General features: G+C 40.4%; 3 protein-coding genes and 3 non-coding genes across 14 annotated transcripts; 4 read left to right on the plus strand and 2 right to left on the minus strand.

Moving 5' to 3' along the window:
• Positions 1-12,121: 12,121 nt before the first annotated feature.
• Positions 12,122-40,991, minus strand: NDUFS1 (NADH:ubiquinone oxidoreductase core subunit S1). 4 transcript variants are annotated; one of them, XM_070458521.1, is made up of 20 exons: positions 40,843-40,991; positions 39,161-39,208; positions 38,279-38,340; positions 37,514-37,605; positions 35,292-35,399; positions 34,551-34,627; positions 33,831-33,912; positions 33,609-33,739; positions 32,985-33,170; positions 30,317-30,451; positions 29,550-29,664; positions 27,754-27,899; positions 27,271-27,399; positions 23,624-23,753; positions 19,807-19,967; positions 16,297-16,451; positions 14,603-14,778; positions 13,785-13,919; positions 13,612-13,684; positions 12,122-12,442 (listed from the first exon to the last, which is right to left on the minus strand). In XM_070458521.1, the coding sequence occupies exons 3-20, from the start codon at positions 38,337-38,339 to the stop codon at positions 12,351-12,353; spliced, it is 2,184 nt and encodes a 727-aa protein (XP_070314622.1). In that variant the 5' UTR covers position 38,340; positions 39,161-39,208; positions 40,843-40,991; the 3' UTR covers positions 12,122-12,350. The 4 variants fall into 4 exon arrangements, with proteins under 4 accessions (XP_070314622.1, XP_070314620.1, XP_070314621.1 ...); XM_070458519.1 differs by having other exon boundaries at positions 38,279-38,343; XM_070458520.1 differs by lacking the exon at positions 39,161-39,208.
• On the plus strand, positions 29,330-29,402 carry TRNAG-CCC (transfer RNA glycine (anticodon CCC)). Its single transcript has one exon. It is a non-coding gene; the product is annotated as a tRNA-Gly (tRNA).
• A 257-nt stretch (positions 40,992-41,248) lies between the features above and the next one.
• On the plus strand, positions 41,249-44,429 carry EEF1B2 (eukaryotic translation elongation factor 1 beta 2). The gene is made up of 6 exons (XM_020884320.2): positions 41,249-41,587; positions 42,044-42,166; positions 43,148-43,274; positions 43,549-43,615; positions 44,017-44,142; positions 44,230-44,429. The coding sequence occupies exons 1-6, from the start codon at positions 41,508-41,510 to the stop codon at positions 44,382-44,384; spliced, it is 678 nt and encodes a 225-aa protein (XP_020739979.1). The 5' UTR covers positions 41,249-41,507; the 3' UTR covers positions 44,385-44,429.
• Positions 43,393-43,471, plus strand: LOC139032317 (small nucleolar RNA SNORD51). The gene has a single exon (XR_011484843.1). It is a non-coding gene; the product is annotated as a small nucleolar RNA SNORD51 (small nucleolar RNA).
• LOC139032318 (small nucleolar RNA SNORA41) lies at positions 43,742-43,876 on the plus strand. Its single transcript, XR_011484844.1, has one exon. It is a non-coding gene; the product is annotated as a small nucleolar RNA SNORA41 (small nucleolar RNA).
• An 8,972-nt stretch (positions 44,430-53,401) lies between the features above and the next one.
• CMKLR2 (chemerin chemokine-like receptor 2) lies at positions 53,402-106,357 on the minus strand. 6 transcript variants are annotated; one of them, XM_070458524.1, is made up of 5 exons: positions 106,271-106,357; positions 101,991-102,141; positions 85,685-85,751; positions 69,278-69,340; positions 53,402-57,188 (listed from the first exon to the last, which is right to left on the minus strand). In XM_070458524.1, exon 5 carries the CDS (start codon positions 57,165-57,167, stop codon positions 56,100-56,102), a length of 1,068 nt encoding a protein of 355 aa, XP_070314625.1. In that variant the 5' UTR covers positions 57,168-57,188; positions 69,278-69,340; positions 85,685-85,751; positions 101,991-102,141; positions 106,271-106,357; the 3' UTR covers positions 53,402-56,099. The 6 variants fall into 6 exon arrangements, with proteins under 6 accessions (XP_070314625.1, XP_070314624.1, XP_070314627.1 ...); XM_070458523.1 differs by lacking the exon at positions 106,271-106,357 and adding an exon at positions 104,184-104,268; XM_070458526.1 differs by lacking the exons at positions 69,278-69,340; positions 106,271-106,357 and adding an exon at positions 104,184-104,269.
• Positions 106,358-144,179: the final 37,822 nt, after the last annotated feature.

Here is a 144,179-nt window from a genome sequence, read left to right on the forward strand (position 1 = left end):
GGTACGTTATAGTAGGAGAAAGGGGAGAGGCTTCAGGGCAATGTGGATTGTATAGAGAGAGAAGACCTGCCAGCCTTTTTTTTCTTTCTAGGCAAAGAAAACTGATGTTTATTAAAATGCTCATTAGGTGACACACACTTTGCTGCCAGCTTTCTGTAAGTAAATAATTCCATTTAGTCTTTGAAGTAACCCTAAGAGGTGGGTGTTACTGTTGGTTGACCACAAAATTATAGAGGTGAAATGGTTTGACTGCCACCCCTGGAGCTCAACTATGCTATGCAAAGCTCAAAAGCTGTAGTGACTTCATGACTTCAAGATACTTTTCTCAACATTCTTCACTTCAGTGCCTCCAAGGAAAGCATAAGGTCTTTCAAGGAGCCGACCACATTATCTGGCATCCCTTTTGTCAGAGCTGCCTCCCATTTTCCTAAAAGGGAATCTGTCCTTGCTGGCTGTGCTCCTCTGTCCACCTGACTTATTCCTGCTCAGCCCACAGGCCTCCTCGCAGTAAGCACTTCCTCTTGGAAGCCTTCCCTGATAGCTCTTGATAGCCTCCCCGTCAGGGCAGTCACAAAGGTGTGTTCCCCGCTGTTCCCAGGGGACCTTGTTCTGTCCCAGCACTTGCACATACATGCAATCACCAGTGACTCTTCTGCCTTTGCCACTGAAGACAGGGTCAATCTCCAACACCTGTACAATCCCCACCCCCTGGTAGTTGCTCGATTAATGTACAGGAACTAGGGATAAATATGATCCCTAATCACTCTCCTTGGGCTCATTTTTTTAATTGAAATATAGTTAACTTACAAAATTATATTAGTTTCAGATGTTCAACAAAGTGATTCAGTTATATTATATATATGTATCAGTTCAGTTCAGTTCAGTCGCTCAGTCATGTCTGACTCTTTGTAACCCCATGAACCACACGCAGCGTGCCAGGCCTCCCTATCCACCACCAACTCCTGGAGTCTACCCAAACCCATGCCCATCGAGTCGGTGATGCCATCCAGCCATCTCATCCTCTGTCGCCCCCTTCTCCTCCTGCCCCCAATCCCTCCCAGCATCAGGGTCTTTTCCAATGAGTTAACTCTTTGCATGAGGTGGCCAAAGTATTGGAGTTTCAGCTTCAGCATCAGTCCTTCCAATGAACACCCAGGACTGATCTCCTTTAGGATGGACTGGTTGGATCTCCTTGCAGTCCAAGGGACTCTCAAGAGTCTTCTCCAACACCACAGTTCAAAAGCATCAATTCGTCGGTGCTCAGCTTTCTTCCGTCTAGTCAAGGCTATGGTTTTTCCCTGGAAAAACCATAGCCTTGACTAGATGGACCTTTGTTGACAATGTCTCTGCTTTTTAACATGCTGTCTAGGTTGGTCATAACTTTCCTTCCAAGGAGCAAGTATCTTTTAATTTCATGGCTGCAATCACCATCTGCAGTGATTTTGGAGCCCCAAAAAATAAAGTCAGCTACTGTTTCCACTGTTTTCCCATCTATTTGCCATGAAGTGATGGGACCAGATGCCATGATCTTAGTTTTTTGAATGTTGAGCTTTAAGCCAACTTTTTCACTCTCCTCTTTCGAGGCTTTTTAGTTCTTCTTCACTTTCTGCCATAAGCGTGGTGTCATCTGCATATCTGAGGTTATTGATATTTCTCCTGGCAATCTTGATTCCAGCTTGTGCTTCTTCCAGCCCAGTGTTTCTCATGATGTACTCTGCATATAAGTTAAATAAGCAGGGTGACAATATACAGCCTTGACGTACTCCTTTTCCCATTTGGAACCAGTCTGTTGTTCCATGTCCAGTTCTAACTGTTGTTTCCTGACCTGCATACAGATTTCTCAAGAGGCAGGTCAGGTGGTCTAGTATTCCCATCTCTTTCAGAATTTTCCACAGTTTATTGTGATCTACACAGTCAAAGGCTTTGGCATAGTCAATAAAACAGAAATAGATATTTTTCTGGAACTCTTTCATTTTTGATGATCCAGTGGATGCTGGCATTTTGATCTCTGGTTCTCTGCCTTTCTGAAACCAACTTGAACATCGTTCATGATTCACATATTGCTGAAGCCTGGCTTGGAGAATTTTGAGCATTACTTTACTAGCGTGTGAGATGAGTGCAATTATGCAGTAGTTTGAGCATTCTTTGGCGTTGCCTTTCTTTGGGATTGGAATGAAAACTGACCTTTTCCAGTCCTGTGGCCACTGCTGAGTTTTCCCAATGTGCTGACATATTGAGTGCAGCACTTTCACAGCATCATCTTTTAGGACTTGAAATAGCTCAACTGGACTTCCATCACCTCCACTAGCTTTGTTCATAGTGATGCTTCCTAAGGCCCACTTGACTCTACGTTCCAGGATGTCTGGCTCTAGGTGAGTGATCACACCATCGTGATTATCTGGGTGCGAAGATCTTTTTTGTACAGTTCTTCTAGGTATTCTTGCCACCTCTTCTGTATATATTATATTATTTTCTAAAAATTCTTTTCCATTATAGTTTACTACAAGATAGTGAATATAGTCCCCTGTGCTATGAATCTTTGTTGTCTATCTGTTTTACAAATAGTAGTGTGCGTCTGTTAATTCCCTACACCCAATTTATCCCTCCCTGCCCCCTCCCCTTTGGTAACCTTAAGTTTGTTTACTATGTCTGTGAGTCTGTTTCTGTTTTGTAAATTATTTTATTTGTACTATTTTTTATTTATTTACTTTTGGCTGCGCTGGGTCTTCATGGCTTTGCTCAGGTTTCTCTAATTGTGGCGAGCTGGGCTACTCTTTATTGTGGTGTGCAGGCTGCTCCTTTTGGTGGCTTCTCTTGTTACAGACCACAGGCTCTAGGCGTGCAGGCTTCAGTAGTTGCGGCACACACGCTCAGTAATTGTGGCTCGGGAGCTCTAGAATTTGGGCTCAGTAGTTGTGGCACATGGGCTTAGCTGCTCCAAGGCATGTGAAATCTTCCTGGACCAGGGATCAAACCCATGTCTCCTGCATCAGCAGGTGGATTCTTATCCACTGTGCCACCAGGTAAGTCCTGTACTATTTTTTAGATTCCACTTATCAGTGATATCATATGATATTTGTCTTTCTCTTTTCTCTCAAAGAAAAGCCAATACTAAGGAAGTACTTTACTTAGTATGATCATCTGTAGGTCCATGTTGGTGCAAATGAGCAGTCAATGCTTTTGATGTATTACTTTGGTGGGTGGGTTCAAGGGAGTTAAGAGACCAGGGAAGAATTACGGGCCCCACAGGAAACTGGGATCTGGTATCTTTTGGTTCACTGCTGCTGCTGCTGCTGCTGCTGCTAAGTCGCTTCAGTCGTGTCCGATTCTGTGCGACCCCATAGACAGCAGCCCACCAGGCTTCCCCGTCCCTGGGATTCTCCAGGCAAGAACACTGGAGTGGGTTCCCATTTCCTTCTCCCATGCATGAGAGTGAAAAGTGAAAGTGAAGTCGCTCAGTCGTGTCCAACTCCTAGCGACTCCATGGACTGCAGCCTACCAGGCTCCTTCGTCCTTGGGATTTTCCAGGCAACAGTACTGGAGTGGGGTGCCATTGCCTTCTCCTTTGGTTCACTATATATATATACTACTGCATGAAGAACTCTAGCAGACAATATTTTCTCAACTGTTTATTATGCATAAGCATGCTGAGTCAGAGGTGAGTTAACCCTGCTCTCTGGGAGGAGATGCTCACTCACCAGGGAGAAGGAATGACTTCCTGGGCTGCAGGGCTGATTTAGGAAAATTCCTTGCCCAGAGCCCTAATCAATGTCTTGGTGCCTAGGAAAAGTTAAGTGTTATTTCCAGGGGTGAGCAATTGATTTGGTCCATTCAGTCTTGAGGATGATACATAGTAATCCTAGTTAACATCACAATGCAAATTTGAGAGCATAATGGGTACTTCCCAGGTGAAAAATACTGAGCAGGCACAGTCCTTGCCTAGTAGCCTCAGTTTTAAGTTATTAATGATAATAGCAGGTTGGTGTATTAGGAAGATAGAAGTTCCTAAAAATTTCTTGGTAGTTTGTCTAGCAGAAAGATCTCTGCCCCCTTTTAGGGTGGTTTTCATTTCCCTACTGAAAATCGCTTTGCTTGCAAGGGACTTAATGAATTAATTAAACCACAAAACATGAAATGGAAGAACCAATTCCAATCAAAAAGATCTTAGTGGAATAAGATGTGGACACTCAAGATCAAACAGGTTACTTTAAAAGATCAGGTATCTCTTTTCTGGCAATCAATAGATTTGTACAGGATACCACCCTTTCCTAAAGCCATGCTCTTATAAAATAATTGTCCTAATATTCCAGTTTTGGATAAGAACTGTTCCAGTTTTACCAAAGGGCACCTTATTTTACATGTTGAGTCAAAATGGAGGAAAGGTACAGAATACATGAGGTGACAGTGACGAGTGTGAACCTGTAGAAAATGCACTTCATGTATGACTGGGAACAATACAAAAGTATTAGCTAAGAACATTCGTGAAAGGAGTCAGGGGCGCATCCTACCTCTTATGGAACAAAAAGGCTTGGAGAAATGGACACACACATTTAACCAGCAAGCGAAGGGTAAGCGAGGAGAGCACAGAGGTCACGGAGTAAAGACGCAGACGGTCACTGAGGAACAACCCCAGACTCCCGAGAAAACCCTGCTGTCCCTCCCCCCTCATCCCCTCCCAGCTTGCAGATGCAAAACAAGCCCCATCTCATGAGGGGGTGTAGCTGTTTAGTGCCAGCTGCTAAGCAAACCATACATTTCCACTTTATGTTTTATGGGAATTGTAGTTTGGGGGGTCTACCAGAAGGCTCTATTATGATTTAACTTTATCCATGTAACAGTATAGCTCAGATAAAGTCCAGGTTCCGGGGGGAGGGGGTGGATTGGGAAATTGGGATTGACATATATGCACTACTATGTATAAAATAGGTCACTGATGAGAACCAACTCTATAGCACAGGGAACTCTACTCAGTGTTCTGTGGTGACCTAAATGGAAAGGAAATCCAAAACAGAGGGAGTATATGTAAACATATAGCTGATTCTATATATGTACTTTGCTGCAGAAGCTAACACAACATTGTAAAGGAAGTTTTTGTGGAACAAAAAAAAAGACCAGGTTGCCTTCAGTCTTTAAAAAAAAAAAAAAAGCAGAAACAGGCAAAAAAATACTTGGGCTTTATTTTTCTTGGCAGGGCAAATTGAGATTAATGAAATTTAATTATGTTTACTGCTCCTTTTAGATTTCCAACATTATCCCAGGGCTTCCCAGCAGCAAAGTAGATTGCTTCTATTCTAGAACAATGGGACAAGGTCACCCTATCCCTTGGAACATGAGGAAAATCCCAAAGTCTTCAAAGAGTTTAAAGATCTCCATAGACTCAGTTCTTGTCCTAGTTTGTCCTCATGATTTGCCACTTTTTTTTAAAATTCAGAAAATAATTTATGTTAATTACAGTACATTTTCTGGCAGGGAGGTTACTTACCCTGCTGAAGAATATAGTAAATCCTGTAAAGTGGAAATGGAATAGAAGATACTGAAAAACTACACTTTGGGTTCTACTATTGTTCTCAGACTGTGATATTAAATCTGTTACTTGAGGAACATTATTCCATCTGGCCTAGTACTTACCCAATCTATAGCGACTCAGACTGGACAATCTGTGAGGAAAGTCACAAAGGCTCATTTCCTCCTATAAATAGCCTTTTTGCCCCCAAAAGCATCTCAGTTACAGGTGCTAATGTTCTTGGGTTCTATTTAAAAGCTTAAAAAATTTGAGCCAAAGGAAAGTGTCTTCATTCTATCCTATATATGACAGGAGACTTATCAACTCTATCCTGGATACAGAAGCAGTTGAGTTGTGGTAAGTAGTGAGAAAACAGGTATAGATTAATTGGTATGTTATAGAAGCTTCACTTTATAATTCACTAGTCTTTTTTCCCTCCAGATCTCCTTCTTCACTACTGCAGTAGGTATCTTAGGGCTCGTCTCCCAATGTCTGTCCTTGTGGCTGTTTTAATCATTTGACCCTCCTCCTGTCAAGAGGTAGGGTGTATGCTTTCTCCCTTTGAACCTGGGTGGGCTCTGAGACTGGCTTGACCAATAAAGCACAGTGAAGTGATGCTATAGTTTCTGAAGTTGTCATAAAAAGCCTTGCAGCTTCCTCCTTGGCCTCTAGGAACACTATGGTTCTTGGAACCCTGAACCACCCTGTTGTACATCTGTCCTGGGACTGTCATGCTGAATGCTCTGGGAGATAACCCCCTCTGAACCTGTCCTTCCATCATTCCAGCCCAGGAGCCAAGCATGTAAGTGAAGACGCCACCTGCGGATTGAAAATGCTTCGGCCGGAGCTTCTCTAGCCCCCAGCTCTCCGAGTCATCCCCCAGTACTCTAGTCACCCAGCTGAGGATCAGTCTCTCTGTGCCCTTTCTACATTTCGGACCCTTGGAATCTCATAATAATTGTTGTTTTACACCACTAAGTTTCGGGGTGGTTTGTTATATAGCAAAAGGTAACTGGAACATCTTTTGGAATCTATTTTAGTTGAAAAGATGGCTGTTGGGCTAAAGGCTGTATTTTCCAGTGTCCGCTCTTGCAGGTGAGTGTGGTAATGAGTCTTGCCTGCGGTGTGTGAGTGGAAGTGATGCAATTTCCAAGTCATGTCAATAAAATGTTAGTGCTGGGCCTCCACTTGCTCTCCCTTACTGCTTCTTGTTGACTGAGACATAGTGATAATTGAAGCAGCTATGTAGGATCCACAGATATTCCAGAAGGCTGTCACAGACTGAATTCCCCAGGTAGCACACACTGAGCTGAACTCAATGTGCAAAATACTCATAAATAGTTCATGGGGATCAGCACCTGTAAAGAGGGGAAAGAAGGCAGATGTGGGCAGAGGGCAAAGTGAAACTGCAATGCAGGGTCAATGACAGCCTCAGTCAGGCCCATAGAAGACCTGGACACTAAAACAGCCCTTCGCATTTGTCTTCCACCAGGTCTAGATGGCCAGGCCTTTATAATCCCACAAGTCAGTTATTAGACTTGGGTCACCCTGGCCTTTGCCTGGGTGTAATCATAGTGTACTATCCCCTTTTTTAAAAACATTTATTTAGCTGTGTTGACTCACACAGGCTCTTTAGTTGTGGCACGTGGGCTCAGCTGCCCCACAGCACGTGGGGTCTTAGTTTCCCACCAGGGATAGAACCCATGTGCCCTGTGTTGCAAAGTGGGTTCTTAACCACTAGTCAGTCCACCAGGGAAATCCCTGTACTATTTCTACATAACAAAATAATGTAAAATTTAATGGTTCAAAACAACAAGTATTTATCAGCTCACAATTTCTGGGTCAGGAATCCAATGTATGGGGTTGCAATTAAACTGTTGGCTAGGGCTGGGGTCATCTCAATTGGCAGCCAAGATTCAGCTCACTTACAAACAGTGGCTGGAAGTCCTCTTCCTTACCACACGAGATCTCTCTGTAGGATAAGCATCCTCCAACATGGCAGGTAGTGATCTGAGAGAGAGAGAATCAGAGGGAGCCCAAGACCGAAATCACAGATTAAGTTTAAAACCTTATCTCAGGACAAACATCCCTACTCATTAGAAGTGAATCAGGAAGCTTGGCCCACACTCAAGGAGAGATGATGACAAAGGGGAGTGAATCCCAGGAGGCAGGGGTCACTGGGGCCATCTTAGAGGCTGCCAAGTATGCCGAGGATGCATACAACTTCGTATCCTATTTTTAGTTTTCATCAACTTAAAAGTTTTGTTTTGCCATTCTTCATTTATATGTTTTAAAAAATTATAAAAGCAATATACTCTTATTGTAAAGATCTTCAAATGTTCAAGTGATAGAAGTGCAGTCTTTTTTTGCCATATGGCATGTGGAATCTTAGTTCCCTGACCAGGGATCAAACTTGCAATCCCTGAGTGGAAGCAGAGTCTTAACCACTGAACCGTCAGGGAGGTCCCGACAGTCCTTTTCTTTACGCTGTTTCCTCAGACTAGTTCAACTACCCTGAGGTAGTTGCATCTAAGGTGCTTTTCACACATAATAAACGTGTGTATGTTTACAATATATACAATAAAAATGTATATATGTCTCTTGTAGTCCTAGTATTTATTACACCTCACACACAGCAGATACTCTGCAAACGCTAAATAAATGTTGGAGCTGAATTGAAGGCTTTGCGATGTCACTGAACCAGCAGTCAGAGGGCTGGTTCAAATCACGAAACCTCTCCCTAATTTACCCCTTATTCTCTTTGGCCTCCAATTCCATAATTATCAAACGCATGTGTAATTCTAGATTTTTACCTCTAGTTCTTTTCAGATACGAAAATACATGTCTAAGAAGGAAATGGCTCAGAAGGTAAGCAAATCCATCTGTAATGTGGGAGACCCTGGTTCAATCCCTGGGTACGGATGATACCCTACAGAAGGAAATGACAACCCACTCCAATATTCTTGCCTGGAGAATCCCATGGACAGACGGTCCTGGAGGGCTGCAGTCCGTGGGCTTGCAAAGTCGGACATGACTAAGTGATGAACACTTCACTTTCACTTTCTTTCAAGAAGGAAACTGTTATTCATCTTATGATCTCTTTACAAACCAATTCAAGTTAAATATTATAATCACTACTCCAAGACCATGAATTTTACCCTATTTTTCAATGCCCACATATATTTTTCATTTTATTTTAAAATATAAAGATGTCAGAGATTCTGAACATCAATCAGTTTGAAGATCAGTTATAGGTAATTAAATCTAATCTTTTTGGCTTCAAAAAGTCTTTATCAAGGTTCATTTTTTTCATGAAGAATACTTGTTTGCAAAAGTTGGGTCAATCACAAACCTACGGTCTAGCTATAAGGTAGGATTAGCCTTACAAAATGTCCTAAAGAATTGTCATACCTATGCGTATCATTTATTTCTGCTTGAACACTTTCCCAGCCACACTGGGCCTTTGGTAACAGGCGTCTGTAATGGTTTTGCTAGTGACATTTTAACAGCGGTCATGAATGACATTGTTAACATAAAAAAAAACAAAACAAAGCAAACCTTACCTCTTATCACTGCTTTGGTTGCTAAGTTGCCTCAGTTCTTCTCTCCTTGGGAACTTGAATCATGGTGGAGTTAATTTGTTTGGGCAACAATAAAGCTGACAGTTTATATCAGCCAAAGGCTTATGCTAGCAAAAAAAATCCTCCTGTCCCCTTTTATGCCCATCAATAGCTCTCACACTCCTTCTGTACCCTTTCTATCAGCATAGTTTTCCCTCTTCTGATAGCACTGCTTTATGTTTTTGCTTTCAGAATAATCTCTTTTAAGGGTTAGCATTCAACAGATTCAGTCAGTTTTATTCTAATAAAAATTCCATCAAAATCTGCAGAATTCTGCATAATAAATTAATCTTCACAACCCTGGTGGATAGTTTGCAGTAGCAGTATTCTGCTGATTGGACTGACCTTGGGTAAGTCATTCAATTCTCTTGAATTAAATAAATAGTTTTCTTTAGGAAAACAGAAGCTAGAGGTTATATTAGGCTTGACTTTCCCTCACGATCAACAGAATTGAGTTTTTCACTTGGTTCACTTAGAATGGGGACTTCAAGGACTCCCATAGATGGTTAGCTGCAACTTCCTGAAACTCAGCAAAATTTTGAACACACCCTTTCCCTATAATGATGGTTCTGAGTTATTAACCACACTGAACATTTACTGTATGTCAAGAAATAGGCTAAGAAGACTTTCTAACTTAATCCTCATTACAACACTGTGAGGTTCAAAGTAGGTACAATCATTAGAATTTTTATCATTTTACAGATGATGAAACAATCTTCAATTTTTCTAAGTAACATTTCCAAAGTTGAACAAGATCTGTCTGACCTGTAACTCAGCAACAAACAATAGTAAATTATTGCATACTGAGTATTAATGCTTTTATTAATGTATTCATTATAATACAATTCACAATAAATTTGAGGGGCGTTCTGTATGGAGTTAAGGCTTTTAAGATTTTTCCTGTATATTGATTAATTGTCCACATTTTTTGAGGCAAAATGGAACAGTAAAAATATCTCTAGTTAAAAATTTTTGCCTTTAGTCTTTAACTAGGTAAAAATGGGCAAGTTATTTGATATTTCTTGGGTCTTATACTGATTGTTAGCATGGCTTTAACTAGACATAATGTACTTAAAGCTCTAATGGCACACATTAGTGGTCTTCTCTCCAGGGTCTTTCTAGATTGCCATCTTCACCTAAAGGGACTTGACCTTAATTCTTTGTAGTTTTTTCATTGTTGACTCCCTCACTGCTTAGAATCAAAATTCCATCAACAGTGTTATTCTTCTTATCTATTCATATTTTTCTTCTATCTGGATCCATTCTTCACGAAGTCTTGCAACCATCTTCGATGTTTATGCTCACAATAACCTTAATACGGGCTCTTCCCTGGTGGCTCAGATGGTAAAGAATTTGCTTGCAAGGTGAGAGAAGGGAGAAGGGAATGCTACTCACTCCAGTATTCTTGCCTGGAGAATTCCATGGACAAAGGAGCCTGGTGGGCTACAGTCCATGGGGTAGCAAAGAGACGGACACAGTTGAGTGACTAACACTTTCACTGTTCAACCTTAATATTTTCTATTAAGTGACTGATAGGTGCTCATGGGTCAGACTTTCATATTTACTTTACGCAAAACCAACAAATTTTAATGAATACTACTTAGCCCAGACAAGATATCCTTTATGAAATTACAAGTTCCATGCATGCTGCCTAGATGGCAGCCCTAGGATCCTGGACCATCTTAGTCATATCACCATTTCTCCATCTGACTGCAACATTCCCTCACCAAGAATCCTATGAAGTCTATACTCATTCACTGAAGAGTATTGTGTAAAATAAAAAACCGCAAGTGTTTGCCCCTGTGAGGTCAGCAACAGGCTAAGGGGTAAGAAGGTAGAGAGAGAGAAGGAGTTTGTATTAAATTCAAAGTCTTTCAGTAAGAAGTTATATTTTAGGCAACTGAGAATTCAAAACAAAGTACATAACTTTATGACTGAAATGAATAAAATAATTCTGAAAAAGCTGTTATGGGTGACAAATTCTGAAGAATTTTTGGAGATGACAAATTATATTCTAAAAATTTTACCTTTTCTCATTATCAGTAAAATTGCAACCTGTAGTTGGGCTAATAAATCTTTGGTGAAAACAAAAAGGAATAAGGATTATAAAACAAATGATTCCGAACGTAAGATTCTGAAAAGAATTAATATAGCATTAGATCATCTCCTAGATTACTTGTAAGTTTTTTACTTTTTTTTGGACAATTGAAAATTATGAAAGCTGTTATGTTAGTTTTGTCTTTTATTACTAGAGTAATTTAGCTGACTTAAATACTACAGATGGTGTTAATATAATAAATATGGAACATCAATGAGAACCTAAATTATATTTCTTGAGACCTCACTCATTCCAAGGGATGTGTGTGCAATCTATTATACAAAGGAAAAAAAACATAAATCACCATGACATTATATTGCATAAACAGATTTAAGAAGAAAACAGAAAAATGTGTTATCCATTAAGCTTCTCAATACCAATTCTTAGAGGTAACGACCTATGGAATCTGTATTAATGAGAGGAAATTATGTCCAACACTTAAGAATAATGGGCTTTGAATTTGAAGTCAGAGAACCAGGTTTGATTCTATGACTTTTTTTGCTGTGAACTCAGGCAAACTATCCAGTATCTCTGGGCTTCAGTTTCTTCACCTGTAATATGAGATAGTAGTCTTATACAGATATAACAAGGATAAAACAAGATGATGCATGTAAAACCAGAGTGCTTAGTACACAGAAAGTTCTGAATAATCACTAAGCTATTATTATGATTATTATTAGAGTTGTCCAAGATACGTACCTGATGTATGACTGTATTATATATATTTCTGCTATTTACCCAGTTTGACAGAATACTTAAATCTTTTCTTTAGCACTAGGATAAAACAGGAGCAATGGAAGCTATTCTTATTTTATCCATTTTACAAGCGTAAGTGATCAATGAAGATAAAAAAATTCATATTTTAAGGATTTTTTTTTATGTCACAAAGATTATCAGTGCTTTTTACATGAAAAGGCCTCTATATAATGTTTATTAAACTATTTAACATTTACACTCAACACATAATTGTTTTGAAACCTCAAAGTTCTCTGATAATTGCAATATCATTTTCAAATAAAGCATGGCAGAACCTTAAATATTACATCAAGATGATTTTTTAAAGAGATACACCTTCAATAGATCGTGCCAACATAACTGTCCATTAACTAGCTCGGCCTTAGTAGATGTTTCAGCATATGGATGGTTCTTCTACTGCATGGGCACCCTCTGTAACAGCTTTGACACATTTAGCCATTGTCTGTGAGGCTCTGCTAATTGAATCTGAAAGACATCAAGAAAATGTGCATTTTGATAATATAACTTCAATAGAGGCACACAGTAAAACTTTCTATTGCGCATATTTAGGAACCACAAACAACAAAAAGACTATCAGAGTCTATGCAACAATATGTAAATATTGTAAAAATCAACTGATAAATTCATAATATAAGTCCCATAACAGCTAAATGGTTTTAACAAGTACTCATAGGAATGATTAAATAATTATATATAGCCATACAAAAGGCCAGTATGCAACCATTAAGAATATTATAGAAAAGTGTTGAATTAACAACAGGAAAAGAATATGCATATATAGTTATTGAAAAAAAGGTTACAGAACAGTGTACTAAAATCCATAAATCATATACTTTATGGTTGAATTTTATGGTATGTGAATTATATTTTGATAAAGCCATACAAACCCTCCCTCCCAGGGTAAATGAATAATCTCATTTATATTTAAATAAATATATGTGTATGTCCCTGATTGACTGGCCAACATGTTAAACATAAATATAGTTATTTCTGGGATGGCAGTGTTTTTCCCTTGCTATGGTGGCCGTAGGTAAGTATTCTACAATGAACATAACTTTTACAACATAACTAAAAATCCTGTTAAAAACAATCTTAGATACAAACTGTACCAAAAACTTAAAAAAATATCTGTCTGCTTTTAGACAGAAAATTGTTTTAAAATGTCTATCAACTACCTCATAGCCTAGATGTTCCACCATGTGTTATAAAAGCTGTAGGTTAGTCTGCATTCCTTAAGAATATTCTTAACAATTTATATCAGAAGCACCATTTAGCACATTTCACACTTTAGTGTTTTCATTCTTTTACTGTAATTCTCAGAAAAACCTTCAGTTTTTTGTCACTCAGAAAATTATCCCCATATTGCTGTATAGTAATTCTACATATAATAGTAGAAGTTTATATTTAAAACTTGCTAATTCTTACTGGATTTTCAAACTCTACTTACATTTCAGAAAGAAAAGAAATTCGAGTAAAATCAGAATATATAGTTATATTAGTTCGATATTTGAAAAATCTTGTGAGATTAGACACACCAAATATTACCACTAGCAGGTGAGAATCATAACACTAAATTAGGTGATTATATTCCTTCCCACCCTCCCTTTATGGCAGTCATGCTAACAACTGCATACCTGTCATGTAGAAGTCTTTTATTGTTAGCTGAGGTGGAACAAGTGGATCAGCAAGAAGCTGTTGGTTCACTAGCTGCAAAAAAGGAATAAGAGATCAGTAATAGTATTGAAAAGTAGTACTGCTACACCAGAGGATATATTATTATGAAAACTGCAAACAGACAAGTTTTTACCTTGGAAAGCTCACTTGCTTGCTGGAAATAATTAGCTCCTTCAACATCATCATATCGAACAAGATTAGGAGAGACTTCTTCCAATCTGTTTCTCACTTGATCCAGGGTATCATATGGAAGAGTCATACCTGCAATCTATAACGTAACAGGTTCCAAAGCATTTATACTTATAAATTTCAAGTATTACATCACCGCAACTATGGTAAAATAAGGCAGTACTAGTATGAAAAATATACTGGTGTCCCTTTGCATGTATATTAAGCAAGTGGTTAAGTGGGGAATATTAGAATATTCGTCTAATTCATAAGTAGCTGTCAACACATTAGTAGTTTATTTTTCGAAATCAGAATGATCATGAAATAAATGCTTTGCTAAATCTGAATATTTCAGCTAACCTGTTATTGCTCATATACAAGGTTTATAGACAACTGTATATTATTACTTTAAATCTCATGATGCTTCTTTTTACAATAAGAGTTGAGAGTTGAGTCTTTTAAGGCAAAAGACAAGTCAAAAATAAAAAACACCAATTTCAAATTCCCATTTTCTTTTTCTTTTTTGGCCAAGTCACATAGCTTACAGGATCTCAGTTCTCTGACCAGGGATTAAACCAGTGCCTTCTGCAGTGAACGCACAGAGTCCTAACCACTGGACTACCAGGGAATTCCCAAACCCCTGTTTGGGGTTTCTCATGTCTCTCCTACAGATTGTTTAAATCACCTCTGCATTTCAGACTTGTATCCCCCTTGACTATGGAAATCATTCTGACAAGCTAACATGTCAAACATCCTACTAGCAGCACCACTAAGGACAAATACCTCAGAAAGGGCTCTTATAATTTTCCAGTCTTCTCTTGCCAAGCCGGGAGGCGTCACTGCTACTTTTGTCTGCTGAGCTCGGCCCTCGGTATTAACATAAGTAGCAGACTTCTCTGTGTAAGCAGCACCAGGGAGAATAACATCAGCTATAGGTGCTCCCACGTCGCCATGATGTCCTATGAAAAAGATGGAAAATGGCAAACCACATTTTAGCACAAAACAGATTATGTACTAAACATGAACACAGTATATATCCTTTTAAAATTCCATTTTTCTAAGTGTTAAAATTCCATTTTATGACGTGTTTACAAATTTACTGTTAAAAAATTAAAACAATACAATATTGAGTATATGCAATAAAAATTAAAGTCCACTGGGTCCACAGTTAAACTCACTTCTCCAACAAAAGGTCCTGTTAAAAGCTTTTGGTATGTATCTTACCAGATCAATTTTTGCAAATACACAAATACATAATACCACACATACAGAACTAATGGGCAACTAGGTATATTATCTCACTTGATGGTTACAAAGTGGAAATGCTCAGATGTCTGCTAGTGAGATTTGGTAAAGTAAACTGAAATGGCGCAGGAACAAGGAGTATGCGACAGGGGCATGACAGGAATAATACTAAAAAGAGCATGAAGAGATTACAGAAAACAGTATGCTAAAGACTATCACTCATTAACTAAACTGTTAGAAGAAAAAAGAAACTTTGGTTAAGTGAAAGAAAGCTATAGAACAATACATAAACTTTGATCTCATTTATGTACTTCTGTGTATGTATAGAAATATGTATGAAGCATGCATATCTAAAACATCATCAATGATTATCCCTGGATAGAACTAGGAGAGGATTTTAGTTTATGCATTTTGGTTTAATTTATCCAAAAAAAGTTACATAATACTTTTTATGCGGCATGGCAATAAAAAGCCTATTATAAATTAATGTTGTTTCTGTATAAAGCAAGGTTTCCCTGGTAGCTCAGCTGGTAAAGAATCCACCTGCAATGCAGGACACCCCAGTTTGCTTCCTGGGTCGGAAAGATCCCCCGCAGAAGGGACAGACTACCCACTCCAGTATTCTTGGGCTTCTTTGGTGGTTTAGGCAGTAAAGAATCCTCCTGCAATGCAGGAGACCTGGGTTCTATCCCTGGGTTGGGAAGATCCCCTGGAGGAGGGCATGACAGCCCACTACAGTACTGTCTGGAGAATCCCCATGGACAGAGGAGCCGGAGGGCTGCATACAGTCCATGGAGTTGCAAGAGAGTCAGACACGACCGAGCACGCATGCACGAAGTGCAAAAATGTAACAAAGGACTCATGACTTTTTAATTTTTACACTCTTTATTGAATATGTAATCACACTAAATATTCTTTTTAAAATGAATTTAATGCTATATAATATTTCATAATTTAAATTACTGTTACTGGGGGCATTAGGTTTCTTCCAATTCTTTGTTATTAAATAATGTAAGGGGATAATTCTTAATAGCAATAGAAACTATGTAACTAATAAAGCCTATTTTAAAAAACATAAAATCTATAAAAATACATACTGTTTTGAAACTGGTGAGCGTATAGGGAAATTCTCAAATGGAAAATACTCATTACACTAAACATACTGCCATGCAGTTTCTAATATACAAAATGTACTATTCTCTTCTGTTTCTAATGTCACAGATGCTACTAACCTTGATAAACAATGAAACAATCCTTTGGCAAATCCTGTCGAGTGACACAACCTCCATCTGCTCCCAGGAGAAACAGCATTTTGGGAGGATTCTTCCGAATTGCTTCCACCCCAGGCTTATAGCCAAGGTCCAAAGCAGCTACTTGGCTTGCAATCCTATAAAACAATTATGGGATTTTAGCATACTTGCTGTTTTCATTATAAAAAATTAAATGTGATTCTTGAATAATACCAAGTCTCTTTTTTCTGTTCGATGCTGTCAAAGATCTTCCCTCGTCTTTTTGACCCATGTGAAATAAATGTCAAAATCAGAAAAAGCAGTCTTTTACTGTTTTAAGAATGCCAAACAAAGAAATAACATGCTGAGGACACTGTTTCTTCATGACGTGATACTTAATGGAGTAATTTGGGAAACTATGCCAACCGCAATTGTCTTAAGTTGATTTTTATTCAATACAGTAAGACTTGATGAGTCAAAGACAGTTATTAGAGAAAAATTAGAAGACTTTGAAAACCTAAAAGGAAAAATTTAAATACCACTCATAAAACTGTAATTCAGAGAAAACTATAATTAGTACACTGGTGTATGTCCTTAGAGAATTTTTTCAATGAATATATATTATTGTTACACAAGCAGATAAAAATCTTTTAAAGAAGTTTCAAGTAACTATATTTCGAACATTTGGGAGTTTTTGTTCTAGTTAGGTATTATCAATTTTCTTTACAGAAATAGTAGCCATTCTGAGAACCTACTATGAATAAAGCTAGCTGATCTTCACCTATTTGTTAAGGGGGGAGGGCAGATCAAACAAACTCCCACTAGATGCTGCTTGCTCTGTAAAACTCTCTAATAGGACATCAAAAGAATACAAGTACTCTGAGAATATTTAACAAAAGAAGTGTAAGATTTGCATGACGAAAATTACAAAACAACTCCAAAGGAAATTAAAGACCGTAACAAATGGAAAGACATCCTATGTTCATGGATTGGAAGACTTAATGTTGTGAAGATGGCTTTACTACCCAAACTGATCTATAGATTTAATGCAATCCCTATCAAAACTCACAGCTACAGAAACTGACAAGCTGATCCTAAAAGTCACATGGAATGCAAAGGACCCTGAAAAACAAAGTCTATCTTAAAAATGAACAAAGTCAGAAAACTCAGACTGCCTAAATCCAATTTCAAAACTTAGCTCCTGCTGCCTCTCCACCTACACAGTATTTTTTTTTTAACATCTCTCATTCTAAGCCTTGATGTCTCGAAAAGATCTGAGCACAGTCTAACTCATGACAGAGCCTACCTCATCTTGGAAAACAAAGTGGGTAACATAAGTTTGCCTCTAAGAATGATAAACTACAGGCTGATTAAAAGATTCTTCAAGAATAAGAAAATATGCTTTACTATGAAATAAACTTACTGTAAGAAATTTTAAAAAGGTTTATAAATATTCTTCATGTTCTCAACAAGAATTAGAAGGTATGTCTTAATAAACTGCATTGAAACAAGCTGTTCTTATGAAAATGAAATCTTACGTAAGAATGAAATGAAATTAAAAAAACAAGTCTAATCAATTAAAAATTACAATGGCATTAGTGCTTTCCATAATCAAAGTTCACAAATGACAGAAGATAAATAAGAAATTCTCCCTAGACACAGGAAAAAAGCGAGAGAAACTATGAGAAATAAGAGACAAAAGTCTGAAGGGCCAACCAGTGCATAATAAATAGAAGCTTCTGCATGAGAGCCGGAGAAGGCAATGGCACCCCACTCCAGTACTCTTGCCTGGAAAATCCCATGGACGGAGGAGCCTGGTAGGCTGCAGTCTATGGGATCGCTAAGAGTCGGACACGACTGAGCGACTTCACTTTCACTTTTCATTTTCATGCATTGGAAAGGAAATGGCAACCCACTCCAGTGTTCTTGCCTGGAGAATCCCAGGGACGGGGGAGCCTGGTGGGCTTCCGTCCATGGGGTATCACAGAGTCAGACACGACTGAAGCGACTTAGCTTAGCATGAGAGCAAACAACAATGTAAAAGTAGACAAAGTGGCTTTTTCTGAACTTACATGAAAAAATAAAAATTTTCAATTTGAAAATGGAAAATTCTATGATATTCCCAGGCAAAGGAGATGTCAAACAAATGTCATTTAGTTATATCCCAGTGTAAATTTTTTTTTTTCTGGCCAGGCTGTACTACAGAGCATATGGGATCTTAGTTTCCTGACAAAGGATTGAACCTGTGTCCCCTACACTGGAAGCAAGGAGTCTTGACCACTGGACTGCCAGGGAAGTCCCTCTAGGAATCCAAAGGGTGGGCAGGCAGACAAGAACACATACATACACAAAATCAGGTTATCAGAGGCAAAAAACCACACAAAAAAACAGATTAGATGAGATCCTCTCTAAAATGTTAAAGGAAGGGTGAAAAAAATATTGAGTATTAAAGGAAAAAAAAATCTGTGATTTATATATTTAGCCAAGTGGTCCTCAGTGAAAAGGAACCATAAAGACATTGTTAGACATGCAGAAATTTTTCTTAAAAAGTTATTATGATATTGTTTTTTGGACAAAAACAAAAAATATTAATAAAGATATATGTTCAAAAGTGAATTAAAAATAAGAAAATAACTCGTCTCTTTTCTATTCTAAAAATTGTCACTAGAAAGGTTCCAAGTTGATCAATGCAAATAAACTATTTAAAAAATACCAAGTTTTAAAAAAATGTTTACATGATGACCTACGATGCACTGAAATGAATGTTTAAGAATGCATTTGAACACTTTTAAAATAAAAAAATTTGCTTATCATGGAGTGTTTATTTTATTGTTGTTTAGTTGCCCAGTCATGTGCAACTCTTTGTGACCCCATAGATTCTCCAGGCAAGAATACTGTAGTGGATTGTCATTTGCTTTTTCTGGCGGGGGTCTTCCCAACCCAGGGATCAAACCTGAACCTCCTGTTTGAGTCTCCTGCATTGCAGGCGGATTTTTTACCACTGAGCAACTGGGGAAGCCCACTGAGTGTCTACCCTCAATCTTTAAACAAATTTGAAGATTTGAAAAGTAACACTTGAGGTAGAAAGAACTGTGTGAAATGAGAAATTCATTCACTAATGGCAAAATTGGTAAATCTTTCTAAAATAAGTTGGCAATATGCATTAAAAGCCTCAAAAATGTTTATCCTATTCACTGCAGTAGTTCTACTTTCAGAACAATTCTATTTTATTTATAAAGAATTTATAATCACAGGAGGAAATTCTTATTTTTGAACCACAGTATATTAATATGATATAAATTTTCAAGATTTTTTCTAGCACTTACTACAATTTAGATATTTTAAATATTATTTATTATCTTGGGTTCTTCTCACACAAAATAAAAGTTGCTATTTCACATCTGCTACTGAGATAATGTCACTAAATATCAACTTGTTTTAAAAATAAATGTGACAGTGTACAGGAACACATATACACACAATTACAGGTCACAAAACAACTATCCAACTTACCTATGAAGGATATTCATAACTTTCCAATCCCCAGCAACACCACTACTTGTCCGAACCTTTTGAGCAATGTTGGAAACAGCTGCAAGAATTGCTGCGCCATCATTTCTCTGGAGTGCAGAACTGCCTAAAACCACCATTGGTTTTTTAGCTTCCTGTAGGACCTATTTTTAAAAAGAACTTTGAATTAAAAAAAAAAATTAGAAGTAACTAAATCTAACCAAATTTGTATCTACAATACGCTGTCCCAAGCTTTAGTTCTAAGATGAACATCCTGATTTGCTAGTCAACATATGGATATACATACAAACTGGATTTACTCAAAAACCTCTTGCCAATGCTAGTGTGAAAAAGCTAAATGAGTATTAGATAAAGCAGTTTCAATAAGGAAGCACTGAGAACAAAAGCCTGAGCCAAACATCCTTTAGCAGAATGACTATGGATAGGTCCCAGAAAAAACTGGAGAAAATGTGCACAGAGGTTGAGATGATACAATGTTTAACATGAGAAATCAAGCTGAAGTACCATGTCTACCTTCTTCCATCTAATTGCTATGTTCCAGACAGGGAGGAAAAGGTAGGGAAAGCAACAGACACAGATCACAATGCAGAATACTTTAAGGGCTTTGCTTTAAACCACAGTAACTACCTGAATATCAGAAACTGAGAAGGAATGCATCCCAAGTGCAAAAGAAACTATAGATACGGTGGAGGACAGAAAAATTAAAAGTAAAGCTGTAGACTATTACAGTTCACTCTCCTGCCCATCCATTCTTTGATAAACAGCTGGTCCCAATTAATCAATCAGCATGAAAATCACTTCTAGACACTACAAAGAAGAAGATATTCATCTTAAGAGGACTTTTCCAAGGAAATGTGAAGAGTTTTCAATAGCCTTAAAAAATGATGTAAAGTAATTAGCCTCCAACTAATAAAAATAAATGGGAAAAATAAATAAATAAATAAATAAATGAGAAACAGTTTTCAACAGCCTCAAAGAAAATGAAATATTTTAAAAAAGAGCTCAGAGAAGTTACATAGTAGACAATATCATAGAGGATTTTCATCAGAAAATTCAAGAACTAAAAGAGAAACAAAGCAGAGATGAACATCATTCCAGAAACAACAAAAAACAAAATTAAACATGACTGTAAATACAGGAGCAAGAAGTATATAGGAAATTATATAAAACAAACTGAAAAGAACAGAGGAATAAAGAAAAAAGTGACAGAAAAGATAGAAAAAGGGATTCAGTATCTGTAAGAGCTCTTAACAAACAGAACAGAAGTAATTAATGGAAAATACATCTAAATCTATTATAAAAGGAAATTTTCCTGAAGAACACTCATCACCTTCTCGGGAATGGGGAAGGGAACTATAGAGAAGAGGGGGCTTCTTCTCAATAAAATTTTTTAAAAAATATTTTTGATGATAGTAATAATAAAGATATTATTCAAAACCGACAACAAAGGAGCTGGGTTTGGCTGCTTGGTCTTCTCACACTGGACTTTCTTCTTGCCGACACCTGGAGGTGTAAGTGAAGCAACCATCCTGAAATCACGAGGAGAGGCTCACACGCAAACACATGTGAGTGAACTTGTACACTGAGGACAGCAACGCAGGAAGGCCGGCTCCTGCCCTGCTGAGATCCCCGGACAGCGGCACAAGACGGCAAACTGCCTACCTTCAGAATCGCTGCTATGTGAGAAACAGGACCACACACAAGCACACATACAACTCCTAAAATAGAGAGAATCTTGAATATTCAAACTGAAGGAGGCAGCATATCCCATTAAAAAAAAAAAAGGGTAGGGAAGCACCATCATTAAGATATATTCTAGTGAAGTCACTAAATTTCAAAGATAAAAAAGCAAGTATGAAATATCAACAAAAATGTATCTAGACAACAACAATAGGACAGTGTTGATAAAGAATAATACCTCAAATCAGGCTTCTCCACAATAATAAAAGGCAGTGTCTAGACTTCCCTGGGGGTCCAGGGGCTAAGACTCTCGCTCCAATGCAGGGGGCCAGGGCTCAGTCCCTGGTCGGGGAACTAGATCCCACATGCCACAACTAATAAGAGTTCGAATGCCACACTAAAAGATCATGCATGCTGCAACTAAGACCCAGCAGAGCCAAATAAATACACTAATTTAAGGGGGGGGGGGCATATCTATAAAGTTCAGAGGGAAAAACAGAAATATAGCCCAAGATCTTTACATTCTGCCAAGGCTCTCGTCAGGAATAAAATAAACATTTTCAAGCAAGAAAGAACTCAAAAAATGGTGCACGTACATCTCTTCAAAAAAAAAAAGAAAGAAGAAGCTTAAAAGCTCTATACTTCAGGTGGCAAATAAAAAAAATTTAATTAGGAATTTAGTAATGAAAAAGGTCATGTAAAAAGACCAGTGAAATTTCTTTAAGGAATAATAATTCTTGCTGTAAAGAAAGACTTCACTGAAGTTTAAAATTGAATTCTTTCAGTTTCACATCATTTTCTTTTCCAATAACTTCAAGTAAAATTAAACTCTGGTTAAAAAAAAAAAAAAAAAGAGTCCCAGAGAATAGCAATGAGAGATAAGAAAGTCTTCCTAAGTGATCAATGCAAAGAAATAGAGGAAAACAGAATGGGAAAGACTAGAGACCTCTTTAAGAAAATTAGAGATATCAAGGGAACATTTCATGCAAAGATGGGCACAATAAAGGACAGAAATGGTATGAACCTAACAGAAGCAGAAGATATTTATAAGAGGTGGCAAGAACACATAGCACTATACTAAAAAGATCTTAGTGGCCCAAATAACCACAATGGTGTGATCACTCACCTAGAGCCAGACACTCTGGGGTGTGAAGTCAAGTGGGCTTTAGGAAGCATCACTACAAAAAAACCTAGTGGAGGTGATGGAATTCCAGCTGAGCTATTTCAAATCCTAAAAGATGATGTCATTAAAGTGCTGCATAAAATACGCCAGCAAATATGGAAAACTCAGCAGTGTCCACAGGACTGGAAAAGGTCAGTTTTCATTCCAATCCCCAAAAAATGCAATGCCAAAGAATATTCAAACTACTGCACAACTGCACTCATCTCACACGCTAGAAAAGTAATGCTCAAAATTCTCCAAGCCAGGCTTCAACAGTATGTGAACCGTGAACTTCCAGATGTTCAAGCTGGATTTAGAAAAGGCAGAGAACCATGGATCAAATTGCTAACATCCACTGTATCTTCAAAAAAGCAAGAGAGTTCCAGGAAAACATCTACTTCTGCATTATTGATTATGCCAAAACCTTTGACTGTGTGGATCATGACAAACTGGAAAATTCTTAAAGAGACGGGAATATCACACCACCTGACCTACCTCCTGAGAAATCTGTACGCAGATCAGGATGCAACAGGAAGAACTAGACATGGAACAACAGACTGGTTCCAAATTGGGAAAGGAGTACGTTAAGGCTGTATTTCGTCACCCTGTTTATTTAACTTATAGTCTGCACGCTGCAGTCCATGGGGTCGCGGAGTCAAACACGACCGAGCAACTGAACTGAACTAAACACGTAGAGTATGATTTCATTTTTTTGCTTACCTATCCATCCATCTCTCTATATATAAACAGAGAGATGACCACAGGACGTTTCATCAACACTTGTTTGTAGTGGGATTTTTGATTATGTTTACTTTCTTATATATTATTTTCTATATTGCTATACATATATTTTAACAGCAATCTCATAGTTACCATGAAAATAATAAATTAAAAAAATAAAACTTAAAAATCATATACATAAAACTTAAAAATCTTATACATGTAACTTAAGAGCACCTGGCTGAATGGATGACTACCCGAAGCAATGTCTTGAAGAATTTTGGGAGAATCTCCCAGATGGTCATATCTGTAAGTGAGATCCACTGGGCTGCCTATAAGGGCCACTTTTAAGTCATTATGAAGCCAGCTGAAATAAAAACAACAAAGTTTTTAGAGCTAAATCACTAAGTCGGTACAGTTACTGGTCTCATCAATGCTAAGTGCTACATCTATTTAAATTAAAAAATATTAAAAAGTATTAAAGTTTCCCCAAACATTTAACAGATTACTGTGTACTTTTCAAAATTAAGTGTTGTAAAAATACAGGTATACCTGTGTTTGGTCATAGACCACAACAATAAAGCAAATATCTCAATAAAGCAAGTCACACAAGCTTTTGCTTTCCCAGGGTATATACAAGTTATGTCTATGCTGTCTATACTACACTGTAGCTTATTAAGTATATAAAAGTATTATGTCAAAAAAACAACATATACACCTTAATTAAAAAATACTTTATTGCTAATAAATGCTAACCATCATACGAATGTTTAGCGAGTGGAAATCTTTTTGCTGGTGGAGACACTTGCCTCAATGTTGAAGGCTGCTGAATAATCAGGGTGGTGGTTTACTTAAGACTAGGGTGGCTGTGGCAAGTTCTTAAATAAGACAACAGTGAAGTTTACTATATCAGTTAACTCTTCCTTTCATAAGCAATTTTTCTGTAGCAAGCAGTGCTGTTTGATGGCATTTTATCCACAGTAGAAATTCTTTAAAAATTGGGAGTCAATCCTCTCAAATCCAGCTATTGCTTTATCAACTTAAGTGTATGTCACATTCTAAATCCACTGTTGTTATTTCTACAATTTCTTTATAGAATCTTCACCAGGAGTAGATTCTATATCAAGAAATAACTTTCTTTTTGCTTATCCTTAAGAAGCAACTCCTCATCCATTAAAGTTTTATCATGAGATCACAGCAATTTAGTCACATCTTCAGACTTTACTTATAATAACTCTAGCTCTCTATTTCCACCACATTTGCGGTTACTTCAACTGAAGCCTCTCAAAAGTCATCCAGAAGGGTTGGAATCAACTTCTTCCAAACTCCTTTTTAACACTGCTATCTTGACCTCTTCCCAAGACTCAATGTTCTTAATGGCATCTAGCATAGTGAATCCTTTCCAGAAGGTTTTCAATTTACTTTGCTCAAATCCATCAGCAGAATCCTATATATGGCAGCTACAGCCTTCTGAATAAGTATTTCTTAAATAATAAAACTTGAAAATTGAATTTACTCCTTAATCCATGAGCTGCAGAATGGATGCTGTGTTAGCAGGCACAAAACAAGATTTATCTCATTGTATATCTTCATCAGAGTTTTTGGATCAGGTACAATTATCAATTAGTAGTATCTTGAATCTTTTTTCCTGAGCAGTAGGTCTCAACAATGGGCTTAAAATAGTCGGTAAATCATGATGCAAACAGATGCGCTGTCAACGAGGCTTTGTTGTTCCATTTATCAAGCACAAGCAAAACAGGTTTAGCAAAATTCTCAAGAGCCCTTGGATTTTCAGAATGGTAAGTTGAGCACTGGCTTCAACTTAAAGTAACCAGGAGCATTAACCCCTAACATAGCCTATCCTTTGAAGCTCTGAAGCCAGGCACTGATTTGTCCTCTCTAGCTATAAAACTTCTGGGTGGCGCATTTTTCCAATAAAAGGCTGTTTCGTCTACACTGAAAATCTTGTTCAGTGCAGCCACCTTCATTATTTTAGCTACACCTCTGGGTAACTCACTGCAGTTTCTACATTAGCACTTGCTGCTTCACCTTGTATCTTTATGTTATGGAGACAGCTTCCTGCCCTAAATCTCATGAACCAAACTCTACTAGTTCTAACTTCTGTAGCTTCGTCACCTTTAGAAACAAAGAGAGTTAGGGCCTTGCTCTGGATTAGGCTTTGAGGGAATGTCATGGCTGGTCTGATCGTCAATCCAGACCACTCAAACTTTATCCACATTAGCAATAAGGTTGTTTTGCTTTCTTATCATTCACTGCGCACTTTGGAGTAGCACTTTAATACATTTCCTCTGCAATCACGACAGGATTGTTTGGCACAAGAGGTCTGTTTTTTGACCTATCTCTGCTTTCAGTATACCTCCTTCAATAAGTTTAATCATTTCTAGCTTTTGAGTTAAAGTGACTTCCTTTCACTTGAACACTTACAAGCCACTGTAGGTTATTAATTGACCTACTTTCTACACTGTTGTGTCTCAGGGAATAAGGAGACCCAAGGAGAGGGAGAGGCATGGAAGACTGGCCAGTTGGCAGAGTGATCAAAACACACCAATATCTACTGATTAAGTTCAACATATTATATGGATATGATATATGGTGCCCCAAAACAAAGAGTAACAGCAAAGATCACTGATCAAAGATCACCATAATAAAATGTAGTAAAAATAAAAAAGTTTGAAATATTGTGAGAGTTATCAAAATATGACACAGAGACACAAAGAGAGAAAATGCTGTTGGAAAATAGCACTGAAAGACTTACTCGACCAACAGCTGCCATAAACTTTAAATTTGCAAAAAAACCAGACTATATCTGCAAAGTACAATAAAGCAAAGTATAACAAAATAAGCTAAATCTGCACACATCAAGGAAAGTCAACGAATTAACTTGCGTGTTAGAATGCTAACTCTAAGCTAGCTATAAACAAAGACTTTAATTTGAGAATAAGTGATATTTTTATTTTGTCATATCTACACAGCAGAGTCCTAATTATCTGTTAAAATCATTTAAATAAAATTTCATAAAAAACAAACTACATCATTCATATTTATTGTCTACTGATAAGGAAGTATGGATCCAGCTCCTCCAAAAATAGTAATAAATGTGGTGACCATATATTCTGGTTTGTCAGAGACAGTAGGGGTTTTTACCTGTCACCCTGGAATAATAACTCCCCTTTCTACTCTTAACATTGTCCCAGTTTAGACAATCAACTATATGGCTGAGCTATTACAAGTCTCTAAGATATAAAAAGAGAGGCATTCTACAAAATAGCCTGTAGTCTTAAAAAAAAAAAAAAAAAGTCAAAAAAGGAGACTGAAGAGTCATGATACTAACTGCAATGTGTAACTCCAGACTGGATCCTAGGCAGAAAAAAGTTATTATAAAAGAAACTATGGAAACAATTCAGTGAAATTTGAGCACAAAAAATAATAATACTGTATCAATACTAAATTCTTGATTAAATAAAGAATCAAATTCTTAAATGGAGACAAATTCTTAGGAAACACACACAGACGTGTTTAGTTTGGGATTAAAAGGGGATCATGTATACAACCTACTTTCAAATGATTATGTTCACACAAATATATAGATGGAGAGAAAAGAAAAAAATATAAACATTAGCATTGATTAATCTGGGTGAACACTACACAAACATAGGTATACAAAAAACTTTTCAAGTTCCTTATTTCAAACTAAAAAGATAAAAAAATGATCAGCAGGGAAGTGGGGAATGGAGCTGTTAGAAGCTGCCCTTCAATTATCTTTTGGAATCTCACTCCGAATATTAGGAATCAGCTAAGACAGTCATTTTCCATACATAAATTATCACGTAAATGTTTTCAAAACCCAGAATATTATTACTAACCTCTTTCGAATTCTAGCATTAAATAGCGGTGCCTCAAAACGTGGATTTGTACCAACTAGAAGGACAACATCTGCCTCCTCCACACCAGCGATTGTAGTATTAAGAAGATAATTGGAACGTAGATCTGTGCTAGAAACATAAAATATAAAATCCAAGTTTACTTTAAAATTAATAAACACTGACAATCCATGAAATACTCTATCATTAAATACATGGCTCACTGCCTGACAAAAATTTTTTTGAAGTATTCTTAAACTGCATCAAAGGTTCAAATACTTTATTAATAATTAGATTTTCTAATAGCTCCTGGTTTGACTTTGGTCTATATGTGAAAATAAACCAGTAGGTATGTTGGAGTATCCAAGTTGTCACTTAAAAGTCACTGATGCCACAGATGTGTTGGTTTAAACACAACCTACAAACAGAAGGAAAAAAAGAAAGAAAGAAAACAAAACACCTAGATCCTAGCCTCAAATTTCTCACCCAGCTCCTATGGTGGGGAAGACCTCTTCAGTGCACAGGGTGTCAGAATCCACTCTGTTAAGTAAATCTTTGAGAGCTATGAGGGCTTCAGCGTCCACCAAGCCACCTGCAATCGCTGCCACATCGTTGCCTTGAAAACTCTGCAACTAGAAATGGATGAAAAGGCTATCACCAAGAAACCTTTGTTCAGAAAAAGACCACAATGACTCATTCAGAAAACAAAACAAAAACGTCATTTTCAAGTAAAATAAAAGCAACAAACTTCTGACAAAAAAGCTTTTACACCAATTATTAGTCTGAAAGTGAGAAGCAGAAAGTGTATGTGGGGTCAAGGTTAACAACATTGGCTTGTTATAAAGTTGTTTGTTTTAAATTAGGATCAAAAGGCCTCGAAATGAGGTCAGGAAGATGGGAGACTTCGGAGTTATATAAATACAATCTTCTGAGGCATCTGTCGTTCCTTCAAGCCCTTTGTGCATCTTGCTCTGGCAAGCTTGTTCATGGCTCATCTACTAAAGAGACCATCAAAAGCATTCTTCATCTCTGGTAGTGTTTTCGATCCCTAGCATTTTTCTTTTGTTTTTTTCTTAGAATTTTCATCTCTCTGCTAACATTGTTCATCTATTTTCGTATGTGGTCTTCTCTTTCCAATATGGTCTTTAACATTTTAGTCATAGTTTAAAAAATACCTGGTCTGATACATCCAATATTCTTGTCACAGATGACTCTGGGTCTAATGCTTGTTCAGCCTCTGCAAGCTGTGCTTTTACCTGTTAGCATGCCTTGAAAGTCATTGCTGAAAGATGGATGTGATGTATTGGGTGAAAGGAACGGAGGTAACAGGTGGTTGGTTAGTGAGCGTGGTGGTGAGGTTGAGTGGGCAGGGGAAGTATTTTCCAGTCCTATGATTAGGTTTTAGTGAGCCTGTGCCGGGGAAAATGAACTTTCACAGTTTCTCTCACCCCCTCCCCCACATGGTACAGGTTTCCAAGAGGTGGCTGAGGTTAGGTACTTCACTTCTCTCAGGTAGGCAGCAGTAGCAGCTTCCTAGGTGGTTCAGTGGTAAAGAGTCTGCCTGCCAATGTGGGAGACTCAGGTTATGACCCTGGGTCAGGAAGACCCTCTGGAGAAGGAAACAGCAACCCACTCCAGCATTACTGCCTGGAAAATCCTGCAGACAGAGGAGCCTGGGTGGGGCTGGGGGGGTCGTGGTCTAGAGTCCATGGGGTTGCAAAGAGTCAGATATGACTTAGCAACTAAACAAAAAAGTCATCTGTCATCTTACCTAGGTAATATGGTAGCCCTGGTAGGCATCCCTCCAATGCGCGCTCTCATATATCATCTTCTGCATGATTACCCAAAGCAGCACACAATAATTGCCTGATTATGCATCTTTTCCTACTAAATGATTGTGGAAGTAGGAACCATGTGCTAATGATCTTTATATCCCTACATCTAGCATGACATCAGATGGCTCTCAATAAATGCTTGTTAAATGGAAGGTAATTCTGGTAAGAGGAAAGAAGTGAAGAGAAACATAACCCCTCTTCATTAGAAAGATGTTCCCCGTGGGACTTCCCTGGTGGTCCAGTGGCTAAGACTCTGTGCTCCCAATGCAGGGGGCCTGGGTTCAATTCCTGGTCAGGGAACTAGATCCCACACGCCACAACTAAAGAGCCCACATGCTGCAACGAAGACAGAAGATCCTGTTGCCAGAACTAAGACCTGGTACAGCCAAAAAAAAAGATGTGTCTTGGAAACCACAAATACAGTTATTCTATATTTCAATTTTTTACCATTCCAGCTACACGAGAGAGTGCATCCTCCCAGGTGGTATGTGTTAAAAGTCCCTTTTCATTTCTGACCATCGGTTCAGTAAGTCTTTGACGTTTTAGCCCATCATAGGCAAATCTAGATAACAGAAATTACACCATTTGTGAAATCTTTCTAAAATGACAACTATAATTTTAAAATTTTAAATCTAAAAGAAATGTTATTTAAATACAGTGTTGGTTAAAGGTCAACTAGAACAATAAATACATGGATACAAATAGTAATTCCAGATTTCTTTGGAGATGAATTAATATATTACAAACATTATCTGAAACTAAAATGCCACCTAAAATGTTTGAGTCCTTATCATTTATTTTCAACTACCCAAAGAAACTTAAAATTACAATAAGTTTGGTAGCTGAGAAAGCCAAATCATTTATAAAACCTGAGTATCTCTAGACATTTCATCAAAATTTTGTTATGCAAACTCAAACTTTTATTTAGCTTCTATTCTACAATGAAAAAGAGACAATAGATTAAGTATCTTAATTTACTTCAATTTCTCTGTCTTTGAGAAAAAAGATATTTCTCTATATGAAAACCAGTAAGTATGGAAGCCTAGGATTATTATTAATGTCAGTTTTGTCCAATTAGCTATATAGCCTAACAATCTAGATTTCAATAGTCTATAAACAGTAATTTGCAAATATAAAAGACCGTTCCTTAAAATGAAAATTATAAAATTTCCTTTAAATCAACTGCAAAAGTTAAAGGAAAAAACAGCACATACCTGGTTTTATCAGAGATCCATTCTTCATTGATGTCCTCATGCATCCGTGGCAAAATCCTCATTACCTCTCCAGTTCTTGTGCTGACCACAATATTACTTCCAACTGCATCCATTACATCAATGGACTCTGTCTTTCTAAGAAAACAAACACATATATTTACTAGTTGATTTTGAGAATAAATGGACAAGGTTTCTGTTACCTGGTTTACCAAAATCAAAAAACTTACATATACTTTCCTTTCCTTACACATACACACACAGTCATATTTGAGCAGACCATAACACAAAAATGAAGCTTTAGAACTGTTATCTAAAACAGAAGCCAGTTGGAAAGGCTGTAAAAGCCAAACTGTGAAAACCTGACTATCAAAATAAATAAAGTTTTGGGTATGGCTGATTAAGGAGCTTGACAAATCCTCCCTCCAAATAACAAAAATAAAGCTAGACAAAACTGACAAAAGTAACCAACTCAACTCTCTGGAGAGCTAACAAAAGCATAAAACATCATGTGAAGGTTTTATGTTTAGAGAAACTGCTGAACTTCCAGAAAGGATGGTGGAAACCAGTGGTGTTCTGGCTTGGAACTATTCTTATTGCCCTTCTCACCACCTTGAACTGGAGGTTCTGGTAGGATGGGGCACGCTATGAAGACTGGGGATTTTTTCTTGCAGACAAAGACTCACTTGATTGGGAGAAATGGGAAAAGTTGTCTGTAGAAGTGATATCTTAGAGGTCACTGAGCTGAGGAAAGTCAAGGACCTACGAGCATGAGGCTGCAGTCACAGTCAGGGTAAGCATTCCCAGCAAAGGCTGCACAAATGTGCAGCTGAGACCAGAGACAGCGCAGGCTATTCGCACTCTGCTGGACAACGCAGAGGCCCAAAAGACCTAGTGTGAACCACAAGCTGGGCAGACCTGAAAACAGCCAGAACTCTGAATATGCTTCTCTATCCACACACAAGGGCAATCCACGCAGCTCAGTGGTAAAAGAATCTGCCTGCAGTGCAGGAGATGCAGGGTCAATTCCTGGGTCAGAGAGTTCCCATGGAGAAGGAAACGGCAAACCACTCTTGCCCATATTCTTGCCTAGGAGATTCCATGGACAGAGGAGCCCGGCAGGCTACAGTCTATGGGGTCTCTAAAGAGTCAGACACAACTTAGTAACTAAACAGGAACAACAATCCACACACAGATCCACTGGCAGAGGATGGAAGCTTTACTGGCTCAAAGAATTTGAGCATGATCATTATCTGACTACTAAGCTATACAGACAGAGAAGCAACTCCTAAGAAGCCCTGCTTAAAAATAAAAACAAGAATATTAAAATGTTCAATAAAAGAAGGAAAATTATGTTTAAAGATGAAAGGGAAGAACTTCCCTGGTGGTGCAGTGGGTTAAGACTCTGAGCTCCCAATGCAGGGGACCTGGGTTCAATCACTGGTCAGGGAACTAGATGTCACATGCCGCAACTAAAGATCCTGGATGCCACAACTGAGACCTGGCACAGCCAAATAAATAAATAAAAATAACTATTAAAAAATAAGATTAAAGGGAAATATGAAACCATGAATCAATAAGTGAAGAGTCCCAGTGAGGATACACAAATTAAAAAAACAACAACAAAAAACCCCAGAAATTCTGGAGTTGGAAAGTGTAACTGTAATAAAAAGCTGACTACAGTGGTTGAATAGAAGATTTGGGATGGCAAAAGAATGAACTTGATACGATATATCAACAGAATCCATCCAATCTGAAGAACAGAGAGAAAAAAAGATTTAAGAAAAATGAATAGTGTCTCAGAGACCTGTAGCACATTAAGTGTACCATCGTATGTATCATGGAGAGGAGGAAAAATTTTCTATTTAAACTTTTCAGTTATGTACTGTTTCCTCCCTGCCCAAACCCCCTAAAGCTTTTTTTATACATAAACACACAGTTCAAAGCCTGGAATTTTAAGATGCTCCTATATACTATGGTAGGAGTTTAAAATTAGAGGGCAATTTAATGTTTCTAGAACCTGAAAAGTATTTAAATTTATTTCAATGATCTATTTAATTTCTTAGTTTAATCAGAAGAATCAGAGATAGAATCAGAGAAAATATAAATATATTTATCATAAATTTGTAATTATACAGAAATAGAAATAAACTAAAGGTCTAATAAGAATTGATTAAATAAAGTATGATAAGGGAGGGGGGACTGGGATGGGGAGTACATGTAAATCCATGGCTAATTCATATCAATGTATAACAAAAACTACTGTAATGATGTAAAGTAATTAGCCTCCAACTAATAAAAATTAAAAAAAAATAAATTAAAAAAAATAAAAATTAAAAAAAAAAGTATGATATGTATATATGGTTGAAAATTTAATATACAATGAGAGGAAACTATAAATTCTTCAAAATCAACACAATCTTACTCTTTGGAAGAAGTAAATAATTTTGTGATTAAGTACTCTGGAATTCATTTCCAAAGAAACAACAATTGACTTGCATAGGTTCATCCAGTAAAAGGTATGAATTTTACTTACACTCCAGTAAAAGGGTTTTACTTTAAGCAAACAAAAATTAGCACACCAAAAGAATTAGAACTCAGGAAGAAAATGAATCTTAAATGTTTTTTTAATAGTACTGAAGTAAAGGACAGAAAATACAATGATAAATACCTTGTTTCCCAAGGCCGGGCAGTAAAGGCATAGGGCTTAGAGGTCAGGGCACCTACAGGGCAGATATCAATGATATTGCCAGAAAGTTCAGACATGAACATCTTTTCAATGTATGTGCCAACTTGCATATCGTTTCCTCTGCCTGTAGTTCCCAAATCATCGACTCCTGCAATCTCACTTGCAAACCTACAGGATAAAAATGCACCAAACAACTGGTCAAACCCGCAAAATTATCTCCTTTCTTATCGCAAAGATAATGATTTTCAAAACACCAAGAAGGTTTGTTTTCAATGGTAAGTGCCGTCCCTAAATAAAAATTAATATAAATGCTGGCGTTTGAGGTGTAACTCTCATACAGGAAACTGTACAAATCATGTGTGCGGCTCAAGTTATCACAAAGTTAATGCTTGCAGATTCTGATCTTTCAATCCAACTGAAGTTGCTATCAACTAAAACTGAAAACGTATTCACTCTACTGGCTTATGTAAAAAACGACGAATACAGCACCCCTCTTTTCCACCAAATAAAAACTGCCATCCTTTCCAGTGTTATTATTCCACCACGTTTTGTGAATACTAGAGCTAAGCATACAAATGCTGTTCCAGGAGAGAGAAAAATAATCACCTGATGCAGCGAGTACACTGTATACATCTAGTCATAATGGTTTTCACCAGCGGCCCAATGTTCTTGTCCTCCACAGCACGCTTCCCCTCTAGAAACCGGCTCCTATCGCTTCCAAACATCATGGACTGGTCCTTAAGTAGATTGCAAAAGAGTTAACCTAATTTTGCTAACAAAATCAAAACCTGAGACAACCAAAAGAATTAAGAAATTAAGACTACACACCTGCAGATCACATTCACCTCCCTGGTCACAAATAGGACAGTCCAGTGGGTGATTTGCTAATAAGAACTCCATCACACCTTCTCTGTACAGAAGATTATAATATACAAACTTAAGTAAATTGCTGACATTCAAAATGCTTTACACATAGGCTATTTAAATAACCTTGACAGATGTATGTTCTCATATAGTTAGTATGGATTTTATATTTACTATCATAAATACTACTGTTAACTATCATTAAAGTAATATTAAATATGTAATTTAAAAAATGTTTATGAATCTGGATTAAAATATCATTAGAGAACCTAGAAAATTATGAGTTTTAACACAGAATTATCAGAAGTTGCTGAATGGGCCTCAGAAAACTCAGGCAATAATTCAGAAAAACATGAACGCAAAGCAAAAACAAACATAATCAGTGCCAGTACAGTACAGTATCACTGCCATAATCTCAGCTCAATAAGCCCCAGACTCACGGCCATCACAAGCTGAGCAAGGTTCTAAACAAGGGTTTTTAATGCCGATTCCACTACAGACTCAAAAACATAAAACACCTGACTTCACCTCCTCTATGTGTACTTACTTCCATCTGCTGCTAAAAGCCTAGCACAACTTCTTCAGAGTCTGATACTGAATTTCTCATCTAGGGGAAGGTCTACATATTGAAATGTGCAATCTTCTGCCAAGAAGAGTCACTATGCTGAGTTAACAGTAAAGTACCTGGCTTTCTTAGTTTTCTCAGAGTTTGTCAGGATATTCCAACCTTTCATTACTGGCATGGCACAAGCAGCTACAACCTGGAATTTCAATGAAGAAATCTCTAAGTATTTGTAATTATACAAATTTTATTTGTAATTATAAGTAACCCAATATATAAAAACATATATTTGAAAACAAGCAAAGAACAAAGTATTTTTGAAGACTGAGTTTTTTAGTTTTCATATTTATATGATAGTTGGGCACTTTACATTTCTCTTAAAAATAAGACATCATCTTAATTTTATTATAATAATATGATTTTTTAATAAGAGGCTCTGAAACAGAACATCAAATAACTATTTTGATGAGCAGGCACTACTGAACTAAAATTGCATAAGCCAAAACAGTTAAATTGAAAGTGAACCTTTTCACTTCAACCCTTTTCTCTAGTGAAAAATGGCACAGCATAAGCACTTCCAATGTTGTGTGTCATATAGCCATTTGGAAATACTGACTGCTCTAAGAAGGTCCCTTTAATTTCTAAACATTACAACTATATAGGACTTGCACTTATAAAGTACTTTCTTCAATGTGTTTCCAGTTGTGGAATGAAGAGAATCAGTCACACAGAAAAATTTACAGATAGAAGTAAACAGGACCAGACTCTTGGTTACCACAATACTGACTCTAAATAAAGCTTGCTGCATAATTTAAAGTTTTCTACCTTCTACAGCATGGTGTGTTATTTTAGGTATTAAGTACCTTAGGAGCTTTCTCAATTTCAACAAGGCACATCCTGCAGTTTCCAGCAACAGACAACCTTTCATGATAACAGAATCGAGGAATCTGCATGCCAACCTTCTCACAAGCCTAGAAGAGAAAGTAAAAAATATTTGTACTAGAATAACCTGACCTCATCCGTGCCTTGTCTGAAACACAGGAAAAAGAAAAACAAAAATCAAACAACAAAAAACTGAGGTCCTCCACTACTTATCTAATTACTCCTGCCTCCAAACATCTGCATCTTCATCCTACCTTCATCCTCAAAGAGATTTCCCTCCTTTTCTTTGTTCTTGACTCCAACCTCTGTCTGCTCTGAAGATACCTCTTTAAAGATCCTCACCAAGCCTAAAAACTGGATAAAGCGTCCTCAGACTGTGCTTGACTACTCACTTCTCCTCTGAACCATTCTCTACGAATATTCCTCCTTCAAACTCTGTCCCAGTGGTTTCATGTCCCTGGATTTCCTCATTGACGAGCTCTCCTCCTTTAGATTAGACTTCATTTCACACCGTCTAGGTGACTATAATCTGGTTCTATCTTTGGCCCCATATCCCGCCCAGGACTCCCCACTGTTGGCTAAGGGCTCTTCTCAGTTCCCATTTGCCTAGTGAGGGGGATTAGTTCAGCTCTGTCAATTATCCCTGCTCCTTCTCTGAGTCTATAAATGCACTTAAATTTTGAGAGCTAGTTATTCCATCCTTAGCCCTCACTCTAAAGCAATCTCATCAATTTTTAATATTTTTAACAACTTGGTAAAAATGCACCATGTCTTCCTGTGTGCTAGATGCAGTAGGTCAACTGTCCCCACCTTCACACTAGCTCATTTTACATACTGATTACATTCGAACCTTCATCTGCAATCCTGACAGTCCTCCACTTCTTTTGATGCAGGCAGGCATTTACATGTGAATGTTCTTTAGACAGTTAAAATTCAATCTATTTCTGTCTCCTACTTCTCCAGAGGATCTTCCCCACCCAGGGACCGTACCTGGGTTTCCTGCATTGCAGGCAGATTCTTTACCAACTGAGCCACAGGCAAGCCCTGTCCTCTCCTATATATCCCCAAATAAGATAACAAAGCCAGAAATCACAAAAACTCCTCTGCTCTTCATCATTCCAAAACGCCTGTCTATCTACATCTCACTCTCTCATGAATATACCCTTTTGTTTCCATTTCCATTGCCACTATTTTGGGCTTTCTTATTTTCTGCTCCACTAATGCAAGATATACTCTATCCTTGTCTCATTCTAATCTTAATCTCCAAACTACCATTCTCTACAGTCAATGTCATACTGCTTAGTAGCCATGAAAACTCTTGATGGGCCAATCTACAAGCTCGTTAACATTGCACTGACTATCTTTAATGACTAGACCTTCTCCAACACCACAGTTCTAGTTTCCTGTTATCTCCTCTTCTACACATACCTTGTTTCACCAGTACTAAATGACCTGAAGTTTCCTTGTCCACATATAAATACCTATTCGTCCTTTAAAAACTTCTCAGGGATCACCTGAGATATTTCTGACATATCTTCTACCACCTTCTATTCATGCCAAAATACTCTCCACTGTACGCTGAACATACTTTTGTTATATATTTATTGTTTATATTTCTATGCCTGACAGTGCAAAAGTTACTGCTCAAATGAATAAAGAGCATTTAGCTCTGCAACAATTTACAATGGAATAAAGCACTACTTCTCCATGACCAATTTTGCTAGTTCTGGAAGAAATTGGAGAAATTAAGTGTTTAGGGCATATATTCAAGAACCTATTACCCCACATTTATATGCTTTGTGGGACACATTCCTAGAAATATTGTTAAAAATAGGAAAGTTACGTAAATGTGCATCAAGCAGGCTCACAACAAAGATTATCTTTCTCCCAAACTTACTCATATTAACTGATAATTTATTTCACATAACTTAAAAATTTCTAAATGGGAATTTATTTGTAAGGCAGAAGTGAAACAAAAGAACTGCCAAAGTTCATTAATAAAGTCAGAAACAGAAAAGCTCATTCTGATATGCCAAAATTTCAAATCAAAGTTATCTTCATATAATTTTACTATCTACAGTACTTTAATGAGCATTTGTCAAGGAATCTTGAAAATTTTAGAAGTAAACAGTATCAAGAAATAAATGTTTTTTTAAAAATATCAGATTATGCACAAAAATAAAGAATTAAAATTAATGCCTACTTGAAGGACGGTAGTTCCTGGTTCCACCATGACAGACTGACCATCAACAAATACTTCAATCAAGTTGCTTGCTGCTGTGGCAGTTGTTCGAACTGATCATCCAAAAAATTGAGGTGAAGATGAAATTAGCAGAGTTTAAGGTATTAGAGCAGAGGGTAATGGATTAAATAATTAACCTACAGATCTAGATTTTTTCCTCATTTTATCCTATTCCCTTCTATTTCTCTAGATGCAAACTTTTAAAATACTGAATTAGAGGAAAGCTCTTCCAATCCTTAATACCAAATGGAATAGAGTTGTCTATTTTTAACAGCAGTTTAGGCTGTAACTTTTTTGGCCCTGCTCTGTGTACAATCTTAGCTCCCTACCAGGGACGGAACCATGCCTCCTGCCACTGTTAGTGTAGAGTCGTAACCATGGGACTGCCAGGAAGTCCCAGTTGTAACTTTTCATGCCACTGAATACATGTTCCTGGGAAGATCACTTCTCAAAAGCAGAACAACTGCTTTTTCCATTCTGGCACTGATGGGCAATTCCTACTACTTTCCATTTCTATGAACTGTTTAAAGCTCTATTATTCTATTCAACTATTCTATTTTTAATAAAAACTATTATAATAAAAATAAACCACTGACTCAACATTGTTTCTATTTTTATTTAAAATCTATTATGGATTTAGGGTCTTTCAAGAAACATTCCATAAACTTATGAATTTACAAAGATAGACAGTTTAGGGCCCACAAATGCAATTTTAGAAATACTCACCACATCCTTTAGATGACTTGGAAAGGCCTACTAAGGCCTTTCTTACAGATATCCTTAACATACTGCTAAAAATAAAACAAAGAAGAGCTATGTTATGATTAGAAAAAACAATCCCAATAACAAACTTTTCAGTAATATTTCATGGTTTTAAAGCACTTCATATATATATTTTATTCCATCGAACATTTCACAAGTCCTGATATTGTTTCTCAAATTATAGAGATGAGATTACTCCATCTCAGATAAAGTAACTGACTTTTACATCATCAAGAAGTTAAGGAAGAGCTGCTAGTATATAAATATGAGCCTTCTAATTATATACAAATGGCAGTTTTGTTGTTTTTAATTATAAACAAATGGTCAAACTTAAATACAACTATGTAGTAAAATAAATTCCAAGAATTAGCTTATCATTAGTTGCTATATAAAATAAAGCCTACCTTTCTGCCTTCATTTCCTGCTAATACACATTCCAAAATTCTATGTTCTGAGCAGTTATCTACTAAATGCTCCTGAGATATTCTGAGCCTAAGATATTCACAAGCCTAAGCTTGAAAAACTCTGGAGTGCCATTTTCTGTGTCAAGTAGTACACTATCTTTCAGATTTGCAATTATTTGTTTATGTGTTTGTTCTACCCCTCCACCGTATTATGAACTTCTTGAATCTTTCTATGCCTACCCCCAAGGCTCGCGCACAGTAAGCTCTAAAAGAGTGGTTCTCTACAAGACACAATTTTGTTTCCCAGGAACATTTAGCAAAGTCCGGAGAAGTTGTCTGTAGTCATGATGAGGGGAAATCTATTGGCATCTAATGGGTAGAGGTCAGGGTGCTATTAAAGATTCTACAATACTCAGGACAATCTCCCATAATATAGAATTACCTAAAGTGCTGCAGCTGAGAAGCCCTCTCTGCAGAATTTGCTGAATTACTGAAATAAATGAAAGTGGGTTACATAACTTAACACCAATTAAAGGTGTACACAAGCAAACACTGAAAAGTTATTTGATCTTTTAGAGTTTCCTGTCCATTCACTTGGTCATATGGACAAAACATTGCTGAATCAGAACAGGACAGATTCAAAATCAACAATCAATATTTCAAACAACAGTGTAAACATTTTTAATTACTATTTTGTTCATGTCCAATACAATATGAAACTGGTGCCTACTTTAGCTAGGAAATCCACAAAGACTATTTGCATTGACCACTCAGCATCAAATGGAAGACTGCATAACCCCAACATAAGCAATACAGATTTGCAATACTTTGATAAGTGCTTTACACTTATTTGGCTACCTTGCAGGAACAGAAAAAATCAAATATAAGATGGGAAAGTGCTAATGATGAATCATTTCTAAAACCAGACTGGACACGTTTTGGTACAGGGGTAATACCACTGCACATTCACCATGTATCCTGCACTCATCCACTTCTCTCCCTCACTATTCCAAGCCACCATCATCTCTCGCTTGGATGTTAGAACAGCCCCTAAAAGGTCTCCTGGCTTCCACTCCGCTGCCACTGCCTCCCCCATCTTCCCAGGGGCCGTGGCCTCAGACAGAAGTGCTCTTTCCTCAGATCTTTCTGGGCCCTCCTCATCCTTCAAACTTCTGCCTTAAAAGGCATGTCTCAGGGAGATTTTCTTAGACCAGTCTAACTAAAACTATCATAACTACTCCCCAGTCGTGTCATTTAATTCTTCCATGTGGACTCACTTCTAGTCTATAATAGACATCCAATAACTATTTGCTAAATGAGTTCTATCTCTACCATCTGGCCATCACTTCCACTTTCTTGGCATTAAAGAGTGTAGGTACTCTGGCAGCCTTGTAACCCCCTGCTTAAAGATGCACACACACACACACACAAAGATGCACATACAATTTAGTGGAGGAAAAAAAAAAGACTTTCAGTAAAAAACCAACTTGATGTTTATTCATCAGAAACAGTTCATGTTACATCTTCTATACGCTCAGAAACAGAAATAGTACATGTACATGCATTAGATCCCCCAAAATTAAACAAGGTAGCTTTGTCATTTGCAGTGCAACCTTCGGGCCAACTGTTTAAATGTCCCTTTCTTCCCCACCAGTGAAAAAGGAGAAGGGCTACCCAATGCAGCCCTTGAAAAAAACCAAAACACAAAACAAGAGGCATGCAGTTGCTAAGGCAACAGCGGCCAAAGATGCCCTGTATCAGGAATATGTTAATTTGGGGGAAAAGGCTCAGTCTTCAGGCCTAAGTCACTGACACAGGTCCTCTCCAGGAAGGGGACTGTCTTGTATTCCCCTGCAAAGGGAAGGTCACCCACAAGGTGCACTCGGGTCAGCGTTCCCCAGGGCCTCCAGCTTTCCTCCTACTCTCTGCTCCATCAGACCAGAGATCTTGCCTAACAGTCCTCACCTGCCGGCTCTCGGGGGTTCCCGAGGAGGCGGGGTGGAACGCGGCGCAAAGTCAAGGACAAGAGGAGAATGAGTGGGCTGAGACAAAGGAAACAGTCTCCTCAATAAACAAACGCAGGGGCTGGGGCACCTCAGCCTTCTCACCCAAACACGACCTCACCTTCTCCCTGGAGCCGACGAGGCTACCCTGCAGAACTGTCTGCAATACACCGACCCCTTCAGAGGCCCAGCTGCTTATTCAGTATGGCGGTCTCGGGTATCTCCGCCAGCCGGGCCTGGAAGAACGGAAAGCCGGGAGGGACTAGAAACCCAAGTTCGACAATTTCCGGCTGATAGAGTTCGGCAACTTCCGTCGCCTTAACAGAGGGCGGGGCAGAGGGCGTAGCACCCGGGAGGAGGCCGGGGTGGAGTTGGGGGTGACGGGGGCCGGCTCGGACCCGCAGTTCCGCCGGAAGAGGCCTGTCGGCTGAGGCCGAGCGTTTTCGGCCATCTCCGGCACCCCCAGAGGGCGGGTCCTAGAGTCTTCGAAAACCTTGGAGGTAGCAATTTAAGAAATACCCATTTTATTAATTGATTTCCAAGCGCAAAGAAAGGCCAACGGATAGATTGCGGGCCATTAATTCAGAGCCTTTGCTTTTTACTTTGAAGAATCTTAACGTACTTTGACCTTTAACCTGCGGTCGGGGGCCTCGGAGAGAAACGCCTCCGTTTCTATATAAGGGATTTCCGGCCTTTTGCGGCCCTTTTTTCCTTTTTGCGCTGGGCGCTGACCGGTTGCGCGCCTCTTTTTCTTGGCTGCCTCCCAGTTCTAGATTAGCCTTCGCCATGGGTTTTGGAGACTTGAAAAGCCCCGCTGGCCTCCAGGTGCTCAACGACTACTTGGCGGACAAGAGTTACATAGAGGGGTGAGCGCATTGGCCCGGGTCGGGCAGGGCCGGGTTGGTGGGGCCACGTGGCGCCGCCTCGGCTGCGGCTCGAGGAAGGGAAACCCGGTCCCAGGGCCCTCTCGGGGGAGGGGTTGCGAGGGAACAAGGGTTAAAATGTGCTTTTTCCGCATGCTTAACTCCACCAGGTTTTTCCACGTCTTTGCTTGGTTAACAGATGTAAGCCTGTAGCTCCGTGTTAGCAATTGCAATTTCTGAAGAGGTCTACTGAGTGGCAAACAGGTCTCAGTGTCTCAGGGTATCGCGGAGAACCAAATAAATGATCTCTGATCCTAAGAAGCTTGTTTCTTACAAACGACAAAGCAGCTTAGGTACCCCGGTGACGAAAGAGCGAGTTCGTAGCGTTTGTCATTCATTTGCTGGTGTTTGTATCTCTCCTTATAAAACTGTGTGTAATTACGTTTGTATCATCGCCAGGTATGTGCCATCACAAGCAGATGTGGCAGTATTTGAAGCCGTCTCCGGCCCACCACCTGCCGACTTGTGTCATGCCCTCCGTTGGTATAATCACATTAAATCTTATGAGAAGGAAAAGGCCAGGTAAAATTATTTTTGTGTTTGCTTGAAAAATAGAATGCTTTCAGAGCTTAAACTCGGGGTTTCCACTCGACAAGTTAGGGTTCAGGATATTTTAGTTTTGTTGGGATATTTCTCCATGACTTGAGAAGGGCCGAGACCAAAATCCTCCCGTTTTTTTCACGTAGCAGGTAGAACGTAACCATACTGAAGAAAAAAATTGGCCAATCTAGGAAATAGAAAATTTTATTCAAGCCACATCGAGGATTATAACCTCAGAAAAACTCCTCCAAAACCTGACAACTCTTCCCTCCACATAAGTAAGACAAGGCCGTACATTAATTAATGTATTATTTAATGACAGTTTATATAATCTAGATCTACAAGTGCAAAGCAAGTCATGGTTCATCATGATCCAAGATTAAGAAGAAATATTTCTTTAAGAGGGTTGGTTAATGCACATATACAATGCAGCCTAGAGGGGAGGGAGGTGGTTCAAGTAAACTAAGAAAAATTTTATTTTCAATTTTTATTTTGTCTTGCCATGAAATATGAATTTTACTTGATGAAAAACAGCAATTCAGCTTTTCCCCATACTGCCCTGCCAATGTGCCTGACTTTGACCTGGGGGGGCCCACCTGTGGGATGAGCGAGTCCTTCTCCAATCTTCTGAAACTGCTAACAAAATGGAAGTTTGAACTGGAGGTAGACTCCAGTTCACTAAGAATGGAACTGAGCATACTTAGTGAAATCTCAAATAGAAATAATTCATTCTGAAAGTATATTGTTGTCCATATTGAATATAATGTTTCACATGGTACTGATTTTTGTTGGGTGAGCAGCTAAACATATATACCAGGTATTTACCAGAGAGAGTTGAAGGGTAAATTCTTAGTACAAAAGAGATTCTTTAATTGTAAAGAAAACAAGTTCCTCTCATGTGAACTTATATGAAAGGGGACATCATGCTGACCTAGTAATAGTTGATTGATTTTTTTTTTCAAGCCTGCCAGGAGTGAAGAAAGCTTTGGGCAAGTATGGCCCTGCTAATGTGGAAGACACCACAGAAAGTGGAGCTACAGATAGTAAAGATGATGATGACATTGATCTCTTTGGATCTGATGATGAGGAGGTATGGCATAAATTGACTTATGTGTGTATCATTGTGCTTAAGCGCAGGCTCTGTAGCCAAAATCCCTGGGTTTTAACCCTGGCTTCACTTAAAATTACCTGCCTTTTAAAATTTCTGACCAGCTACCTGATGAATAAAATCAAATCACCATCTTTCGGCTGAGCTCGTGATGGATTTGCTTTTATCTGACAAAGCCAGTCTTTGTTACAACCCACCAGCTTTAAACTGAGGAGCAACCCATTTTGTGAAATACATGAAATTTTTTCCTTTACAGGAAAGTGAAGAAGCCAAGAGGCTAAGAGAAGAACGCCTTGCCCAGTATGAGTCAAAGAAAGCCAAAAGTGGGTTATTTTATGATTCGTGTCTAATTGACTTAATAGATTTCATAATGCGAATAATCTTTTAAAAAACTAACCTCTAAAGTAATTTCCTTTTCTCCCCATTTTGTTGAAGTAGAGCTTCAAAACTTCCACAGCTACTGGTCTGCAGCTGTTCTTAAAGGTAGCAGCTGTGGCATTCCACTGTGGGAAAGAAACTGTCACACAACTCAACACCTCTTTCTCAGCACACACAGAAAGTGGGCATGTGTGTGACAAACACAAGGTGTGTGTTCTGTACCTTTGTGTGGCTAAGGAGATGATCCATTTAGAAACACATTTAAAATTTGTTAAGTGACTTGGAGTAGGACAAAAGGAATTGTTTGAACAATGCTGTTTCCTGTACACTTTTTAAATTTTTTTAGAACCAGCACTTGTCGCCAAGTCTTCCATCTTATTAGACGTGAAACCTTGGGATGATGAGACCGATATGGCAAAACTAGAGGAGTGCGTCAGAAGCATTCAAGCAGACGGCTTGGTCTGGGGCTCTTGTGAGTTTAGTCTTCTCTTTTTGACACTGGCATCTGCATAGTTTCCAACTGTGTCAATTCTAAGATTTTTTTCGATCTTCTTTTCAGCTAAACTAGTTCCAGTTGGGTATGGCATTAAAAAACTTCAAATACAGTGTGTAGTTGAAGACGACAAAGTTGGGACAGACATGCTGGAGGAGCAGATCACTGCTTTCGATGAGTATGTACAGTCTATGGATGTGGCTGCGTTCAACAAGATCTAAAATCCATCATGGATCAGTGCCCTTAAATAAAAGTTTGAAAGACAATCCTTGGCTCTTGATTTCTAAATAAGAAAGTGGTACTTATATTCCATTTTTGAGGGAAGAAATTCAGTGGCTAGATAATTCATAAATAATTTAGGTCAGCATTGTTGTTCAACATTTAGCCAAAAAAAAGGGGGACTACCTATTATGAATACGGTGGCTATGCATAGATGTAAGGTAGATTTTATAAAACAAAAGTGGACTATGGACAGCTTCCCTACCTGTTAGTGACGTCCTCTGTAAGTGATGCTGCAACTTTTACTGCAGTATTTCAAGTGTTTATATTATTGGAGAGGTACACTTGACTGAGAATTTGTAGTAAGAGTTTTGCTTTTTTCTTTGACCACTATCACTTGGCTTTTGGGACTTTAGTTACCTGGGTCCAAGGCAGTTAATTGCCAAGAGTTGATTTTAGGTTAATTTGGCCCATATATAATGGCTCAGTTACAAAGTTACCTAATATCTGAGCTGACTCCTCAATGAGAATATTCAGAATATCTTGAATCATAAGAAATGAGTGAAAAAACAGGTGCTTATGGCAATACCAGGCACGTGGCAAATAATATTTTGTTGGATAGTTAAACATTTGGAGTTCAAGGAATTAAAGGCCAAGACTAACTCATTTTGGAGTTGCTGACAATGGCTGACAGTAGTTTGTTGTGACCTAACCTCTTCAAGGTAGGGTCCACTTGTGACTAAAATCACAATTAAAAGTCCCAACTAAAAATGTTACGTGTTACATGAGTTAGGATGTATGATTTACTAAAGGATACCTACCTAACCCAGAGCTTGGTTTCCCAGTGGTGCTAGTGGTAAAGAACCCACCTGCTAATGCAAGAGACATGGGTTCAATCCCTGGGTTGGGAAGATCCCCTAGAGAAGGAAATTGCAGCCCACTCCAGTATTGTTACCCAGATAATCCTATGGACAGAGTATCCTGGTGGACAACAGTCCATTGGGGTCACAAAGTGACAGCTTGTAGGCAGCCTGGAGGAGGGGAGGACTCCCAGAAGTTGTCATGAATTGCAACCTTTATCAAGGCAACATTGCAAATTTTAAGTGATGCCCTCTGTACTGTTCCAGGGAAAATATATGTTGAGCCTGTGTAGTAGTGTGTTTGGGGAGGGAGGCCTAATATTCAAGAGATGGGAATACCAGACCACCTTACCTGCCTCCTGAGAAATCTTTATGCAGGTCAAGAAGCAACAGAACTGGACATGGAACAACAGACTGGTTTCAAATGGGGAAAGGAGTCAAGGCTGTATATTGTCCTAACGTGTAGAGTACATCATGTGAAATACCATCCTGGAATCAAGATTGCCAGGAGAAATAAACTCATATGCAGATGACACCGTCGTGATGGCAGAAAGCAAAAACTGAAGAGCCTCTTAGGGTGAAAGAGGAGAGTGAAAACGCTGGCTTAAAACTCAACATTGAAAAAACAAAGATCATGGCCTCCAGTCCCATTGCTCCATGGCAAATAGATGGAGAAACAAGGGTAACAGTGGTAGACTATTTTCTTTGGCTCCAAAGTCATTGCAGATGGTGACTGCAGCAAACCAGACAGCAGATTAAAAAGAGAGATTACTGACAAAAGTCTGTCTAGTCAAAGGTATGGTTTTTCCAGTAATCATGTATGGATGTGAGAGTTGGATCATAAAGCTAAGCGCCGAAGAATTGATGCTTTTGAACTGTGGTGTTGGAGAAAACTCTTGAGAGCCCCTTGGACTGCAAGGAGATCAAACCAGTCAATCCTCAAGGAAATGAGTCCTGAATATTCACTGGGAAGACTGATGGTGAAGCTGAAACTCCAATACTTTGTCCACCTGATGCAAAAAACCGACTCCTTGGAAAAGACCCTGATGCTGGGAAGGCTGAAGCAGGAGAAGGGGACGACAAGAGGATGAGATGGTTGGATGGCATCACCGCCTCCACGGACGTGAGTTAGGGAGTAAGGTTAAGTGAGGTTCAGTGAGTAGGGTTAGAGTAAGCTCCGGGAGTTGGTGATGGACAGGGAAGCCTGGCGGGCTGCAGTCCATGGGGTCACAGAGAGTCGGACATGACTGAGCAGCTGAACTGAACTGTGTAGTAGTGTTTGGGAGGGAGGCCTAACGATGGGTGATTGATCCCTAGGCTGTGGTTCATGAGTCTAGCTTGGGTGAGGAAGTGGGACATTCTACCTGAATTTGTAAGTCTGACCAAGTCTGTCGGGGTGGGGGATCTTCAAAACAGGTGGTGCTACAGTTGAATGAAAGTCCTGAGAGGAGAGTGGTCCTGTAGTCAGTGATAGTCCAGGATTGGAAGCAGCTGCGTGTTAACAGTTTGCAGTATACTGAACATTGAGTATACATTATATATATATATATATTTAATGTTTTTTACCTATTTGTCTGTGGCCGGTCTTAGTTGCAAGAGGGGACAACGTGATGAGATGGATGGCATCACTGACTCAGTGAACATGAGTTTGAGCAAACTGTGGGAGATGGTGAAGGACAGGGAAGCCTGGTGTGCTGCAGTCCATGGGGTAGCAAAGACTTGGACACAACTGAGCAACTGAACAAGAAGTCTTGGATGTGGCATGTGGGATCTAGTTCCTTGACCAAGGAATGAAACCCAGGACCCCTGCATTGAAAGTGTGAAGTCTTAACCACTGACCACCAAGGAAGTTCCTTGAGTATGTATTTTTTGCAGTAGTAGTTTTCAGAAAAGTAGAACTTGGGAATTGTAGATGTCCGAAAATGTTCATTTTGTAGTCTGTAGGCCAAAGATTACAACAGACCCAGTCTAAAATCACTGGAGATACTTTCAGGTTGTCACGATTATGAGAGCCAGCAGAGGGCAGCACTTGATTTTGTGGCAAACAGCGGAGCCTGGGGATTCTGGAAATGATACGGAAAAGCAGAGATGTAGTAGCCTAGTGAGTGGCCAAAAATAATTCAGTCACTGACTTGAGTACCAGATAGCTTGAGTACCAAGTAGCTTGACCAAAATGTTAAGTATGAAAAGTCATTAATTTTAAACTAATGATTAAAAATGTTTTTAAGGGGCTCCCCTGGAGTCCAGTGGTTAAGGCACAGTGCTTTCACTGTAGGGGACACGGATTCCTGATCCGAACCAAGATACCGCAGACCACGCTGCCAAAATATAGGAAAAACAATGGTTAAAAGTAAGTCAGAGGGACTTCCCTGGTAGCCCAGTGGCTAGGACTCCGCTCCCCGTGCAGAGGGCCCAGGTTCACTCCCTGGTCAGGGAACTAAATCCCATGTGCAACAACTAAGAGCTCGCATGCAGCAACTGAAGACCCGTCATGTTGCAATGAAGATCCCGTGTGCTGCAACTAAGGCCCAACGCAACCCAATAAATATTAGAAAAGAGAGTTAAGAAATTTAGAATAGTCAATTCAAACCACAGCTGTCTGGTAAGTCTTAAAATAATGAAGCATATGACTTTAAGATCTTGACTCCATGGCCTTGAATGAAAAATTAATGGTATCTTTGAGTGTTATATAAAAAGGTAACACATTAATATCATTCAAAATTCTAGAGTTTATACAGTGAAGTCTTCCCTGTCCCCCAGGTCTCCCATTCACTTTCATAAAAGCAACCAAGGTCAGCAGTTTCTTAGGCCTTTCCAGAGCTAGTCTAAGCATATATAAAGACTAATTGTAGCGTATTAATTATAGCATATGATGTAAATTTATGCATCTTAAGTTTTGTGCATAGAAATAAACTTGGATATCTTTTATTCTATAATGGTACATAAAAGACTTTCTCATTTTTTTAAGAGTTATATAATCCATTTTCTCATATCTTACTTAGTCTGGTTGTTGGATCTTTCGTTTGCATTCAGTTTTTATGCTCACATATTCACATGAGCCAGTATACTGAATTGTTTTTTTTGAACTAGTATGCTCAGAAGGCATAGGTATATATAGAGAAAGAGAGTTTTTTCTGTTTCTGGCCTTAGAATAAGAACCCCATCTTTTTTGATATGCTCCCTAAGTGATTACCTGATGCTGAAACCTTATTTTTTCATTTTCATCCATCCAATATAAGAACTGGGCACAGTGTGGGAATTCAAAACTGATTCATTCAGTGTCACTGTGTTAGATGTTATAAAATTACAAAAGGATTAAGAAAATAACCAAAGGGAGGTGGTTCAAACATCCTTAAAATTGTTAAGTTATTTTGTGATTAAACAAGTACGGTCATCCTTCAGTATCCAAGGGTGGATTGGTTCCAGGAACCACCCCCAATCTCAGGTACCAAAATCCTAAGATGTTCAAATTTCTCATATAAAATGGCATAGTATTTGCATATAACCTACTAGCATCCTCCTGTATTAAATCATCTTGACTATTTATAATACCTAATACAATGTAAATGATATGTAAATAGTTGCCCACACGTGACAAATTGAAGTTTTGCTTTTCACAACTTTCTGGAGTTTTTTCTTTTTTCAGATATTTTTTATTTGTGGTTGGTTGAATCTGCAGATGTAGAACCTGCGGATAAGGAGAGGTCACAGTAATCCAAAAGTCCAGAGACTGAGGAAAGGCTAGAATTGAATAAAAGTTTTTTAGAAGAGTTAGGACTTGAGTTGGATAGATCTTAATCAGTCATTCATTTGAAGAAGAGAGAGTTCCAGGATGGTGTGAAAGACAGAATGAGAAGGCAAGAATGAGAACAGTTTTGGGAGGCAATTAGACCAGTTTGGCTGGATTTTATAGTGTCAATTTGGGATTATGAATAGACAGGGCCAGGTTATAGAGACATCTGAGTTATAGGCTGGCTCATTCTGTGAGGGTAACGGGGAATCTGGTTTCCAGGCCAGAGAATGTGACAAAGGCAGAGCAGAGGTGAGGTGGGCGTGGGTGGGAGGGGTGGAGGGTGGTGAAAGAAATGAAAGGAATTAAGAGGGACAAATTTAAAATAAGTCACAGCAGTGTAATGTACAGTGCAGGGGCTATAGTCTGTAAAATTATAGTAGCTTTTTATGGTGACAGGTGTTAACTAGATTTAGTATAGTGACCAATTTTAATGTACATAAATGTCAAACTACTATGTTGTACACCTGAAACTAATACAGTATTGTATGTCAACTCTATTTCAGTAAAAAAAGAAAAAAAAGCCCTGATCTGGAGATCTATGGACAAAAGCAGGGAAATAAGAGGACTGTTTTAACAACAGAAAGGGCTAAATCATGGCATATGTGAAAGTTTTTATAAATTTAATACATTTACTTTAGAAAGTAACGGAGACTATAGCAGCAATGAAAATGTTTGATTGTTTCACTGGCCATAACTATGAACTATAAGCTTATGGACAAAGATAGAGATACAAAAAAGAGTTGCATTAGTGTTTTTGGATGTGTGTGTAATTTTTTTCCAAATACATTTGGCAATGACAGTTATTGTCCATAAAATAAGTTAAAAAAGTGCTTGCCTCACATACTTTGTCTAATATGAACCCCATTATAAGCCTGTGAGATAAAGCAAACACTATCATCAGCACTTACAGATAAGGATACACCTCTGAAAGATCATTCCCCAGTTACTCACCTAGTAAGTGAGAGAGAAGGAACGCAAACCCATGTCTTCATGGGCCAGGTAATATATTGGCAACAGAATGGGGAAAGTTCTTCATTCCGGCATTTAGACAATTTGATCCTGTTTCATCTAACTCTTGCTTCATACCCTCAACTAGGAAAAGTAAAACAACATTATCACATAAGGATAAACTTAAAATGAAAATTAAGAAAGATAAACAGATATTCTCTCCATACATGCCCTGTATGGATAATAGTTGCATTGAGAAAATGTCCCAAAAGGAAGTCTGCCATTTGGAATATCGTTGTCCTGAATAGCTTTTAGTAAAGTGAAGTGAGGGAAAGTCACTCGGTCGTGTCCGACTCTTTGCGACCCCATGGACTATACAGTCCCTGGAATTCTCCAGGCCAGGATGCTGGCGTGGGTAGCCTTTTCCTTCTCCAGGGGACCTTCCCAAACCAGGGATCGAGCCTGGGTCTCTCATACTGCAGGTGGATTCTTTAGCAACTGAGCCACAAGGGAAACCCAGCTTTTAGTCAAGTGAACGTCAAAGGAAACTGTCCACAGACTTCTAGGTGTGCATCCTCAAAGAACCGCTGCACATATGGAAGAATATTGAATGGTGAATTACTAGTCAAGCCTGACTCCAACCTGGGAATCTTCTATCCTTGCTTTGTCCCTATAAAATGGGATGCCTCTCTTTTCTGAACACCGCCTGTTTTCCATCCTCTAAACATATGCTCTTGTGGTGCCACCTACCTGAAATACTTTTTCACCTGCACTTGTTAAAATTACAGTCATTCTAGCTGCACTTAAATCACCTCTTTTAATGTCTTTCATTCTACTTTTCCTGCCTCTTGTAGCCTCTCAGGCCATAATATCCTTTTATAGTATTTCTAAACTTTATAAATTTTAAAAAATATGTATTAATTTGTCCACAATGTGCAGCTTATAAGATCTTAGTACTCAGACTAGGGATTGGGCCTGGGGCCTAGGCAGTGAGTGCACAGAGTCTTAACCACCGGACTGCCAGGAAATTCTTAATAAATACATATTTTTAAATAAAATTTATAAAATTTGAAATTCTTTGTGTAAGTTCCCTTCTTCTTCCTATGAGATTTTTTTAATATTCATTCAAGAGGAGGAGGGGCTCTAACATTAATAAGTAATTACTATGTCAGAAGATCCTGAGAGTTTCACTGAAATAAGTATAATACCAGGTAATATTAAGTATTTAGGACTAAGCACCCACTTGAAGTACTTCACCTTTGTCAGTTCATTTAATTTTCATAATAACCCTATGTAGTAGGTACTACTATTATGAATTCATTTTGCAGATGGGGGAAACTGAGGTCTAAAAATTTAGGTCAATTTAGCCAAGGTCATAGAGCTAGGGTAAATTGGGAGTCATAATTCAAAGCCAGATATCCTGCCTCAGGAGGCCCTGAAAATTGCACTCTGTTTGGCTGTTTCCTTCCATTGGGAAGGAATCAGATCTGCCTTCTTGGGTTCATGCCCCAGTCCCTGGGAGCGATGGGATTCTTTACTCTTCTGCCAACTAGGCATTGAGCTTCCTTGCTTCCTCCTCAGATTGCCTCAGTGCAGTCCTCTTCCTCCAGCCCCCTCAGTGCTTTCATTCATTCATTCTACTCATGAGAGGTTATTAGACCCCTGGAGAGCCTCACTATCCAGTTCCAGCTGCCAGGGGAGGAGGCTTGAAGTCTCTAACTCTGGGCCCAGCCTTGGGTCCTACACTACTCTCTGGATCTTCCCTCAAGTTGAGAATAAAAGTGAACTCCTGTTTCTGCTAGAAAGTGCTTGCATTGGTTGCTATTTTCCACTAGTAGATTCCTGTAGGTTACACCCAGACTCTCAGCTGTTTTATTTATTTATTTTTGGCTGTGCCGGGTCTTCGATGCTGTGCTTGGACTTCTTACTGTGATGGCTTCTCTTGTTGCTGAGCACAGGCTCTGGGGCGCATGCGTTTCCCTAGTTGCAGCACCGGAGCGGCGGCTCCCCGGCTCCAGAGCACAGGCTCTGGGGCGCATGCGTTTCCCTAGTTGCAGCACCGGAGCTGCGGCTCCCCGGCTCCAGAGCACAGGCTCAACGGTTGTGGTGCCCGGGCTGAGTTGCCTGCAACATGTGGGATCCTCCCAGACCAGGAAGTGAACCTGTGTCTCCTGCATCACAAAGTAGACTCCTAACCCCTGGACCACCAAGGAAACCCCGTTATCATCTATTTTAAAAGCCACTAAAATTGAAGTTCTTTGCCTGGGGTAAAAGGACTCGCTGAAATTTTATTTAAAAGCATTTTTTTCCTGGGGAAAGGACCCATAACTTTTCATTAGACTTTCAAATAAACTCAGAATATTTATTAATTTTGACTTTTCAAGTTTCCCTTTTTAATTTTAGAGATGATGATATTTTTTCAGGATCTCAAACATTTTCACAGGACCTTGGAAAGCTCACAGGCCTTAGACTCTGTGCCCATAGCATGTGAAAAAACCCAATTGCTCTGCACGGGTTCCTAACTCACAAAGCTTAGGAAGCACTGTCCTGAAAGGTAACTTCCAGACCACCACCTGCTCCATAATGTACTTTTGACCCTGGTAGCTTAATCGCCTTCCTTCCTGCTCCTCAGCCTTCAGTCAGTCTGTCTCTCTGCACAAACCAGGGATGAACCTACATAATTCTCTTTTCTTTCTTGGATTCTCCAGCTTTTCTCCTGATCTTGGGAGCCCATCCCTTGAGGGTTGAAGGGTACACCAGAGTGAAATATTGCAAACCCTCCTTGTGCAGGGGGCAGGGTTCAATGGTGCACACAGGGCTGGAAACTCACAATGAGTCTTTCTCTCCAATCTTCCCTTAACCTGTACTGGGTATGGCAGGATGCAGGAAGCTTGGGAATGGCAAAAGTTTGGGATATGCTGAGCTACGCCACGTATTTTATTTTTTTCTTGGAATAATTTCCAAACCAGATCTGATTGTCACATGGGGCTAACAGTAAAGAATATAGCCAGTAAATGATCTGATATCAGCATTTCTAAAAAACTAAGAGATGAAATTAAAAAGAAACAAAATTGAGAAATTATAGAAAATTGAGTATTTTAAAAATTGCAGTGAATAGCAGAATTTGTATTTATAAAAGACAAGAGAACCAGCAGAGACATGGAAAGGGAGTGGCATCTTTAAGAAACCCCAATGCCAAGGACATAGATTTCCAATGTTTCTTCACTGGCACACTGGAGTCATCTCTTTCCTCTCTGAACAGGCTACACTGTTTTTGGCTCTCTTATAGTATTTTTCCAAGCCAGGCTTCAGCAATACATGAATTGTGAACTTCCAGATGTTCAAGCTGGTTTTAGAAAAGCAGGGAACCAGAAATCAAATTGCCAACATCCGCTGGATCATCGAAAACGCAAGAGAGTTCCAGAAAAACATCTATTTCTGCTTTATTGACTATGCCAAAGCCTTTGACTGTGTGAATCACAATAAACTGGGGAAAACTCTGAAAGAGATGGGAATACCAGACTACCTGACCTGCCTCTTGAGAAACCTGTATGCAAGTCAGGAAGCAACAATTAGAACTGGACGTGGAACAACAGACTGGTTCCAAATAGGAAAAGGAGTACGTCAAGGCTGTATATTATCACCCTGCTTATTTAACTTATATGCAGAGTACATCATGAGAAATGCTGGGCTGGAGGAAGCACAAGCTGCAATTAAGATTGCCGGGAGAAATATCAATAACCTCAGATATGCAGATGACACCACTCTTATGGCAGAAAGTGAAGAACTAAAGAGCCTCTGATGAAAGTGAAAGAGGAGAGTGAAAAAGTTGGCTTAAAGCTCAACATTCAGAAAACTAAGATCATGGCATCCATTCCTATCATTTCACGCCAAATAGATGGGGAAACAGTGGCTGACTTTATTTTTTTGGGCTCCAAAATCACTGCAGATGGTGACTGCAGCCATGAAATTAAAAGACACTTACCTCTTGGAAGGAAAGTTATGACCAACTTAGACAGCATATTAAAAGGCAGAGAGATTACTTTGCCAACAAAGGTCCATCTAGTTAAGGCTATGATTTTTTAAGTAGTCATGTATGGATGTGAGAGTTGGACTATAAAGAAAGCTGAGTGCTGAAGAATTGATGCTTTTGAACTGTGGTGTTGGAGAAGACTCTTGAGAGTCCCTTGGACTGCAAGGAGATTCAACCAGTCTGTCCTAAAGGAGATCAGTCCTGGGTGTTCATTGGAAGGACTGATGCTGAAGCTGAAACTCCAATACTTTGGCCACCTGATGCGAAGAGCTGACTCATTTGAAAAGACCCTGATGCTGGGAGGGATTGGGGGCAGGAGGAGAAGGGGACGACAGAGGATGAGATGGTTGGATGGCATCACCAACTCAACTGACATGAGTTTGAGTGAACTCCAGGAGTTGGTGATGGACAGGGAGGCCTGGCGTGCTGCAGTTCATAGGGTCGCAGAGTCAGACATGACTGAGCGACTGAACTGAACTGAATAGTATTTACTACTGTCTATCTTGCTTTAGGATTGTTCTTATCCAAGTTAACTCTCACTCTCTATAAGCACCTTATTCATCTTGTGTGCATGCTAAGTTGCTTCAGTCATGTCCAACTGTTTGCAACCCTTTTAGCCAGCCAGGCTCCTCTGTCCATGGGATTCTCCAGGCAAGAATTCTGGAGTGGATTGCCATGCCCTCCTCCAGGGTATCTTTGCAACCCAGGGGTCAAACCCACATCTCTTACATCTCCTGCATTGGCAGGCAGGTTCTTTACCACTAGGGACACCTCTTGACATCCTTCAAAATATCTATCTACTGAAGTTTTATATAACTCTTAGTCATCTATTTGCTAAAGGGATAAATGAATAGAAGTCAAAATACTATTATAGTCTTAAATGCAACAGATTTGCATCATGAAAAGGACACTGACTTTAAGGTATACTTTATTGGTCTTACACTGTTGTCTGTATAAATATAGAAATAGAAAGTGGAAATATCATACATGCTTCCTTTTCCTGAAATCTTTCTGATATTGGGCTGGCCGACCTTTTATCTGGATGTCAGTGGTTCATGTTTATAGCAATCTTATACATATTTGCACATATCTAGAACTTTCCAGAAACCTTTATATAAACATTTATATTTATAATGGTGTAGGGGTTTAATTGGGCATATATCCCAATTGAGAGATGGGGTCTATGTCCCCTGTCCTTGAATCTGACCTGGCCAGTGACTGCTTTGATCAACAGAGTACACTGGAGGTGTGCAGTGTCTGTCATAACTGTTAAGAGAAGTGGAAGTTTCCACCCTGGTCTCTTAGAGCACTGTATTACCCTAAGTCTGGCTTCCCTGAGGTGCCATGCTGGAATACCCATGTGAAGAAAGAAGAGGAGAATATACAAGAAACGAGGGGAGGAGAAGAGGGGGAGGGGAAGGGGAAGAAGGAAGAGGAGAGGAGAGGGTGGGAGGGAAGAGAGTGCTCGGCCCATCCAGCTGAGGCCCCGGATACTGTGAAACAGAGACGAACCTCCCCTCTGTGCCTTGTTTAAATTCCTGATTCTCAGAATCGTGAGAGATAACAATAAGAGTTATTTTCTAGACTTTGGGGCAGTTTACCAAGCATTCATAGTTAACTGGAACAAAACCTACTATAATCAATTATCACTTTAATTCATAAAGGCACGTATATAGATTACATGAAATAAAGAAATTAAGTGCATATGTTACATTTTAAGAATAAGTCTAATAGGTTACTTGTGCAGAATTAAAGTGAGCTTAAGCACACCTACTTTTATATTTTTGAAATCAATCAGACATTTAATATTAAAATTTAGAAGTTTTAAAAAGTCATTAAAATTAGAAAAGTAGTGTTGGTTAATCCACTATGGTATAATTAGCAAGAATAAGATAATTTAAGTTGCTGAAAAGGAAAATGAAGATCCTTATTATATCTAAAGAAAAATAGGATGCCAATAAAATTACCAAAAAAACAAAAATAAAAAGATACAATCAGCTCTATGTCTTGGAACCAAATAATCTGAAAGCATGTCAGGGGAACCACACAAAAGTTGTGTGCTGATGGGTGGGAGGGTAAGAATTCACTGGGCTGTTTCCAGGAGACTCAGGTTCTTGGTTTCAGAGTTCCTGAGCTGTTCACTTAGGGTGCCTGAACAGCTCACCTCCCACAGCGTGTATTTTAGCATCTCAGCCACTGAGGCCCGGAAGCGCGCTTGGAACTTCTTACTAATCAGGACGTAAAGGATGGGGTTCAAGCAACTATTGAGGAATGCCAGGCCGGTGGAGAGGGGGATGCCGGCCTGTAGCATTTGGTGGAAATAGCTATTGTGGTGAATCGTGAGTTCCCAAATGCTAAACAGGTGATAAGGAGTCCAGCAAATCAGAAAGGCCATGACCACAGCCAGGATGGTCCAGAAGAGCTTGCTGGAGATCAGGATGCTTCGCTTCTTCACCTTGAAGATGAGGCACAAGTAGCAAATGCTCATTGTTAGCAGAGGGAGGAGGTACCCAACAATAACTTTCACCCAGGTCAGAACATGATGCCTCATCAACCTGAGGTCCACATCATGCTCATGGAAGTTATTATAGCAAAGAGTGTGGTTATTCAACTCCAGAGTGTCCCGGAAGTACAGAGATGGCCCACCAACTAGTGAAGCCAAAAGCCAAACAACTATAATAACAATCAGAGAGTTCCTGAGGGTACGGTACCGGTGAGATAAGACAGGGTGGATCAAGTAGATATAGCGGTCCAGGCTTATCACCATCAGGAAGAAGACACTGGCAAACATGTTCAACTGGGCAATGAAGGAATTGGCCTTGCACAGCCAGATGCCGAAGGGCCAGTGAAAATTCATGGCCACATAGGAGATGTACAGAGGCAGGAAGAGAAGAAAAATGAAATCCGCAATGGCTAGATTGAGGAACCAGAGAGTGGTGACTGTCTTCTTCCACTTGAATCCCGTGAACCAAATGACGGTGGCATTTCCTGGGATGCCCAGGACAAATGCCAAACAACACAGCACCAAGGAGACCCAGTGAATGGCTCCCAGCTGTGCTTTCTCCTCTGAATCGGCCTCCGGGGAGTAATACTCCAGGGCGTAGGAGTAGTTTTCAAAGTCTCCATATAGTGTCTCCTCTAGATCTTCCATGATCTTGCAGAATGAACAAATCTATGGAAGCAAATTTAAAAAGAAAGAAAACAATGAAAAAAATTTATTTATAGAAAACAGCTTATAAAAGAAGAAATGTTTAGTAAATAATAAAGGACATAAGGATAAAAATACTTTATCTTAATAGGCACTAATAACAATTTAGGGACAAAAGGGAGACATAACTATAGAAGTAGAGATTTTGTATGAACCCCCTCCTAGAGTAATGGAAATAAAAACAAAAGTAAACAAGTGGGACCTGGTTAAACTTAAAAGCTTTTGCACAGCAAAGGAAACTATAAGCAAGGTGAAAAGACAACCCTCAGAATGGGAGAAAATAATAGCAACTGAAACAACTGACAAAGGATTAATTTCCAAAATATACAAGCAGCTCATATAACTCAATACCAGAAACACAAACAACCCAATCAAAAAGTGGGAAAAAGACTTAAACAGACATTTCTCCAAAGAAGACATACAGATGGCTAACAAACACATGAAAAGATGCTCAACACTGCTCATTATTAGAGAAATGCAAACTAAAACTACAATGATATATCACCTTATACCGGTCAGAATGGCCATCATCAAAAAGTCTACAAACAATAAATGCTGAAGAGGGTGTGTAGAAAAGGGAATGCTCTTGCACTGTTGGTGGGGATATAAATTGATACAGCCACTATGGAAGACAGTATGGAGGTTCCTTAAAAAACTAGGAATAAAACCACCATATGACCCAGCAATCCCACTCCTAGGCATGTACCCTGAGGAAACCAAAATTGAGAAAGACACATGTATCCCCTTGTTCACTGCAGCACTATTTACAATAGCTAGAACATGGAAGCAACTAGATGTCCATCAACAGATGAATGGATGAAAATGTTGTGGTACATATACACAATGGAATATTACTCAGCCATAAAAAGGAACGCCTTGGAGTCAGTTCTAATGAAGTGGATGAACCTAGAACCTATTATACAGAGTAAAGTAAGTCAGAAAGAGAAAGATAAATATCGTATTCTAATGCATATATATGGAATCTAGAAAAATAGTACTGAAGAATTTATTTACAGGGCAGCAATGGAGAAACAGACATAGAGAATAGACTTACAGACATGGGGAGAGGGGAGGAGAGACAGCTGTATGGAAAGAATAACATGGAAAATCACATAACCATATGTGAAATAGATAGCCAACAGGAATTTGCTGTAGACTAAGAAACTCAGACAGGGCTCTGTATCAACCTAGAGGAGTGGGATGGGGAGGGAGATGGGAGGGAGGGTCAAAAAGGAGGAAATATATGTATACCTATGGCTGATTCAGGCTGAGGTTTGACAGAAAACAACAAAATTCTATAAAGCAATTATCCTTCAATAAAAAAATTTTTAAAAAAGAAATAGAGATTTTGTAAATGAGAGAGAACTATGAAAAAAAAATACTTGAAATATTCGGCAAAATGTTTCTTAGAAAAAAATGTATTCTTCCAAGATGGACACAAGTAGAAACAAAACCTGAATAGACCTACAATCATTAAAGAAATATCATGAATTAAATCATTTTTTTCCAGACTTTCCTGGCAGTCCAGTGGTTAAGACTCCTTGTTCCCAATGCAAGGGTTTCAATATATGATCAGGGAACTAAGATCCCACAAAAGAAGCATTCTTTTTCATGTTATGAACTAGAAATAGTATATTTCTTGGTAGGACTTATGATTAACACTCTAGGTGTCCAAGTCTTTGTGGACCTAAATTTTGCTATAATCATTTTCAAAGCTGTGAAAGTTTATTTTTGTAAGATATTCAGTAAGTGCTAAATTAAAATGATTCACACTATAGGTGCAATTTCTATGTTCATTATGTTTGCAGGGCTGACTCGAGAGAATCTAACATTCAAGTACTTATTAAGTTCTTACCAGGCATTATTATTTTATGGAAGATGCAAAAGAAAACAGATTAACATTTATGTGTGATGACTTCAACCTCTTTATTTGTATCCATGAACCTGTTTACAGAGAAGAGAAGGAGACGCAGACATAGAGAATGTGGACACAGCAGGGGAAGAGGCAGAAAGGAGAAATTGAGAAGGCAGCGGTGATATATATACACTTTTTAAAAAATACACATATTTTATCATGTGTAAAACATGTAAGCAGCAAGCTGCTCTATGACACGGGGAGCCAGCCTGGCACTGTATGGTGACAGAGAGAGATGGAATGGTGGGGGGAGGGAGGCTCCAGAGAGAGGCGCTATATATATAACTGTGACTGATTCACGTTGATGTACAGTGAGGCCACTACAACATTATAAAGAAATTATTTCTCTAATAATAATAATAAAAGACTTCTAAAAAAAACTTTAGTCCTCTGACTTCTTAAGATCTGGACAGAGTTCTACTTGCTTCCTTGGCTCACCACCTGGATGTCACAGGCAAGCACTGGAGATTTTGACCCTATTTGGCACTCCTGGATGTTCTGATTCTGTGTTTATGAATTCAAATATGTCCATCAGAATTATATCAATATGGAAGACTTTTCAACTAAAAGATACATTTTGGAATGAACTTGACTATGACCACTTAATTTCTACATTAACTTCCTATAGAGTGCATTTAAGGGAAAGGCTACCCACTCCAGTATTCTGGCCTAGAGAATTCCACGGACCATATAGTCCACGGGGTCACAGAGAATCAGACAAGACTGAGCGACTTTCACTTTCAAACGTTATTTATTATTGTACTGGTATTTCTTTGTTTTGAATTTAAATTCTTTTCTACATTACAACAAAGATTTACTATTCAGTTTTATTTTGCTTATTTTATCTATACCAAATGTTATCTATTATAATTTCATCCAAGGTAAATTTTCTTCTGTGGTCTCTTTTTTCTTTCCTGCTATCAAGTTTAGTTTCCTGGGCTAAGAAGACTTAAATGTCAATTTTTCAACCAAAACAAAGCTTATTGGGTACAATTCTGGCTTCATCAATTTACTTGCTATTTCTATCTGTAGTATTCAAAATCAAGTAGAAAAAATACTAGTAGTTATAGTCATCTCATGGAGCTATAATCACTAATAGGGCAGATATATAAGATTTGAGATTATAGTCGAGTTAGAATGAAGGGGTCAAAACATCTTGTATTGCTCACAGCCATCTCAAGCTCAGTTTGACTAACACTGAATTCTTCATCTTATCTAAATTCATTTGAGGAATCTAACTGAGCATAATAAACTAAAGCAATTCATTAGCATCTTCCCAAACCCAAACTCAGCCAACTTCTCTTTAGTTTTCATTCTTCAGCTCAAATGCCACCTTTTCTTGGAAACATTTTCTAACATTACCTCCCCTCAGATAATTATATTAATAATACTTAATAATAGCTATTATCATATGCAATAGCCAATGCTGTTGGGGATTTCCTGGATGCTAGGCATATATGATCTAATTTGATTCTTGAAAAAAATCATGTAAAAGTGCATAAGTAATACTATTTTCCTATCTACAAGGAAAAATACTGAAGCTTTGAAAAGCTTAGTGACTTTCCCAGTATCACGGCAACCTATAATTGGAGAGTCAGGATGGAAACTCAGCTCCATTGAATGCAGATCCTGAGCTCTTAACCATGTGACATTCCCCTCTTCTGTCCCACTGCTCTTACTGTACTTAATACGTTACGCTTTCATTGACTTCTCTTTGATTTCTGCTCTCCCAAACTGTGAATTCCTCAAGAATGAGTGTCATCTCTGGACCCCACAGTGCTTAATACAGGGCTTAAGTTGCTCTGCTTAGTTGGTCTGTCATGTCTGACTCTGTGACCCCACAGACTGCATAGCTTACCAGGCTCCTCTGTCCATGGGGATTCTCCAGGCAAGAATACTGGAGTGGGTTGTCATGGCCCCCAGGGTATCTTTCTGACCCAGGGATTGAATCTGGGTCTCCTGCATTGCAGGCAGATTCCTTACCAACTGAGCCACCAGGGAAGCCACCTTTTTGGTGCCTGTGACCTATTCTTTAGGCTCTTAGCAATCCTGAAGCAAAATGGCCTGGAATCACCTTACAAAACCCAAAAGAATGAGTAGATGGAATCTCATTCCCCAAACAGAGAAGCCATTGGAGGACCTCTAATTGCACACAGAAGGAAATGGCAACCCACTCAAGTACTCTTGCCTGGAAAATCCTACCACTATTTTCACCAAGTCAGGAGCTGTCACTGCTGACCCTGGTGGGTCAGAATGGTCATAGGGTCTGCTGAAGGATGCCAACCACCCTTCTTCCCAATTCTCTTGGGGCAGGAGAATTACCTTGAGGATGAGTGATCTTTCCAAACAGAATCCCTTCAAACAGAAAGCCCTGTTCCAGAGAAACTGCTAATCTTCCAGAAAGCAGATGCGTAGGTTAGATGCAATGACCAGTTTAGGCTTGGAGAAAGATCTTCAAGAGGAGTTGCATCCTGCCCAGCTGAAGCCTTCACAGGACATGTAAGCTAGGAATTCCCCTGTGACTTACAGCAGATGTTTTTGTGTGTTGGTGATGGTGAGAGGAGTGGGATGGAGAAAAGAGAAGTAAGGCAGAATTCAAAGACTACCCTACCAAGTCCTTGGCTAGACAGCTAACCCTTGAGGACATACTCTTAATTATATGCCTTGCTTGTATTGGGTTGGCCAAAAAATTTGTTCAGGTTTTCTGTAACATCTTACAAAAAACTCAAATGAACTTTTTGGCCAACCCAATACTTTGCTTTACAGTTTACAGGTGCCTCCAGATCGAATTAAGTTCCCAAATATTTAGAAGCTAACTTTATTAGCTTCCTAGGACTGCTGTAACAAAGTGCTCTGTGTTGAGTAGCTTAAAATTACAAATTTTTTGCTTCAAAGTCTGTTATCTAGGTGTGGGCAAAGTCATTTCCTTCTGACGGCTATCAGTGACAATCTGTTCCATGTTTCTTGCCTGGATTCTGGTGATCTGTTGGCAAACTTTGGAAATCCTTGGCTTATATATACAATAAGATGTTTAGACCTCTTGATTCAATGCTGGTGTCAGGCCTTCCCCTACCCTCTTTCTCTTCTTATTGGCTGAATGAGGATGCAGTGATGAGCCATTATATACCAGGTGGATGAGGAAAACATGATGGTTCACAAGATAGAGGCCTGGGTGCCTGGATGATCTCATGGAGCAGTTTTTGCCATTGACTATGACGAGCTGGTGAGACTTGTTTTATAAGGAAATGAGGAGCAGATCTAGAGTTGTAATAGACCTATGTGACTTGGGCAGAGCTAAATGACCTCTGCCCTTTATTTCATAATTTAAATGTCACAAGGGCAGGTAACTTTAATGAGTACAATAGTCCAAATTGGGGAGATAATGGGATTTGGGTGAGCCAAAAAACAGTGGACTTCCTTTCAGTGGAAAGCAGCTACTCAATTCCAGCAGACTGTTTGCATGTGGGAAATGAGGGCTTAGTGTTGCCAGAGTTTTGGATGAATGGATGAAAATTTATACATATACACATACACACACATATATATATATTTTAAGGTATTTCTTTTATTTATTTTTTTGGCCATGCCTTGCTGCTTGCTGGATCTTAGTCCCCCCCCCAGGGATTGAACCTGTGCTTCCTGCAGTGGAAGTGGAGTCTTAACCACTGGACCTCCAGGGAAGTCCCTGAATATCTGTATTTTTAATTTGAAAAGTTCCCAATTCCTAAACTACTGTTTTAAAACAAAATAGTTGTGGGCCATATTCAGCCCAGCTATAAATCTGTGACCTCTGCGGGAGGCAAACTCTTTGAAGACTCTGAGCTTTTCAACAGTGAAGGAGAGGAGGCTATATGTTAAGTGGAAATAGAAACTCTGAGTTGGCCTCTGAGAATGACTCGCCTCTTGGTACCCGTGAGGCAACCATAAGATTTAATGCTACTCAGGGCCTCTCCACAGACCCTCATTTTAACCTCCAAATTGATATAAGAGTTGAGATAACTCTTATTTTCTCTAGGAAAAAAGATGCTATGGACAAGTTCCTGACTTTACTGGGTTTCTGTTAGAGTTACTAAGGAGGACCCTGATAAGAAAGGCAAAACAATGGATCATTTCCTAGAACCAGAGCCCTTCCTTGGAGCTGTAACAAAGCTCCTGATTCTCAAAAGGGAATGATGAGTAAATTCCCTAATAAATGACCCTCATCCTGTTTTCTGCCATCTCTGGTTAGACCACTATTTCCCTGCCTCATCACTGTTCTCATTCTCACAGTTTAGGCCTTTCAACTTCCACCTGTAAGCTCTGCTCTGCCCCAGACTTGGACTCAGCTATATTTCTTGTTCGAAGTGTAACTTGGCAGCCATCCTGATCCATGGTTCTATTTCTACTTCATTCTCTGGCTTGAATAACTTGATTATTGCCTTGTTCCTAGTCCTTACTCCAGGTTCCAGCTTTGGATTGCTATACCTTCGGTCCTCCAGAGAACACTGTTACCACATTTCCATCATGCTATTCCTTTCCTTTCTAGGAAGATCCACGCTTCTCTCCCAACCTTGGTTAGACTATCCACTTACCATCCCAGGTGTCAGTGCTCTGACACCAATTCCCATTCTCCATCACTGCCGCAATCTATACCTGTGGATCCCAAACTGGGGACAACTTTGCCTCCCAGGGGATATTTGACAATACCTAGAGACACTGTTGATTGTCACAACAAAGATGGAGGATGAAGGGGAAAATGCGGCTGCTATCTAGTGGGTAGAGACCAGGGATACTGCTAAGCATCCTAGAATATACAGCCCCCACAACAAAGAATCATGTTGCCCCAAAAGTCAAGGATGCCAAAGTTAAGAAACCCTCATCTACACACACTGGGCTCAGTCTGAACTCCTTTCTTCTATCTCCTGCTGCTGAATCTGCTCTTTATCCATGGGCACTCTCACCTTGGAGTCCTGGCTTGGCCTGGTCCACTCTACCCCACTAAACCAACTGCGCTTTGTAGAGACTGCAAATGTATTTCATTTGGTTGAAAAAGTGTTAAAAAAATGTATGCTTGATGTCAGTACTAATATTAAACATTAATAGACTTCACAAAAATAATTGCAATTTCTAGCTTCTTTGGAAAATGTAGATCATCTGGTAATAACGGACCTGTACTTCCTATAGCAGCAGTTGCATTCCTCTTCAGGCAAGGGATGTATTCTCTCATTTGCCATGGTCACCACTTCTAAATCACTTATTTATGACACTTTCCAAGACGCTGTCAACACTTGAATATGCAATCTTTGCTAACACTATGCTTTGTATATAGTAAGAAATAAAATTATTGAAAAATTAAAAGCTATACACATGTGAGAATGCAAATGAACTGTATGATAATGACATCTCAAGAAAATACCTGCAATCTCAAAGTAAAAATGCAGTCTACAGAGAAAGGATATTACCTTGGGCATTTCTGCCAATTTAAATTTAAGGCCCTATATTTAAGAACAAGTATTTTTAAACTTTTAAAAAACTGATATTCAAGCAACTATACTCCAATAAAAATTCTTAAAAAAAGCCCCTGACATTCTGCTGTATCATCAAACATATTGTGTTATACTTATCTATTTATTCTTGATAAGAGAGAAAGAGCAAAAAGAGATACAGAAATAAAATATGGGGGAATTTTTCTTCAGTTTCATCATGTATATACACACAGGGCTTCCCAGTTAAGGCAGTGATAAAGGAACTGCCTGCCAATGCAGGACATACAAGAGATGTGGGTTTGATCCCTGTGTTGGGAAGATCCCCTGGAGGAGGAAATGGCAACCTACTTCAGTATTCTTGCTTGGATAATTCCACAGAGGAGCCTGGTGAGCTACAGTCTATGGGGCTGCAAAGAGTTGGACATGACTGAGCACATATATATGCTACATACCATACACATACATATGTGCATATTTAGGCACATAAAACTTTTTCTGTTTTTGAGAAGAGGAGATGTGAATGAAGACTCAGATGAAACTGGAGGGATGTCTGAACAATAGAAAAAAACGCTGGCTAGGTAGTAACCAGAAATGAAGATGCATAGCAAGCCAACTTAGGTCTTTAAATCCAGATTATGCAGGCAGGTTCTTTATGCCTGAGCCACCAGGGAAGTCCTGTATATATGTACATGCATTAATTAATATTATTAACATGATGATATTATACTTATTAAACTTTTTTAGATCATAAAAATAAATAAATCCAGATTTAAAGGAAACATTCACATTCATTAAACAGGAAAAATGAAACTCTCTTGGCTGGCCGTGGCTTTCCATTGAGACGTCAAATATTTTTCTCCATTTGGAAGTGCACAAAACATCGCCAAGATGAGTCCTTTTGACTTGACTGAAAAAGAGGAAATAGCTACTGTATTTGCCTTAAACCATATGTGCTGCTGAAAGGCGGATAAATAATTCTGACTGAAATAAAGACTTATACAGATCTCCATGACCTTAAATCTTTTGAGTAGCCACTGAAGTGAGCGCCAAGCTGCATTGTGGACATGGATATAGAAAACGTCCACCTGAGTCCATTAGAAATCTGTGAAAAATGCTTGGGGTGGAGCAAAGTTCAGAGAAGCACCCCCTGACTTTTGTGGTTTGGTTTCCAAAGAATGTGGAGGGGCATGTTTACCGCAGGAATTCAGCTGCTGTGGGGAACCAAGCTGTCACATTCCTGGGTGACAGTTACATTGATACTCAAGTGACAAATATCTACTTCTGGAGCACAGAGCAGTTTATTGAATTAAGCAAATTGGTTTCTCATCTATGCAGACTCAATAGATGGTAAAGCTGAAACTCTTTCCTGAAAAAACAGATTTCACTGCAAGAGTTATGGCAGAAAAAATAGTGATAAACATTCTATAAAATCCAGATGATTTGGGGAAAGAACATCTGGTAGAAATGTGTATCTTTAAACATTTAAGTGTGGTTTTAAATGAGACTTGACTATAGAGGGAAACATTTAGTTTATTTACCTTGACAAAACACAAAGATTCCTTCTGGCAGAACATTTGGTGAATGCAAAGGGGTTTAATTTAGTTTCATATTGTTGAGTTAGATGCGTTGTCATGGATCACTGCAAAAATGTATACCTAACAGAATTTTAAGAAAATTTGGAGTCTAATCTGCTTCAACCAGATAGAAGGTTTTGATGTTGCTGGCCATTGCCTGTGTAGAATTTCCCATGTTGTTGTTATTGTTTAGTCACTAACTCATGTCTGACTCTTTTGCAATCTCATAGACTGTGGCCCACCAGGCTCCTTGTGTCCATGGGATTTACCAGGCAAAAATACTAGAGTGCGTTGCCATTTCTTTCTCCAGGGAATCTTCCCCACGCAGGGATTGAATCCATTGGCAGGTGGGTTCTTTACCACTAAGACACCAGTGAAGCCCCAGAATTATCCATTTACCCTGATAAAGAACTCAAGAATGCATCTCCTGTGAAATGTATCTCCCATGAAAACCAGAGGGAACCTTGAGTGTATCTATACCCTGCTTCTGATTGAACGACAACAATAAGCAGAAAGAATCAATGGACATGAGAGACAAACTCTTTGGTGAAAACCAAAAATCCATCAATCAGCAATCATATGTGGTCAGCAAACTGTATCTCTCAAGAGCTGTCTACTTAGGGAAGAGGCTTTGTTCAAAAGTGTGTGTGTGCGTGTGTGTGAGAGAGAGAGAGTGAGAGTGGGGGAGAGTTATTTGAGGTCATTGCTCAATATTTTTCACTCACTATCAAACATAAACAGTATACCACACCCCAGTTTGTGCTCAAGATGTTTGGCACCAGCAGAATATTTTGTTGCCCTTTGGAAAAATGATCTCTGCTTGGAAGGTGCTGGGACAGAGCAGTATTTTATAAAGATTCCCTGTTTATTCACCCAAGAGAAGCAAGGGAGTTTTACATGGAAATTGAAGGTTGACTGTGATATTGATGGCTAAATGGTTATTGTTGGATTTCTCCTTTCCACCCCAAGCCCTGGCAGAGCCTATCCTTGAACAAGAGGCATCTAGTCTATCTGTCGGAGAAGGCGATGGCAACCCACTCCAGTACTCTTGCCTGGAGAATCCCATGGACGGAGGAGCCTGGTAGGCTGCAGTTCGTGGGGTCGCTACAAGTTGGACACAACTGAGCGACTTCACTTTCACTTTTCACATTCACACATTGGAGAAGGAAATGGCAATCCACTCCAGTGTTCTTGCCTGGATAATCCCAGGGACGGGGGAGCCTGGTGGCCTGGCGTCTATAGGGTCGCACAGAGTCGGACACCACTGAAGCAACTTAGCAGCAGCAGCAGGCTATCTGTAGCTCCCGTGTCATTTATTCCTTAGTGCCACACATTAAGACTAACGTTAATATTCCTTATTAGGAAAATGGGCATATTAGGATAAATGGAAGTGTTTTGGTTTGACTGTAAAAGACACAACCAATCAAGGGAATGTTTTGATAATGAAGGCCTTTGAAAGTCATGCCTAAGTAGTTAAGATTTTATTCTATTGTGAGTTGGGAGCAAATAAAACTATTTGTAGTAGTGAGTGTCATCACTGAATTTTTGTAAAGATCATCTGGAGGCAGCTTGGGACATATTGACACATTTGAGGTCAAAGATGGAAGAACCCCTAGGCAGTGAGAGTTAGCATGGAGATGAGGGAGACATATTTGAAAGACATTCATTTAGGAAATTGATAGAATCTTTTAGGAAGCTTAGCTAAGCTAGGGTAACACTCACAAAAACTTTTTATTGACTTGGCATTGAAACTCAACCCTGGATTTAAACACTAGCTGATTTCAAGGATTTCCCTGGTGATCCAGTGGTTAAGACTGTGCTTTCACTGCAGGGGGCATAGTTTGATCCCTGATAGGGAATTAAAAGCCTTCCTAGGTGGCGCTAGTGGTAAAGAACCTGCCTGCCAATGCAGGAGATGGAAGGGATGTGAGTTCGATCCCTGGGTCAGGAAGATCCCCTGGAGAAGTGCATGGCAACACACTCTAGCATTCTTGCCTGGAGAATCCCATGGACAGGGGAGCCTGTGATCCCATGGGGTCATAAAGAGCCAGATATAACTAAAGTGACTTAGCATATAGGGGAACTAAAAACCCACAGATCATAAAGAAATGAGGGTAGGAACCCTCTTATGCTGTTGGTAGGAATGCAAATTAACACAGCCACTATGGAGAACAGTATGGAGATTCCTTAAGAAACTAGTATTGAAACTACTATACAACCCAGCAATCCCACTACGGGGCATATACTCTGAGGAGACCATAACTGAAAAAGACACATGTACCCCAATATTTGCTGCAGCACTATTTACAATAATGGGACATGGAAGCAACCTAGATGTCCACTGACAGATGAATGGATAAGGAAGTTTGGTGCTTGTACATGATGGAATATTACTCAGCTATAAAAAGGAACACATTTGAGTCAGTTTAATGAGGTAGATGAATCTAGGGTCTATTATACAGAGTGAAGTAAGTCAGAAAGAGAAAGACAAATATTGTATATTAACCCATGTAAATGAAATCTAGAAAGATGGTACCAGAGATCACGTAGGGCAACAAAGGAGACAGACATAAAGCATAGACTTTTGGAGTCAGTGGGAGAAGGAAAGAGTGGGATGATTTTAGAGAGACTAGCACTGAAGCATATGTATTACCATATGTAAAATAGCCAGCCAGGGGGAGTTTGCTGTATGATGCAGGGAATAAAAACCAGTGCTCTGTGACAGGCTGGAGGGATGGGATGGAGAAAAGGTGTGAACGGGGTTCAAGAAGGAGGGGACATAAGTATACCTCTTACTGATTCATGTTGATATATGGCAAAAAACAGCATGACATTGTAAAGTAGTTATCCTCTAATTAAAAATAAAATTAATAATAATAATAAAAACAGAGATGGAATGAGGGAAGAGAAATTTTTTTTTTTTAGTTAAAGAAAAAAATGAACCAAGTGGACATGAAATGATACCTATTTTCACTCTGTTGGGATCAAGGTCTTTTCATAAAAGGCACTTGCTGATTGATTTGCCTGTCTAACCCTCATGCTTCATTAGGACAGTTCAAGAGAACATAGCACATACTTGAAAGGTCAGTGCCTACTTACATAACAGTTGATTTGATGTTCCACCCAGAGGTTTATGTCCTGATTTGCACAATCTGTTAAGCTCTGTGGATTTGGGGGAGGAAAACAGAGTGAATGATTAACCTTAGGTTAGGGAGAAATTTTCAGGCTTAATTCTTTTTGCAAGACTTCAAGATAATTAACACTCGGGTATAAATATCAGACCATAAAGGGGTCTATTGCTTCTGGAATCAGAATGCCTGACTTCAAATCCCTGTCCTATCTCTTCTGGCTGTGGATTTTTGGACAAATCACCTACTACCTTGAAACATCAGTTTCCTCATTTGTAAAATGAGAGCAGTAATAGTTCCAAGTCATAGTGTTGCTATGATTGCATAAGGAAATCCTCAAAAAATGGCTAGCTCAGTGCCTGGCACACAGAGCATGCTCAGTAATTATAGCTATTGATCACTACCATTTTTAAAATGTTTCCCTGTGATAAAGAAAGCAGAGTGCCGAAAAATTGATGCTTTTGAGCTGTGGTGTTGGAGAAAACTCTTGAGAGTCCCTCGGACAGCAAGGAGATCCAACCAGTCAATCCTAAAGAAATCAGTCCTCAATATTCACTGGAAGGACTGATGCTGAAGCTGAAGCTCCAATACTTTGGCCACCTGATGCAAAGAACTGGAAAAGACCCTGATGCTGGGAAAGATTGAAGGCAGGAGAAGGAGACGACAGAGGATGAGATAGTTGGACGGCATCACTGACTTGATGGACATGAGTTTGAGCAAGCTCTGGGAGTTGGTGATAGACAGGGAAGCCTGGCGTGCTGTGGTTCATGGTGTCGCAAAGAGTCAGACACAACTGAGCAACTGAACTGAACTGTGATGAGAATTCTTAGGATTTATTTATTTTTTTAATACTTATTTATTTAGCTGTGCCCGGTCTTAATTGCAGCACTTGAGATCTTCCATCTTTGTTGCAGCCTGCAGGATCTTTATTTTATTTTATTTTTTCCATTTCTTTTTATTAGTTGGAGGCTAATTACTTTACAATATTGTAGTGGTTTTTGTCATACACTGAGATGAATCAGCCATGGATTTACATGTATTCCCCATCCCGATCCCCCCTCTCACCTCCCTCTCTACCTGAGCACTTGTCTCATGCATCCAACCTGGGCTGGTGATCTGTTTCACCCTAGATAATGGATCTTTAATTGAAGGATGTGGGATATAGTTCTCTGGCCAGGACTGAACCCGGGCCCCCTGCTTTGGGAGTCTTACCTGTTAGATTACCAGGGAAATTCCAATTACAACCAGTTTAAGACTAAAAGAAGTACACAATAGAGGGTTAGAAGAAGAGTAGAAAGATAATGGGATTTCTTTATGTCACTTTAGGAGGAGAGTGAGAAGACTTAAGGAGAGATTTTAAAACTTGTTTTGTTTTGTGTGCTTTATGTTATGAAAAATACTGAATCTGGACTGAGACCACACATTGCCAGAAGTCTGTCCTCCAAAGGCAGTTGGGGAACCCTTGTGTCTAGCCCCAAATGCCAGTACTCTCCCTATATCTGACCAAGAGTGGTGAGAAAACAGAACACTATAAAGCATTATATTTCTCTTATTCTTTAAAAAAGCTATTTTTCACCTTTTATTAAAGGTCTAGGTCTTTATCTTGTTTTTCTCCAGTTTTTTTCTTTTCTTTTCTTCTTTTGTTGTGCCACATAGCACATGGATCTTAGTTCCTCAACCAGGGATTGAACTTGCAGCCCCTGCAGTATAAGAGCAGAGTCTTAACCACTGGACCACCAGGGAAGTCCCACTTTTCTCCAAATTTTGTCTGGAATCGGGAAAGAATCACCACAATTAACAATGTAATGTTTCAAAGCCTTGGTCAGAGCAAATTTTAAAAATTTTCTTCAAAAAGGATTTCTGTATATGCAAATAATTTTTGAGCAGGAAGCAGTGGGCACTTAATTTGGAAACCCTGATGCTAGACGACTTCTGTAACTTTATTTTTGTAAGGCGCAGGGTTAGCTAGCTTTTGGAGATCTGAATTGTTCAATTTATGTCATGGATATATCCATCCATATAAGCAATCAGAACTAGAGCTTTAACCCTTTTCAGTGTCTTCTGGGCAATGTTGTGTTTACTGAAGAACTGATTTTGGAAGCAAAAATCACAACAAGGTACCTACCAGATTATAAAACTTCTCATAGATACCATCCATGGTTTAGACAGTAAAAAAAAAAAGTCAAACACGACTATGTTGGTGAGCATCAGAAATCTTTAACCTTGACCTGACATCTCTGCAGACAAACATATGCTTCAGAAAAGTCGGGGACACAGAGTAGAAGCGTGTGCTGCTACTATAATACACTTCTGTTTTCTGAAGCCTTGGCACTAAAGATGTTTTGATCTTAATCACATGTTGTTGTGACATTGACAGAAATCTAGGAGAAACATCCAGTTTAGGATGGAAACTGAACTGGTCAGCTACTAGATGCTTATTTCAATTTTTATCAAGATATTTCCTTTCTTTAAAAAAGAAAGGTGGTGGTGCAGTGGCTGAGACTCCAAGCTCCCAATGCAGAGGGTCCAAGTTTAATTCCTGGTTGGGGAACTAGATCCCACATACCCAACTGAGTAAGCCACAATTAAGATCCCACATGCCACAACTGAGATCTGGAGCAGCCAAATAAGTAAGTAAATAGTTTTTAAAACAAATAATATCTAATAAAATTAAAAGAAGAGAGAAGGCTAGTCTCCAAAAGGAGAAAAAAACAGTACTCAAGTAGCTCACAAAATATATTGAAATTTCAGCCACTTCACAAAACAATACTATTCATCATACAGAGAGGTGGTTAGTGAACTTGGTAAAGTGGGGGGAAGGGAAACTTGTGTTGGTAGCAAAAGTAATGTTTTTTCAAGATAGCAGCAAAACCTAGGAGGAGGAGGGAGGGACAGAAGTTCTAGAATTTCCTCCCATTCATACAAGATTATGCCTGAAAATATTTCTGCTGTTTTTTTCACTTAGAGGAGATAGAAATGAGTATAGGATCAAATGTAATGGAAGGTAAAATAAAGCACCAGTTGAAAGATTTGCCCATTGGTAAAAACCAAACAGCTGGATACCAAAGTTATCATTGCAATGGTTAAGAAACATTCTTCATGAACACTTTTAATTATTTGAAAGTAGTGAAAGTAAGGTAGTAGGCTCAGCACTCCACTTTATCACTGTCAGTCCACATGAGGTGTAGTTGGTGGAAGTCTGCAAAAACAGATTTTGAGAAGACCATTGGAAAAAGAAGCAATGCAAAAGCAAGGACTCGAGACTAAATTACATTTGTTGGAATGGTTGAAGGAATCGGTGAGAAAGGAAGGCTGTTTACAATAGTCAAGCCATGGAACCAATGTAAGAGTCTATCAACAGTTGAATGGATAAAGAAGAGGTGGTATATATGTACAATCGATATTATTTAGTCATTTAAAAGAATAAAAATAAATAAATAAATAAAAGAAAAAATTAATGTTGTTTGTAACAAAACGGATGGAACTGGAGTCTATCAGACTAAGTGAAGTCAGACAGAGAAAGACAAATACCACATGATATTGCTTACATGTGGAATTTAAAAAAAAAAAGATACAAATTAACTTATTCACCAAACACAGACTCACAGATTTAGAGAATGAATTTATGGTTGCCAGCTGGGACAGGCTGGGAGGAGACATAGATGGGGAGTTTGGGACTGATGAGGGCACACTGCTATGTCTGCAATAGATAACCAACAAGGACCTACTGTATAGCACAGAAAATGCTTCTCAATGTTCTATAATAATGTAAGAGGGGAAAGAAGTTTTTAAAAAATAGACTTGTGTATATATATAACTGAATCACTTTGCTGTGCACCGGAAACTAACACAACATCGTTTATCAACTCTACACACTGTTTATCAACTCTACTCCAATATAAAAAAGTTAAAAATAAAAGAGGTCTGAGAGCTGTTTTCACATACCTGAAGATGAGGAAAAAATAAAACATTTATTCTGTGTGGTTCCAATGTTGAAGCTAGGGCAAAAAAATTACTTGGCACAATAGGTAGGAAAAGTTTGGCTTAGTAGAACCCAGAACTTACAGCTGTTCAAAATCTATCAGCCAACAAACCAAACAAAGAGATCCATGGCACAGGGTGGGTACTAAGGGGTCTGAATGGCTGCGGATGGGGACATCTGTATTTAGAGGGTCTTTAGCATCATCCATCAAGGACAAGAATCTATGGTAACAGATATTACTTTTGAGCTTTTATTCTGTACTTACTGATTAGGAAACTGAAGGTGAGGAAACTTAAGGAAATTGCAGAAACCATTCAGCTGGCAAGTTGGCATGGTTAGATTCTTACTAAAATGTGCAAGTGTCCAAGTTCTTGCCCTCTAGGCACCCAAGGTATAAGAATCCTTTCTCCAGAGTGTTTAAAGCAATAGTTTCTAAGAACAACACTGAAATTAGAGAATAATTCTACTTTCCTTTTCTAGAGCCATGATTGGCTGAATAAATAAACCCCTCTTCCTTGCAAGTGAGGAGGATTAGACAGGAGGAAGCTCAGAATGTAAGAAAAGAAAGGTGCTTTGGGGACTTCCCTAGCCATCCAGTGGTTAAGACTCTGATCTTCTGTTGCAGGGGGCACGGGTTCAATCCCTGGTCATCCCTGGTCAAGGACCTAAAATCTTGCTTGCCATGAAGCAAAAAAAAAGTAGCTACGCTGTTTTATAGTTAGACCCTTTCTCACCATTCCTCACCCCACACCCCCACCTCCAGGTTGGGTGGACCCAGCTTATGAGAAGTTTTTGTCTATGAGCTTCTGTTGTGGTTGCACATTAGAGCTATGCCAGAGGTCCCATATTTATCCAGAATCTGTTCTACTCCTTGGTGTGGTTCTAACTCTGTTGTTAAAGTTACTGCAAATGTAGAAACATGAAGAACAAAATTACCAGACCAGGAACCTAAACCAAAGCTCATCCAGCCATAGCAGCTGTGTTCTGAGGCCATCCAGGCAAATGCATGTTCTTTACTGCTCCACAGCAGGCGAAGCCTCAAGTCCCCTTGTGGCCTGGACCACACAGGTACTGCATTTGCCCCAGAGCCTCTTCTTCCCCCAGGACTCCACTGTGATTTCTTCTTGTGCTACAAAGGGCAAGGGTATTTTCAAATGGTGTGTATCCAGGCCCTGGACTATCACCTCAAGCACAGGACATTGGTGAGAGAGAGAAGAAAATCAGAAAGAGGAAGAAAAATTTAACCCAGTTTCTAGTTCTGATCAAAGCCCTCCAACCAAACCCCATTGTGAGACTCTCAGGACTCTACTTTGTCATCACCTTGCAGAGGCCTTGAGGGAAACGGGGTTCTTGTCCCCTAGAAGTTAGCATGACCCACCATCGCATCTCGAGTTTTCCCTCTTGTCTTTGATATGTGAATTATTAAAACAAATGAGAGCTATTTCAACATACTACTACGTGGATCATGTGTGATCCATCTCTGAACATCTGGACATGTTACTCTATTTACTCCAGGATTCCTTTAGTGTTATCCCAGTCCCAGAATATTTTCATATTGGCTTTCCCCATTGGTCCACCCACAAATTCAGATTACATGACACAGGGCCAAGACTTGGGTGAGGTTGGGTCATGCAAGTACAGGGTCAGATCCTGACTCCACTTAAAATTTTGATATTTTGTTTAGCATGGACTTCTTGTATTCATTTTGTTTACTGAGATTTTTGGTGCCATGACACTTGACCCCACTGACGTTTACTGGTATTAAGTAGCCTGATGTGTTGAAAGAATACTGGAACTCAGGAAAGATGGTTCTAAGTTTTTTCATACGTGTCATTAGTTTCAAGACTTTGTATGAGTTACCTTCCTACTTAGGATCCCAGGTGCCAAATCTGAAAAATACAGGTGACATTAAGTTTAAGTTTTTATGAGAAGATCAAATATGGCAGTGCAAAGTATTCTAGCCCTTTAATTCTCTGTGCCTCCAAGTAGCATCAAATCCAGCGCTTTGCCTAGAGTGAGTATTCAAAAAATGTCTACTAGTAAGTGGTTTTTTGAACACTAGAACACAAATATGGACCAAAGCCCAAAACAAAAAGCCTACACAAATTAAAAACATTTTGCAAATGAAAACAAAACCTCCCCAGACAATGAAGAGGCTGTCCCTCCCTCATTCTTTTCGGAGGAAAAAAAATGGATTTGAATTCATTTAAGTGTGGCAAAATCTTGTTGCCTCCCCCCCACCCCCCCGCCAGGAAGTATTCTATTTGAATATCTTGGGTTCTGAGTGAACCAGACTTGTGTAATCTTTCATCCCTCAGAGATTTCTTTCCATCTAAAGACACCAGTACCACCCTTGGTGAGTCACAGTTCATAAAATGTAACATCTGTAAGGAAAGTTTATAAACACACAGCCATGCCTGAAATTGTCATAGAACCTCAGAAGACATGAGACTTCCCCTTCCTAACTAGATCTTCATAAGGTATTTAAGTTTGCATAATTAGAAAGTAGGGAGAGACAGTATTCGTTCACATAGCCCATATTCCTTTTTATTTCCTCCTCTTTTTTTCCTTGACAAACGAAGGAAGGAAGGGAGGGAGGGAGGAAGGCAAGAGGGTAAAGACAAGGGAGGTAGGAAGATACTGATAAAACATATGATTTTATTTTGAGAGCTGTTTTCCTTATTCTTAGCTCATTTTAAGTTATGGCCATTTTTTACATTTACTTACTCTCTGACCAGTGGTAGAAAATCGAGGCAAGAACCACTTTAAATATATATATATATTTATTTTATTTAATTTATTTTCCTGCACTGAGTCCTATTTGCAGCATGTGGGATCTTTAGTCTGGCGTTTGAACTCTTCATTGCAGCATGTGGGATCTAGTTGCTTGACCAGGGGTCAAACCTGGGCTCGCTGCATTGGAAGCATGGAGTCTTAGCCACTGGACCACCAGGAAAGTCCCAAGAACCACTTTTGAGACCTCAACTATGTTATTTTGCAAACTGGTTCTGAACACAGTAAAAATATTCAGTAAATAATTTTAATATATCTAATTCGTTTCTTTTATATTTAGTATTACTCATCTTGCCTCAGAAACACCTTGCCTCTGGTACTTCAGGAAAATAAAAGTGACCTTCTCCAGGTCATTAGTATGGTGGTTCATGAGAAAGACATAGGCATATAGCTGGTATATGTAGGCATATATGATCTCAGTACAGATCTTCCTTGATCAGGTTTATATCCTGATGGTGACAAAGTGAAAGTGTTAGTCGTTCAGTCATGTCCAACTCTTTGCAACCCTATGGGCTGTAGCCCACCAGGCTCCTCTGTCCATGGAATTCTCCAGGCAAGAATACTGGAGTGGGTAGCCATTCCCTTCTCCAGGGGATCTTTCCCATCCAGGGATTGAACCTAGGTCTTCGACATGGCAGGCAGATTCCTTACTGTCTGAGCTACCAGGGAAACCCATCGTAACTTGAAAATACTATAAGTCAAAAATGCATATAATACATGTATCCTTAGGAACATCACAGCTTAGCCAGCTGACCTTAAAAACATGCTCAGAACACTTAGCCTACAGCTGGGCAGAATCATCTAACACGAAGCCCATTTTATAATAAAGTGTTGAATAGCTCATGTAATGTCCTGAATACTACGCTAAGAGTGAAAAACAGACGGTTGTCTGGGCACAACGTGGCCGTATCAGTTGTTTACCCTGGAGATCACTTGGCTGCTTGGGAGCTAAGGCTGCTGCCGCTGCCCAACATCGCAACAGAGTATAGCAGTATATCATACACTATACACTGCTAGCTGGGAAAAGATCAAAATTCAAAATCCAAAGTACAGGGACGTCGCTGGTGGTCCAGTGGCTACGACATAGTCCAGCAGAGGGTGCCTGGTCGGGGAACTGGATCCCACATGCTGCAGCTAAGAGCTTCTATGCTCCAACTAAAGGACCCCACAGGTCACAGCAAAGATCGAAGATCCTGGATGCTGCAACAGAGACCTGGCAGAGCCAAATTAAAAAATAAAAATAAACATTAAAAGAAATCTTTAAAAAAATTAGAAGTAGAATTTCTACTGAATGTGTATCACTTTCACACAATTGTAAAGTCAAAAAATCATAAGTTGAATCACTGTAAGTCGGGGATGGTCTGTACTTTGGATAATTCAAAAGCAAAGTACTTCAAGTACTCAAGCACAAGGAAGCAGTCAGAAAATATCTGGGCACCCATACAAATAACACAATATATGTATTAAATGAACAAAATGTAGGCAGTATATTTCTAGACAAGGAATTTGGATGAAACTCAGTAGCAAACCACTTGATACCCTTGATGCAATAAAATCTCTTTTTAAAAATTCTAGTTTTAGAACAAGTTCCTCTCTCTTCTCTGCAAATCACAGATTTTCTCTAACAAGATAAAGTCAGACAAACTACTTCAAGTCTAAAGTCTGATTCCCTGAAACTATGTTTAATAACTCATGTGACTATTTATTAAAAGAAAAAACCTTGGCATTTCTAAGTTCCACTTCAGTGACACTTAAGAACAGTCAGATTAATAGTAACCATAGATACCTTGAGTCTAAAACACTTTAGTTTTTGCTTGTATTCAACATGAAGTTTTTAAGGTTCTAGAGAGATAGTCAGAATGGTTATTCTACTGCTTCTAAAAAAGTCTAATTCCACCATACTGACCTGGAAAATGGGGCTGAAAGGCAGTGTCCAGAATGTCCTTTAGAATTTACCTATCTTCTTTCACTCCAGAACCCGTTTGTTAAGCAATACCTGCACTGAACTTTATGCCAGTTACAGCACAAAGCAAATCATCTTCTCAGACAGGTTTTCCCAGCTGTGATGTGCTTAGACAGCAGTCACAGGACCTGAATTACTTCCCTAAAATGGATTTGGTAAGCCTACATTAAAGAGATACATACCTACGAACTAATGGTTTATTCCGTGTCTTTTTGCCATCCATGAGCAGGGGGTAGATATGATGCACCCAGAAGGTTTCCCCTCAACCCCCTTCACCTGCATTTCCATGGGATAGGCACCATTCACCAAATATACTGAGATCAGTGCCCTTGGGTGACCTCTTCTGACCTCTAGACATGCTAAATTTCTGCCTAACACAAGCTTTCTTCTCGACCATGAGCTTAATAAAAGTCAAGGAAGGGATGCTTTGCAGTTTAGAAAAACAGAGGGGGAGTGAATTTGCCCTTGGCTGTTTTGATAGAATTGAGGGAGTATTTGTCCAACTCTGCTTGAGTTGTCAGCATGCACCTGGAGGTACTGTGTTCTTTCCTGGAAATTAAATTTATGAAGAAGGATACACTGGAACATATTCAGAAGAGAGGGAACAGGATGAAGGGAAAGCTTAAAATGACATCATGGGAGGAGTGTTGGATGACCTGGTTCTAGCTATTTATTCTGGAAAAGAAAGAGCAGAGTAACATTTTTTTCATGCAGAGGCGGGAAATATTTTATCCGGCCAGAGGGTAAAGCTAAGACTATGAGGGAAAGAGATATTTTAACTCAATATAAGGCAAAACTTTCTTAAGATTATACATAGCTGTTAAAAGTGGCATTTGTTCATTTAATAGATATTTTCTGAGTACCTCCCATGTGTTCAAGGCCCCGGTGAAACTGTGGTAAATAGTAATGAAATGAAGCCAGTGAGCTTTCAGTCTAGTACAAAGTTTTGTCAGATGATGGTGCAGATATCATTCTTAAGAGATCTTTAATGAGACAACAATAAGCTGAAGGTTTTTCTGACATCAAACATGACTGAACTTAACGTCTAAAGTTCTGCCAACCCTGAAACTTCAGGTTTTGGTTACTCTAATGTTATACTTGGTACAGTTTGATGGCTCTCCTGACTATAGATCAGGATGTACAGGTGATTCTGTGGCTTAGCCATGGCCTTCTATCCATCAATGCATGTATGTGGTGCTGTCTCTAAGTGTTTTATGTGTTTTTGTATTTACTTTTTCCTGCTAAGTGTTTAAGATGGATAGGGTAGCATGGAGGGTAAAGAGAAAAGACTATACAGTTCTTTCATATGTGATGTACAATGAAGGGAAACAATTTTCTTATATCCCATATTCACTTCCAAATATCTGGTTGTCATTTCTGTTACTTTTCTTTTTCCATTATTGTTTGTGGAATGAGGGTTCTCTTCCCTTACAGATCAGTTTCAATTCTTTGATTTCTTTGAAAGTGGTTGGAGTCATGGTGACTAAAAACCATAGAATCATAGTCCTTGAAGTGAGATAAGATAATAGAGATAATCTACTCTAGTCCTTCCATCTCATACACAAATAAACAGAAATTTACAAGAACACTTTAAAACACCGAATACAAAGGACAGAAGCACCCATCACCACTCAAATTTTATGCAGAATATTGACTTTTGGAAAAGAAAGTTTTACAAAGAATCAAATAGAGGGACTTCCCTGGTGGTCCTGTGGTTAAGACTGGGAGCTCCCAATGCAGAGGCATGGGTTCCAACCTTGGTTGGGGAGCTAAGAACCCACACGGCATGGCCTAAAAATAAATAAATCAAGTAGAACTTTTAGAAATTACAGAGTTAACCTTGAAATTTAATTTAATGGATGCACAAAATTGTAGTTTATACCCAATTGAAGGGAAAATGTAAACTAGAAGACACAGCTGAAGAAGTTATTCAAAATGTAGCATAGAAAGATGATGATATGCAAGATATGAAAGGCTAAAAATGAGGACTGAAGAAGATCTAATATATATCAACTCAGAGTTTCAGGACCTGGAAATTTCCTTAAATGCCTAGAATCAACAAGTACCCTAGCTTTTGGTGAGAGGCTCTATGTGCATGTTGGGAGCGGGGTGCATTTTTCAGCTCTGCCTTAGCCTTCACCTCCCTTACACAGAATCTTAAGGTCATTGAGAGGTGAGAGCTTAGAGCCTTTTCAAGTCTTTCCTGGCAGTGGACAGAGCCTTGGGCATGAGCACAATCCATACATGCATGTGGCCTTCTTGATTCAGAAGCTTCAAAAAGACCCTCTGTATATCTCATTCCCAGTTTTTAATTTTTCGGTTAGTCTAATGTTTTCACCCAACTGGTATCCATCACCTCAGGCAGCTGCAAAGTTAAGTAACTGTCTGTAATTTTTTTTGAAAAATGCCTATGGGGAAAAAAATTTTCACGCTGAATGAACTCTGAGTTAAGTCAAATAAATCACCCAGCAAGTGGAATTTTCCAGGGAAAATTCCTATCCAACAGACAGGCCATACAATAATTCTCTGGGGATGAAGTTTTGAAAGAGCTCCAGCCCCTTTCTGCTCCTTCCCTTGGCTCTCAGGCTGCTGTTCTTCACCCTGAATGCAGGCTGTTGGTTTTCAAGAATATCATAAAGCAGGAGAGCATGAGATGGGGCTAGGGAAAGCTAAAAATGCCACAGAGGGACTTCCCTGTTGGTCCAGTGGTTAAGAAACCATGCTTCAAATGCAGGGAGAATGGGTTTGATTCCTGATTAGGGAACTAGGATCTTACCTGCTGAGTGGTGTGGCCAAAAAATTAAAAAAAAAATTTTTTTTTGTAAAGACACAAAACTCATTTCTTTTACTGAGATTGAGCTGTTTTTCCTCCTCTCCTTTTTCCTCCTCCTTCTCTTTGACAAACACCCCCCAGATTGTTGCAAGTCTTTGGGTAACTTCCAGAGTTCTGAAAAATTTGATTCTGACCATTTGGCCAGTTTATTACTGCTTCTGTGAAAGAGAGAATTTCCTGAGATCCTTGCTCCACGATTTTGCTCATGTCACCTGGATAGGGAGTTTGAATTGGCATATTTTGTATGTATGGAAGCCATTTGACTGAAACAGCATGGTGTTCTTTTAAAAATTCAGCTTATGAAATCGATGAAGAGGAATAACCACTTAATAAATCTCTATGGAAAAACATATTTTCCCACCATCTCCTTCTCTTTCCTAAACTTGCTTTAGTGCTAGAGACTATAAAAATGGAATGAATAAATAAATGAATTAATAAAATTTGTGACTCACACAGTGCAGGGACTGTACAGTCCAGTACAGGAACCTAAACATAATAGGACTCAAAGAATGGTGCTGAACCAAAATAGATTAGCTCAAAATAGGCAAAACTGACCTGCTGTCTATGATATCTTATCCTATTAATAACATTAAATATTTAGTTTTATATTTAGGTTTCCCACTTCTTTTAGTTTTTATGGGATATATCTTAGTTTGGGTAAAAATATAGGCTTAACAGTAAATTCTTTCCGTTAAAAATAGAAGGAGAAAAGAAGGAGGAGACAGGAAAGTATTCTTGTTAGCTGCCAAGATTGTGGCACAGACAAATTTTGCAAGCATTCTGACAAACACCTAGCAGAAATAGACTTATTTTCCATCAGAAATTTCATAACTAGCTCAATTGAATGACATTAGGTAAAAAACCTGTTTGGAAATAATCTGAAAACATTCTTTTGTCTCATATCTTTCTTAATCTGTTATAATGAATGAATCATAATATTTTAAGAGGATAAGAGCTGTTTATAATGAGTCCTAAGATGAAACGACTAAAAAGCTTTAGTAATATGATTATGAAACAACATAATATGATAGGGTGAGATAATGAGTCATTTCCTGTTTTAAAAAATTACAGAAATACTAAGTGGTTTTTTATTTTGCTTTACTTTTTTTAGAGAAGATGTGAAAGTTAAATAGACTCTAGTTATGTTTTCACACACAAACACACCTGTGCACAAATATTGACTAAATTTTGTTAAAATGTAATAAAAATGGTATAAAAACCATTTTATCTCTTTACTTCTCTTTGACTCTCCTTAATTAATAATGGATATAAAAGTAGGCCTTCAATTATTATTTTAAAAAAGATTATTGCTGTTCAGTCACTCAGTCGTGTCTGACTGTTTGTGACCCCATGGACTGAAAGGAGTACGTCAACACTGTATATTGTCACCCTGCTTATTTAGCTTATATGCAGTGGAGTACACCATGTGAAATGCCAGGCTGTATGCAACACAAGCTGGAATCAAGATTGTTGGGAGAAATATCAATAACCTCAGATATGCAGATGATACCACCCTTATGGCAGAAAGCAAAGAAGAAATAAAGAGCCTCTTGAAAGTGAAAGAGGAGAGTGAAAAACCTGGCTTAAAACTCACTCAACATCAAAAAAACTAAGATCATGGCATCTGGTCCCATCACTTCATGGCAAACAGATGGGGAAACAGTGGAAACAGTGAGAGACTATTTTTTTGGGCTCCAAAATCACTGCAGATGGTGACTACAGCCATGAAATTAAAAGATGCTTGCTCCTTGGAAGAAAAGCTATGACCAACCTAGACAGCATATTAAAAAGCAGAGACATTACTTTGCCAACAAAGGTCCATCCAGTCAAAGCTATGGTTTTTCCAGTAGTCATGTATGGATGTGAGAGTTGGACTGTAACAAAAGCTGAGTGCCAAAGAATTGATGCTTTTGAACTGGAGTGTTGGAGAAGACTCTTGAGAGTCCCTTGGACAACAAGGAGATCCAACCAGTCAACTAAAGGAAATCAGGTCTGAATATTCATTGGAAGGACTGATGCTGAAGCTGAAGCTCCAATACTTTGGTCACCTGATGGGAAGAACTGACTCATCGGAAAAGACCCTGATGCTGGGAAAGATTGAAGGCTGGAGGAGAAGGGGATGACAGAAGATGAGATGGTTGGATGGCATCACTGATTTGATGGATATGAGTTTGAGCAAGTTCCGGGAGTTGGTGATGGACAGGGAAGCCTGGTGTACTATACAGTCCATGGGGTCGCAAAGAGTTGGACATGACTGAGCAACTTAACTGAACTGGACTGCAGCATGCTAGGCTTACCTATCCTTCAACAAAGATAGTCCACATCTTTAAAAATTATTTCATCTGTATTAATACTTAAAATCATCTAAGAAAAAGTAACATCCTCAGTTCTTGCAACATTAAGTCTTATGACTTCCAAATTTGAAAAAAAAAAAAAAAAAACAACACTCAAAAATAGGAAGTTTCTTCAAGACATCAGACCCAGTCTCCTTAGAATGGCTTTGTCACAGAAAAAGAGTGATTATTCTAGTTAAAAAGAGAAAAGAGGGGGAAGGGAGTTTAATATGATTAGAGATTTAATATGATTGATTAGATACTGATTTTAAAAAGCTATAAAAGATATTTTGAGAATAAAGGGGGGAATTTTAATATGAATTGAATATCATTAAGATATTTTATTCATTTTCTTAGGTATGTTAATGATATTGTTTTGGAGGACAATCTTCTTTATTCTAGGTAAATGCTGAAGTTTTTAGGGCTGAAGTCTACAATCTAAAAAGATTCAGAAAAATATATATATAGCACTAGGGTAAACCATAATGGAAAAGAATGTTAAAAAATGTATGTATAACTGGGTCATTTTGCTGTATAGCAGAAATTATTGTAACTCAACCTTGTAAATCAACTAAGTGCATGCATGCGTGCTAAGTCACTGCAGTTGTGTCTGATTCTTTATGACACTATGGATCATAGCCCATTCCAATAAAAAAGAAAATGTACATATATATGTATATACATACACAGCAGTCATCCAGATAGGAGTGAAAAAATCCGATTTTAATCGTGAAATGTGGTGAATGGAAATGCATTCTCCAGATCCCTCTATAAGGACACACTTGTTGCCCTCACTCCTGGAAGAGCTCCCAACAGAGTGCCCCATCTATAAATAACAGCCCTTCAGAGACTGCTGCTACTACGTACAGGCCCTTGGCCCAAGGCCCGACCCTCCTAGAGTAGCCAGTTGCCAACAATGATTAAGGTGGAAGTAGGAAGGCCTGGTCACCTTGGACCAGTGAAGGGTGATTATGATGAGTCCATTCTAGCTTCAGAGGTCCAGCGAGAGTCCAACACGGTTGTCAGTTCTACCTTACAGCTTGATTTCTCCCTCTGCCTGGTTGTGTTGTTCCCCATGCCCACCCCCTCACCTCCCATTCCACACATAGATGTTGATCCTAAGGGCACAACCTAGTGAACATCTGACTGTTAAACTCCGTCTTAAATTAGAAGAAGACCATTCAAATTTTCTTCTAGGAGAACTGAATCTGCAACACAACATGGGTATCAGACAAACTCCAAATGAAGAACATTTTTTTTTTAAGTTCTGTTTTTGTTAAAAAAGCCCATGTCATCAAAGTCAAAAAAGGCTGTGTAAATGTTCTGGATTAAAACAGATTGTCATTAAAACATGACAATTTTAATGAGATATGTGATGCTGGCATGCATCTTGTACTGGAGGAAAATAAAAAGCCAGAAAGAACACTGCTAGATCAATTAACAAAACTAGAATATGGATTATAGATTAGATTTAAAAAAGGATTGCCTCAAAACTATTACACATAGAATAGATAAACAACAAGGTCCTACTGTATAGCACAGAGAACTATATTCAATACCCTGTGATAAACTATAATGGAAAATATATAAGAAAGAATGCATATATATGTCTAACTGAATCACTTTGCTCTATACCAGAAACTAACACATTATAAATCAACTATGTGTGTGTGTACGCTCAGTCACCCAGTCGAGTCCGATTCTTTGCTCCCCCCTGAACTACAGACCACCAGACTCCTCTGTCCATGGAATTTTCCAGGCAAGAATACTGGAGCAGGTTGCCATTTCTTTCTCCAGGGGATCTTCCCAACCCAGGGATCGAACCTGTATCTCTTGCACCTCCTGCGTTGGCAGGTGTATTCTTTACCATTGTGCCAAAAATACAGCATCAATTTTAAATTTACTGTAATTGGTAAATGTACAGTGGTTATGTAGGAGAATGTCCTTGTTCTTAAGAAATAGGCACTGAAAAATATGGGGGGAAGGGGACGTAATGTATGCAACTTCCTTTCAAGCTATTCAGAAAAACAACATATACACATACATAGAGTATAGTAAAAGCAAATGGGGCAGGGAAGGGCCAGTGGTTAGGTTAGGACTCTGTGTTCTCACTGCCCAGGGCTGTGGTTGATCCTTTGTTGGGGAACTAAAACCCCAGAGCCCAAGCAGAGCGACCAAAAAAAAAAAAAAAAAGGCAAATGGACCAAAAGTTTAAAAGTTAGTAAATCTAGGTAAAGGGAATATGAGAAGGTTCTTTTTATTTTTCTTGCAACTTTGTATGCTTGAAATTAATTTCAAATAAGAAATTATACATAATTACAGATCAACCAGCTACAGCAAAACGTTATGCAACTAACTTAGGTTACAAGCATATGGTTTGTTTTCCGTCCTATTCTTTCAACTCTGAATGTTAAAATTTTTCATAATGAAAATTGACAAAGGAAATACAGGCCAAGATGTTCACTATGGCTTACCTCTTTAAGGCTTGCAAGATTATGCTTTTATTTCAGGTGGCTGTCGTGAGTTTTCTGGTCACTCTATCTGTGATTAATTTAGAGAACACGGATTAGCATACCAATTAGACACAAATTTTCCCCCTCTGTAAAGCAGAACTCTGTAAATCATTAATTATTTACATCCTCACTCTAAGAAACCCTATCAGTAAACTCTGAGTACCAAAACTTTGTCTTTTTAAATTTTCTACTATACCCTTACTTGCTAGATAAGTTCCTAGAACATGGACTATGCTCAGTGAATATTGGTTAAGGTAACAACTGAGGAAGATCTAAAATAAATATAATTTTGGTGCGTGCTTGCTAAGTCGCATCAGTCATGTCCGACTCTGCGACTGTGTGGACTATAGCCCACCAGTCTCCTCTGTCCATGGGATTCTCCAGGCAAGAATACTGGATTAGGTTGCCATTCCCTTCTCCAGGGGATTTTCCCAATCCAGGGATTGAACCCCCAGCTCTTACGTCTCCTGAATTGGCAGGAGGGTTCTTCAAAACTAGCGCCACCTGGGAATTTCGGTATAGATGAATAATTCTACTTACTACACGTCTGCTCCTATCATTATAGCCAAAAAAAGAAACTCGTTTTACTGTTTTTGCTTACTTTTTCTTTCTTACTGTAAATTGAGAGAATCGGAATTCTGTGATTATTTCAACAGCCAAGTAGTTAATCTGGGTGAAGCTAAACTGAGAAGTAGTTTGAGGTAGTGCTTCTGGGTTCCTGGAGGGGGCAGCAAAGAGCCTTTTGAATGCAAACCTGTTAGGGCGCTCAGGTACAGGGTGACCTTGAGGAAAAAAGGACAATGCAACTAAGGGCTTAGGAGAAGAGGACCCACCACCACACAATTTCGAGCTAACTTGAAGCTAGGAAAACCAATGCTCCACTAGATGAGGAGGAACGAAGTCAGGAGGCTATATGAAGCCAACACATCAAAGCATGTAGCTTGTTTATTAACAAATAGTCAATACTCCACAAGACAAGAAATGAATAAAGATGCAGGAGACTGAAAAGCCAGGAATCAGAATCCAGAAATCAGGACTGGAGCAAGATCCAAGAGGAAGCTAAACAGATGTGGGAAAAGGGCACAGCAGCCGGGGGGGATTCATTTTGTCCTATTTGGATGTTTCCCCACCTGGGCCTGGGGGGAAGTGTTAACCATGAGACAAACGCTTTCTCATGATCGCCACTTCCTTGCAGACCACTGGGGCTGATGGTGCTGGCGGTTAACAGGGGCTAAAGTGTCCCCCAGAGGCATACACTGCTGTTGTCTCAGGGCACGCTTTATATTCTGCTCTTCTAGCCTTACTGTTCCTACTTCCAGTTTAGAAACAGAGAATGTCAAGCGGAGTATCACTAAGAGACTTCAATTTTTCATCTTTAGCTTCCTGTCTAGCACCCTCCTTCTCATTTTCAAATCTAAAAAGCTGCTTGCTCCCTAGGTAACTTTTATCCAAAATAATTTGTTTAAATTTGTAATTAGTTATTTTACATGGAGTAACCTAAAAATGGCAACCCACTCCAGTATTCTTGCCCGGAGAATCCCATGCACAGAGGAGTCTGGCGAGCTACAGTCCATGGGGTTGCAAGAGTTGGACACAACTTAGCAACTAAAACCACCAACCTAAAATTATCCTTTTAAATGAGATCAGCAAATTATCTAAAGTGTTTTCAAAGTGATATCTTATCATACTGCTCAAAAAGGACCATACTCCTCAACTTCTTGACATACTGAGGTGGAACACTGGAGATAAAATCAGTAAGTACAAGTGGTCTTAATACAGAGGTACACTGTCAGACACGATTTATTATATTTAGACATCTTGAAAAATATGATTTATGGTGGGGCTTTATTTCAGGTTTTCTCTGCTTGTCATTATCTTTTGTGTATTTTACAATCATGAAAGTTTTTATGAAAGTTATAGACAACTTTTCATAATGCAAATAATCTCCTCCAGAGAAATACAAATGAATTGTGTCTAGTGAAATGCAATCGATTATTGTCCTATAAATATTGACCAGTTTTGCAATTGTTTATAAATCCATTTCAACAGTCCTAATAGTCTATACTATACATGTGTGAGACTTTGAATTCTCCTTTTAACCCATTGTAATGTACATGGAACAACAGACTGGTTCCAAATAGGAAAAGGAGTACATCAAGGCTGTATATTGTCACCCTGCTTATTTAACTTATATGCAGAGTACATCATGAGAAACGCTGGGCTGGAAGAAGCACTAGCTGGAATCAAGATTGCTGGGAGAAATATCAATAACCTCAGTTATGCAGATGACACCACCCTTATGGCAGAAAGTGAAGATGAACTAAAAAGCCTCTTGATGAAAGTGAAAGAGGAGAGTGAAAGAGTTGGCTTAAAGCTCAACATTCAGAAAACTAAGATCATAGCATCTGGTCCCATCACTTCATGGCAAATAGATGGGGAGACAGTGGAAACAGTGTCAGACTTTATTTTTTTGGGCTCCAAGATCACTGCAGATGGTGATTGCAGCCATGAAATTAAAAGACACTTACTCCTTGGAAGGAAAGTTATGACCAACCTAGATAACATTTTTAAAAGCAGAGACATTACTTTGCCAACAAAGGTCTGTCTGGTCAAGGCTATGGTTTTTCCAGTGGTCATGTATGGATGTGAGAGTTGGACTGTGAAGAAAGCTGAGCACCGAAAAATTGATGCTATTGAACTGTGGTGTTGGAGATGACTCTTGAGAGTCCCTTGGACTGCAAGGAGATTCAACCAGTCCATCCTAAAGGAGATCAGTCCTGGGTGTTCATTGGAAGAACTGATGCTGAAGCTGAAACTCCAGTACTTTGGCCACCCGATGTGAAGAGTTGACTCATTAGAAAAGATCCTGATGCTGGGAGGGATTGGGGGCAGGAGGGGAAGGGGACAACAGAAGATGAGATGGCTGGATGGCATCACCGACTCGATGGACATGGGTATGAGTAAACTCCAGGAGTTGGTGGTGGACAGGGAGGCCTGGCGTGCTGCAATTCTTGGGGCCACAAAGAGTTGGACACGACTGAGCGACTGAACTGAACTGAACTGAATGTCTTAACTGATTGTATCATTAAATAATGAGTTAAGTAAAAGTCTTTGAAACAGGTTAACTTTATATCTGTATGTGAGTCACGATTTACCTGTTTTTTTAAAAAAAAAGTCAGGTCTTTTAATAGGTCTTTATTCCAACAATATCAGTCTAACCTTGGGAGGACAAATGACAGTAGGAAGAGGGAGGTAGGGATGTGGTAAGGTGTTTTATTTTATTTTATTTTTTGGTAAAGTGTTTTAAAGAGTGTCTATAAAGTTTCTTTCTGGCCATGAATTTCCAAAAATCTAAATTTACCTTCCACTCCTAGGGTAATGATACCACTAAACATTAGGACAGAGGGACACATTTAGAGGAAGGAAACATTAGGACTCATTTAGAGGAAGGGGTGAGGTGGGGTCGAGGGCTTGGTTGAAGTCTAATACCAGGCAAGCAGGGAAGGGCTGAAGGAGAGAAAATCCTGATACCACCACTTTTGTACTGCTGAAGCAAATTCTTCCTAAATTTAGGGATCTCAGATTCTTTTCCCTTCACCCTTCATTCCTATCTGCTCTCTTTAAGAACAGTATGTTAAAGTCAGGCCCTTGATATGACTGTTGGAAGCTTAGTACAATTGTTTTACACAGCCAGGACATTAATACAGCATTCAAATATGTACAGCTTTCGTTTTATGAGGCCTCTTAATCCCTTCAGCCACTACTCAGAGAAAGGGAACCAAGCCAATGTTCTAGCCACCCCCAAACTTAAAAATAATTGGCTAGACATGGCACTTTCCCTGGTCAGCACTGCAGCTGGAGAACACAGGATGCCTTCCTCATCCTGAAGACACACCATTTGCCTCACCAAAGCAGGATGAAGCGAAGTCCCAGTGGCCACCCAAGAAATTTCAGTTCTATGAGATCAGCCCAGAGACCTGCCCTGCCCTGCCCTATTCCCTGAGATAAGTAAACCCTTCCAGGTGTTTATGTAGAGTTGACTTTTCCTTCTACATCCCCTTCTCCAGTCTTCCCTGCCTGTCTTCTTCCTGTCTTGTTACCCTGGGTAAACTACCTTCTTCCCTACCGGTCCCTCCTCACCATGTGCTTTGATGAAATCCAGAAACAATCAGAATCCTGTCTGGGCCACATTTTATGGTGGGTAGGAAGGAAAGCCCTGGGGTCAGGCAGACCTTTGCTTCTAACTGCAGCTTCACTTTGGAGGCAGGAGATAGATGGGCTCCAGGCTAGGCATTTACAACTACCCTACATTTTACAATTCCGAGCAAGGAGGCAGGTGGGCTCTGGGCTAGATATTTACTTCCATCTTGGAATGCAAATAACAGCTGGACTTTGCCTCCTATGGACACTTTAAGATAATGGTTATGGCAGGGACAGAGAGAGGCTAAACCCTGTAAGGATAAAAGATCAAGACATCACGTATTTCCCATTCTTGGGCCAAGGGAGACACTGTACATGTGTAGAAAGTCTCCTTAGGGGTCAAAAAGAGGTGGCACCACCTCAGCGTAGGTGATGCCAAGGTCCCCCCATAGGCCCCTGGGCTGGAATCCACCTTGGAAAAAACTTGTACATGCATGTTGGGGAGGGTCCTAGGACAGATAGAGGGTGGGGGAAGACAGATAATTGGCCAAAAGTAAACAAAGACCCAGAACTGCCCTACGTAAGTGATTTGACCACCTCTTTACTACACTCCTCCTCATCGGCCAGGATGCTCACACCCTTTCTCTCCAGGTGTGTCTCTGTCTTGCTTCTGTCTTAATGAAACAAATGATTTCTCTGTGTCCTCTCCCACCTGGTGTGCTGTATTTCTAAAAATAAACTTTGTACCTGTTTCTACAGTTTTTGCCTCCTTGAGAAATGCACTTTTCAATGGGGGCAAGAGCCAGGGGAATTTTGCTTCTAGCCTCTAGCCCCTGGTGAACTAGGGGCTGGGATTCCTGATTTTCATCCCAGGTCCAGTTCCTAGGCAGAGAGCTAAGATCTGGATTCTCGCTACCACCCACTGCTATCTCTCTGCCTCTCACCTGTGTGGCCTTGGGAAGTCAGTCAAAAACTCTAAGCAGCAATTTCTCCATCTGTAAAAGTAGGGATAACATAATAATAATATCTATTGATTCAGAGAGCTGTGAGAAGGAAACTTCGTAATGGAGTGAAGCTCTGTGTCAGACACACAGCCATCTATTACTTCTGTCTCCAGTCTTCTCTCTGTCTCCAGTCTTCTCTCTGTTAACAGTGCACGTCTATTTCCTATTTTGTATTTGTAGGTACTACTTCACGTTTCCCCCCTCAATCCAACATAGATACTGATGAGGTTCTACTGCTAGCTCCAAATAATGGCACTGTGGCATATGCAATAGTTTAAGCTGAAGGAGTATGAGGAACAACAGGTGCAAGAAGGATTTCTGACCCTCCCCTGAGTCAGGACATGAGATCCTCAAGTGAAATGTGCCCTCCTTATGCCCTAAGGAAAGGAACATCTTTATCTCCAAAGAAGGAAGGATGCTGAGTGGAAGCTGAATAAACAGCCTTGCTAAGTTTCCCCCAACTTACCACTCTTAGTTCACATTCATTTTGTCCTATCACATTCCTCGATGACTCTTCATTTTTCATCAAACCTCGTATGCTTAAAAACACTCAAACTTAACTATTTTCTCAGGTCTTCATTTCCTTATGAAGGCTCTTATGTCATGTGAAACTTATATTTAAAAATCTGAAAAAAAAATATGAATGCTTTCCTCCTATTAACCTGTGTTTTTTATAGGTGCTCCAGCTGAGAATCTAGAAGAAGAGGAAGAAAGATGTTTTTCTTTTTTTCCTTCTCTATATCAGCAAATTAATAACAGTGGTCACATGTACCATATTTTTTTATTACAAACATCTACTTCTGCTTCATTGACTAGCTAAAGCCTTTGATTGTGAGGATCACAACAAACTGTGGAAAATTATTACAGAGATGGGAATACCAGACCCCCTGACCTGCCCCACCTTGAGAAATCTGTATGTAGGCCAAGAAGCAACAGTTAGAGCCAGATATGGAACAACAGACTGGTTCCAAATCGGGAAAGGAGTACGTCAAGGCTGTATACTGTCACCCTGCTTATCTAACTTATATGCAGAGTACATCATGTGAAATGCCAGGCTGGATGAAGCACAGGCTGGAATCAAGATTGCCAGAAGAAATATCAATAACCTCAGATACGCAGATGATACCACCCTTATGGCAGAAAGCGAAGAGGAACTAAAGAGCCTCTTGTTGAAAATGAAAGAGAGTGAAAAAGCTGGCTTACAGCTCAACATTCGAAAAACGAAGATCACAGCATCTGGTCCCATCACTTCATGCCAGATAGATGGGGAAACAATGGAAACAGCAATGGACTTTATTTATGGGGGGGCTTCAAAATCACTGCTGATGGTGACTGCAGCCATGAACTTAAAAGATACTTGCTCCTTGGAAGAAAAGTTATGACCAACCTAGATAGCATATTAAAAAGCAAAGACATTACTTTGCCAACAAAGGTCCATCTAGTCAAAGCTATGGTTTTTCCAGTAGTCATGTATGGATGTGAGAGTTGGGCCATAAAGAAAGCTGAGTGCTGAAGAATTGATGCTTTCAAACTGTGGTGTCGGAGAAGACTCTTGAGAGTCCCTTGGACTACAGGGAGATCAAACCAGTCCATCCTAAAGGAAATTAGTCCTGAGTATTCATTGGAAGGACTGATGCTGAAGCTGAAACTCCAATACTTTGGCCACCTGATGAAGAACTGACTCATTCGAAAAGACTCTGATGCTGGGAAAGTTTGAAGGCAGGAGAAGGGGATGACAAAGGATGAGGTGGTTGGATGGCATCACTGACTCAATGGACATGAGTTTGAGCAAGCTCTGGGTGTTGGAGATGGACAGGGAAGGCTGGTGTGCTGCAGTCCATGGGGTCGCAAAGAGTCAGACATGACTGAAACACTGAACTGAACTGAACTAAATTTTAGTTTCTTCATCTGTGATCTGGGGAGAAATACCATCAGCAAACCACTCTAGGGTTGTTGTAAGAATTACACAAGATAATGTATATAAGTGCCTAGCACAGTGCCTGGATCATAGTAAGAGCTCAGGAAATATGCAATATCATTTTTATATCTTACTTTATTAATGCTTTCTTATTAGGATGTACTATGAAGTAATTCACATAACTAACATATGGTTTTGTGGAAAGGTAGCAAATTCTTGGGCTTCCAGCTAGTTTAATGATCACTGGTTCTAATCAGAGAGCTCATTTGATGATATTATTTGTAATTAGTTTAGATAACATTCTGGATTTGTGCTTCATCCTGAAAGAAAACATTAGTTGAAAGATATCATGGGAGCAACAAAATAATGGTTTCCTGCTGGGACAGTAAAGCTACATTACACTCATTCCTTCCTTTCCAAAGGGAAACATTTTGATCCTGTGATAATATTCTATTTAAAGGAGTTTATTTATTTTATGTCAAATGATTTATGTAGATTGAGTTCATTTCTTGTGATAAAGATGGGAATGAAGTAAACTGAGCTTCTTGCTGAAATCTCTGACTTGCTGTGATCCAACTGGTTAGAAAACACATCAATTGTCTGGCTAAGCAAAAATAAAAAAAGCCCCATGAAAAAGAAAAAAATGAGCTTTTCCAAAGAAATCCTGTTTGGGCGCTCTCTTAAGTTTGATGAATGAGTTATTTACTGGCTGCTTGAGAAGTGTAAAAAGGGAGAAGTTGTCTTTTTTAGAAAATTAATGAAGTGTACTCAGTACAAATTCCATTTGACAATGTTTGAAAATAGACCTAGTTTTTAACAAATCAAGCTTTTGTTTAATTAAGACTTAAATAAATGAGTGTGCATATTTTTATAATCTAATAGAAAGTTAAAATGAAGAGATACTCTTCACAGTCATCTCCTCTACCCCCTCCTGTGTTCTGGGGGATAGAATACATTTGTAAGGAGATATGAAAATACACTTTTAAATAGTGTTTGGTATATTATGATCCCTCCTAAGAGATAAACAGTGTTAAGCATGTACTGAAGTTCCTCCTTCCCTATTCAATCTCTTAGAAATGAAAAAGCAAACCAAGGAGAAATGCCTCCTTATACTATTCCAGAGCAAGGCACCTCTCCCAAACAAGGAAGAATTTAGTCATTTTATTATCTTCAAAGTTTTCCATATTCCTGTTTGTTCAATGTAAAAAACTGAATTAAATATACCTTTTGTATCTGAGTGTGTTGATAATGATAGAATTACCCTAGAGGAGAATGGTCTTATTTTGAATAGTTAATGAAATGAAAGCCCGTATGGGACAGAATGACAACCAAATAGCAGAATCACATTTAGTATTATCTATACATTTGAGTAATACAATAAACAATTTCTATAGACTTAGTATTTCCCATAAAGTAACCAAACAATTGATTTGACTAAACTCATTTCCTGAACTTGCTGGTGGTTTGGAATTGGGAGAAAAATCATCAGTTCTTCTAAAGGGTAAGCTATGTTTTTAGATATTACTTTCCCAAGTGAATTTTTTCCTGATCTCCACAAGTCTATCCCCCAACCTAAATCAGGGTCCCTGCTCTACACTCTTCCTTTAGAATTTTTATATATTTGAATGTTTGATGAATCTCTCTCCTCCCCCAGACGGTTGTTTCGCGTCCCTTCACACTCCCAGATACTTCCTTCATACCCGCTTTGCTCCCCAGGTGGCGCTGGTGGTAAAGAATCCACCTGCCGATCCAGGACACACAAGAGACGCGGGTTTGATCCCTGGGTCGGGACGATCCCCTGGAGTAGGAAAATGGCCACCCACCCCGTATTCTTGCCTGAAAAACTCCATGGGCAGAGGAACCTGGAGGGCTATAGAGTCGAACATAATTGAGCGCACATGCACAAATATTTATTGGCTGGCAGTAAAACTATTCAGTGGGGTTTAAAAAAAAATTTATTTACTTGGCTGCCTTGGGTCTTACGTGTAGCACTTGGGATATTTTGTTGCAGTATGCGGGCTCAGTAGTTGTGCCACACTGGTTTAGCTGCCCTGCGGCATGTGGAATCTTAGTTTCCCAATCAGGGATGGAACCCACCCCCCATGCATTTCGAGGTGGATTCTTAACCACTGGGCCACCAAGGTAGTCCCATATTTGGTGAGTTTTGAGAAAAGGCATTCACGGTCATGGGCATCTTGGCAACAACTAATACTTATATTTGCCTGAAAGGCAAAGGTGAGTTTGAGAAGGAAATTTCAGCTCTTAATTACCATCAAATCCATTAGTTCTTGTTCTCAGGTCCTCTTTCTTTTTAAAGGTGTTAAAAGAGTGATGAATCTCACTTCTTAGAGATGTTTTAAATCTGTCCAGCCACTCCATTAGATCAGGGTTTTTGAATGAAAACAAGTCCCACTTACAGAGAAAGGTGATGAGATTTTTCTCTAAACTATTATCAGGAGCAAATTACATACAATAATGTATGGCTTATAATTAAGAACAGTCTACCTAACTACATTCAAAAGGAAGCAAATGAAGCATAGCTAATTAAATGACACCGTTTAACACATCACAGTAATACTGTAACATCTCCTGAGTACTTGTTACATGTACTACAACACTAAGCAACTGCATTTTCACATTTCATTCTCACAACAACCCTGTGAGGTACTACTGTTATCTCTATGAGGCTAAGGGAGGTTGGGCAATTAGCAAAAGTGGTGAAGTGCCGGGAGCCAGCCGAGATCCCACCCATGACAAGGTCGTGAGGAGGAGACCTGACAAGCAAGGCAGATCAGGACCTCAGGGATTTTGAAAAGCTGCCCCGGCGCTCGCCTTAAAGATGATCTCTGTCTTCTGATGCTTGCTATATTAGACTACTCCCTAATTTCTGTGACACGGATAGAAGGCCTTCCCCGACCTCTCTCCAAACAGAATCAACTTAGAACTTTAATCAATATGTCCCCCGGACGGCGGTATGCTATAAGATTATCCAGGATGAAAGGAGTGTTTCAATTTAGACCCCTTTGCTGGCATTCTAGCCTGCTTGGCAGATGTGTACTAATGCACATGACTGCTCACAACACCTTAATCATAAACAGCATAAAGAACCTGATCACACAAAAGGCCCTAATAGGCACAGAGTCCTTCGGGGGTGAGGAAGCCCTATTAGAGAACATAAAAATATTATTCTAAAAGTGGTTATAGTTAAAGATTTAGAAAAATAAGAGTTTAGAATTGTTAATTTTAACCAGGAATGCTAAACAGGGGCTGCCTCACTGGAGCTGCAGTCTTTGTGTGGTAAACCTTTTAGATAAATTTAACTGATAACTTCTGCAAAAGGACTGACCTTTGTGTCCATTAAAGAATAGATTATGGAAAACAGCTTTGCATTCACCTAGGTCATAAAATGTCAATAGGCCCCAAGGCCAGAAGATAATGTACAAGACCCTCATAAACAAAAAGGCATGCAGAAAACACCCTGGTTTCGTGAAGAACAAGCTGATGTAATGTTAAACTATCTTCCCCTTAGAAATGTACTAATTTAGGGTATAAAAGCCACGGTAAAAAATAAAGCACTGCCAGACTCTGCCAGACCCTGCTGCATCCCCCGTCTGGTCACTCACTCTCTCTCTCTTTCTCTCTCTTTCCCTCGCAGACTTGGCCCTATCAAGGCTGGTCTCACGTCTCTCTCTCATCCTGAGGGTATCCCCTGGATCCTGCCGAGGCTGGACCCCGGCAGTGAAGCCCAGACAAGACTTCTGGGTCTGACTTCGGGGACTTCCTTCTTAATCCTTGTACACGTGCTTTCTGTAGTAACCATCTGTGTGTTTATATCCCTTGCTAAATGCTGACAAAGTCTCAAGGGTAAGGTGATAAAGATAAAGATAAAGCTTTACTCCTATATGTCTCTCAAATACAGAACAGAGAGTGCAGGAAACATAGTAGGTACTCAATGAAAGTTTAGTGAATGAAGGAGGAAGTGCTTTCTCCATCCTCAAAACTATGGTATGTGGAGTATAGTTTTAGTGTTAGACATAGTTAACTATATCGTGTGTATGAATAAAATATACAAATTAAACAAATATTTATGCAATAAAATAAATAATATAGATGTATCTTTCTATTTTATTAAATTAATAATCCATATTTTATGTTGAAGCATATGACATTGCCATTTTATAGGTCAAAAATCGTCAAGGACAAATAACAGCCCTTTCAAATAGTACAACCTCATTAAAAAAAAATCCGTGTCAACTCTTTAGTTACACAATAAGCGGAATGCTCCATGACCATATGTTTCCCACTGAAATAGAGGTTTATCATTAACTGCCGAAGAGAAAGATTTATGAAAATTAAGGATGTTATAAGTGTTTTCTACTAGGTCTAATGATCTAATTTCACATACAAATTATATTTCGTGCCCTTAGGTCTGAATGGAAATTCAACCCAGCACATATTATTAGACTTGACTTGGATTCTCTCTTTTCTGGGCTGCCAGGTTGAACAGTCCATGCAAAAGTCCTTCTTCATAAAGCCCTCTCCTTTTAATATTAACTCTGCCTTTATCCCAAGCCCTGATGCACCCCCTAGTGTTTCTCAAACACTTCAGTAATTATTCTGTTTATAACAATGACTTTTTGTTGATTGTTGGGGCCTGTTATATGCAACTGTATGAAGCATTTAAAAATGGAGGAACTGTACTGAAGGGGGGCAGAATATGCCACCCTCAAATATGCCACTTTGGCATATTGATTATTCTGAGTTACAGTTATGTGAGAAACAGCTGGCACAAGAAGGATACTCTGACCCTTCTTTGTCCCCAAAGCAGGAAATAACCCTCCTATGTGAAAGGTACCCTCCCTGTATCAGGAGGGTAGAAAGCATCTTTATCCCCAGAAATAGGGAATTTGGGGCCAAGAAGACTGTAGAAACAAAACTTGCTACTTCTTCACTAATTCACTACTCCAAATCCAAACTTCTTTGTCCTATCGATTCTTCACAAATTTATTCTTCATCTAAAAGGTATACAAGCTGCCTGCCTTGGTTACTGCTTTGAATTTCATATTATATGGACTCCCGTATACATGAAATTAGTTTTTCTCTTGTTAATCAGTTTTATTTAATTATTACACCAGCCAAACAACTTTGGAAATAAGAAGGGAAGTTTTCTACCTCTCTAACACCCAGATGATTTGGTTATTATACTAAATGACGGCCTGGGTGACCATGGACAGTTTTTAAATTTAACTTTTTTTTTTGTTTCTTGCATAAGAAGAAATGCAAAAGTAGAGCTTCAGAGAGTAACCCTTGAGGCCTTTTAAAGAACACAGGATAAGCTTTGCTTCTTCATGATTCCTGAGAGAAGATTACGACCTCTTTTTATTTAACTCTTTATATGCTAAACTTCATTAAACAAATTACTTTCTTGAATGTTGTCATCTAGTGGTTGCGTTCTTGCCAGCAATACCAGTAAGGTCTCTCATTTTTGGTGTTCTAAAAAAGTCCTCCTAAACCACTGAGGGGTCTGAATTCTTTTTCTACTCTACTTCCGTCTTCAATTTAAACACCACAACTCAGTGAGTGAAGGTTGCTCAGTTGTGTCTGACTCTTTGTGACCCCATGGACTATACAGTCCATGGAATTCTCCAGGCCAGAATAATGGAGTGGGTAGCCTTTTCTTTCTCCAGGGGATCTTCCCAACCCAGGGATTGAACCCAGGTCTCCCGCATTGCAGGTGGATTCTTTACTAGCTGAGCTACCAGGGAAGCCCCAGGAATACTGGAGTGGGTAGCCTATCCCTTCTCCAGAGGATCTTCCTGACCCAGGAATCGAACCAGGGTCTCCTGCATTGCAGGCAGATTCTTTACCAGCTGAGCTACCAGGGAAGCCCAGGCTGAAGGAAGGACTGCATAATTCCTAGCAAAAAGCGTGTGCCTGATTCATGTTTACTTTTTTTCTACTGACACTATTTTCTTCAACAATGAAGAGCATTTTTCATCTTATTTGAGTATCATGGAATAATCAGAACATACTATGATAATTGATGAATATGAAAACATAGAATCTGAATAAAAAACTTGTTTCACCGAATATTTATTAGGTATCCACTGTATGTGTAAGGACCCCATTATATATATCACATTGAACAATGACTTAATAAGCAGAGGTTGGAAAAGGGTAAGAGGTGAGACTGGAGAGCTCAAAGGAACCTAGCCCATCAGGTTTATTTAAGACTAAAGGAAAAAAAAAAAGACCAAAGGAAACTGAGTTCCAGGAAGTTTGCTCAGCCTCAAGTCACAAAACAAGCTAGAGACAGAGCTGGGATTAAAGTCTGGGGTGACAGACAATTTCAAAATAGCAAGTTTAATAATGCTATGCAGCCACAGATTTGGGGGAATGTTTAGAAATTGTCCAGTTTAAGAGGATGCTGTGTTATTTATCTGCATTTAGCTAGTTTTGCTTTTTTCTATCTTTAAAATTTTAATACTATCAGTTTTTATTGTGGTCTTGGCTTTTACTACTTTCATTAGAAGATTTGTGAGGCAGTAGGAGTGGGGGAAGGAAGGGTTGGGAATTTGGGATTAGTAGATGCAAACTACTACACATAGGACGAATAAACACAAGGTCTTACTTGTTCTATGGCACAGGGAACTGTATTCAATATGTTGTGATAAAACATGGTGGAAAAGAGTATGAAAAAGAATATATATATATATGTATAACTGAGTCACTGTGCTGTACAGAGAAATTAAACACAATGTTGGTAGTCAACTATACTTCAGTACATTTTTAAAAAGACGTCTCATGAGGCAGAAACCTTTGCTCAGGTTAACGTCACCAAAGAAACTGGATGAATTAGAATGGAAGAGCCTCCACCAGACTGAAGGGTTTAACTTTCAGATCTTCAGGTTAAAGACCTGAAGAAAAAAAAAATAGATGGGAATTTTCAATATTATAAAGCTTTAAAATTATACAAATAATGGATTATTAGAAAGTTTGGGGAAAAAGAAAGGATATATCAACTGAAGGGGTCCAGCATGTGCCACTGTGGCATAAAAATTATCTTGAGCAGAAGGCATGTGAGGTCCCAAAAGAACTCAGTTGTCATAAACCTCCTCCCCAGGAGCAGCCAGGAAAGGTTGACTCTTAACCTCCATGGAGGAGAAGTCTCCACAACAGATCCAAACAAACAATATCACAAAAACTATCCTGTTGCCCATCTACCCTCCTAAAGGCTCATTTATGTTTCTCAAAAGTCATTTGTTTTCCCATAAGTGCCCTTTCTCCACCTCCTCCTTCCTTTTCTAGATATTTAAGAAGTCACTTGTATTCCTGTAAGTATCCTTCTTTCTCTTCCCTTCCCTTTAAGATGGTGTACCAGCCCCCAATTCCAGCCATCCTTTTGAGTGACATTTTTCTGTGAAGCCCATCATTTGTCATTTATTAGTTTAATTCATAAGCCTTCAGAAACGGAATTTTTTTTTCATTTATTTTTATTAGTTGGAGGCTAATTACTTCACAATATTGCAGTGGGTTTTGTCATACACTGACCAGAAACTGAATTTAAGAGGGTAGAGGAAAAGTTTTTCTTCCCTGATAAATCATCAGTTCACTATTAGCTTAACACATCTGTTTTCAATTTTGTGTATTTTCTTCAATTTTTTCATCTCCATTTACTTTTTACATAATTACAGTCATTGTCAGTATTATAATATGAGCACTCATCCATGATGCAACATATTCCTCCAAATTATCATTATTGCCTAATGACTTAAACATTTCACCGAAATAATATATAAGAAGCTTAACTAGCTTTATTTTCTTAATGATTGGAGTATAATTGCTTTACAATGTTGTGTTAGTTTCTGCTGAATAACAACATGAATCAGATATATATATATATATATATAAATATACACACACACATACATATAATCCCCTCCCTCCCACCCACCCCTTAAGCAGCTTCCTACTGCTGGATATTTAGATTGCTTTTAATTTTTTTAAATTGTAAACAATTCACAAAAAAAGTCTTTGAGCACAGACTTTTCTTATTTCAGATTACTTTTGTGAGTTAGCTTCAACTGCTGTAGCCTTTGAGAGGGGAATGTTGGGTTAAATAACTGTCTCTCAGGGAGATGACAGTTAGTGGTAAAGGAACACAGAAAAGGTATGGCATTCTTTATAAACTAAAGAACTTAAATTTTAGGTAAAATCATAAATAATATCTGTGAAAAAACTTAAAAATCATTCAGTGTCTGGAAGAAGTGCCAACATGATGAGTATTATACAAAAAGAGGAATTACTCGAACTAGGTAATTTGAGATGCCTGTTGGCTTTTTCACAAAACAAAACATACTAGTGGCTTAATTTAGCAACAAGTTGGTGGAAGCTTGGGCAAATGAGTTTGTTTGAAGGAAGGATGGCCAACCTAAGAGAGTAACTGATGGTCAAAGTTCTATTATCAAATTTTCATTTGGTTTTCATTTGGAGGAAAATAAACTATTGACAAAGAGCAACTGGTCCACAGTTATCCGACTCCCCAGGGTTAGCCCAACCTTGTCTCCTACATACCTCCCTTCATGAGACATGCTCCTGCATTAGATACAATTCCTCTAACAGGCAGTTGATAATGAGATTTCACAAACTCAGCAGCAACAAAGAAATGTTTGTACTGAAGAACCACAAGCTATTCATCTCAAAAAGGAGAAAACCAAGCCACATTACAACTCAATTTGGAACTTTTCTCCTACCATGTAATCCAAAGAGGGCAAAATCAGTTTTCACCTCAGAGCACCATTTCCTCCTACTCAATTTCACTACAGTGAGCTTTCCACTAATGATGTTAGACATTTCTGAGTCATAACTGCATTTATGAGCTGTAATTTTCTGGGTAAAACATGATGAAATGACTGAAAGTTCTTCATTGTGCCTTCCCAACTCTCCCATCCCACCCCAGCAAACTTGTCCTGTTCTCTCAGAGTTTCAGATTTAATCACAGCTGTTACACTCTTCCTAAACACTTTTGACAGGACCAAAAATTTTCACAAAGAGCGTTTCATAAGCTATCAGGAGTCCTTTTCCTTTTTCTTTTTTGCCAGCTGGTAGTTAGTCCAAATACTGCTTTGTAAATAAATCATCTGCAGTCATCCTCATCAGGTCAGCTGCAAACGTGTCAGTGTGAGGAAAACAAGAAAGCACTTACCAGTTAATTTTCTGTGAGGAGAGAAGCTTTTGTGATGTCTGGGTGTAACTTCCCTGCTCCAGAATGAAATGGAGGGTGGTTTTCAGAACAGCTACGTTGGACAATTTCCCCAGCCGCCTCATTCGGCTTTTATCTGGCTTTTGAAATGACACTGTAGAGGAGAATGATGTAGGGTTTCACTTGAATGTGGTTTTCCCCTTCCTCCTCTACCCTCCATAAAAATTCATCATGTATTCCAGGAGAAAAGTAAGCAGCGAACACACTGCACAGATTAATTCTTCTGCCCAGCATGTACACGTGTGTATCAGAGGTTTGTTCCCTGAAAGGAGATCATTGCTGTCGGCTGCAGCGCCTCAGGCTGGAAATCAGTGATGGGGGAGGCACCAATCCCTCCTTTGTTTGGATGGGCTTTTGCTTATGAAAAGTCAATTTAAAGTTCATGCCAACGTTGGCATGAAAAGAACCATAGAATCTCTAAGCAGAGCTCTTCAAATGTACCCAGGACTCATTAGGAAAGAGATTTTTATTTCCTGGGTTTCAGTGGGAGGAATCAGAATCACACAATAGTTAAGTATGAATTAATATTTTAGTTTTTTTATTTCTTTATTGAGGTGGGTTGAGATAGAATTTTCCAGGCTTTTGGGAAGTTAAGATCTAATTCTTATCTCTCATTTCATCTGTGTACCCGAAGCAGGACTCAGAGAATAAATGTGGAGGCTGATACTTCACATTAGGAAGCCAGCCTTGATGCAATTAGCGTCTCCATCTGTAGAGCTAACTCGATTTTCTTAAGTTCAAACATCAGCTTGTCCATGTGAACGTTACTAGGTTTTAAAACGTTAGCCAAGCTAATTGAACACTGTGAGGTGTGAGAGGCCAGAAAACACAATTTCTATCTGATTGCTGTGAGTTGTGAGGGCTTAGCAGAATGGGTCACCCTGAAAGGTGCCTTGTTGAAGACTAAGAATTATTTTGAGATTTTTATTTTAAGAAACTTCAAGCTCAGGAAAAGCTCCGAAAACTGAGTAGAAGTTACCCATTTGTGAGGGAAATCTTACATTTGTAAAGGAAATTTACATTAGAAAGGGGGCCGGTATCAGGAAGACAGTGATTCCTCTTTTTAATTTGAGATTTAACTTCTGGACCCAGCCACCTCAGTTTACCAAACAATTCCTGTTTTCACCAGCCCATGAACTGCCTTCCCCCACCTTTAAGCCGCAGACTCCATCCTTTTCCTTAGTTCAGGATGGAATATTCAATCTTCTTTTAAGTGGGGTTTCTGTATGTACATAATTAAAAAATTTCCCCCTGTTAACCTCTTTTATTTGCAGTGGCAGATTTAGCCAAGTGTATTGAAAGGTTGAAGAAAAATTATTTCCCCCCCTCTACAAGATAAAGTCCAAAAAATCGAAAACAAAATTATCCTCTGTTGGGGGTGGGGGGGTTGGTGAGAGTGGGGTGGGTGCAGACTGGGATAACACTGGGGGATGTAGTGGGTATGATTTCTCAAACTACAAATATCCCTCCGCCCCCTAGGTATGTACACTCTCCCATGTTTGCCCCCAGTCCTTGATTCCAGAGAAATATCACTATTAATAATCTTGGCATATTACTTGTCAATGTTATCTGAGTCATTGAAGGAGGTGATACCTGATGGAGGTGAGATCCACTCACTAATTCCTACCCCTTGGCATCAGCTATATTCGTACTTACTGAGTTATTTGTTGTCTTCTATAATCACACAAAAGCACAATTTCATCCATAAAAGACACTTTTATAGAAGAAGCTTTTTCAGGAAGTTTTGGTTACTTTAAGCGGCTTTAGATTTATTTTCTAGTAGTGGAGTGTGAAGTATCAGGTAGCAAAAAAGACAAAAGAAATGACATTTCACAAGCATTTACTGTGCTCCAGGCACAGTAATCACACTGAAACCCAGGAAAGGATCAGCCTTTTTAGTTTTCTGTTTTAGTTACCACCTAAAACAACAAAGTTGTGACAGATGCTTACTTAGCTTTGAAATTGGTCCCCCCAAATCAAGGATAGTAAATAAAATCTCTCTCCTAATCAGCCCTATACTGTATGCGCTGTGTCTGAGGATCTCCGCTTCAAAGTCCTAAGGCTTGCCTTATACTTGATCTTTTATTCAAAAGTAGTTAAAACTGAAGTGCTCAGGTATACTAGACATTAACTTACCTGCTTGGTTAAGCTGCTGAGGCAGGTCATTGAGGATCCGCTAAGAGAGCCTCTCCTGTGAGTTGCAGAGTTGGAGTTCAGTCCTAGGCATTCTGATTCCAAAAGCCAAGCTCTTAATGTAACTGGGAAGGGTTAATTTTTGGCTCCCTGTGGGAACTGTTTCTCTGACTTTAACCCTGTTTTTGCCGTTTCTGTTATTATAATCATACATAACGGCCTGCCTCAGAGAGCCCTGCCCCCTCTGCCTGGCCCTTAAATTAAAGTGCCTTTGTTTAGCTCACTGGGAGATAATCTGACCCGGCCCACCAAAGAAAGACTGTAAGTAAAAGAAACTAACATTTCCCCCTGCCTGAGGCTTGCCATTCTAGGAGATAATTGCAAGAATCAAATGGTCTTTTCACTTTGTTTCCTGACCTCCCCCCATCTCTGATCCATAACAGAACCTGGCATCCAGACCCCAAAAAGATAGTTATTTTGAGACATCAGTCAGCCATTTTCTCAGTCATCCTCAGCACTTCGTCCCTCGGACTCATTGGCCTCTGGTCAGTGAGGAGAGCGAGCTTGGACTTGGTAACATTAAGACACTTAGCTCTATAAGAAGAGATGTTTCCAGAATCAAGTGACTAGGAGGAAGGGGCAGGAATAACTTCTGCCAAATAAAAGACTTTCAGGACAGTTCCAGCATTTTCTAAATCAGTGCAAGTTCTCTGAAGCCTGCTGTGGTCAGGGTTTCAAGGGGTCTTTCTAGAGGGGTGGGTGTGTATAAGCAGGTCTAAAGGGCCAGCTGGGATCAGAGGGTAGATACACGGTGCCTCTATTATACTGTTTTTGGGGAATGGGATCATTCTTTAAAAATAGTTTTTCCTCCACCGATACTTGAAATTTCACTCTTAGAAAATCAGTCTTTTGAAGAGAGTACCTTTTAAAAGAGGCACTTTGTATTAAGTGAGCTTCTAGTGGTTAGAATGGACTGGGTGCTTTTAAGATGACTGTCCCTTCTCCTTACTCCAACCCCTCCAGAAAAAATTGGGGTCAGTAATTTGGTCTCCACAGAGGATGAGATGGTTGGATGGCATCGCCAACTCAATGGACATAAGTTTGAGTAGATTCTGGGAGTTGGTGATGGACAGGGAGGCCTGGCATGCTGCAGTCCACGGGGTCGCAAAGAGTCAGACACAACTGAGTGACTGAACTGAACTGAACTGAACTTGGTCTCCCATATCTTGAGATGATCAAGAATATCTTTATTCTTTTCCTTTCTTGTGTGATGATAAAATAGCAAATTTACCTCAAAGACCTAAATACTCTGATGATATAAATTTCAGAAATAGACATTTGAGAGAACCCAATAGGTCACATTAGTTTTTGTTACTGATCATTTCTAATATTTTTGTTGTTGTTTGTTAACAGAAAAAAAAAAAAATTGGTCCAGAACATAACCACTGGAAAAGAGACAGTATGATACAGATGGACATTTTCTTTTAAAAGAAACTATCTGTGAAAAAGGCAAAAACCTCACTTCTTTTGAGTTTCTTCCTCTTGTCATACAGGGAGATGACTATCTCCTTGTGTAAATGCCCTTCTTAGGCCTGTTTCTTTGGGGTAGGCAGAGTCAGAGATTATACCTGGAGGCCTTTATTGGGTTAACAGTGAGCTTTTCCTTGGGACTTAAGCAGCAGACTCAGTTCTTTGGGAGGTCACAGCGAGGGGCCATGCCCACAAGTGGCCATACAGGACCGCTTCCATACACTTAAACCAGACAGTTCTTAACAGTCACAGAAGACAAAGCCAGCTTCAAATTCTTGCTTTAAATTTTATATGGCCCCTGCAGGAACCTAGCCTGAGGATACTTAGTAAATCTGTCAAAGGAATTAAAATATAGCTTTTTAATTAAGATACACAAAGCTCCAATTACCTGTGGAAATGAGGGGAACAACTTCTATTGTTGTCTTCTACTTGAAAAAAACCTCTTTTAATACGCCAAATACCAGCTCAAATGAAATCTACATACTGAGACTTAGTATGCTGTTCTTAACTACCTATCTCAGAGGCTCAGGGCCTGAAACCTTTGGGGGGCCAACACTCACCCCTCAGAAGATGCCCATGCAGTGCAGCAGCAAGGAGTCGGGTGGGCCAAGGCTTCCAGGCTCCGTGCTCTGAATCTTTGAGGTAAATAATTTCTCTGAGAGAACTGGCCGCAGCTACCCAGTCTTGGAAGAAATATTTCTTCTTTTTGTAACCAAGGGAGGTAAATAATCTTTTAACTCATTGCCCTACGAAGAAAAAAGGAAGTGATGGCCAGTAGTTAAATAAATCTGGTGTATATCACTTAGTTCGCAGGCATCTGGGTGACACCATCCTTGGCCCTGACTCAAGAGAAAGGAGGGCTCTGGGAGTTCAGGCCACTCCCAACTATTTACTGTAATTACGCTTCTTTTCTCGTTAAACTGCAGATTATGGATGTGATGTAAGTGTATCTGGATTTTTCTAAAATGTCACATTTGGGGAAAGGAAAAGATCAGAAAATAAACTGTATTTTCTCAACCTCTGTAACTGATTCAATCACTACTTGCATTTTTATTAGGAATTTCATAGCCTGTGGGCCAACTGCAGCTGCGGACCTATTTTGTTTGCGTCGCAATGTTTTTCTAGAGTTTGAATTAATTTCCGTCATTTCAAAATCAGGGGATATTACAAAGACATCAGATTGTCAGCTCCTCATGAAAAAAAAGTGCCAGAGCTGGGTAACTATGGGCCTGTGTCCCACAAGGATACAGTTGGGGAAGGTTGAATAGGAGCTGCTCCTAGTGTCACCTGCCACTTCCAGCCGGGCATTTCTCTTCATTTTGATACCTTCCTCCCCTGCCTTCTCACTCACTGACCATGTTCATGCGGCCCTTCTAGGAGTTTGGGCTTGAAACCCTCATGTTCCTTTCCAATTCTTTTCCTGTTGGGTTTCTTCAATTTAGGACAACTGCGTACACAGAAAGATAAGTCATTGGGCAATTGTTTTTATTGCAAAAGGAATTTTAGGTTTTGTCATTTGAAAAATATGAATCCCCAAAGCTTCCCTCATAAAACTAGATTGCATTATAAAATATGATTAAATCAATGAAACCAGCTTTAAGTAGCTTGACTAGTGGTAGGTACAAAGGAAGATCAGTGGGAGCCACCTGCCCTATGTAGGCAATAATGGAGTGCTGTCTTTAGGGAATTTCAACCCAATAATAAAACCAACTGAAGCCCTTATGCTTTTTGTGATCACTGTGTGCCAGAAATTCTAAACAGGTGATGAAACACTCCTCCCCCTCAAAAAATCTTTAAGTTCTAGAAAATTGCTGAGATTACATTAGTGGAACCACTGACAGAAATTGTCTGCCCTGGCCAGGAACAATAGTAATGACTTGCATGAGTTACCTTACAACAGGAATTCCTGGTAAGGAACACAGAACTAACAAGCAACCACCGACCAGAAGAATTTGGCAAAGGTCAGAAGGAGAGAGGGGAGGCCAGTCCATATGTCCTACCAACCCCAGAATCCTTCTCGTTGGAATCCATCTTGACTGAGCAATGCACAAGCCAGCAAGAAGCACCCTGAGTTGGAATGACTGGCCAGAGACAACCTGGAAATTAACCCCCACCACCATGAAACCCAAGGCTGCAAGTCAGGTGGCAGAGCAGTTCTCCTGGGTGTCTTTACTCTGGTGCTCTCTGCCCAGGCACCCCTTCCCGTTAAAGTCTCTGGCTTCATCAGCACGTGTAACTCCTCAGACAATTCATTCGAGTGCTAGACGTGAGCCCACTCTTGGGCTCTGGAAGGTGTCCTCTTTTCAATGACAATTACTCTGAGTTTTAATTACATATACATATTTTTTATTGGGTGTACATTGCCTTATTTTTTAATAGGTGATGTACCTTATATGGAAGCTACTTATTTTAAGTTCTGTTACTTATTCTTTAATAGACAGTGTGTTTATATGTGTGTGCTTATATGTCATCAAAGGGGGATGGACAAAGGGGAGTCTATTTCACATTCTTTATTCCATGAAACCACTTGGAAATTTTAGCTGTCTTTAAAATGTACATTGGGAAAACCAAGGGGGAACTGCAAGCTGTGCTATGTTTTGTTTTTGGCAAATGTAAATTTCAGTCCAGAGATAATTTTTTTTTTTGCTGAATTTGAATAATTTTTAAAAAATTGAAAATCATTCAAGAAAATTGTTTGTTTTAAAATGACTGATTGGGGCTTCCCTGGTGGCTCAGTGGTAAAGAAGCCACCTGCCAGTTAGGAGACGTGAGTACGATCCCTGGTCCGGGAAGAACCCACACGCTGAAGGTCAACTAAGCCCGTGGGCCGCAACTACCAAGCCCATGTGCTGCAAGTACTGAAGCCACTGTACCCTAGGGGCCCATGCCCCGCAATAAGAGAATCCACTGCAATGAGAATCCTAAGAACCGCAACCGGGGAAGAGACCCACTCTCCGCAACTACAGAAAGCCTGCACACAGCAATGAACAACCAGCACGGCCAAAACAAACTAACTAAATAAATCTTAAAAAAAAAAAAAGACTGATTCAAGAAATAAAAGCATGGATAGCAGTGATGTGACTGAATAGTTGCCTAGGACTTCCCTGATGGTCGAGTGGTTAAGAATCTGCCTTGCAATGCGGGCGACCGCTGTTGGATCCCTGGTCCAGGAGGATTTCTGGAGGGACAGCTAAGCCTGTGTGCCACAACTACTGAGCCCACATGCCCTAGAGCCCGGGCTTTGAGACAAGCCACCGCAATGAGAAGCCGGAACACTGCAACAAAGAGTAGCTCCCACAGGCCATAACTAAAGAAAGTACTTGTGCAGCAACAAAGACCCAACACAGCCAAAAATGAAATAAATAAATAAACTCATTAAGAAAAAAGTTGCCTAAATTGTATCTTCAGTGGACATATCAGTTTTATTAAAATTAGGTGATTAATTGTTGATGTAGGGGGAAAAGACTCTCTCACCCCATCCATCAAAAGAGGTCCCTCTAACAAAAGGCAGACTAACAACAAAAACATACAAATTTACATAATTTTAGTTTTACATGACTTGAGAGACTTCATAAGAAAATGAAGGCCTGAGGAAGTAGTTGAATCTGAGTGTTTTTATGCTTGGCTTGATGAACAGCGCAGTCTTGAGAAAATTAGATGGGACAGAAAGAGTATGAACTAAGTGCAGTAAATTGGGGGAAACAGCAAGTCCCATCTGTTCAGATTCCCCTGGTGTCTTAGAGATGAGAATGCCCCTTTCATCAGTATAGGAAGAGGACCACGCACATGATGGTTTCATGCCTCAGGAGCAGCTCAGAAGGACAACCTGTTTCTTAAATTCCTTCAACTCAAAATATTCAATATGGCAAGGTGCCACACTTTGGGGTGATGCATCCTGAGCCCTGTCTCTGGACAATTATTTGCAGAAAATACTACATTGGGGGTTCCCTGATAGCTCAGTTGGTAAAGAATCTGCCTGCAATGCAGGAGACCCTTGTTCAACTTCTATGTTGGGAAGATCCGCTGGAGAAGGGATAGGTTACCTACTCCTGTATTCTCAGGTTTCCCTTGTGGCTCAGCTGGTAAAGAATCCGCCTACAGTGTGGGAGACCTGGGTTCTATCCCTGGGTTGGGAAGATCCCCTGGGGAAGGGAAAGGCTCCAGTATACACTCCAGTATCCACTCCAGTATTCTGATCTGGCCTGGAGAATTCCATGACTGTATAGTCTGTGGGGTCGCAAAGAGTCAGACAGGACTGAGCAACTTTCACTTTCATTATTACATCAGACTGTAAACAAAGGATCTACAGTCAAATTGTTAGATACAAAATCTGTTGAAGAAACAGTTCAATTTTTTTCCTTTTGTGTTATAACTATGTATTTATTTCTTACTTTGTTTCCTGGCATAATTATATAGCCAAAGTTGAGTAAATAAAAATTCTCACTACCTAGATTTCTTTTTGTTTCATGACATTGTTGGAAATAATTTGGTCATATTGAGTGGGGTGTGTGTGTGTTAGTTGCTCAGTCATGTATGACTCTTTGTGACCCTATGGACTGTAGCCTGCCAGCTTACTCTGTCTATGGAATTCACCAGGCAAAAATACTGGAGTGGGTTGACATTCCCTGCTCCAGGGGATCTTCCCAACCTGGAGATCGAACCCACATTGCATATCTCCTGCATTGTCAAGCAGGTTCTTTACCACTAGTGGTACCTGGGAAAGCAAAGTGAAAGTGAAAGTTACTCAGTCATGTCCGACTCTTTGCGACCCCATGGACTTCTTCCCCCATGGAATTCTCCAGGCCAGAATACTGGAGTGTGTACTGGAGCCTTTCCCTTCCCCAGGGGATCTTCCCAACCCAGGGATAGAACCCAGGTCTCCCACACTGCAGGCGGATTCTTTACCAGCTGAGCCACAAGGGAAGCCCAAGAATACTGGAGTGGGTAGCCTATCCCTTCTCCAGGGGATCTTCCTGACTCAGGAATTGAACAGGGGTCTCTTGCATTGCAGGCAGATTCTTTATCAATTGAGCTTTCAGGGAAGTTCCTTTTAAAAACTTGTTAAAGACTAAGTTAAATAAAAATCTTAGCTGTGTAAGGATAAACAAGAGACAGAGACAGGGAGAGACCCCCCACTTGTCCCAAGAGATACTGAGGAGGAGATTACTAAAAATCGGTCTGTTACAGGTGCCAATGTACTAGTACACCTTTGCCATCCACACAGGGACCACCAAGATACTGTTGGAGAGGAAAAACTTCTCTCTACCCTCTTAGGTTTCTTTGTGAGGCCTGTGAATTAAACTGACAAAAGATATAGGAGGAAAGGTTATTTCTCATGCACACAAGGACCTCACAGAAAAGAAATGAAAGCCTAAAGTAGTTAGGCCTGGAAGTTATATATCATTTTAACAAAGGGCAATAAGTTAAGGAGAAGTGACTAGGCCAAAAAAAGGTGACTGACTGTGCTTTCAAAAAAAAAATTTATTTATTTGTTTGGCTGTGCTGAGTCTTGGCTGCCGAATGTGGGATCTAGTTCTCTGACCAGGGATCGAACCCAGGGTCCCTGCATTGGGAGCATGGAGTCTTAGGCACTGGACCCCAGGGAAGTCCCAATGATAGTGCTTTTGAATATAATACATTGAGGAAATTTAAGTAGAAAATGTGTGGTAGATAAGAATTGTTTAGTAAGTGCTATGGTCTGAATGTGTCCCCCCCAAATTCATACACTAAGATAGTATTGGGAGAGGGGGCCTTTAGGGGGTGGTTAGGTAAGGAAGCAGAGCCCATGAGGGTAGGATTAGTGCTCTTGTAAGAGAGGTACAGAGAAATGCCTTCCTTGACCTTTCTGCCTTTGAGGACACAGCAAGATGCCGGCTATGAACCAGGAAAAGGGCCCTCAGAACACCACCATGCTGCCAGCCTAATCTTGGGTTTCCCAGTCTCCAGAAATGTGAGAAACACTTGTCTGCCGTTTGTCAGCTGCACAGTCCGTGGTTTGTTACAGCGGCGTGAATGGACCAAGAAGACAGTCAGGTTTATTACGCAGACTCAAGTCAGTCCATCTCCAGTACTAAGAGTCATTCTCTTCCTGGTGCAGGAATGGGAGGCCTGTACAAGTGGGAGATTCACGCCTTGCTTTTAGGCAGAAAGAGGGAGGGCAGAGAGTTCCTCCTGTGTCTGCTGCTTCTTAACTGCTTTCAGGTAAAATAATCCTTATGCCAAAGCGCATATTCTGGGTTGGTTTATGCTGATCCCCTTCAGTCACCTCATGGGCTCATGTGTCTATGTCCCTGGATCTATTCTGTGTTGGAGTTCTCTGTGGTTTAGTCGCTAAGTCATGTCTGACTCTTGTGATCCCAGGGGTGGTAACTTGCCAGGCTCCTCTGTCCATGAAATTTTTCCAGCAAGAATACTGGAGTGGGTTGTCATTTCCTTCTCCGGAGGATCATCCTGACCCAGGGATCAAACCTGAGTCTTGAACCCAAGTCTCCTGCACTGCAGACAGATTCTCTACGGTGGACCCACCAGAGAAGCCCCTGGAGTTCTCTGTACTCCCTCTCATTTTTTTTCTTTTTAAATCTTCCAGATGTATAACTCTATACCTACTGAACAAGAACTCCCATTTTTTTGTGTGTGCTTTTTTTCCCCACTGCACCACATGGCTTGCGGGATCTTAGTTTCTCAGCCAGGGATTGAAGCCAGGTTACAGCAGTGAACGGTCTGGGTCTTAACCACTGAACTGCAAGGGAACTCCCATGTGTGCGTGTGAATTTTTAAAAGAAATGTCATCTGACAGTTTAGGTAAACGGAGGACCCCTGGCTAAGTCACCAGCATGGGGAAGGGCAAGGCGAGGGGTGAGGGAACCTACGTCACACAGTGCCCATGTGGACAGAAAGGACAGTATGAGCAGATCCTGACAGGGGAAGCCTGATTTGCCAGGTAAGGCAGTCTTCCAGGTGGAGTTGTTGGCGGGGCTAAAAAGAGGCCAAGACCACTGTTTCTATCAGCCTTTGAAGATGCTTGGGGTCCTCATCCTGAAACATCCGTGGAATGAGACATCAGTTGCTAGTTTAAGCTTTATGGCTGTGCTGGCAATGTCGTGACTGACTCCTGACTCCCACCCAAAGTCATTTTCTAAAATAATAACATTTTTTTTCAATTGAGTAGTATGCTTATCATAAAAATTCAGAAAATACAAAAGAGCATAAAATGAGAATTCATCTTTAACTTCACCATTTCAAGAAATCGAAGCCTTGGAATTGGGGCCTAATTCTTTACTTTAAAAATGTTTCATGTGAGATTAGATTGTACTTACAGTTTTATAACCTGCCCACTTCTCTTACTCCATGAGCATTTTCCATGTCATTATAGGTTACTCAAAAATACGCTTTTTAAATGACTGCACAATATCACAATCTACAGATGTTCTTTAAGACATTTTTAAAGATGGCAATTTTACTGCCATCCTAGAACACAAAAATTGCAGTAGTGTCAAACCTATCTTCAAAGTAATTTCCAGTATACCTTATACTGACACAAAGTTCTATCAAGTTTGATACCAAAATGAGCACATTTTCAGAAATATTAAAATGAAATATAAAACCTTAGCACAGGCTGCATTTTAGACAAATAGAATCTGGTATTATCTGTCAACAAACAACTTAGAAAACTTTTTCTTAGAATTAAATAATAATGTGATGTTATCCACTATATTTGTATCAGTATAATTAAAATAGTGAGATGTATTTAATATAATGAGACTTTATATTTTGAAAAGGTTAAGTCATGCCAAACATGCTATTTGGTGGGGCCTAGCTATTAAGCCATTTAGCCATTTAATATTTTCCATTTAAATGTTATGAGCAAGGGAAGCAAAGTGGGGAGAAATGTTGAATTACAAGCATATTGAAGTGGAAAAATGAAAACTTCTCTATCATTTTCCAGAATTAATTAGCAACAGAGCTGCAAATTTTTAGCTTCAGTTAGATTCATGAACTCTCTCCAATGAAGGCAAATTTATGGAATTTTAAAGCATAATTTTGGGTGTTCATTGGAAGGACTGATGTTGAAGCTGAAACTACAATACTTTGGCCATCTGATGTGAAAAGCTGACTCATTGGAAAAGACCCTGATGCTGGGAAAGATTGAGGGCAGGAGGAAAAGGGGACAACAGAGGATGAGATGGTTGGATGGCATCATCGACTCGACGGACATGGGTTTGGGTGGACTCCGGGAGTTGGTGATGGACAGGGAGGCCTGGTGTGCTGTGGTTCATGAGGTCGCAGAGCTGGACGCGACTGAGCGACTGAACTGAACTGAATTAAAAAAGCATACTTAATATTTTATTTTCTTTCCTATCAAACCAGCTGTCAAAATACTGCAATGAAATCACACTAGGAATTTACCTGAAGAAAAAACACCCCAAATTATTATGGTAGGAAACTACATAAGGGTGATCAATGTAAAGACCAGACAACTGTAGCCAAAACAGAACGTGGAAGCGGAACTGAAGAAATTACTCATTAGGAGAAAAAGTAGTCAGATTGATTAACATTGCACTTTGAGATAAAGAACCCAGTCCTTAGAAAGGCATGAACCACACATGTTCTAGAATTCTTTCCTCTCTAGGATAGAAACTCTCAATTTTGTGTTTAGTCACATGTTTTAGAAGAGTAGAACACACCACATACTGACTGCAAAACATTGGGTATTAGGAAAACCTGGTTTTCTGATTCCATCTTCTCACCCAGCGACCAGCTGAATGACTTTAAGTAAGCTTCTGAAATTCTTTAAGCCCTGATTTTCTTATGTGGAGAATGGGGATAATGATACTATCTATATCATGGTGTTAAGAGTTTTCTATGACATATATAAAGCCACATAAAGAGTAAGGTCTCAATAAATGTTTATATTATTACTTGCTCTGAATTGCCCAAGGTGCTTTTCACTTACACAATCTGTTAATGAGGTGCTTTTATTGTCCATACACTATGTGATGGGGACCACAGTTACCTCCGCAAAATCCATTCCTTTCTTCTTTCTTATTATCAGAACCACAGTCTTATTTAGCAAATAAGTATTGTTGTTGTATTTAGATAAAGCACTACTATTCAGATAAGGGTCTCAGTTTCCACAGATGCTGAGAATGACCACTAAGATTTATGTAGGAAACATGGGCTGGGGCTTCAAGGAAAGCTAGTTCTGCTGCGGAGGTATACTTTGGAAGGTCAACAAGATGACTGAAGAGTCAGCAGCTCTTTAGGAGCTATAAGGGAAGGAAAAGTGCAGGAGAGCTGTTACAAAAAACCTATATTCTAGAGACCTCAGTCTTGAAGTTCTTGAGGCACGAAGCGCCAACAATCTTCTACCTCCAAACTCATTGTTTATTAGAAATATAAGCCTTCATGTGTCTGGGTCACTACTACTTTGAGTTTGTTGCTATCATATTTTACCAAATCAAACGGTAACTCACATACGCCAACACCATGCTAAAATCCCTGAAAAATGCTGATGACTTCATTACTCAAGGTATCATTATAATTATAATAAAGTCTCATTGTATGAGGTAAACTGAGTAAGTCTGTCTTGAAACAAACAAAAAAACTCCAAGAAGTTACCTGACAGTGTTGTAAAGATGAAATGGAAATAAAGCAAGCACATAAAGTGACTTGCCTAACAGAGTCCCTAGTATGTGTGACTATTTGATTTATAGTGGCTGACATTACAGGGCTATCACAAAGGGAATCAAGCTAGAGACAACTCTGCCTTGTCCTTAGAGTAGAAAGTAGGGACAATTATTTTTACAGCTTATCAGTTGACATTTTATATTATTGTTTTTCATCTGATGCATTCAATAGGATTTCAGCTCAAGAGTGGTTGAGAAGACAGCCAATAGTCCAGTGACTAAGACTCTATATTGCATTGCAGAGGGCCTGGGTTCAATCCCTGGTCGAGGAAATAGAATCCCACATGCCTCTACTAAGAGTCTGTACACTGCAACTAAAGACCCCACATGCTGCAACCAAGACTGGAGATCCCGTGTGCCGCAAATAAGACCTGGCACAGCCAAAGAAATAAATAAAAATAGCAAGCTTTTTTTTTTTTTAAAAAAAAGAGTGATTGAGGAGGCCAGGCATAAAGGAGGGTCAATAGACTTCCTGAGACTGGAAGCTCAGAAGGAGTAGCTTTGTACTCAGAGGATATCAGGCAACAATTTTTCATCTCCTGATGTGTTTCTGGGCTATGAAAGAAATCACATCATTATACCCTGAACTGACTGGGTCATGGTTCAATGTCTAGGTAGGATGTGTATTCAGAAAAGCACACTGTGCTGTGTGCTTTGCCTGGTGTGCCTGGTCCTGAGATGTTGGATCATCATTGCCTGTTTCTTTACTCCTGTTTGCTGGTCATACAACCAGCACATCACAACATAGAACAGGACTGAACTCAGTAGCTCTTGAACAGTGGAAACATCTACAAGAATTGTCTCCCCAATCTACAGTGTCCAATGTGATTAACAGATGACTCTGAAACTTTCAGATGAACTGTCATTGCCAAAGCCCTAAATGAAGTCACAATTTACACACTGAGGAGAATTTTTTTTTTTTAATTGACTCAGTCTGTTTTAGCATTATATTCTTTTTAGTTAAACTGTAAAAGAGCAATAAAATGCCAGAGACAGCTCCCAGGTAATGTATATTTACATTGTCTTAACCTTATTCTCATTGGATTTAGGAGACAGGCCTCTCTGAAAATTACTGGCCATGGCATGAGACATTTTTTGTGAAGCCATAGTGTCCAAAATGGTGTGCAGAACACAAAAAGATAAGATTACTGCTTTCCCAGCATTTTGTCCTGCTTATCCAAACAGTGGCCTAATTTAGCAGGAAGGAAACATTTTCTACAGCAGTCATTCATAGTTAGGATCATACAGACATAGTGTAAGAACTGGTAACCATATTCTGATGTTATAAATTGTTTTATGATGTTAAAAAACAAGCTAACTCAATTCTGTGGTAAAAATAGGAATCACACATAAATCAAAGAGATGATGTTACCACATACAATGGAGTCTTCTGCAGGTGAGAAAGGAATAAAGAATTTCTCTATAACACTTCCTAACACCATACACAAAGATAAACTCAACATGGATAAAAGACCTAAATGTAAGACCAGAAACTATAAAGGAAAATTACAGGAAAATATGTTCAGAATACTCAATGGCACCCACATCCTAGAATAATGGAAACAAAAACAAAAGTAAACAAGTGGGACCTGATTAAGCTTAAAAGCTTTTGCACAGCAAAGGAAACTATAAACAAGGTGAAAAGACAACCCTCAGAATGGGGGAAAATAGTAGCAAATTAAACAGTTGACAAAGAATTAATCTCCAAAATATATAAGCAGCTCATACAACTCAATACCAGAAAAGCAAACAACCCAATCAAAAAGTGGGAAAAAGACCTAAACAGACATTTCTCCAAAGAAGATATACAGATGGCTAACAAACACATGAAAAGATGCTCAACATCGCTCATTATTAGAGAAATGCAAATCAAAACTACAATGAGTTGTCACCTCACACTGGTCAGAGTGGCCATCATCAAAAAGTTTACACAAAATAAATGCTGAAGAGGGTGTGGAGAAACAGAACTCTCTTGCACTGTTGGTGGGAACGTAAATTGATATAGCCACTATGGAAAATGGTATGAAGATTCCTTAAAAAACTAGGAATAAAACGACCATATGACCCAGCAATCCCACTCCTAGGCATGTACCCTGAGGAAACCAAAATTGAAAAAGACACATGTATCCCATTGTTCATTGCAGCACTGTTTACAATAGCTAGAACATGGAAGCAACCTAGATGTCCATCAACAGATGAATGGATAAAGAAGTTGTGGTACATATACATAATGGAATATTCTGTTCAGTTCAGTTTAGTTGCTCAGTCATGTCTGACTCTTTGTGACACCATGGACTGCAGCATGACAGGCCTCCCTGTCCATCACCATCTCCCAGAGTTTACTCAAATTCATGTTCATTGTGTCAGTGATGCCAACCAACCATCTCATCCTCTGTCGTCTCCTTCTCCTCCTGCCTTCAATACTTCCCAGAATCAGGGTGTTTTCACACGAGTCAGTTCTTTGCATCAGGTGGCCAAAGTATTGGAGTTTCAGCTTCAACATCAGTCCTTCCAATGAACACCCAGGACTGACTTCCTTTAGGATGGACTGGTTGGATCTCCTTGCAGTCCAAGGGACTCTCAAGAGTCTTCTCCAACACCACAGTTCAAAAACATCAATTCTTCGGTGCTCAACTTTCTTTATAGTCCAGCTCTCACATCCATACATGACTACTGGAAAAACCACAGCCTCTATTAGATGGACCTTTGTTGGTAAAGTAATATCTTTGCTTTTCAATATACTGTCTAGGTTGGTCATAACTTTCCTTCCAAGGAGTAAGCATCTTGTAATTTCATGGTTGCAGTCTCCATCTGCAGTGATTTTGGAGCCCCCCCAAAATAAAGTCTGCCACTCTTTCCACTGTCTGCACATCTATTTGCCATGATGGGACCATGAAATGATGGGACTAAATGCCATGATCTTAGTTTTCTGAATGTTGAGCTTTAAACCAACTTTTTCACTCTCCTCTTTCATTTTCATCATGAGGCTCTTTAGTTCTTCACTTTCTGGCATAAGGGTGGTGTCATCTGCATATCTGAGGTGATTGATATTTCTCCCGGCAATCTTGATTCCAGCTTGTGCTTCATCCAGCCTGGCATTTCTCATGATGTTCTGTGCATATAAGTTAAATAAGCAGGGTCACACCATCCAGCCTTGACATACTCCTTTCCCAATTTGGAACCAGTCTGTTGTTCCATGTCCAGTTCTAACTGTATCTTCCTGACCTGCATACAGATTTCTCAAGAGGCAGGTCAGGTGGTCTGGTATTCCTATCTCTTTCAGAATTTTCCATAGTTTATTGTGATCCATACAGTCAAAAGCTTTGGCATAGTCAATAAAGCAGAAATAAAGGAAATTCTCTTGCTTTTTTGATGACCCAGAGGATGTTGGCAATTTGATCTCTGGTTCCTCTGCCTTCTCTAAAACTAGCCTGAACATCTGGAAGTTCACGGTTCATGTATTGCTGAAGTTTGGCTTGGAGAATTTTAAGCATTACTCTACTAGTGTGCATTGGAGAAGGAAATGGCAACCTACTCCAGTGTTCTTGCCTGGAGAATCCCAGGGACGGTGGAGCCTGGTGGGCTGCCCTCTATGGGGTCGCACAGAGTCGGGCACGACTGAAGCGACTTAGCAGCAGCAGCAGCAGCAGCAGCTACTAGTGTGTGAGATAAGTGCAATTGTGCAGTAGTTTGAGCATTCTTTGGCATTGCCTTTCTTTGGGATTAGAATGACAACTCACCTTTTCCAGTCCTGCGGCCACTGCTGAGTTTTCCAAATTTGCTGGCATATTGAGTGCAGCACTTTCACAGCATCATCTTTTAGGATTTGAAATAGCTCAGCTGGAATTCCATCACCTCCACTAGCTTTGTTTGTAGTGATGCTTCTTAAGGCCCACTTGACTTTGCATTCCAGGGTGTCTGGCTCTAGATGAGTGATCACACCATCATGATTATATGGGTCTTGAAGGTTTTTTTCATACAGTTCTTCTGTGTAATCTTGCTACCTCTTCTTAATATTTTCTGCTTCTGTTAAGTCCATACGATTTCTGTCCTTTATTGAGCCCATTTTTGCATGAAGTGTTCTCTTGGTATCTCTAATTTTCTTGAAGAAATCTCTAGTCTTTCCCATTCTATACTCACCCATAAAAAGGAACACCTTTGAGTCAGTTCTAACAAGGTGGATGAACCTAGAACCTATTATACAGACTGAAGTAAGCCAGAAAGAGAAAGATAAGTAACATATTCTAATGCATATATATGGAATCTAGAAAAATGGTACTGAATTATTTATTTACAGGGCAGCAGTGGAGAAACAGACATAGAGAATAGACTTATGGACATGGGGAGAGGGGAGGAGAGGGTGAGATGTATGGAGAGTAACATGGAAACTCACATGACCATATGTGAAATAGATAGCCAATGGGAATTTGCTGTGTGGCTCAGGAAACTCAAACAGGGGCTCTGTATCAACCTAGAGGGGTGAGATGGGGAAGGAGGTGGGAGGGAGGGTCAAAAGGGAGGGGATCTATGTATACCTATGGCTGATTCATGCTGAGGTTTGACAGAAAACAACAAAATTCTGTAAAGCAATTATCCTTTGATTAAAAAAATAAAGAAATTTGAAAAGAAAAGAGAGAAAATAAAGAAAAGAATTTCTCTATATACTGATGTGGAATATTCAGCAAGATAATTTCAGTAAAGTAAATTAAAATAAAATTAAAAAATTGATGGGTCCATGTTACAGTATATTGCTTTCTGAGTAAGTGTTGGGCTATATCCTTCTGGCTTACAAGGCCTGCACTTCCTCAGCTTCAAGACCAAAGAAAGAGCCCAGAGTCAGCAACAGAGACATCAGTGGTCTAATAGATGGGGGAGCTTACATATCTGAGGCAGGGTCTTGGAGCAACATCCCATGGTGTGCTGCAGATGGTAGGCAGGATATGGTGGCAGTCTTCATTCCCAGGGGAAGGGAAGACTGCCAGTTTTGAGGGGAATTGATGTCCGTCAGCTCATTCAGTTCAGTTGCTCAGCCATGTCTGACTCTTTGCAACACCACAGACTGCAGCACGCCAGGCTTCCCTATTCATCACCAACTCCCAGAGCTTGCTCAAATCCATTGAGTCAGTAATGCCATCCAACCATTTCATCCTCTATTGTCCCCTTCTCCTCCTGCCTTCAATCTCTGCCAGCATCAGAGTCTTTTCCAATGAGTCAGATCTTTGCATCAGGTGGCCAAAGTATTGGAGTTTCAGCTTCAGCATCAGTCCTTCCAATGAACACCCAGGAATGATCTCCTTCAGGATGGACTGGTTTGATCTCCCTGAAGTCCAAGGGACTCTCAAGAGTCTTCTACAATACCACAGCTCAAAAGCATCAATTATTTGTTGCTCAGCTTTCTTTATAGTCCAGACACCTCAAATTTTAGTTAAGTGTATAGAGCAGCAGTCCCCAAGTTTTTTGGCACCTGAGACAAGTTTCTTGAAAGACAATTTTTCCACAGACCAGGGTGGGGGTGGAGGGAAGGTTTCAGAATGGTTTAAGAGCATTACATTTATTATCCACTTTATTTCTATTATTATTACATTGTTATATATAATGAAATAATCAAACAACTCACCGTCACTTGCCACTCACTAGGGTTTTGACAACCCAGAAACTAATCCCATCACCATAAAACCCAAGACTTTGAAGCACATAGCAGAGCAGTCTTGCTGGGTTTACTTACCTCGCTGTTCTCCACCTGGGTAATAAAGTCTCTTGGTTTGTCAGCATGTGTCTCCTTGTGCAATTCATTTCTGAGTATTAGACATGAGCCCACTCTCAGGCCCTGGAAGGGGTCACCTTTCCTGCAACACCTCAGTTCTTTGAAAAGTATCAAAGAATTGGGGGCATGGAAACCAGGCGGAATGCTGTGGGGCCTTTTAAGGTACAAAAACCCTTCTGTGTCTCCCATTTCTTATTTGTAAAAAAAAAGAAAAGGCATTAGTCTCTTGGGCCTTTCCCTGGTTCCCAAAAGCACTCAAGCAGTTACTAATTTGAGGAATGAGGGAAAGCAGAAACAAAGGAAAAGCAGTTAAATAGGAAAAGTAGTAATAGGTTAAACAATGTTCATTGATAAGGCAGAGTGCTGGTTCCTCCTAAATAAATTTACATAACAATTGGATGCATATCTTTCAATTGTTCAGTTGGAGATGATGACTACTCCTGCCTTGAGAGTGTACAGCCCAGACTGATTTGAACCTGAAGGTTGATGATTAAAATTCCCTAAACGTCATGCTGCGGCCTCACCACCAACCAATCGGAAGAAAGTCCCTGTGCTGTGACCCTTGCCCCAAATGTTGCCCCCAGAGCTATATGGGAACTTGGGTCTTTTGAGAAAGAGCTACTCTTCTCCCTGTTTGACTTTGCAACCAACGCTATATTTTCCTTTGCCACAGTCTGGTGCCGGTAAGTTGGCTTTGCTGTGCGGCACTAGAGAATCCAAGATTAGTTCCACAAAAACTGTGCTGATTATTGGGGGAGAGCAGACTGAGTGAGTATCTTACCCTTGGCACATGGACTCCTTCCCGGTTATGTCACTCGGATCCTCTCCAGCCAAGCCTGGAGATGTCTGCCTCACAGACTCTCCTGCGCACTTGCCGCGAATCCGCATCTGTCTGTGTGCTTTCCATTCCCACCTTCCCTGATGAAGGAAAGAAAAGATCCTGCTGTGTAAGACACTTCTGGTAAGAGGTGGGGCGACATCAATGTATTTTTTGCTACTGGGATTCCTTGACTGGAATTTTCCTCTTTGGGGGGTTGGTTGTGAGAAAAAAGACATTTTAAAAAATATATATTTTATTCATTTATTTTTTGGCTGTTCTGGGTCTTCACTGCTGCATGGACTTCTTTCTCTGTTGTGGTGGGTGGGTGTCTCATTGCAGTGGGTTCTCTTGTTGTGAAGCCCAAGTTTTAAATGTCTGGGCTTAGTTGTGCAGTTCAGACTCATTAACTGTGGGTCATGGGCCTACTTGCTCTGAATCATCCTGGATCAGGGATTGAACCCACATCCCCTTCATTGGCAGGCGGCTCCTATCCAGTTTACCACCAGGGAAGTCCGGTCATCTGATTTTGAGCAGAGGGCTACTATTACACTAAGGGGGCATGGGTGCATGCACATTTGTGTTCAACTCTTTGTTACTCCATGAACCGTAAGCTGCCAGGCTCCTCTGTTCATGGGGTTTTCCAGGCAAGAATACTGGAGTGAGTTGCCATTTCCTCCTCCAGGGGATCTTCCAGACCCAGGGATCCAACCCAGGTCTCCCGCACTGTATCAACTAAAAAGATGCACAGCGTGAGAGTTGTAACTTAAGTTTTGTTTGGGGCAAAGATGAGGACTGCAGCCCGAGAGACAGTACCTCACATAGCTCTGAGAGATTGCTCCAAAGAGGCAGTGAGGATCAGTATATAAGATTTTGGTGAAGAGGGAGTTCAGTGCAATTAAGCACCCTTTACAAAAGGGTTTCTACTAGTCAGGAGGAGCTAATGTCACCCTGAAAGGATTTAGTGCTTTTCTAGATAAGAGGAGATGCAAGGACTGAGATCATGAAATCAGTCCCTGAAAATATCTAACTACCTAGAGACCTGTTCCACCAGTTTCCCTGGAGCAGAGTGCCTTACTCTCCACCCTGAATTCCCCCGAGGGGGTGTGGCAACTGCAGAATCCCAGGGTTCAACCCCCACTGATTCTGCAGTTGCTAAATGTCCTTTTTGTCATTTTCCAGTTGCTGGCAAATGCTCTTGGCAAGTGCTAATTTGTAGTTGACAATAGGCAGGTAGATTCTTTACTACTGAACCACCTGGGAAGCCCTACAGGAAGGGGGGACCTTATTTTTTATTTTGGCTGCACTGGGTCTATGCTGCAGTGCATGGGCTTTCTCTAGCTGTTGCACTTGGGCTCAATAGTTGCAGCAGTGGATAACCATCACAGATCAAAAGGTGGGTGCTGACCCAATTTCTGTAAATTCCTGCCCCTTTCTTAAAATGGCTTTAATAATCCTCCCACTAATTAGTGTATGAAATTACCAACCAGTAAAAACTAACCATGCCATATTTCAGGACCGCTCTTACCTTCTGAGATGGCCCACACACTGTGGAGTGTGTTTCTCTCTAAGTAATTCTACTTCTTACCTATCACGTTGCCGCTCATGAATTCTTTCTGCAAGGAGACATCAAGAACCTGAGCTCCATTAAGTCCTGACTCCAGGTGTGTGATCTCAGTTAAAAGACTGTGGGTTCAAGTCCCAATCTGAGTAGCATGGTTTCACCATTTAAACTGGATTTTTACTTCTGGGTTGAGGAGTTCCTTGGCCATCTGGCACCACTTAAGTGGTAATTGGAAAACTCCCTGCTAGATTGAGGCTTGTTTGCACTTTTGCCTGGAATGGCTGGTAGGAAAGTTTCCATCCTAGCGCTAGGGAACTTGCTACCCTTAGAAGTGACCAGATATGGATCTGCCAGTCTGTCTGTGGTAATACTGGCCATGACCAGAAACAATTCCATCTTGTAGTCCCCTAGTGTGCATCTTGCAAAGCTGGGAGATCTTCAGCTATATTCCCATGAAATTAAAAAAAAAAAATTGTATTGATCATAATACTGCTTAGCTTCAGTATTCCTTGGGATCTGGAGAACAACAGCCATTTATACTTTAATGACTCTTTATAATACCATCTTTCAACTAGAAATGTCTTGTAAAAGGGAAAGAAAATGGGATGAAATTCCTCATGCATAGGCTTCTTAGGCTATTATATCAAAGTGAAGGTGTAGTCGCTCAGTCGTGTCTGGCTCTTTGTGACCCCATGGACAGTAGCCCACCAGGCTCCTCTGTCCATGGGATTCTCCAGGCAAGAATGCTGGAGTGGGTTGCCATGCCCTCCTCCAGGGGATCTTCCCAATCCAGGGATTGAATCCAGGTCTCCCACATTACAGGCAGATTCTTTACCATCTGAGCCACCAGGGAAGCCCTATATCAAAGTGAGCCTTTTGGAATTGGTTTGGTTTTCATCTTGGATGTTTGAGTATTTCTGTACATGAGTTAGAATCTTATTTGTTCCTGGTTTTTACCCTCATTAAGGGGTGCTGGTTTGGGGGAAGATTCCACTGGTGAGAAAAAAAGGAACTGAGAAAATTAGGCATTCTCAGAGACACTCCTGGTCCTGCGGACTGCACCAGGACACTCATTAGAGGATCCTGATAACTTGTCAGGCTGTTGAATGTTCTCCTAGGCTCATCTGAAAACTTTTTTCTATAGTCCAATTTGGTAATTTCACCGAAACCTCCCACCTTCCAGATTTGATCACAGAGTCCTAACCACTGGACCAGAAAGCAACTCTCAAGTAGAATTCTTTTGCTTAAATTTTTCTTGAATATGAAGAGGAATTTTATGTCATGAAGCATCATGGAATGGTCTTCTTTATGGCTGCACCATAGGGGACACCGCGACACCTTGCGGTGGAACTGCAGCGCCGCACTGGAGTCCAGGACATCGAAAGTTTCGGAATTCGGAGTCTGGTGAAGCAGTGGGCTGTGGTTCCCTAACTGATACAGTTAAGTCCCCTTCAAGTTGTGAACTTTGGACACGAACGTGTGTCAGTATGTTCAATCATGTACACTGTTAAGGTGTGCACCCTCTACAACTGGTTTGCTTTTGTGCACTTGTACAGTAATGTATAGGATATGGCAGTGCAGTATCTTGATTACAAGCCCAGAATATCCAGAAGCAAGATGGTAGAGAGAATTGAATCCAGCAATGACACCTGTGGTGTCATCATCGGGCATGAGTGAAATTAGAGCATGGCTCAGACGGGGAAAGAAATCTGCCTGCAGTGCGGGAGACCCGGGTTTGATCACTGGGTTGGGAAGATCCCCTGCAGAAGGAAATGGCAATCCACTCCAGAATCCACTGGAGAATTCTATGGACAGAGGAGCCTGGCAGACTACAGTCCACGGGGTCGCAAAGAGTCGGACACAACTAATACTTTGACTAGTGACACTTCAGCTCTACCATCCCCCAGGATAGGGGTTCGGAGCATTTCTCTTTTTAATATTTATGTATTGATTTACTTTTGGCAGCATCGGGTCTTAGCCGAGGCACTGGGAAACTTTCGTTGTCACATTATTATTTTTTAATATGTATTTCTTGGCTACCTTGGGTCTCAGTTGCTGTACTTGGTGTCTTTGTTGTTGGTGTTGTTCTTGTTTTTTTACTTGGTGTCTTTAAGCTGCGGATCACGGGCTCCTCGTTTGGGGCACTGACTCTAGAATGTGCAGGTTCAGTAGTTGTGGCTCAGGCTTAGTTGCCCCTCAGCATGTGGAATCTTAATTTCCCAACTGAACCTGTGTCTTCTGTATTGGAAGGTGGCTTCTTAACTATTGCGCCAGCAAGGAATCACCTTCGGGTCCTTCCGTATGCAGTTTCCGCATGTGGCTCAGAACTCGTCTGCACAGTCTGACGCTTTGACACATTCCACGCAGAGATCACCAACCTTTTTGGCACTATGGACCGGTTTCATGGAAGACAATTTTTTCAGGAACGACAGAGTGGGGATGACGGCTCAGAGAGTAATGCGAGGGAGGGAGCAGCTGTTGAAATTTCCCTTCTTTGCCGGCAGCTCATCTCCTGTGTGAGGCCCGGTTCCTAACTGGCTGTGGACAAACAAAAGGCCACTTTGAGCCGTTCCCTACATGGCCGCAGGCCATCCTCTCTCAGTTCAGTTCAGTTGCTCAGTCGTGTCCGACTCTTTGCGACCCCATGAATCGCAGCAAGGAAGGATTTCCTATTGGACTCTCCTTTGGCAGCGTCAGTCTGGGCTCTTTCTTTGGATCCTTGGGTTCATCAGCCACCAGCTCTGCATTTCTTGCAGAAACCTACAGTGGCAGTACTTTTTGATGGTGTGTGTGCATGTGTGTGTGTGTGTGTGTGTGTGTGTGCGTGCGTGCGTGCCCGTGCGTGCTCAGTTACTTAGTCATGTCTGACTCTTTGCAACCTCATGGACTGCAGCCCACCAGGCTTCTCTGTCTGTGGGATTTCTGTGGTAAAAGAAGCGCCAAAATTTCTTTCACTGAAGCCAGGAGTTCACAGAGGGGCTGGGCAGGCCACCCCCACGCCCCCCCTGCCCCCAGCGCGAAACATGCCTCCACAGCAGCCAAAAACCTGCAGACGAGCCCTGTAAGCGCTGCATGCTACTTCCAACAGCCAGGGGCCAAATAGGGGCTCTGCAGACTCCCCTCAAAGTGCCAGGGAGGTATGTTCCTCCACAGCGGCCAGAAGCCTGCAGTGGGGCTCGGGGGGGTCCCTCCCGAAGTGCCCAGCACTGCCCGGTCCTGCGTGGCAGTAATTAGTCTGCAGACAGCTCCGCAGGCCCCGCGGAAACCTGACCAGTAATACACTGTCCTCCACGGCAGCAGGGGCGCACACAGGGACTCGGCAGGACCCCCTCCACGTGCCTCGCCCTCCACGGCCTCCTTCACGGGCCAGGCTGTGGAGAAGGGCTCAGCCAGGTCCCGCTCCCACAGGGCCTGTGCCCCGGGGTTGTCCACAGCCACGGGGAACACACAAGGGTTTCAGAGGGGTTCAGAGGGCTCCGCCACGACCGCCCAGTGTTCCACCGCTTTACACAGTGGCCAGGGGAGCACAGAGGGCTTCAAGGGTTCTGCCCACCCCTGCCCGATGTTGCAGGGCTTTTCAGAGTGGCCAGGGGCAGGCAGAGGGGCTCAATGGGCTCCCTCTAAACCTGGCCAGCGCTGGAGGTTTTTCCAAAAGCAGCCAGGAGCATACCTGCTGAATGCTACGGAGTTTTCCACAGAGGTTAGGGGCTAACAGCGGCCCAGTGCAGGAGCACTTTCCACAGCAATCACGGGTACAGACAGGGGTTCAAGAACTGCCACCAACCTGACCACAGACACAGGTTTTCTACAGTGGCCAGGAGCGCCCAGAGGGCTTCAAAGGGCACCCGCCCAACAGCTGCCCAGTGCTGCAGAATCTCCCCCAGTGGCTGAGGTAGAGCAGAAGGCTTCAGCAGGTTCCTCCCCCCGGCCCAGTGCCATAGGGGTCCCCACGTGGCCAGGGCACACACGGGCATTCAGCGGGCTCCCTCTACACCTTCCTAGTGACACAGTGTTTTCCACACCGATCACATGTGTGCGGAGGGGTTCAGCGGGCTACCCTATGTCTGCCCAGTTCCCCTGGCTTTCCCACAGTGGCCAGGAGCCGGCACAGGGGTTCAGAGGCTCTACCAACACCTGCTGATTGCGCAGGATAGTCCTCACGGCCGCTACAGCGAGGCGCGGCCGCCGCTTCTCACTGCCGCGCGGCCGCCGCTTCAGCACCGTGCCGCCGCGGCACTGGTCATGGCAAAAACTCTCTTCCAACAACACAGGAGAAGACTACACATGGACATCAGCAGATCGTCAACACCGAAATCAGACTGATTAGATTCTCTGCAACCAAAGATGGAGAAGCTCTATACAGTTAGCAAATACGAGACCGGGAGCTAACTGTGTCTCAGATCAGGAACTCCTTATTGTCAAATTCAGACTTAAATTGAAGAAAGTAGGGGAAACCACTAGACCATTCAGGTATGACCTAAATCAAATCCCTTATGATTATACAGTGGAAGTGAGAAATAAATTCAAGGGATTAGATCTGATACAGTGCCTGATGAACTATGGACGGAAGTTTGTGACATTGTACAGGAGACAGGGACCAGGACCATCCCCGACAAAAAAAAAAAATGCAATAAAGCAAAATGGCTGCCTGAGGAGGTCTTACAAAAAGCTGTGAAAAGAGAAACGCAAAGCAAAGGAGAAAAGGAAAGATAAACCCATTTGAATACAGGGTTCTAAAAAATAGCAAGGAGCGATAAGAAAGCCTTCCTCAAATATCCATGCAAAGAAATAGAGGAAAACAAGAGAAAGGGAAAGACTAGAGACCTCTTCAAGAAAATTAGAGATACCAAGGGGATACTTCATGCAAAAATGGGCACAATAAAGGACAGAAATTGTATGGACCTAACAGAAGCAGAAGATATTAAGAAGAGGTGGCAAGAATACACAGAAAAACTATACAAAAAAAGATTTCCACTACCCAGATAATCACTATGGTATGACCACTCACCTAGAGCCAGACATCCTGGAATGCGAAGTCAAGTGGGCCTTAGGAAGCATCACTATCAACAAAGCTAGTGGAGGTGATGGAATACCAGCTGAGCTATTTCAAATCCTAAAAGATGATGCTATGAAAGTGCTGCACTCAATATGCCAGCAAATTTGGAAAACTCAGCAGTGGCCACAGGACTGGAAAACATCAGCTTTCATTTCAATCCCAAAGAAAGGCAATGCCAAAGAACGCTCAAACTACCACACAATTGCACTGATCTCACACAGTAGCAAAGTAATGCTCAAAATTCTCCAAGTCAGGCTTAAGTGATACGTGAACTGTGAACTTCCAGATGTTCAAGCTGGTTTTAGAAAAGGGAGGGGAACCAGAGATCAAATTGCCAACATCCGTTGGATTATCCAAAAAGCAAAAGAGTTCCAGAAAAACATTTATTTCTGCTTTATTGACTATGCCAAAGCTTTTGACTGTATGGATCACAATAAACTATGGAAAACTCTGAAAGAGATAGGAATACCAGACCACCTGACCTGCCTCTTGAGAAATCTGTATGCAGGTCAGGAAGCAACAGTTAGAACTGGATGTGAACCAGTCCACAGACTGGTTCCAAATTGGGAAAGGAGTATGTCAAGGCTGGATGGTATGACCTTGCTTATTGAACTTATATGCACAGAACATCATGAGAAATGCCAAGCTGGATGAAGCACAAGCTAGAATCAAGATTGCCGGGAGAAATATCAATAACCTCATATATGCAGATGACACCACCCTTCTGGCAGAAAGAAAAGAACTAAAGAGCCTCTTGATGAAAGTGAAAGAGGAGAGTGAAAAAGTTGGCTTAAAGCTCAACATTCAGAAAACTAAGATCATGGCATCTGGTCCCATCACTTCATGGCAAATACATGGGGAAACAGTACAGACTTTATTTGGGAGGGGCTCCAAAATCACTGCAGATGGTGACTGCAGCCATAAAATTAAAGATGCTTGCTTCTTGGAAGAAAAGTTATGACCAACCTAAACAGCATATTAAAAAGCAGAGACATTACTTTGCCAACAAAGGTGCATATAGTCAAGGCTATGGTTTTTCCACTAGTCATGTATTGATGCGAGAGTCTGACTGTAAAGAAAGTTGAGCACCAAAGAATTGATGCTTTTGAATTGTGGTGTTGGAGAAGACTCTTGAGAGTCTCTTGGACTGCAAGGAGATCCAACCAGTCCATCCTAAAGATCAGTCCTGGGTGTTCATTGGAAGGATTGATGCTGAAGCTGAAACTCCAATACTTTGGCCACCTCACGCGAAGAGTTGACTCATTGGAAAAGACCCTGATGCTGGGAAAGATTGAAGGCAGGAGGAGAAGGGGATGACAGAGGATGAGATGGTTGGATGGCATCACCGACTCTATGGACATGAGTTTGAGTAAACTCCAGGAGCTGGTGATGGACAGGGAGGCCTGGTGTGCTGCCGTCCATGGTGTGGCAAAGAGTTGGACACGACTGAGTGACTGAACTGAACTGATGCCACAGTTGCCAAGGCGAGCAGAGAAGTTCAAACCCTCTCCCCTTCCCAGTGTTGCTGGGTTTTCCACAGCCTTAGGCCTGGTTTTCTGCCGTGGCCAAAAGCCTGAAGAGGACCCCGGCAGGCTTCCCCCTCACCTGCCCACTTCCTCATGGTACTTCATGACAGCCAGGAGCCCAAAGTGGGGCTGGGCCCTGGAAAACGGGCCCAGAGGCCCCACCAGCTGCCCAGCTCCACCAGATCTCTCACAGCAGAGGCCACACAGTGGTTCAGTGGTCTTAACCCCTTATCACAACTTGCCCAGCTCCCCGCCGTCTTCCACATTGGCCAGAAACCTGCAGAGGGGCTCAGAGGTCTTTCCCTGTTCACCTGCCCAGGGTCACCCGATCCTCCATGGTGGCCTGCAGCTCAAACAGGGATCAGTTTGCTTCCTTCAAGTGTCCCGTGCCAGCGTGTCCTCCACATTAGCCAATACAATACCATGTTTGTTTCAGATGTTTCTAATAGTGATTCGGTATTTTTACAGATTATACTCCTTTCTTCCGTGTAATCTTTTATAAATTGGTCCACCTCTTGGGGAATCTTGTGGCTAACTTGAACCAGTTACTCCTTCGCCTTCTTTTCGTTAGCTTAAGTCTCCAAAGATGCAATCCCTAAATCTCACTGAGCTGGGGGACCATCACAATAGCAACAAGGCAGACAAGTTTCATAGCATTTGTTCAGATCTCTGATGCTTAAAGTGGTGTGTGACGACTCTGTCTCTGGGACCAAAAGTGATAGAGATTGAGCAGGATGATCAAAGAGTTAGCTTAGAAACCCCGTTAGGGAAGCTCCCACTAGAGATAGAGAGAGGGCTTTGGGGGACCACAATAAGACTAATGATCACTCAAAGGAGTAAATCAAAAATTCTGAAACAATGCAGGCTTGCTTGACTCCTAAAGCAGAACAAATTGCTGAGCATCAAAGCCAGATTGGCTTGCTTAATTCATCAAGCTAACTTACTTAGAAACTGTCGACTAAAAAATATAGTCACAACCTGAAAGTAGAGAGTTATTTTATTTGGTGGTAATGTTTAGGACTCAAGTGCAGGAGACAATATCTCAGTAGCTCTGAGAAAACTGCTCCAGGGAGATAGGAGGGGAAGTCAGGCTATAAGCAACAAAGGGAGCAGGCAGTCAAAACTTCAAAGGTCAGGTATTAAGTTAAGGAATTTAGCATCCTATGCATGGGAAGATTCAAGCCTCTGGGCTCACTGAATTCATTCCTTTCATATGCACCTCAGCTACTTGGTGGGTGGTGCGAATCCTATTTCCTTATTCACCTTGTTTCTTGCATTCTCTCAGCTCCTCAGCAGTCACTGTGGGGAGTGGAAGCATCCACCGGATTGCAGTTTTGGGAGCCCTCATTCACTTTTGGAGGCTGGAAATCACCGATGGTTGTGACACTTCTCTTCTTGTTTATCAATATGGCAGCTGCATGCTAAGTCGCTTCAGTCATGTCTGACTCTTTTTGACCCCGTAGACTGTAGCCCTCCTGGCTCCTCTGTCCATGGGATTCTCTAGGCAAGAATACTGGAGTGGGTTTCCATGCCCTCCTCCAGGGGATCTTCTTGACCCAGGGACTGAATCTGTGTCTCTTATGTCTCCTGCATTCGCAGGCAGGTTCTTTACCACTAATATTTTCATTTCACACAACCAAACTATGCAACAGAATAGGAAAAATGCCCCGAAACAATAAAAAGATGGTGGCATAAGACCTACATCCCGTCCAGTGGTGTCACCAAGTTAATGAGCCCCAAAACATGCTCTTTGCACACAAAAGAACAATCATTTATGGAAAGGTGACTTTTCAAAATGAAAGACCCTCATTGTATAGAGACCTGAAAATATTTTTCCAAAGTGCTATCTATGACAGTCGTGACCTGACCATATAGGGACAAGTAAACTTTCCTGCCTTACTTGGGGGAGAAGCTGATGAGGAAACGTGATGTCTACTTGAGAAATACAAAAAAGATCTTCTCTTCCTTTGATTATAAAAACGTAACCCACTGAGAACTCCGGAAGCGAAAAGCTTGCTAGCATCCTTGTGAACCCTACAGAGGTGCTATGCCAATAAATCACTTTTTATCTATCATTTTGCCTTTTGCTGAATTCCTTTCTGCATTGAGATATAAAGGACTGTGGTGCCATGGAAACGACACCAAATGGTTTCAGATGGCGACCGCAGCGGGACCGTGGCAAGATACGAAATTTGGTCCCAGAAGGATTGTGGGTCGCCACAGGCCAGGAATATCAAGGAAGATGCTCTGACACAGCCGACTGCAGTTTTCAGTCTCAAATGCTTTGGGTCTCTGGTTGGGTACAGACAGGCCAGGGGAATGATGATACGGATATGGATATTTAAGACAGGAAACTGGAAGAAGGGTGGCAGTCAGCATGGGTTGCCACAGAATGGGGGTGTGGAGATGGGGAAGGGATCTTACCGCTGGTTCAGGAGACTCGAAGAAGGTACATGAAAAGGAAGGAATTTCACTCCTCGGGTTGCTTTGGCCAGGTTCAAGTCCTAGAAGCACAGAAACATAAAAAGACTTTGCAAAAGGATGCTGTGCATATTCAACTACCAAGTCTGGAATAAAGTCAGATGCTACATGATGCTACAGGATTTAGCAATCTATACTCCTTTACTCTGAGGTTTTCCTTCTATGCTTTATAGCTGTGTCTGTTCCATTTCTTTTAACTCCAAAAGACCTGTATGATCACCGAGATATAATAATTCATCCTTCTCTGTCAGTTTAGGTGGCAGGGAACTAGCTTACAAGACTTACTTAGAGTACTTTTCCTTAATTACTAGGAACGCCCAACTGAGGACCTACCATGTCCTGATGTCACCTCCCTCTGGCTCGTGAAAATGTTAACCCTTTTATTTCTGACTTGCCGCTAGACTGGTTCCAGGTTGTCATCTGAGGACCACTGGGGGCCTCTTTTGTACTATGCCTTTGTGGCAATTTCTTGGCCACTAATATCTGGTTAGGAGACTACTTTGGAAGCGATACCATCCTACCACTTACATACTTGTAAGTGCAAATCTTGATCATATTGCTTGAGAACAAAGCTTGTGGAGACTCAGAATCAGAGACATTTCCTCAGGTGATGGGTCAAACTCAGTCACTCTCAGTTGATATCCCTCTGGGATGCATACTCCAGGACTGGAAAAAACCTGAACAACAAGATTTGAAGGGAAAAAAAGCACATTAGGCTACATAACCAGGTTTGGCTGCAACATAAATTAGAGAGCCAAGAAAAGTGGCCACCGAATGGGTCTCTAAGTTATAATAGTTACTGCAATTGGATTTATACCATAGAAGGGAATCAAAATGGGGTGAAATATCCTATGTTCAAGTTTTTATGACCTTGCTTCTGTAAAATATAACTGGAAGGGAGTCTAGTATATGTGTAACCCAGATGGCTAATTTAAGGAAGGAATCCGAGGACATTTTAGCTGACCCAATGAATGGGCTGTGCGAAGACCAGATCCCCGACGGGAAGAAGCTGCTGCTCCTGCCAAAGCTGCCTGCCCAGTGGGAGCTGTTCCCCACCCTCCCGGAGGAGATATTGCACCAGAAGAGGCTCCTTGCTTCTTCAAGACCTGCTGCTCCAGTTGAAGCCAAAATCCCAGGGGAAAGTGTACCCAAGGCTGAGGAGAGGTCACCACCATATTCTGGAACTCCTGAGTTACACAAGGGACCCCGATCTCAGCCCAGCTAGCACCCGTAGTGGCATAAGTCATTAGCCAACTACTTGTACACTCCGGCTTCTGAGGGGAGATTTGATGAGAATCAAGAACAGTAAGAGTTCATGCGCCCTTTTCACTTTCTAAGTCTGGGAGGGGAGACACTGGGAAGTTTTTCTGAGGATCCTAAACATTTTACTAAGGAATTTACCAGGTTAAATAAGACTTTTTGATTTTACCATCCCTGAGGCTGATCCACAGTGGAATTACCAGAATTACCGACAGGGACAGATGGGACCATATGATTAACTGATGGAGGGCTTCCCAAGTAGCCCTGGTGGTAAAGAATCTGCCTGCCAATGAAGGAGAGGCAAGATACTTGGTTCGATCGACCCCTGGATCGGGAAGATCCCTTGGAAGAGGAAATGGCAACCCGCTCCAGTATTCTTACCTGGAAAATTCCATGGAGAGAGGCGCCTACACTCAGAAGGCAGGAAGAAGCGTGTAGTCAAACTTGTTAATTACAAGAAAGTAAAAGAAGTCCAACAGGGACAAGGTGAAAATCCTGAGGTTTTCTGAAGGAGATTAGTGGAAACTTTTTCAGAAATATACAAATGTGGATCCCTCCTCCCCCGAGGGACAGGCCCTTTAGGCTATGCATTTCATAGCCTAGTCTGCCCTGGATATCAGGCACAAATTTCAAAAGGCAACTGCTGGTTGTCAGATCCCTACAGATGATTTAGTCTGATAGGCTTAGTCAGTTTTCAATAATTTGGATATACTTGAAAAAGCTGAATACATGTGGACAGATAAACAAAAGGCTCAAATGATTGCAATGGCTCAGTCCTCTCAGAGGCCACCAAAGGAGAGGCCAGGCTTTCTGATAATGGTAGACCACAAGGCCCACGGGTACCCAGACTAAATCAGTGTGCCTAGTGTGGACAAATGGGACACTGGAAGAAAGATGGTGATTGATGCCCCCTTTGCAAACAGCCAGGGCATTGGCAGAGCAGATGCCCCAGACACCAGTGAGCTACAGGGGCCCCTTAGTCATCTTGTCGTTGATGGTTCACAATCAGAAGACTGATAGGGCCAAGGCCAGAAGAGGCTCTGCCTAGAGATGTCATCTACATAACTAGTGCCAAGTCTCGAGTGATCATTGAAGTGGCAGGTCACTTAATAGAGTTTCTTACAGACACTGGTGCCACCTTCTCTGTCTTAACCCAAAGAAATGGAAACCTTAGCAGTCATAAAGACTATGTAATGAGCATTATCAGGAAAAAGACAGGGGCACACTTTCCTGGAACTCCTTATATGTAACATTAATGGCCAACTATTTTTACATTCCTTTTTGCTTATGCCTGACTGCTCTATCCCTTTAATGGGAAGAGATTTATTAACCAGGTTAGGGGCACTCTGCTTCTCAAGGGACAAAAGGAACAGACTGAATCTGCAGTTGAGATAGAAGCCCTAGCAAACCCTAAAGTTTGTACATTGAGGTTCGGGCTTAGCCAAAGACATACAGCCAGTAGTTATCAGGCTAAGTGCTTGATGACAATATCCGTGTGAAAAACAATAGCTCCTAAAGCTAGAAGCCCAGAGAGGAATCTCTCCTATAGTGAAGAAGTATTTTTCATATGGATTATTGCTACCTGTCAGTTACCATGTAATACTTCAATATTGTTGTTTAGTCACTTAGGTCGTGTCTGATGCTTTGTGACCCCATGAACTGCAGCACGGCAGGCTTCCCTATCTTTCACTATCTCCTGGAGTTTGTTCAAACTCATGCCCATTGAATCAGTGATGCCATCCAACCATCTCATCCTCTGCCTCCATCTTATCATTTTTTATTCAGTCTTCCCCAGCATCAGGGTCTTTTCCAGTGAGTCAGCTCTTCGCATCAGTGGCCAAAGTATTAGAGCTTCACCTTCAGCATCAGTACTTCCAATGCATATTCAGGGTTTATTTCCTTTGGCATTGACTGGTTTGGTCTCCTTACTGTCCAAGGACTCTCAAGAGTCTTCTCCAGGACAGCAGTTTGAAAGTATCAATTCTTTGGCACTCAGTCTTCTTTCTGGTCCAACTCTCACATCCATACATAACTACTGGTAAAACCAGAGCTTTGAGTATATACAAAGTATATGGCAAAGTGATGTCTTTGCTTTTTAATATGCTATCTAGGTTTGTCATAATTTTCCTTCCAAGGAGTAAAGTCTTGTAATTTTAGTCACCATCTGCAGTGATTTTGGAGCCCAAGAAAATAAAATCTGTCACTGCATCCAGTTTTGCCCCATCTATTTGCCATGAAGTGATGGGACCATATGCCATGATCTTAGTTTTTTGAATGTTGAGTTTTAAGCCAGCTTTTTCAATCTCCTTTATCACCCTCATTAACAGGCTCTTTGGTTTCTCTTCGATTTCTGCCATTAGATTGATATTATAGGCATATCTGAGGTCATTGATATTTCTCCCAACAATGTTATGCTTCATCCAGTCCAGCATTTAGCATGCTGTACTCTGCACGGAACTTAAAATAAACAGGGTGACAATACACACCCTTTCTGTACTCCTTTCCTAATTTTAAACCAGTCAGTTGTCCCAAGTACAGTTCTAATAGTTGCTTCTTGACCTGCATATAGGTTTCTCAGGGGGCAGGTAAGGTGGTCTGGTATTCCCATCTCTTTAAGAATTTTCCAGTTTGTTGTGATGCACAGTCTAAGGCTTTAGTGTAGTCGATGAGGCTGAAGTAGATGTTTTTCTGAAATTCCCTGTTTTTTCTATGATCTAATAAATGTTGCCAATTTGACTCTGGTTTCTCTGCCTTTTTCTAAACAAGGTTGTACATCAGGAAGTTCTCAGTTCACATACTGTTGAAGTCTAGCTTGAAGAATTTTGGGCATAACCTTACTGGCATGTGATATAAGAGCAATTATACAGTAGCCTGAACATTTTTGGCATTGCCTTTCTTTGGGATTGGAATGAAAACTGACATTTTCCAGTCCTGTGGCGACTGCTGAGTTTTCCAAATTTGCTGGCATATTGAGTGCAGCACGTTAACAACATCATCTGTTAGGACTTGAAATAGCTCAACTGAAATTCCATCACATCCATTAGCTTTTGTGTGTAGAACCTCCTCACACACAAATGCCAGGAGTCTCACACCCAGTCCTGCAGTGATTAGGGCAGGGGATAGAGTCCTAGATGTAGAGATCTGATAAAAGATTCCACCGGGGTAGGGAGTATGCACGGACTCAGAATTGGCTTGCTTGCATATCAAAGTTTTGCTGGCAGTTAGCAACACTGATTCAAATGACTTGATTCAAATGACTTGAGTTTGAGCAAACAGTTGACAGGACTTAGCGACTGAACAACAACTAGGTTTTTTATCTCCGATTTAGTTAACCCTGGAGAGTGGGTTCCCACAGTCCACAAATGGATCAGGAGTACATTAAATAAGATAGTACAGTTAATACAATTGACTCTGTTGCACTCAAGCATTTCTTAGAGTTTTGGTGGTAAGGATACAAAAAATGAACAGGTTTTAGAGACCTGCTGGGCAACATTGTGACTACAAATAAAAATGTGGTACTGTATACTGGTTAAGGGGCTTTCCTGCTAGTTCAAACTACTGCACAACTGCACTCATCTCACACGCTAGTAAAGTAATGCTCAAAATTCTCCAAGCCAGGCTTCAGCAGCACGTGAATCTTGAACTTCCAGATGTTCAAACTGGATTTAGAAAAGGCAGAGGAACCAGAGATCAAATTGCCAACCTCCTCTGGATCATTGAAAAAGCAAGAGAGTTCCAGAAAAACGTCTACTTCTGATTATTGACTATGCCAAAGCCTTGGACTGTGTGGATCACCACAAACTGTGGAAATTTCTGAAAGAGATGGGAATACCAGACCACCTGACCTGCCCCCTGAGAAATCTGTATGCAGGTCAAGAAGCAACAGTTAGAACTGGGCATGGAGCAACAGACTGGTTCCAAATTGGGAAAGGAGTATGTCAAGGCTGTATATTGTCACCCTGCTTATTTAACTTCTATACAGAGAGTATCATGCGAAATGCCAGGCTGGATGAAGCACAAGCTGGAATCAAAACTGCTGGGAGAAATATCAGTAACCTCAGATATGCAGATGATACCACCCTTCTGGCAGAAAGCAAAGAAATACTAAACAGCCTCTTGATGAAAGCGAAAGAGGAGAGTGAAAAAGCTGGCTTACAACTCAACATTCATAAAAAGGAAGATCATGGCATCTGGTCCCATCACTTCATGGCAAATACATGGGGAAACAATGGAAACAGTGAGAGACTTTATTTTCTTGGGCTCCAAAATCACTGCAGATGGTGACTGCAGCCATGAAATTAAAAGACGCTTGCTCCTTGGAAGAAAAGTTATGACCAACATGGACAGCATATTAAACAGCAAAGACATTACTTTGCCTACAAAGGTCATCTAGTCAAAACTACGGTTTTTCCAGTAGTCATGTATGGATGTGAGAGTTGGACTATAAAGAAAGCTGAGCACCGAAGAATTGATGCTTTTGAACTGTGGTGTTAGAGAAGACTCTTGAGAGTCCCTCGGACAGCAAGGAGATCCAACCAGTCAATCCTAAAGGAAATCAATCCTGAATATTTATTGGAAGGACTGATGCCGAAGCTCAAACTCGAATACTTTGGTCACCTGATGTGAAGAACTGACTCCTTTGAAAAGAACCTGATTCTGGGAAAGATTGAAGGCAGGAGGAGAAGGGGATGACAGAGGATGAGATGGTTGGATGGCATCACCGACTTGATTGACATGAGTTTGAATAAGCTCTGGGAGTTGGTGATGGACAGGGAAGCCTGGTGCTGCAGTCCATGGGGTCACAAAGATTCGGACACAAATGAGCAACTGTACTGAACTGAATGGAACTGATGCTGGGAAAGACTGAAGGCAGGAGGAGAAGGTGACGACAGAGGACGGTATGGTTGGATGGCATCCCGGACTCGACGGACAGGAGTTTGAGCAAGCTCTGGGAGTGGGTGATGGACAGGGAACACTGGTGCTGCCGTCCATGTGGTCTCTAATAGTTGGACGTGACTGAGCGACTGAAATGACTGACTCGTACGTAGTTCAGCTGGTAAAAAATCAGCTTGAAACAGAAATAGTTATTAAAAAAAACCCTTTATTTCTTCATTGTCTGTTTTTATTTTTGCCGCGCTGCGCGGCAAGTTTAAATTTAGCTGATATTTCATTTTTATATTTATTTAAAATTTTCTTTCTTTACTTTCGGCTGCATCGAACCTAAGTTTCAGCGTTTGGAATCTTCCTGCGGCACTGGGAGTGGTGTTCAGGCTCTGTAGCTTGTGGAAAGAAGGCTTAGTTGCACAGTGGCCTGTGTGTGAGTGCTCTGACACTGAAGTGTCTTAACTGTTTGTGACTCCTTGGTCTGTAACCCGCCAAACTTCTCTGTCCTTGGGATTCTCCAGGCAAGAATACTGAAGCAGGTTGCCATCTCCTCTTCTGAGGGATCTTCCCCACCGAGGGATTAAACTCCACCTCCTGCATCTCCCATACTGGCGGGCAGATTCTTTACTACTGTGCCACCGCAGAAGCCTCTAGCTAATATTTTAAACAGAAAAAAATTCAGATGACTCATAAACCTGAACACAGCAAGCACCAGCGAAACATTTCACTCTCCAAACATTCATTTTTCCTGTTTAAAACAACTTCAACTCTGTCATGGAGGATTCTATTCATATCCTGAGTTTCATTTGAGTGTCATTGTGAAAATACAGTTACCGTATAACTTTATATTCCTAGTTCTTCATTTCTAATTTAGACTTATTATACGTTGCTTACAATATTCTGGAGCTCTTTTTCAAATAATAGTCAAATGTCACTAAGAAAGTTTTTTAAAATCGGGCTTATGGAATTCACACTAGACTTTAAATTCTTCCTTATAGCAACTGTATTCCAATGAAATACTTCTATATTGCTGCAAATCAATCAGTGAAATCATCTGGGAGTTTAAATAGAGGAAAAACCTCAAGAATATAGTTCTCATATTGATAACTTCATCATATAAAAAGGCAGTAGTAAATACTGTTTTTTTTTAATTAAAAAAACAGAGAACATGAGCTTTGCAATGACATTTGAATTAAAGGAAGGGACATGTGTTAAGTAATGACATTTTCAGTCATTATCAGTGCCTGAAGTTGCAAGCACTGTTTTTGAGGAGTACAACTTGTTTCTGTGCAAGAAAAAAGGAAGGAAAAGAAAAATGGGCAGGCAGAAGCAAAAGAGGGGAAGAAGAGAAAGGAAAAAAGGGAAAGGAGTAGAATATGGTAAAAATTAGTCAAGAATTATTGCGAACTGTGCCAAATACGTCCCAGCCTTGTCTTGGTATGAAGGCATATTACAGGTGTTTCTGCAGGATGTAAAAGTGCAATAGAATTGATCTGATTAGACTGAAAGAAGAAAATAGGATGGGAAGGCTATAACAGAGAAGTGAAACCTCACTGTACATAATTTTAAATTGCTTTGGGGGAAAACGCTATGATGTTAAAAGTGTAGTCATTTGCCCTGCTGCTATGCCTTTGCCTACCTCCATTCCTGACGAGCAGAAGCAACCAGTAAAAAATATTTTTGGTCCTCAGTTTTGAAGGATAATCTGTAAGTCTACTTAGAAATAGGTTTGTATTGCTATTTGGTGATACGCCAACTTTAGACATTATGCAGGGGTTAGAGGCACTGACTCCTCTCCTCCAGCAGTTCAAATCTGTGTTGTTCGAGGGTCAATTGTATATTAAAAGCTTCATAATGTATATTGCATATTAAAAGCTTCATAATGATCTGAACTAACTGTAAATAGGTAGGTAGGCACAACAACATAACTTGAGGGAAACGTAATTAAAACTCTAGACGGATGGAATCTAAATTCTTTCAAGAATGAGGTCTAGGTTTTCCCTGTAGCCATCTCCCTTAAGACACTAGCCTAATGTTAGCTTACACAGCTTACAAAGTACAGGTATTTGTGGACACAGAAAAACAGTTTTGCTTCCTTTGAAGAAAGAAGATTATGAAATTATACACACACACACACACACACACATATATATATATATATATATATACATTTTCTCCCTGAGTAGGGAGGGAGTGAAATACATACAGTTGCAACCTTGATTCTTAGCATCTTTTAAACAAGTATTTGCTGAATGTATGGGTTTATATATATAGTGGGTTAATAAAGGACTAGGAGGAAATTACTACTTTTTGAGCTTAATCTTAAAAATAATTAAGTTCTATTGAAAATGCACCCACTGCCAATAGACCAAATCTGGTCTGGAAGGACTGCTAGTAAGTAAAATTGGTTATAGTGTTCCTCAATTTTCTTTACGTTCCAACTTTTCTAAATCACTTTTTGAATCAGTTGTTAATGGCTGCAATTTTCCACACAGTACTGTTTTTGTGTGTGTGTGTGTGTGTGCAAAAGCGTTGGTGTATGTTTCTATGTATGGAGGGAACGACAAGTTGGTTAATATAACCAGCTGGACAATACTATTGAGACCAGTTTGAAAAATGAACCCCAATTTTAGAGATGTTAAACAGTGGAAAATGTGTGTCTTAGCATCTGCAAAATACATCATGTTATGGTGGTTGAGTTAATGTGTAAAGGTTTTTTTTTTCATCATTTCCAAGGTTAGGATTTGGAAAAGGTTTGTCTCAAAGGAGCACTTTTTGGTGTGTCAAAAAAATCAAAACGGGTTCTAAACGAATAGTTGTAATAATCCCAAGTTTAAAGCGGGTGAAAGATGTAGTGGGGGAGGCAAGAGCTGAGAAATACGAAAAGAAAGGAAACTATGGACGCCACTTCAATGAATACTTGAAAAAAAAGCAGGGGTATGTGTGCAATGTCACAAGTTTACCAAAAAAGTGTAATGGGGTGTGTGTGTGTGTGTGCAACGTCACAAGTTTACCAAAAAAGTGTAATAGTTAATAGCAGCAACTAAAGAGAAGAGTAGCTCATGCTAAGGTTATTTTTATATAAGACAGGCTCTCCAATTGGAGGCCCTCTCCATTTTTGGTATGATTATTTTCCTCCTCGCAAATTATTATGATATATTCAATACTGTGGTTGATTTAGGTTTATATCTCTCATACACAAAACTAGTGTTTTTTTCACCCCACTATATTCATAGTGAGTAGCAGTACGTATGACTAAGTGGATTCTAGTTAATTTTCATAACCTTTTCATGCGCAGTGCAGGTCTCCAAATACCTAACTTCTTTAAATCTCACTTTTCGTATTTGTCAACTTAAAGTTGCTCAGTGCTGTCGGACTCTTTGTGATTTCATGGGCCGCAGCCCACGCTCCTCTGTCCATGGGCTTCTCCGGGCAATAACACTGGAGTGGGTTGCCATTTCCTTCTCATTTGTCAAAGGAGGTATTATTAGGATTCATCCTACTACTGCTGCTACGACTACGACTACGACTACGACTACGACTACTACTAAGTCGCTTCAGTCGTGTCCGACTCTGTGTGACCCCATAGAGGGCAGCCCACCAGGCTCCGCCGTCCCTGGGATTCTCCAGGCAAGAACACTGGAGTGGGTTGCCATTTCCTTCTCCAACGCGTGAAAGTGAAGTCGCTCAGTCGTGTCCGACTCTTAGCGACCCCATGCACTGCAGCCTACCAGGCTCCTCCGTCCATGGGATTTTCCAGGCAAGAGTACTGGAGTGGGGTGCCATTGCCTTCTCCCCTATAAAGGGGTGCCTTGAGTATACATTGCAAGAATATACAAATAAACCTTGAACAGCTGCATTTTCTTTTCTCCAGTTTCTCTGCGGCTTTGAATAGGCAAGCAAGTTCTATGCGGGTCCTCAAGAGCTAAAACCTTGAGGTCCATCCTGCGCTGGGAATCTAGTCGCTCGGTTCAGAACAGGTTTGATCTCCCAAGCTCCAGACTGGGGCCCTGACCCTGGAGGAAGTGTTCCTTCGGAAGATGTGGGGAGGGGACGCCGGGGCGGGGGGTGGGCAGGGGGCGGTCCCGCGGCGCCTGCGTCAGTGGGGCCCCCGTTCTCGCACCTTCCTTGACGTCAAACCTTAATGGGAGCCGCGAGGCTATATTCCCCGAGGCTGTCTACGTGGGCTGAGTCGTGACGCGGGACGGGGCACCTGCGAGTGACGCTCCCGCTCCGCTTGTCCTCCCGCGCAGGCGGGAGAGACCGCGGCTCCGATTTCTGGCTCCGCGGGCGGCGCGCAGCTGCTGCTGTCTGGCCGACCTCGGGGTCCGGACGCCGCTGTGGAACCGAAGTAGAAGCGAGCGCAGCCCCCAGGTCCTCGGCCTTCCCCCCAGGCCAGGAAGGAATGGGGGAAACTTTCACCGAGGTGAGAACAGCGGCGGGGCGGAGTGGGGCGGAGCGGGCACGGGCCGGGCGGGGCCGGGCGACGCGGGCGGGCTCGGAGCGGGCGATGGGGGATGCTCCCCTCACCCGCCGGGCGCCTTATTTCTCCCGACGGACGCGCAGACAGCTCTCCAGTCTCCGGCGCCTACCTCGCAGGTCCTCGGCTTCCCCTCGAGCTGACTCCCCTTTTGCTCCTCCTGCGGGAGCCGGGCCGGCGTGTCCGGGCGGAGATCCAGGGGGCCTGGGGCGTGGGTGGAGGTTGGCGAACTGGCTGCCTTGCGCTCCTGTCGGGGGCCCTGATTAGAGGGGCTCCCGGCCGAGGCCTGAGGGTGGGGCTGGGGAGGGGACTGCCCGTGGAGGTCGGATTTAGGGCTTTGTACCCGCGGGGACGCGCCGAGGCACCTGTGGAGCCGAGGCCCGGAGCCACCTGTCCACAGATCCCCGTGTCCACTCTCCCCCAGTGTCCTGCGTTGTGTCCAACTGTCCCCAGATCTAGGCCCTCACCGGCCTCTGGCGATCAGAATTTGTTTTGAAAACGTTAGATTTTTGTGTTAATGATCGTTTTACTACTGTCGTGCAACAGTTGTGTCAATCTGGTCAGATCACGCGGTCATTTTCACGTGCTCCTAAGGCCCTTTGCAGTTCCTAACATGATTCTGGCAGCGCGTGGAAGAGATACCGGCTCTCACGGAACAAAAACACTTTTATCTGCCCCCTCAAATTGAAATTTTGTCTACTTTTTATTTTTTTTTGCAGCAATTATGTACTATTAGGGAGGGAAAGACATTGAAAAAAGCTATAGCACCCTTATCCTCAAGCGGGAGTCACTATTAACTGTTTGAGACACAAAACATATTCGTGTTACATAATTGGGTTGCTAATATGATCTGTTTTTTAATACAAGAAAGACTTTTTCTATATTACTGTGTAAACATCTTTCTACTACCTTCCCAGTTTGCACTGATTTGGACCCAAAGCCTGAACAGCA

This window comes from Odocoileus virginianus, chromosome 30 (assembly GCF_023699985.2).
Source record: "Odocoileus virginianus isolate 20LAN1187 ecotype Illinois chromosome 30, Ovbor_1.2, whole genome shotgun sequence".
Lineage (NCBI taxonomy): Eukaryota > Metazoa > Chordata > Mammalia > Artiodactyla > Cervidae > Odocoileus > Odocoileus virginianus.

Coding starts and splice junctions, on each gene's coding strand:
- NDUFS1 (XM_070458520.1), bottom strand. CDS start 38,339: ATGTTAAGGATATCTGTAAGAAAGGCCTTAGTAGGCCTTTCCAAGTCA. Junction 29,665..30,316: donor TGGATCTCTGATAAAACCAG/GTATGTGCTGTT, acceptor TCTGTTATCTAG/ATTTGCCTATGATGGGCTAA. Junction 27,900..29,549: donor TCTCTCGTGTAGCTGGAATG/GTAAAAAATTGA, acceptor ATCCATTTCTAG/TTGCAGAGTTTTCAAGGCAA.
- CMKLR2 (XM_070458524.1), bottom strand. CDS start 57,167: ATGGAAGATCTAGAGGAGACACTATATGGAGACTTTGAAAACTACTCC.
- EEF1B2 (XM_020884320.2), top strand. CDS start 41,508: ATGGGTTTTGGAGACTTGAAAAGCCCCGCTGGCCTCCAGGTGCTCAAC. Junction 43,275..43,548: donor TTGGATCTGATGATGAGGAG/GTATGGCATAAA, acceptor TTTCCTTTACAG/GAAAGTGAAGAAGCCAAGAG. Junction 44,143..44,229: donor CGGCTTGGTCTGGGGCTCTT/GTGAGTTTAGTC, acceptor TCTTCTTTTCAG/CTAAACTAGTTCCAGTTGGG.